Source organism: Rhincodon typus, chromosome 13 (assembly GCF_021869965.1).
Source record: "Rhincodon typus isolate 14 chromosome 13, sRhiTyp1.1, whole genome shotgun sequence".
NCBI lineage: Eukaryota > Metazoa > Chordata > Chondrichthyes > Orectolobiformes > Rhincodontidae > Rhincodon > Rhincodon typus.
The window spans coordinates 26,628,348-26,754,163 of record NC_063344.1 but is presented as its reverse complement, the minus strand read 5'-3'; the positions used below and the strand labels follow the sequence as shown (position 1 = coordinate 26,754,163).

Here is a 125,816-nt window from a genome sequence, read left to right as displayed (position 1 = left end):
GTCAGCTTTCCTGCTCCTCTGATGCTGCTTGGCCTGCTGTGTTCATCCAGCTCTACACCTTGTTATCTCAGATTCTCCAGCATCGGCAGTTCCCACTATCTCTGAACACATTATATCATACCTGGTTTTCGCCTAAAGATATGATACCCTGTGCCAATACCTAAGTCCTCAGTAATCCTGGAGTAGCTTCAGCTTTCCTCATAGACATTACCAGTTTCAACTCCTCCACCATCCACTCCACCTTGGCTGGCCAGCCTTTAAACTTCATCCACCATGATCTGATGCTGGTGCTGTGGAGTTCTGCTGACTACGACAAAAGTTTCACATGAGGTTAGAACAGAGTGATGACCCAAAGACCGTGAATCAGGGATTCTTTGTTTGACTGGCATCAGTCATTACAAACATGAAGGGAGAGTAGGGTTAATGAAGTAAGTATTTGCAGTATTTAGATGGCATGAAACCTGAGGTTTACTTTTGATAAAGAAACCTTTTGTCTGTCTGCTCCTCCTTCCCATGAGACCTCTTTTCCAGAACACACCTTTGATTTCCCCAAAAAGGGACTGTTGAATTCCTCCAGCTGTCTTGCTTCACTGTTGCTACCTACTGCTGGAGGTCCTGGCATAACTCCTTGAGCTCCCCCTCTCAGCACTTTCTCTTATTGTCACCACCTGCTATTGCAGGTTTGCATGCAAAAAAAGTTGTATAGTTGTTGAATTTGTTCAAAGAATTTGGACATCGCTGGCTGGACCATCATTTAATGGCCATCCATACTTGACCTGGAAAATGTGGTGGTGAGCTATCTTCTTGAACCTGTTTAGCCCTTGGGTGTAGGGACACCCACAGTGAGGGTAAGAAGGATCTTCCAGGATTTTGACTTGTCAACAATGAAGCATGAGCAAGCAATGAAAGATGCTTGCTTAAAATACAGGTTTAACTACATTTAAGATGTTCTGGATAGTTGTTAACTTATGATTCACATAACTTTACTTAGAAAAGCTGGTAATATATCACCATCTGCATCAAACCAAAACTAGGATAACTGTAGTCACTATTTTAAAATCCAAACTCCAAAACTTGTTTACAATCAGATACTTTACATCATAATACAAAACATAAGTTATAGAGGACACCTGGAAAATGTGTTCAATTCTCAGCACCAATTTTTAGGAAGAACAGATTAGCTTTGAATGAATTAAATTTACCACATACTGCACTGCATTAGTTCAATTACGAGGAGAAATTGCACAAACTAGGGTTGTACTCCCTGTAGTTTAGAAGGCTATGGGGTGATTTCACCAAAACTTTTGATATATTCAGGGGAATTTGTGGGTAAATATATAAATTAATGTTGCTAGTTGGGGAGTTTAGGACAAGGAAACAGAGTCTAAAAATTGAAGCCACACTGAATCATAGAATCCCTACATTGTGGAAACAGCCATTTGGCCCATCACGTCTGCACTGAACCTCCGAAGAGCATCACATCCAGATCCACCCCCACCCCTACTCTATCCCTGTAACCTTGCATTTCCCATGGCTAATCCACTAGCCTGCACAGCCTTAGACACTTTGGGCAATTTAGCATGGCCAATCCACCTAACGCGCATGTCTTTTGGCTGTGGGAGGAAACTGGAGCACCCAGAGAAAACCAACACAGTCACAAGGAGAATGTTCAAACTCCACACAGACAGTCACCTGAGGCTGGAATTGAACGCGTATCCTTAGCGCTGTGAGGCAGCAGTGCTAACCAATGAGCCACTGATGTTTCAAGATTGAAGTTAGGAAAACTTCTTGAAGAAACTTGGAATTTTCTTTTGCAAACACTTATTACAGAAATAACATTTTTATAGCATTCCTTCAGTAATATAACACCTCAAGTCCCTTCTCAGGGTCATTATAAAACAAAATATGACACTTAGCCAAATAATAAGATATTAGGTCAAATCACTAGAAATCTGGTCAAAAAAGTCAGCTTGTTTTTAAAGATTGAAAGTGAGGGAACTAGAAGGAAAGGTATGAAAAGGAAATTCCAAAGCTTAGAATCTAGGCAGCTGATGATACAGTCACAAATAGGGTATGATTAAACTTTGGGATGCTCAAGACTTCAGAATTGAATGAGGGCAGATATCTCAGGTCTGTGGGCTGCATGAGATTACAGCGATAAGGAAAATTGAGTGCTTGGAGCACGGCCCAGGACAAAGGAGGGGGCTACGTCAAGGGCCAATAATCTGGACTCAAGGAGGTCTGTTGTGCTGAGGTTTGGAGTGTGGCCACTGTGCTCAGCTAAGTGGCTGGGACTTGGAGGACCTCCAGGGACAAAGATTTCCGTCCCTGCACCTGCCTTGAAGGGATTTAAAAATAAAAATGAGAATTTTAAAATCAAAATATTTAATTGGAAGCTGATATAAATCAGAGTAGAGGAGTCAGAGATAAACAAGGCTTGATGTCACTCAGTTACGAGGAGAGCATTAAGTTGATCTTAGGTCTACAGAGGGTAATAAATTGGACAGTTGTCAGGAGTGAACTGACATTGTCAAATCAAGAGATAACAAATGGCAGTAGGACGGATTCGGTACAGCAGATGAGATGAGAGGGGGAAATCAGTTGACATTACAATATGGAAATATGACATATTAATGATAATTAATTGTTAATTTTACATCTTGTAATGAAGCCACTTCATATTTCATTGAAGATTGGAGTTTGAAAGGATTGTGGAAAAAATGCATTTACTTCATTATCTGTGAATATCTCGAGTCGGTTTGCCAAAATATCTAGAAAGCCTTTGAGACATTGAAACTTCTTTTTTAAATTCATATTCTTGGAAATCATGTTTCTTCAGATAATCGCATGAATTCACTTCAGGGAAATATCTGACTTTCACAATTGGATTCTGTGGTTGTTCTGTTTGAAGTGTTTAGGGTTTTGAGTTTGTTTTGGGACTTTTCCGTTGAAGAAAGCCTACTCCAGAAAATGCTACCTTTTGTCTCCTGTTTCTGAACAGTGCTGAATTTAATGTGCAGCCTGATAGTTCTTCTGGAAGAGACTAAAACTTCTCAATATTTTATTTCCTGAGCAAGCTGTGCCTGCCAAGACCCAAGAGCCAACTATGCATGAATAGTGATTTAATCACAGACGTTGGAACATCCATGCCTTATCCATTTGGCTTCAAGAATAACCACCATTGTCCAGAAAGTTTTTTTTAATGTGGAGCACTGGAGAAAGAAACATATTTCCCCCATTATCTGAAGTGTAGGTGTGTGTGTGTGTGATTTGGGTGATTTGGAGGGGTAACATTTGTATTTTCATGTTACGAATTGTAAGTGTTAACCAATTCTGTATCATCACTGAATTTGTTTTTAAGATAATTAACAAACAGAAACAAGGAAACTCACCAGACCTGGCAGCATCTGTGAAGAGAAAACAGAGCTAACATTTAGAGTCCAGTGACCCTCCTTCAGAAATAGAAGCAGCTAGGAAAAGGTGTTATTTATGATGATTACAGGGCTGGGGGAAGGAATGACCAAATGAGTAGAGATAGAGCCCAGTGAGAGAGAGAATAAAGGGTGGGCAGAGAAAGGGATTGTTGATAGTAAGCCAGGGAAGATGAGAAGGTAGGTAAGTGATAATGTGGACTATGAGTAGATGAAAATGAGTTAGCTGTGCTGGAAATAAATCTGCGGTTGCATGGGTAGGTAATAAAGAAGGAAGGAAGTGTTCATAGTCTGAAATTGTTAAATTTGATGTTGAATCCTGAAGGCTAAGGTACCGAACAGAAGATGGTGTTGTTCTTTCAGTTTGTGCTGAACTTTGCCAGAGCACTGCATAGGCATGAAACATAAAAGTTGGCATAGGATTGCATGGGAAGGTGTGGGGAGATGCTGAGGAGTGGACCGACGTGTCCCAGAGCGGGTGGTCCCTGCAGGATGTTGACCAACGAGGGGAGGGGAATATGTGTCTGGTGGTGGCATCCTTCCAGAATAGGCAAAAGTGGCAGCTCTTGATCCTTTAGATGTGGAGTCTGATGGTAGTATCCCACTGAGTGAGGCATAAATGCCACCTTTTACCAGCTGCTTCTTGTTCTGAAGAAGGATCACTGGACTCCAAATGTTTACTCTGTTTCTCTCCACAGATGTTGCCAGAGTTTCTCCAGCAACTTCTGTTTACACTTGCTTTAGATCTCCAGCATCTGCAACTGTTTTAGTCTATTCGATGGGTCTTATTGTTCAAAGTCCAAAATAGAGAAAGGATAACATTAGCCATTTTGGGAATTTGGTTAAGTATTTTTATTTTATGTTGTGACTGGTGGAGTAGTGAAACAAGAATGACAGTGCACTCCTCCCCTCTCTGTCATAACATAAAAGTAGGAGTTTGTCTGTGATATCCAGTGCAGATAATGTTCAACTGGAAGTGGGTAGCAATACAAAGGATGAAAGGAAATACCAGTTTCTTGTGCACTATGTCAAAATAACATAGGCATTTGGTTAGACTTGTCTGAAGATGGTTACTTTTTCTAATCTCCCAGGAATAAATCTTCCAAGTCAAGGTTATTAGAATGGGTGGACAATTTGAACTTAAAATTAAAAGCAAGGGCTGGAAAAGCACAAGTATTTGAGACAGTAGCACGACATTTGAAACTGGAAGAAGGGCAAAGGAAAACATCTAGCAGTTCTGTAGAGTTAATGAGAACTGGTTTGCCGGTGAAAAAAAATTGAATAGTAAGTAGAATTAGAAATGAAGGATATTTTGAATTTTTAAGGAAAGGAAAGTACATTTCAGAGAAGTTAAAAAGTTAGTCATGGAATTTAACATGAGGAAAAAAGATATTGTTTGAAACTCAAGAATATAGACCCAGTTTCCACAATCTCTCATAAGGCAATCCACTATTCCAAAGATTAATCTGGCAAACCTTCGTTGCACTCCATTTATGGTAAGTATATATTTCCTTGGTTAAATTGACCAAAATGGTATATCATAGTCCAAGTGAGGTCTCACAAAGGTTCTGTACAGCAAGATATCTTTTCTTCTATACATAAATTTGCTTGAAATAAAGACTGCCCTACAATTTGCCTCCATAATTATGTGCGCACCTGCATGCTAGATTTTAGTGACTCAAGGAAAAGGACACCCAGATCCTTTTGCACAGCACTTTCCAACCTCTCACCATTTAAAAACAATTCTGCCTTCTTTTTCTGCCAACGTTAATAAGTTACATTCCACCTGTTCTGCAGTCGGCCTAAGACAGACATGTTACCCACTGTACAAGTAAGCCCTCTGCTTCGGCAGTGTTACAGACCTCAGAGCTCAACTTCAACAATTTCACTTATTCCATTTTGATTACACCCTTACACAGGGGACAGCTGAACTGGATAGTATTTTATGTTCTATAAATTCATAGAATCCCTACAGTGTAGAAACAGGCCCTATGGCCCAACAAATCCACACCAAACCTCAGACCATCCCACCCAGGCTCATCCCCCATAACCTACCTAATCTACACATCCTCGAACACTACGGGCAATTTAACATGGCCAATCCACTTAAGCCTGCACATCTTTGGACCGTAGGAGGAAACCCACACAGACATGAGAAGAATGTGCAAACTGCACACAATCACCTGAGGGTGAAATCGAACCCAGGTCCCTGGTGCTGTGAGGCAGCAGTGCTACCCACTGAGCCACACCATTCTGGCATTTGATGGCAAAAATATGTAAGAACTACGGTAAGTTTGGATTTGACCTTTAATGACTGGACTATTTCACACAAGGGATAGTTCTAGAATTCTCCCCTACTCAAGGTTGTGCACGGTAGCTAATCGAAAATTTCAAACCTTAGAGCGATAGCCTTGAACTATCAAAAACATCAGTCAAGTACTAAAGGTGGATAAAATCAGTTAAAGATGAGCCATAATTTAATTGCATGATGCAGCACGTTCTTTCGGTTGAATGATTTTGCATTCTTCAGTTTGCCAACCAAGACATCTGGTTCAAGAGTTTTTAGCCCTCGATTTACTAATGGTCTCATGCAGTTAAAATTGAGTGATGCACAGTTTATAGCCTGCGGCTCAATGAATCTTTAAACCTGTCTATTAACGGCGTCCATATTAGCCCCGACAGATACGAATGGCACACTTCATACAGCATGTTGGCCATGTTTGTGTCCGGAAGCCGGTGTCTAAAACACAGCGAAACAGCTTCGCGCCGGTGGAAGGGAGAGGCGGGGCAGTTGCTGAGGCCGGCTGGTTGGTATCCAGAGGAGTTACCATGTGAGAGATTGGGCTTAAAAGCAAGGTACGCGTATCGGGGGACGGTATTGGCTGGTGTCCGGCAGGGGTCGGGGTGAGGTAGTGGCTGGTGTCCGGGATGGGACGAGTTCAGGGTGAGGTAGTGGCTGGTGTCCGGTAGAGGTTCGGAGGTGAGGTACCGGCCACGATAGGGTGGAGGCGGTATTTTGTGTGAGTGCGGGAGGTGGGGCCTGGTACGAACCGCTTTCCGGGTCCGTTACTAGGACGGTTCGGAACGTGATATCACGTGGTGTGAAGGAGGGCGGAGGCGCGAGAGGGAGCGGCCGTGGGGAAGGAGCCTGTGGGTCGGTGGTTGCGACATTGAGAGCTTCGGGATGCGGTTCTGATGAGCTGTGACGGAATTTGAGAAGCCGCGGCGCAGAGAATCGGCATCTCCGAGAATACCCAGAGAGTCGTCGCGGCTGGTGGTGACATGTTGTCGACATGGAGAGAGAATAACTGGCACCAGGACATGGAGAGCGCGGAGGAGGCGGAGTGCAGGTAACAGCCTGACTCTGCTGTGGCGAAGCATCTCAGTGTCCCCGACTTGAGTTTCTTGTTAACCGGCAGCTCCTGACTTGTGTTTGGGGCGGGGCTAACCTCTTCCTCTTTGACGACAACAAATCTTGTACAGGACTCGGTGATACACTGTAGAAGACTGCCCAGTTAATAATTACAATTTATTTAAAAACTTACTAATAATGATGGGGTGGAGGCTGCTGTAACGATAGGTGTTTCTGAAACGCATTGCTAGGCTGTTGAAAGAATATGTCAGTTGTCTTAATGGACAAATCCACAGCACATTAGTGACTGAGCTGCAAAGTGAGACTGAGTTTTTACATGTTGTGAGACTTGTGTGAATGAACGTGAAGATATTTTAATTTTTAAGTGCTAGGTCAGTGAAGAATTTTGCTGTACATGCATAGTAAAAGCTGAAGGCATAAAGGCAGATAGATGTCTGTGATTTGAATCCTTTAAATTAGTTGATCTGTATTAAGGACAGATGAATGTTTTTTCATTTGGTTGATGGCAGGGGTACGCTAATGAGGTTGCTACAGCTCACCATTTTGCAGTCATGTTGCAACTCAAAACATGTATTTTGGATGTGTTTAATTTGCAAAATGAATGGTGACCTCCAAGGAAACTGCATTTTCATTTTCAGCACTGATCCCTTTACCTGTATTCGAGTTGTGTGCTTTTTTTTAATTAACTTGTGAGATGTGGACATCGCTGGCTGGCCGGCCAGCATTTATTATCCACTTCTAGTTGCCCTTGAAGGTGGTGATAAGCTGCCTCTTGAACTGTTGCAGCCCATGTGCTGTTGGATGACCTACAATGCCATTAGGGAGGGAATTCTAGGATTTTTCTCCCAGTGACACTTAAGGAACACTGAAAAATTTCCAAATCAGAAAATTACAGCACAGGAACAGGCCCTTCAGCCCTCCAAGCCTATGCCGATCCAGATCCTCTATCTAAACCTGTCACCTATTTTCCAAGGAGCTGTATCCTTCTGCTCCCTGCTCATTCATGTATCTGTCCAGATACATCTTAAATGACGCTAATGTGCCTGCCTCTACCACCTCTGCTGGCAACGCGTTCCAGTCATCCACCACCCTCTGCGTAAAGAACTTTCCATGCATATCTCCCTTAAACTTTTCCCCTCTCACCTTGAAATTGTGAACCCTAGTAATTGAGTTCCCCACTCTGGGGAAAAAGCTTCTTGCTATCCACCCTGTCTATACCTCATGATTTTGTAGACCTCAATCAGGTCCCCCCTCAACCTCTGTCTTTCTAATGTAAATAACCCTAATCTACTCAACCTCTCTTCATAGCTAGCACCCTCCATACTAGGCAACATCCTGGTGAACCTCCTCCACGCCCTCTCCAAAGCATCCACATCCTTTTGGTAATGTTGCGACCAGAACTGTATGCAGTATTCCAAATGTGGTCGAACCAAAGTCCTATACAACTGTAACATGACCTGCCAACTCTTGTACTCAATAGCCCATCCGATGAATAAAATCACCAATGAACGGTGAGTGGCTTGGCGAGGAACATGCAGGCTCTACTTCTGCCCTGAGAAGGACAATATCTTGCACCATATGTGGCAGTTGTTTTCCTCTTGAACAGGTTTTCTTGCTTTAAGTGTGATTGTTGGTATTAGTATGCTGCTGTAAATGAAATGTTGATTTGGGTTGGAATGGAATAATTCATGAGTATGAATTAAATATTTTCAGTTTTCTGCACCAGTTCTATGGACAGTTTTAATTTAAAATTCTATTTTGAATTGAGCAAATTTGTAGTGCTGAATTAGTCATAGTACAATGCGTAGACTAATGATGATAAAAACTGTAATAAGACTGCCCTTTTTAGTAATAAGATATTTACAGCCAGTGAATTTTGGTCTAGTTTGCACTTCATTTGGATTTACTTTCTAGTGGCGAAAGTGTTTTGCCCACTTTATTTGTTTCCAGTTTCTCTTCTGTTGTTTCTTTAGTTATTTTCAGGTCCAGTTGACAGAAGATACAGAATTTATCCCAGTCTCCTTATTTAGTTTTGCAACTGCATTATCCTGTCTCTGGCAGTATGATTTTTTTCCCTCTTACGTTAGCACCTAAATATTGTTGGAGGATCATGGAGAGGAACCCCACATTTCCAGCACTTTGTGAAGCTAGCGTGTTCTAATTCTTTACTTTGGTGCATGTCACCTTATTTGTCACAACTGATGTTGCTCTGTTCTGGAAATAACAAGTGGTGGAGATCATGGCAGGTCAGGCAGCATGGAGTCATCTAGACTCGCAACGTCCGCTTGTTTTCTCTCCATGGATGCTGCCTGACCTGCGGTGATCTCCACTACGTATTTGTTTTCAGTACAGATTCCAGCATCTGCACTAATGTGTTCTTATGTGCTGTTCTTTTGAGTCCTTTCAAGTCCTACCTTGTCTACCCTGTTCCTGTCAGCTAAGTGCAGTCTATTTTTATTGAATCATTGTAGTTGTCCAGATATCTTCCCTTGATTTTTTTGCCTCTTATTAAGTAGCCTTTTTTTTTTAAAGAAAGGGCAGAACAGCATATTTGGACATCTTTGTATAAAATGTGATCTAGTAACTTTGAGTTTGTGACCAACGTTTTTTTGCAATGCTAATTTCATTCTGATTTACCTTTTATATTTCCTGTGGTTATTTTTTCCAGCTGAAGCATGTGTTAGTCTTAAAATAAAATAATTTGTATAGCTAGCTTAAAGGCATGCACATTATTGTCATGTTCTTAAATGGCTGACTGCTTCCCTGGTACTGTTTTTTTTCAGAGCTTGAACTTATTGAGGCCAGAGTGGCTCAGAACCACTCAGTCCTTGTATAATCAGCAGCTGTTTCTGTTGCTTGTATTGCTGATTTCCCCAGTTGCTTGCATGATTGGTCACACTTCCTTATTATACAGTAAGGTATTAGTAAGAATTCAGTTTTTGCATGCTGTCAAAGCAATCCTCTCCCTTGCGTACATGGTCAGCAGTGTACCCTTGAGTCTAATCTACTTTATTTGCATATTATGTACTGTCACTTAATGATATTGTGCAGAAACAGAAATCAGATTTCCATGTGCGCAGTCAAAGCTGCCTTAACTTTCTACCGTCTCTTAATTTCAAGGTTATCGCTTGATCCTCCATTGTGGGTTGAACATCATTTTGGATGAGCCAAACGACATCTGTTTTGACGAGGGCTTTCACATTTTTTTTCTCTGTAGTATGTTTTCTTTGCATCTACTTTCTTGTCTAATCTTCATCTTTTCAGTTACTGCTGAATCCGTTGATGTAATTGGCTGATGCTGACTTTCTCTTGCACTCTCCTCACAGGTCTCCCTGCTTCCACTCTGAATTGTAATTAATTCAGAGTGTTATAACCTGCATCTATCACTACTGAAATCTTTGTGTTGTGATAATCTCTGTATTTGTGATACTTTCCTGTCTTTCTGTACTCTTTGGATTTTTAATTTAGGAATATTTGCCCTTATTTTTGGAAATCCTTGATAGCCTCATTACCATATGTCAGCATTCAGGCCTATGTTACTGCTTATATACTTCATTCCTCCATCACTTGTGTGCTTTTTCATGCACCAAGGTTATTGTTTTTTGGAATTCTCTTTCAAAATCTTAATGTTCCAGTCTCTATATCTCTGCTTTAAAACTCTTGTTAAAACAAAAGACTGACTGCTGAGAATTATGGACAATACAGTGTGGAGCTGGAGGAACACAGCAGGCCAGGCAGCATCCAGTGTATCATTTTCCACCACGTCAGCTACTTACAACCTGACCCCACGACCAAAGAGAGAGTTCCCTCCCCACCCCTATCTACCCTTCCTAGGGACCGCTCACTCTGCGACTCCCTCGTCAGGCCCACTCTCCCCACTAACCCCACCACACCTGGCACCTTTCCCTGCAACTGCAGGAAGTGCTACACCTCCCTTCCCCCCCCCCCCCCCCCCCCCTCCATTCAAGGCCAAAAGCAAACCTTTCATCTCAGATGGGGGTTAACCTGCACATTCGCCAGCTTGGTCTACTGTATCCGCTGCTCCCGATGTAGCCGCCTCTACATCGTTGAGACCAAGCGTAGACTCTGAGACAGTTTTGTAGAGCATCTGCGCTCTGTTCGCGACAAATGACAATACCTTCCGGTTGCAGACCATTTTAACACCTACTTCCTGGGTGACGTCCATCCTGGGCCACCTCCGGCGCCACAATGACACCCCGTGCAAACTGGAGGAGCAACACCTGATATTCCGCCTCTGGAGCCTACAGCCCGATGGCTTAAACGTGGCATTCACTCGGAACAAAAACAAAGTTACTGGAAAAGCTCAGCAGGTCTGGCAGCATCTGTGAAGAAAAAAAAAAATCAGAGTTTACGTTTTGGGTCTGGTGACCATTCTGAGGAGTGCACACTGGACCCGAAATGTTAACTCTGATTTTTTCCTTCACAAATTATGCCAGACCTGCTGAGCTTTTCCAGCAACTTCTGTTTTTGTTCCTGATTTACAGCATCTGCAGTTCTTTCAGTTTTTATGAAATTCACCAGTTTTAAAATCTCCCCTCTCCCAGCCTCCCTCTCATCCCTGCCACCTTGACCTGACACAATCTGTGCATCTTCTCTCCCACTTATCTGTCCCACTCATCCCACTGACCAATCCCCACCACTCCTGACCTGCACTCAACTATCACCACCCCACCTACCTTACCCAGCCCCCCCTCCTCTCTATTTATTTCCCATCTCCCTATCCCCTCCCCATTTCTGAAGAAGGGCCCTGACCTGAAACATCAACTTTCCTGATTCACTACTGCCTAGCTTTCTGCGTTCCTTCAGTTCCACACTGTGTTGTCTCTGACTCCAGCATCTGCAGTTCTTGCTATCTCATGTTGAGAATTATCTCCTGAATTCATTCCATTCTTTTGATTTCTGTTCAGTTAAGACTTCTGTTGTAATATCTAATTGAGGAATAATAAATCAAATTGTAAGTGTTTTATCATGGTGGAATGCATTTATGTACACAATCTGTCTCCTGGCTTTCATTTGTCGGCTGGCCTGCGACTTGGAACAAATTAGTTGTGCTGGTTCGGCAACTATTCTGGATCAATGAGGTTCATTTTTAGGGACTGATCTTAAGTAAAGGAAAAATGGTCTTCTTGGTTGCCAATTCTCTCAGTCCCGTTTTCAAGATTGGTTTATTTGCCTTTTCTTGATGGTACAAATCCCTGTCCACAGCATACCCATGAGGTTGTTGACTTGCTCACCGAGCTGGCCCACCGTAGACACGCACGGGAATTCCTTGAGGCACGGTTCTCCACCCATACGTCAATCAACAAATATATAGAATTGGACCCCATATATTAACCTATACAGATCAGAACCAGAAATGACATTACTCTCCATAACAGACTGGACAGTATAAATTCCAAGTGGAGTAGAACAACGTCACTTCATCGGAGGCTCCACTGATGTCACCTAGCATGGTGACAACGTCTGAACAAGAACAAGCCAGCTCGGCGAGCAAGTCAACAACCTCACCCACAACCCGAGCTACAGATCTTTGCCAATACTTTAAACAGCATACCTAACTTTTGGTTATTTGTACTGTTAAGATGGTGCACCATTTACACAAAGCATAAAGGAAGTACTGATTAGTGACTATTAATTGTAGAGCTTAAATTACTTGTTATTTTGCATAAGGGATACCATTTTTGGTTATAATTGGGAGTGACATTGGAAATGGGTCAAATAACAGCTGAACTTTAAATCGAGTGTACATGAAACATCTGGCTAAACAACCTCTCTTAGATTTGCAGTTTTCTTTTGTTCATCTGCAGACAAGAACAGTGGAAACTTTTGGGAGGCCTGAAGACCACTGTGGAAGGGCTGCTGTCAACAAATAACCCTAATGTCTGGTCTAAGTATGGAGGATTGGAGCGTCTCTGCAAGGATATGAACAAGATTTTGTGTCATGGACTCCTGGAGGATGAGGTCTCTGTTTTTGTAATTCATTTCATTTGGATGGATGGTGCTCCTATTAGAGGTTAATGATCTTATTTGTTGTAGGAAGCAGAACCTGAGCAATTGAATTATCTAGCCATCGTAAACAGTTACGAGTAATCTACGTTACGATGCTCCTTGGTTCATACTTCATATGCCCCCCTGAAATTATTAGACTTGTGAAGGATTTTTGGTTAAAATAATCTTTATATCTGTATTCAAAATCCCATGGAGGAGAAGGAACTGGCATTTTTTGGTATTTTTTTAAATTGTAGATGGGGGAGAGATTGCAACAGATTTTTTTTGGTAATAAATTATGATTCATGCTCCTTTGATCATTTTCTGAATTATGTTTTCTGCTGTTACCAGCATAACATTGCCTTTAATGACTGAAACTTTGATAATTGGATTGCATCTTGTTGCACCATATACCTTTGTCTTGCTGAATTGAATCAGTTTCTGTATGGTTTTAACATTTGTTGGAGTAGGCTTCTGTTAATCGGAAAATCTCCACAAAATTTTGCCTGGGTGACATAAAAGTCTATTAATGACATACTGTGCTGGCTTAATTGAATCTAGTCTGAAACTAGTTTTCTTTAAACTGGTTTGCTTTGGACTATTGCTTTTTTTGCCTTATCTTTATCTTCCCTGTTAAGTCCCCACTCCCTGCCTCCCAAAACACACACACCAAAGTCACCACCACAGAAACTTGAAGATGTGCTTGATTCTCATCCAGAATATGCATTGTGTAAAAGATCTGCTTGAGAGACCTATCAGCTTTTGCTTCAACTGATGTCATTAGTCTCTTTGTGGAGAGATTTCAAACACTTTTTCCTAAATTAGACATAGCTAAAAGGAGACTAGAAACTTATATTTTTCATCTTGCACCCATCTGAATTGGGATGCAAGAAACGGGCTTGGGGAAAGGAGACACCAGATTAGATACAATTTTCATAAGTATTATACTGCAGCTAAGGAGCAAGTTGTTTTGTGACTTTAAGTGTACTAGGAACATAAGGACAGGACTAGCCCATTCATGCTGTCAAGTCTCCTCTGTCATTCAATATAATCATGGCTGATTGAATATTTTAATGCTTTTTACCAGTGTTATCCATATAATCCTATATGCCATTGACCATCAGAAATCTAACAACCTCTAAGCATGCTCACAGACTAATCTTCCACAGCCCTCTGAATTAGAGAATTCCGAAGATTCACCACCTTCTAAGTTTTTTTTTTTTTTTTTTTTTTTTTTTTTTTTTTTTAAAAAAAACAGTTCTCGTAATCTCACGCCTATCTGATACACACCTGAATTTTAAAATATTTCCCCTGGTACTAGACTCCCCAGCCTAGGTAGATGCAAGTAAGATACCTGCATCTACCCTGTCTACCCTCCTAAGTATTTTGTAGGTTTCAATGAGATCACTTCTCATTGTCTGAAATTTTAGAGAATACAGGCCCAGTTTGCCCAATTTCCCTTGCATAAGAGTCCTGCCACTCCAAAAGTAAGCCTGGCGAACCTTTCTGGCAATAATATCTTTGCTGAAGTAAGGAGACCATAACTACACAACTCCAGGTGCAGTTTAACAAGGCTTCTATGTAATTGAAGTACATTTTGCCAGCAATACTAGTTATTCAGGTTGTTTGATTGCACAAGATACTCTGCAAGGGAATGCACATTAAAATACTAATTTAAAAGCCCGACAATTTTGTGGAAGGCTTAAGTTGCAGCTCATAGATGCTGATGGTAACTAGAGCTTCATTTTAAGTCTGTTTGAGCTAATTTTGTTTATCTGATGGTAACTTTTTGACATCAATTGGAGTAGACTTTAACTGGAATCATAATGGTTTAAACCACTACGTTTTGATGAATTATGCTTGTATAAAGGCAAAAGTTTTTTTTTATTAAGCTTAAAATGTTCTTTGCATGTGTAACACAGTGCTGAACAATTTTGGGTTGTGAGTTTGTTCTTTATTGTCAAATGGATTTTTGAGGATCACTAATAATGCTACAGATTTGTCTATGATCTTCCATATGTAGAATTCATAATGCCAGTGAGAGCAGAAGTTTCTTTCCTAATTTTTATGGTGTCAATTGAAAATAGATAGCTATCTTGCATACACTAGCACAAGACAATGATCTAAGGTTTAGATGATGTCCTGAGCCACTAAATTTTGCATCATTTTATTTGAAATTCAGATAACTAGTTCCCATGACTATATTACATGAGTACTACTGCAATACTAAGTGACTCATACTGTAGATGTGGGGATTTTTGCTCACTGTTGAAAATAATATAGGAATAGCTCCTTACTGCAGTACTCAAGCAAGCTATATTTCCTTTCTCTTAATGGGAAGTTCACAAGTTCAACACATCTGCATTGCTCAATTCAGGAACTTGATGGATGTGTGTCAGTCACTCGTCACACATGTAAGGAATCTTTTTCAAAGGAGTTATGGAATCTTTTGCTTTTGTATTGCAGTTTTTTCCACCTTTCGCTGAACTCTTTGCACTTAGTGTGACTATGGAAAGCCAGATGGATTTTACCAGGAAATCAAATAAATCTGACTGTGATCTCGTATATTACAAGAGCAGACAATAGATATGGTTAAAGAAAGATCTTTTGTGGAATGTAACTGCATTCTGTGTTCTAGGTTTATCTGTATTTTGTGCAAGTTGCAAGGTTGTTATTTTCACTTCACTTGGTGTTATTGTTCTTGATTAAGTTTGTCTTTTAAGCCTGTGTACTGAAATAGGAACGAGTTAGCTGCTTTCTTTTGCACTAACGTTTACTGAGACTGAATCAAAGAAGAATTAAAGGTGTAAATTGTTAATACTAGAGAATTAATTACATAAATATTTAATTGTAGTTTTTGTTCTCATTCAATAGGTATATTCACAGCATAAAGATTATTGGCAATTTATAACTGATTGTCACTGGGTCAGCCCTAGCCTTGTTCATCATACTGTGCAGGTAAGGCACGGCGAGATGTATGCTATCACTGTTACAGTGAAACATTTACTGTTTGGTTAATCCTTTGACACTTTTGTATGTAAATAAGATTTCCTTTACTCACATTTTACTGTTTAATGTCTGTGCTGCTTTTTGCAAAGTCTGTAGAATAAAAATTAAGTTCATAGATTTGCATTTAACTCTATTGCCAGTTTTCTTATGCAGTTCCTATGTAGCGTAGGTGATATGGACTATGTATTACTTACGAATCCAATGTGCAGTCTGTAGGTTTGACCAGGTGGTGCAGAGATGTTTTGATATCCAGGAAGAGTTTCTCCTTTTACTCCTGGGAGTCTCCTGCTGCAACCAAGTTAAGAATAATTTGAGTCTGACAGATATACAAGCTATATTTCCTGCCCAATGATCTAGTTTTGAGTGAATTAGTGCCTTGACACTGGAAAAGATGCCTTGAGAGGATGCTGCTGTTTGTAATTGTAATTTATTATTACATGTATTTATGAAAATACCAAAAAATTTGTATAAGTTGCCATAAGCCAGTGCCATTTTAATTACATAAATTATAAAAATAAATCATACAAAGTTAGGACAAATTTCATTTGTTGTTTCATCGATGGCTTCTTGATTTCTGAAGTGGCTACAGTGCGCTGCCACACGCCACATCTGCCAAAGCTGTCCCTGCCCGCAACACCAAGGAAACATGCTGAAGCTGAGCCCACTGCCTCGTTGCTGCCAATACTGTAGCTGCTACCATAGCCAGGAGACTGTCCCAGCTCTTGAGGACCGGGACCCATTTCAACTTTCAAGAACCGATTGTCCAAATTAACTCCTAAGGATCAATTGTCTTTTTTGCCACCAGATTTGGAGGGTCTTTTAAAGGTACTGTTGGCCGTACTTCTGAAGTGCCTGATCTACATTGCACTTTGGAAACGTAGGCATAAGTCTGCAGGGAACACTGTCCAGTAAACCATGGGTTTGCTTTTGTATTTGGAATCTTGCTTCTTAAATAGTCTGTGTCATTTCTTTTGTCTTGTATTACCTGCTCATGGAGTGAGTGACTCCAAACAACTTTGGTTTTAAGTGGGACAAACAATAAAACAGTAATTGGAAAAGCAGTGATGAAGGGAAAACCTGATAGAAGCCAGTTAAAAATACCCTACTTTTTGAGTTTCAGCAAATAAACTACTACCCAACTGACAAATGCATCTATTAAATAAAGTATCCCTCTCTCATTCTTCTTGTTTCTTAATCTGCATTTTATTGTATTTGCACTTTTTTTTGTTCCAGTAGAGATTCCCTTTGTTGAGATGGTAGGCTCTGGCAGTTCTGTTGCACTATTTGAATGTAGACAATTCAAATTTGTTTACCTGTAAGTGAAGACTAATTCAGATCTTTTTCCAGTATAGGAGAAAGTGAAGACTAAATCTGAAGAATGGAAGAGTATTGAGATGTGGAAATAGTAATATTACAAAATGAACAGGAAATCAGAAGGAGAAAAGAGCCTCCTTTCGCTTAGCAGGAAGAGATGGGTGTATGCTTTATTTTGGGTATAACAAGGGTAGAAAGGAATTAGACAGAGGGCAGTGTAAATCCAGAAGTATGAGCTGGGTGATATTGATGTTGAATTTTTAAAACCACTCAAATTACAGGAGAAAGGCCATATCACTGACTACTTCTGCTTTCCTAAACACAGTCAAGGTGTTTGATTTAAGGGCAAAATAAATAGAAGCACACTATCTTGTAATAGGTGAATACATTTTTCTTATTTTTCCCTTTAGATTATGGAGAATGATGCACATTGTGTCCCAAAAAGTAATCCACAGAAAGCCCAGTACTGGCTCCACCACAGCCTTCAGTTCCATTCTCTCTCATCACAGCTAAGGTCATTGCTCAGCAACTGTGAATACACTAGAAAATTTTACAAAGGTGCAGTATAACTTAATGTACTTTAAACTATAATGTGTTGGATTTGAACTTAACATATCTGCATAAGATCCTCAACATGCATAGTTGAATTTGAGGCTTCAGAGTCTCTACTTCTAACGTATGAATTGGATGCATAGGTATAATTATGTGCAGTTGGGAAACAAATATTAATTGTAAAGACAAAAGGCTAATGGTGCAGTTGGGAGCTATAGTATGAGTAATGATAGCAGGAAGTCTTGGTTGAGAAATTGGAACCTTCGAGGCTGCTTTTCAATTTTGGCCCTCAAGTTTTGTTTTCCATACAAATCAAACTTGCGGGCCAATAACTTCCTGAATAACACGCCGTACAAGTACTAGAAATAGTCATTTGGGATCAACTATAATATAAAAGTCTATGGGCTTGCAGTGACATGCACACTGTTAATCAGGTTGCTGGCTATGTACTGGGAGTTCCAAGTTTTAAGGAGAGAAAAATGACCAAACCGTTTCTTGATGACACAGCATATTTCTGTACTTGAGATGCTGATATAACAGAACAAACTTTAGGAGAGAAAATACTGTGGTGTGCAATGGACGTTTGAGCAATAAAGTGATTTGGGTATAAGAAAGTATAATTACTGCTGTCAAATGGCAGAATACTGACCTTACTTCAAGCCAGCAGGAATTGACTTTGTATCAGTTGTATTTTGAGAATACACTTTGGAGCTGCTTTTAAAAATGACTTTTAAAATTCAAGAAGTCTACAAAAAAATGAACAGAACTGTAGTCATGATTTTTCATTATAGGTTGTGAAATAAATGTTCACCATATTAGTTGATTAATGACAAAGCTTGAAGTTTTTTGAGTGTATTAGGTTATTGAATTTAAAAATATATAAAATTTTGACTGTACTCAATTAAAGATAAAATCGCATGAAACAGGACTTAAAACTAAATGTCATCCAAGAAATGAGTTGTTAAACAGATTCTTGTGTAGTGCATACCTGTTGATGGATGTCTTTTTTGCCCTAACTTTCTGCCTTTTGGGGGAATAAAAGAATCATTATAGGCTGTTTATCTCTTACAGATACTGCTTTTCTGTTGAGCAATCCCCATGTGACTGCTATGTTTCAGTGTTTGGAGGCTGTGGAACAGAATAATCCTAAAATGTTAGCTCAGATTGACACATCCGTGGTAAGGCAGGCTTTTTCCTTGGAAAATAATTAATGCGTGCACAGATTATAATGAACTGTCTTAAATGCTCAAACAATATTTCTAAAACAAACTGACTTTGACCCCAGGCTCATTTATTCAGGCCACGAGTGCTGGTTCCATGCTCTAATACTTCATGCTTTTTTAAAAAAAGTTCTGGATTTATTTGATGATGCACCCTCAACCTGCTCTCTTTCTGAAGACATTGAATCGTGTTGGAATAGGTTTTAGCTCTCTGATATCTTGAACAAGTAGTTACTTACCATTTTTCCTGTGAAGCTATTCTATTAATTTCACAGTTGTTGAGATGTTAATGACATAAGGGAAGGTATGTTATTTGAACATCAGAATGCTGTGTGGGTATATCTGTATTAGGTGGCATGCTGAGGAATTTTTAGCCCCTGTGCAGCATAGTGTGTTGAGGCTTTTCAGAGCCTCTGTGTAGCAAATCGTTTTGGCTTTCCTGCCCTCCCCTTATTAATAGAATAATGCTTGTGCAGTATTCCTTGCTCTGTAAAACTTGACTCACTAGCATGCCCTCAGCAGGAAACTAGTGCAGCCTTTCAGTTTAGTAAATGCAGAGGGATGTTGAGGGAGGGGCTACACATGGTGCATAAAGGCAGGAATAAGGATTGTTATTTTCTATACCTTTTGTGGAAAAAAAAAAATCAAACATCATGGAGTATGGTGTTGCTAGCTAGACCAGAATTTATTGCTCTAGAGGAAATGGTAATAAGCTGCTCTGACTGAACCGCTGCAATCCTTGGGGTGTTGGTGGCGCCCACAATACTATTTGGATGGGAGTTATAAGATTTTCACCAAGCAACAATGCAGAAATTGTGATAGAACTCAGTCAGAATGGGGTGTTGTTTGAAGAGGAACTTCCAAGTGGTGGTTCCCTTGCATCTGCTACACTTGTCCTCTCAGTTGTAGAAACACAGGGTTTGGAAAGTACTGTTGGATGAGCCTTGGCAAGTTACTGTAGTGCATTTTGTAGATGGTACACACTGTTATCACTGTGCATTGTTTGCTGTTAGGCAATGTTATGGAGAGTGAAAATAATGAAGTTGTTATTGTTTCTCGAAGAATTTTGGGCCTTATGCACTCCATCTTGTATAATCAGTAGGCCGTATGTAGTATTGAAGTTGAACATTTGCTGGAAAAATAAAACTTAACTGGTGTTTTTCCAGCAACTATTGGGATCTTAAGTTATTGGTTTTACTTGATAATCACTTTCACCCAATAATGCTTGTTAGACCACTACAGTGTTGATTTAACAACTTGATGGAAATACCCTTCTGGAATCCACCTAGCTGTGGATATACTTGGCTGTGTAGCATATTGCTGTGCCTAATTACAAGAATGAGTAAGTTTTGGTTGGAACCCCAATGTACTGTCAGATTTCATTTTTTTGAAAAAATGTACTTCATGATCATGAATTATGTTGCTGTGAACATCAACACGTACGTGGAACATAGAACAGTACAGCACAGGCCCTTCAGCCCACGATGTTGTGCCGGACTTTTACCCTAAACCTAAGGTCTATCTAACCTCCACCGCTACTTTATACTATCATCCATATGCCTATCTAATAGCCGCTTAAATGCCCCTAATGAGGCCGATTCCACACCCCTACCACTCTAAGTAAGGAACCTACCTCTGACCTCTTGCCTATATCTACCTCCTTTCACTTTAAAACTATGCCCCCTCGTAAAAGCTACCTCCACCCTAGGAAAAAGTCTCTGGCTGTCTACTCTATCTATACCTCTGATCATTTTGTAGACCTCTATCAAGTTACCTCTCATCCTTCGTCGTTCTAAAGATAAAAGCCGTAACTGTCTCAACCTTTCCTCATAAGACCTTCCCTCCGTTCCAGGCAACGTCCTGGTAAATCTCCTCTGCACCTTTTCTAATGCTTCCACATCTTTCCTGTAATGAGGTGACCAGAACTGGACACAATACTCCAGATGTGGCCGAACCAGGCTTTTGTATAGCTGGAGCATAACTTCACGGCTCTTAAACTCAATCCCTCTATTAATGAAAGCTAACACACCATACGCCTTCTTAACTCTATCTACCTGGGTGGCAGCTTTCAGGGAACTGTGAACATGAACCCCAAGATCCCTCTGCTCCTCCACACTGCCAAGAATCTTTCCGTTAACCCTGTATTCTGCTTTCAAGTTTGTCCTTCCAAAATGAATCGCCTCCCACTGTTAGTGTACATATTACTGGCTTCGTTCTGTTGATATTTAATGCACTTCTTGTAGATAAGCTGGCTTGCATAATTAAATACTGTAACCAGATCATGAATAATATGCTGTGAGAATCAGAAAGATAGTTGAGTAAGCTGATCTCATCAGGTGATGTCAGTTATTTTTGTGAAGACCATGAAACTGTGAGATATATGAGCAGAATTAGGCAGTTTGGCCCATCATGTCTCCTGTGCTTTTCAATTATGGTAGATACGTTTCTCAATTCTATTCTCTTGCCTTCTCTCTGTAATCCTTCATCCCCTTTATTAGCAACAACCATCTATCTCTGTCTTAAACGTACTGAAAGATTTGGCCTCCACAGCCTTCTGTGGCAATGAGTTCCACAGATTCACCGCTCTCTGACTGAAGAAATTACTCCTCATCTCAGTTCTAAATGGTCATCCCTTCACTAAAGCTGTGCCCTGGAGTCCTAATCTCATCTGTTAGTGGAAACAATTTCTCCATGTCCGCTCTCTCCAGGCCTCTGTTCTGTAAGTTTCAATGAGCTAAAAATACGTGCCCATAGCACCTGAAGTTGCATTTTGGTCTCATTGTGCTGTGTGCAAGAATATTTGGTTAAATTAAAGCAATTTAAAAATTTAGTTCCCAGGTCTGTCTTTTTGAATGTGTTTTCTAAACCTTCAGACCAAAACTGTTCAAACAATGGCCGATTGGTTTTATCGCTGGAATATTAATTCAGAGACCCGGATAATGTTCTGGGCATCCAGGTTTGAATCTTGCCACAGCAGATGGTGGAATTTGAATTCAATAAAAATCCAAAATTAAAAGTCTAACGATGACCATGAATCCATTGATTGTTGGAAAACCCCATTTGGTTCACTGATGTCCTTTTAGGTAAGAAAACTGCCAGACTTGCCTTGTCTGGTCTACCTGTGACTCCAGACCCATAGCAATGTGTTGACTCTTGTTGCCCATCCCTAATTGCTCTCTGGGCAATTAAATGCCGGCATAGCCAGCAATTCCCTCATCCTGTGATTGAATTAAAAAAAAACTCTGAATTAGACCTTAGCAAGTGTATTGTGGACAATTCTGGGCACTAAAAGCTTTAGAGAGCAGAAAGAGAATGTTTAGCAAGGATGAGGAACTTCACTTACTAGTAGTAGTTGAAAAAGATAGCACTGTACTCTGAACAAGAAAGGTCTGATCTGCCAGATATTTTCTACTTAATGAGTGTCTTTGATAGAGTAGATTGTGAAAAAACATTCTCTCTACAGAGAGGATAGTTTTAAAATAGTTGGCAGAACATCTAGCAGGGAGGAGAGAATCTGTTTGGCAGTATGTTGTCAGGATCAGGAACCCTTAACAAAAAGGGTAGAATCTGATTCCATAAATAATTTCTAAATGAATTTTGAAAAGATAAATGATGAAGATATTAAGGATAAGGACCAAAGAGGTAAGAGTGTAGGAATATAAATGGTTGGTCTTTCCAAGTGTTAACACAGACCACAAGCTTCCTGTGCTGTAAGTTTCTGTGAAAATGGATAGAATACAGAGTTCAATTTCCAAAATGTCGTAAATTGGAAATGAGCTTTGTATTTCTTTTAAACCTTTGGCCATACTTATTTATACAGAAGTGTTTTCTGTGAGGATTTGAGCCTCTGACAAACAGGGCCAACTGCAAGGAAGCATGTGGCTAAAATCTACAGTTGATAATGCAGTATATATAAAATTTATTGGTTCCTTTAGATACTGCTTTTGAAAGACAATCATGAATTAGTTTATTTATAACAAAAAAATGAATTGATTGCATTAAACACTTCTTTTAGTTCTGGAAATGTGAAGATGTGCCATAATCTGCCATATTTCTCATCTTAATGTTTTTATAATGTTTAGTTTGCAAGGAAGTGTAACTCCCCGTTACCAATGATGAAAAGCCAAAGTCTGACTGCTCTTCCTGGAACCAAGTGCATGCCCTCTGGAGGGGAATGCCAGACAAGGCATACGACCTCATATAACAACCTCTTGGCTCGTTGTACTAACTTGAATGTTTCAGGTAAGTGAACAGTAATTTTAAATATCTTTTATTTTTAGACTTTTCCCTTCCCTTCCCAGGCTGTTAGTTCTATGAACTTTTGGGGGGGAAAAAAAGACTTGAGCATAGTCTAGAATGCTTCCAGAAAATCAGGTAAAATATTTTCACTATGTCAACTTTTTGAATGTTGTTGATGAGGTAATTATATTCAACAGTCTGAGTTTTCAACTGGTTATTTTGTGCTTGATTTGTTCATTCCCTTGTATGTGTCAGTCTGTAATTCTTGCCAAAATTGTTTTATCTGTCCAGTTAAACAATGTAATCTAATATAGTAATAGAAGTTGTTTTCCTCTAATGTTCTTGAGTTGAGACTGAAGTCATGTTTTTCCAAAATTCTCTGGCTGTGTGAACAGTTAGGAGCAAAAATCTTTGTACTTTATCACAAGTGTAATGTAGGCAAATAATAAACATCATTCATTCAGGCCCTTGATCTGCTTATTGGCTTAGGTGGTGGGTTTCTCTCAATCCTTTCCAACTCTGTCAGCTGGAAGGAGCAGACAGAAAAATGTCAATAAATATGTTGCTAGTAGAGTAAGGGTTTGTATATTGTAATTTGAAGTGACATATAATAATAATAATGGTGATAATGAGTTAGGAAAATGAATTTGGACAAGTCAAAAATAAGCATTCAAGTAAATTCCCCCATTCGCTCACTTTTTGTATGCTTGTCTTATTGAGAAATATGGTCTGGTTCGTTGCAGAGCTTTGTTTTACTCAACAACCATTAATATATAGATCAGACAAATAATTTATTGTCTTTACAATCATGAACTGAACGTAACATAAGCACATAGGAAATAGAAGTAGGCCACTGGCCCATCTAGCCTGCTCCGCCATTCACTAACATGGCTGATCTTTTTGTGGACTCAGCTCCATTTACCCACCCACTCACTCACCATTACCCTTAACCACTCTTCAAAAATCTTTCTTAGCCTTAAAAACATTCAATAAGGTAGCCTTACCTGCTTTGCTGGGCGGGGAATTCCACAGATGCACAACCTTTTGTGTGAAGAAGTTCCTCAACTCAGTCCTAAATCTGCTTCCCCCTTATTTTGAGGTTATGTCCCTTAGTTCTATTTTCACCCACCAGTGGAAACAGCTTCCCTACTTCTATTTTATCTATTCGCTTCATAATTTTTTTTTTATCTCTTAATAAGATACCCCCTCATTCTTCTAAATTTTAATGAGTCGCAGTCTACTCAATCACTCCTCAGGCCAGCCCTCTCAGTTCTGAAATCAACCTAGTGAACTTTCTCTGCACCCCTTCCAGTGACTGTACATGTTTTCTCAAGTAAGGAAACCAGAAGTCTACACAGTATTCCAGGTGAGGCCTCACCAGCACCCTATACGGCTGCAGCATAACCTCCCTATTTTTAAACTCCATTCCTCTAGCAATCAAGGACAATATTCCATTTGTCGTCTTAATTACCTGCTGTACCTGCAAACCAATTTATTGTGATTCGCGCACAACTGTCTATGGTGTAGCCTGTAGTACAGTGCCATAAAATTTGTGAGAAAATGCAATTGCTAATCCTTTCTTTTTTCTTTCCTCATTTAATAGGTGGTGCACCACAGGATTTCATTACTGTCAATAATACTCAGCAAGCGTTAAAGAAGAGGGCTAATTTGACATTTTTTCCCGATTCAACGGATAAACCGGCATTAGATCAGTACTCTGGCGTCCACCAGTTTCGTGACATCACTTCTATGGAGCCATTTTCTCCAGTCAGTGAGACAACTATTAGTACCCCAGTTAGCCATAGTGAGGATTCTTCAGCTGAAGTACAGGATGAGGGATCAAGTGAAATGGATGATGGACCAGAGTATTTGGCTATTGGAAATCTGGGACGGAGGGATCGCAGTTCAAGCCAGTGCAGTAATAGCTCCTCCTCTTGTTCTGGCGGTTCACAGACACTAGTTCCTTCTGCCTGGCAGGTTCCTAAAATCACCGTTAGCTGTAGTGAATCTCTGCTGAATCTTCCGAGACGTTCCAGCTTCTCAGAAACCCAGAATCTGGAACGACAGGCTAGTTTCAAGAAGAGCCATAGCCGATCCCATTCTGATACTGGTATAGCAACAACCAAGACATCCGGTACGGTGAATTTCAATTCAATAGTTTGCATAGATCAAAATTTGTTTGATGCAAGATATGAGTAAAATTTTACATTTGTGCTCAACAAGGAAGTGCAAAATGTAATAATTAGTAAATCTGTTGATGAATCAGGCTGATATAGATGCCTGTAGACCATTTTGGTCTTTGGCCAGTACTTTATCATTTGTTTGAAAGCGGATCATGTTCTGCCTGACATTAAGCCTTTGTATTTATGGACAGTTGAAGAGCGAAGTCAGAGCTATTACTCCTAATTATCTCGTCAATCCAAGTATGCGAGTAGCAGGTGAAAAGAGGACAAGAAAAAGACTGAAATAGCAAGAACTGCAGATACTGGAGTCAGACAATACTGTGTGGTATTGGAGGAACACAGCAGGCTAGGCAGCATCAGAGGAACAGGAAAGCTGACATTTCTGGTCGGGATTTCTGAAGAAGAGTCCCGACCCAAAACATCAGCTTTCCTGTTCTTCTGATGCTGCCTGGCCTGCTGTGTTCCTCTAGCTCCACACTTTATCGCAGGATAAACACCAATAGTTCTTGTGGTTGGTAAGCCTGTCAGCACTTCCTCTGTAAACTGTTTAAAGGTTGTAACTTGAGAAAAGAACCTGAAGCCTGTGGAACCACACCACTGAGAGTTGCTTTCAGAAAAGGGGAATAGCTTTGAAGATGGAAATTACATAAACTTCCAGAGATAAATGTTCAGAACTGATCATACGCTATCACAGTGATCGAATATAGGCTTGTTCACTATGCCAAAAGATGATCGATTTGGAAGATGGTGACAACGAGAAAGAAACACCTGTCAGTTGAAACTTGGTGTCTGTTTGGTGGAGATGTGAAGATTTCTTGCTTGGTTTCATTTTGTTGGGGAGGTGGTGATGCAGCTATGTTAATTGGACTAGTGTTGCAGAGACTAAGGCTAATCCTTGGGTCAGGGATTTGAATCGCACCATGGCAGATAGCTATTACCATTCTGGATTTAAAAGCTGGTCTAATGGTGACCATTAAACAATTGTTAATGGTTCACTAATGTCCTTTTTCAAGCAAGGAAAATCTGCCATCGTGACTTGATCCGGCGTACATGAGACTCCAGATCCACAGCAATGTTATTGACTCTTAAGTACTCTGTGGAATGGCCTGGAAAATCTCTCAGTTGTATCTAACTTTTGACAGTCTGATGAAAGGAATGAAAGTAGGTTGACCACCCAACATTGACAAAGGATTGGAAACAACAATGCCACAAACGGCCTTTTCTACCTTGCAAAGTTTGCGTAATTAATATTTGGGACTTGTGCCAAAATTAGTTCGAGCTGTTCCATTGACTAGTCAAGCCTGACAGTCAATCTGTCAGAATCATACCTTGCATCCAGACACCACCATCACAGCCTTTGGTTATGTTGTGTCTTACTGAGGTGGCAATGCAGAGTTATGCAGTTAGGTAGGGAGTTGATCTGTGAGATCTTGACACATTGATGTCTAATTTCATGGGCTCTAGAGGTCACATTTGTTATAAAGTCAAGCATGGACATAAAACCAATTGTTGATTACCACCAACAATCCCTGCTCCCACGCCCAAAAAAAGCGCAAAACAAATCCACTTTCTAGGTTGGACACAGAGGGTGGCACAGTGACAGAATGGGCTGATTGAGCTGGTTGTGTCCTAACAGACATAGCTATTGATCTATGCCTGCGGAAGGTGATGAGGAAAGCAAAAAAAGGAAAAATATACTTGACCTCACCTTCACCAATCTGCCTGTAACAGACCCATCTGTCCCATGACAGTATTGTTAAGAGTGATTATCATTAGTGTTTGTGGTGCTGAAGCCCTGTATTCTCATTGAGGACACTCCCCACTATCTTGTATGATGCCATCATTGTGCTGAATGGACAAATGTTTAACTGAGTCAGCAACTTGATGAGAATTCATGAAGCACAGTGGGCTTTCAGCAACATAATTATATTCAACCACAATCTGTAACCTCATGGCCTGGCATATTCCCTCATTCTAGCATCAACACCATTCCAGGGGATTAACATTGGTTCACTTAAGAGTTCAGGACATGATGAGGAGCAGTACTGGATGGACCTAAAAATGATATGTCATCCTGGTGAAGCTACAATACAAGACTATTTGCATTTCAGGCCTCCTAAGCAGCACATGAAGAAGACTAAACGATTCCACAACCATTGAACAATTCCAAGTTCCGCAGTCATTATAGAATCCCTTCAATGTGGAAGCAGGCCATTTGGCCCATTGGGTCCACACATACCCTCTGAAGAACATCCCACTCAGACCCATCCCCTATCCTTGTAACCCTGCGTTTCCCATAGCTAATCCATCTAACCTGCATATCCCTGGAGACTGTGGAGCAATTTAGCATGGCCAATCCACCTAACATGCACATCGAAGGACTGTGGAAGGAAACCAGAGCACCTGGAGGAAACCCAAGCAGACATAGAGAATGTGCAAACTGCACAGTCTCTCAAGGGTGGAATCAAACCCGAGTCGTGAGGCAGCAGTGCTAACCGCAGCCACCTTTCTCCTGCCATATGCGGTCAAAACGTAGTGGTGGGTAATTAAATAACTCATTGGAGGAGGCGGCTCCACAAATATCCCCACCCTGAATGATGGGAGAGCACAGCATAATAGTGCAGAAGTCCAGGCTTACCATTTGCATCTCTCTTCATCTAGAAGTGTTAAATGGACATCCATTTCAGCCTCCATTTGCGGTCAGTCCCAAGCACCACAGATGCCAGTGTTCAGCTCCACGTGATATCAAGAAATGAGTGAAGGCACTGGAGAGTGGAAAAGCTATGGGGTTGGGCAGTATCTTAGTCATAGCATTGAAGACTTTTATTCCAGAACTAGTTATCCACTTTCACATTCTAATTCCAACAAGGCTATCTAACTCGGGTGGTTAGTTGCTCAGGTATGTCTTGTTCACAAATGGCAGGACAAATCCAACCTGACAAGTTACTACTCCTCAGTCTACTGTCAGTAGTCAGCAGAGTAATGTAAGGAGTTGTTGACAGCCTTATCAAGTGGCACTTAGTCGACAATAACGCACACTTGATTTGCATTCTGTTAAGTCAATTCATCTGAATTTCTTGGAGACTTAGTCTGAACATGGATCAAAGGAGTGAATTTCAGTGGAGGGATGAATGTGACTGTCAAATTATGATGTCAGGGGCAAACTGTGGCATGAAGCTGCCCTATCAAAAATGGAATCATCGGGAATTGGGAAGAACACTTCTCTAGAGTCATGCCTAGTGCAATGAAAGATTGTGGTAGTTTTTGGAGTCAATCGTTTCAGTCTCAGTGCATGTCTGCAGGAGTTCCTCAGGGTAGTGACCTAGGTCTGTCCACCTCAACTGCCTCATCAATGATCTTTCCTCTGTCAAAAGGACGGAAGTGGACATGTTTGCTGATTGTGCAAGGTTCAGCACCATTTGCAACTCCTTAGTGTAGCAGTCCATGGTCTAATGCAGCAGGACAACATCTGAGCTTGGGCAGATAGGTGGCAAGTCACATTCATGCCACACAATTGTCAGATAAAAACCATCTCTACCCAGAGGGGTTCAACCATTGCCCACTGATGTTAAATGGAATTACTATTGTTGTATCCTGCACAATCAACATCTGGGGGTTAGCATTGAATAGAAACTGAACCAGACCAGTTATATAAACACTGTGTGGCTCCAAACTATTAGGAATCAGCAACATTTATTGATACCCATGTATAAATGTAGAAGTAGAGTTAATTCATGATTAAGGAGGTTTTAAAATGGATATTTTAAATGCTTAAAAATCTTTTCTTCAGTGAGGAATCTTGCATATGAAGTAACTGAACAAAAGTATTTACTTATTTACCCTTCATTTACTACTTTTACAAAACATTGAACATCTATCATGCAATATATATATGAGCCAGCCAGATTGTAACAGCAATTGTATATTACCACTAATTTTTCAAGTCTTGTATTTTATGTTGATGCCATTTTCTCAGTCTTAGTTTCCTCGTTTAAAGGAGGGAAAGGAAACTTGACAAGGCTGTCTTTGCATATTAGAGGTGACTCTTTACACCTTGTCATCTTAGCTGACTTTGCCAACAGAGTGCATATGTAAGTGTATTTTGCATGATATTATGGCATTGGCTCAGGAAAGGTGGGTTGGAAGCAATGTGCAGAGCAAGAGATCATATTTGGCACTGTTCTGTAGTCCTAATGTTTTGTAACCTTTCATTTTCCCAATTTTTATTCTTCGGCTTTCTCAAGGGGACCTCCGGAAAATCACTATAATAGTAGAGGACCCAGTGGAAGGTTTGAAAACGGCTGTCATAAGTTTCACTTTCATGAAGCAGCAGCATGCAGACTTCACTGTTATTAATGATAATAGCAGTGTCAGCTTTACCATTTGTAAAGTGCAGAAATGGAACTGGTTGATGGTCTACCTTTAAAGTCGCTTCAACCAATAAAATTCACCCATGCACCTTAAGTTCTTTCCGTAATGTTTATCATTCTAGCTCAATCTGTTTCTAATTTTTTAGAAATGAGTATGTAGAAAAGTCAATATAACTTGGCGATCTAAATGAGAACTGGTTTTTCTTCATTCAGATGATTGACCCTTTGGTTTGGAAAAAGGTTCCTTGTAATATAATCTAAATGCATATTTAACTGTATTATTATGTCCATATTCAAGTCTGTACAATCCTCAACGGAAGGATACGTGAGTTAAGTGTTTATTTTAATTGTGCTGACAGCTTAGCAAGTTTTATCTGTGCACATGCTCATACCATAATGGCAAATGCATAAAATAGCATTACTGATTGATTGAAACTGTAATTTGTTCTTTGTGGAGGAGTTCCAACAACAGTATTTGTAAAACAATCATAACTAAAAAGATCTTGCATCATGAAAGATTTTCTACAAAAAGTTTTTCCTTTTCCCCAGTGAAAGTGACATTTTCCAAAGATCTGATAGCATACGTAAAAGATTAAGACAAAAATTCTTGCAGGGTTGGAGATGAATTTCAGCTTTCTGATCAAGTTCCAACTATATCCTTTGCAGTTTCTTGGTTCTTTGAGGAAAGAAATGGCCTGATTTGCTTTTCCTTTTGTGTGACTTTCAAAGTGATAAATGTAGGTGAAGAATCATAAATGCAAACTTGTTCTATCAATATCAGTTTCAATTTGTTGGAATATCAATGATAGCATAATTTGAAGTTTTCCAAGCTTTTTAAAAAAAAAGACTGTGACCCTAATTAAAAGAGAAAAGATAATCATGTGACTCAGACATTATACATTGAAATTAGTGGGGTACTATAAACAACAAAACAGAAGATGGGTGGCCAAAATGCCACAGCATTGCTTAAACAAATTTGTTGAAGTAATGGTTTTGAGGCTGCTCAAAATGGGACTGAAGTGCTTAAAAGTGACCACTAAAACAACCGGAACCACTGATTTTTCTGAATCACAGGTCAGTGTCTGTCTTATGTAGTCTTTTCAGCGCTGGCCTGTTAATGATTGGAAATATGATTTGAGAACGCTACATAGTGCACTTAGTTTCTTGTTTGTGAATGAATTTCAGAATACTAGCAATGTAAACTGCAATCCTAAGCAACATGAAACCTACCACATTGCAGACCTGTTCCTTAAACGGGTTATAATATTTCTTTTGCTGTTATCTTTTAAGGTGTCAATTATCTGTTTGGGTGTGATTGGAACCCAGATATGGCTGTCAAACAGGAATTTCTTGATGCACAACTTTAGTTTATCGGTACCTCCTGAAATTATTTATTTTTTAAAGTGGTAATTGGATGATTTAATCTGGCTGTGTTTTTGTGAAGACCTTCAGAACTAAATAAAAGCATCTGCAGAATAATTGCTAAAGTAAATAATTTAATTAGGCTTTATTGTTTTTGGAATGATAGCCCCAATGATATGGTCTTGAACTGACTCATTTCAAGTTGCTGAAGCTATGTAATCTCACACTCTGATCTAATAGAATCAGCTTGAATCCACTGAAAACAGTGGGAGCCCTCGGGGAAAATATTTAAATGGACCCCCAAAGGCTAATGACACTGGACCCCTAGGCTGAAATAAGCTAACATTAATTGCAGAACCTAATTCTTGATATTGGTTGATGCTTACTTGGTCTGACCAGTGACACCACTTCTCTGCTTAATTTACATTTCATTGTGCATTTTGGTTTTTTTCCTCATTTTAATCTGTATTGCATGTTGCATTTAGTTTCAGTATTTGTTTTTCTAAGTGTTGATATTGTTTCTGTCCTGTCTGGTTTATGAAACCAGTTTCCAATATTAAGCAGATAATTTGAACAAAAAAACACTTAATGTTTTGAAAAGCTCCTTTGTTTTAAAGCATGTTTCTGATAAATTTAATGTTATGTTGTAAGTATTTTCTAATTAACATATTCTTTCCCAGGGTAGCAATACAATATTACAGATTTACTGAAGCTGTGAACGGTAACTCAAGGGAAGTGAAGTGATAAGTCCCTAAAATGAATGAATGACTAATTCTTCTTTGTTAGAGTCACACCTGGGAGTCAGAAACCTGAAGGAAAACAGTCCTTTCTCAGCTCGGAGTTGTCAGATCAGTTCTCCTATCTCTCCCTACCTGGAAGCTGGTAAATGCCATTTCAAATCTATTTACTTTGCTTTTGCTGTTTCAAGTTACATTCCAAATTATTTTGCTTTGGAACTTTGTTTCGACCCTACAATTCAGTAGAGGTTTGAGTCCCAGAATTTTCAAAGGTGGGAATTTTCTTCTCCGTAGAGGTGGTGTGAAAGGCACATCTGATGGGTTGGCACTGTGGCAATGCTTTATCCCTACCTCCCTTCCTTCTCTCTTCACCCCCATCTCCCACTCCACTCTACTCCTCCCCCTGTCCCTCTATTTCCCCACCCCTTCCCTGCTCTGTCTGTTCTGAAGATGCCAGAATTTGGTTAACCGGACTTCCTGATCCGCATTTGTAATAGCAGCAGAGAACCTGCTAGCAGGCAATCAGCTGGTTAATTGACACTTACTGTGGGTCGGCAGTGGGTTTCTTCCACTAACTTTTGCTTTTTGACTTGATTTGATTCACATTGAGTTTTTAGGTAAATCAGTAACAATCTGGTTAATTTCAGAAAAGGAAAGTTTTTTTATAACCTTTCAGTATCTTTGAATAAACTCTTCATAGCTTTAAGGAACTTGAGTAATCAGCCTATTCGTTGCAGATCTTTAAATACCGATATCTAAAATTTCGGTCTGAATAGAATCTTCCATTAATGTAGTTAAATACTGCTGACATTACCTACTCCATATACCGTAGCTTATGCTTCAGTATTAGAGTCTAGTGAGACTTTCATATTGAGTATTAATTGATAATGCAACATTTGATCTAATCATCATTAGTCCTGGTGAACAGTGTCTTCAGGTTTATAACCCCAAATAATTAAACTTGTTCATGCAATGTCGGTTTAATTTGTTCTAGAGGGTACCCATTGCACACACAGTTCTGATGGAATGTTTCGCCGGCCATCACAGGGCCAGTCTCTGATCAGCTATCTATCAGAACAGGACTTTGGAAGTTGTGCAGATTTGGAAAAGGTATATTTATGTTTCCTTCCTAAGCAACAGAGATGTGAAGTTTTGCTTGGCGTCTTGAATTTCTGTTCTTTTTATTTTTCTTACTTTTTTTGTGCATTTCAAATTATTATTAAGGTTAAAGTGAGCTTTCCATTAGCTTCTTTTAAAAATTCAGATTTATGTAAATTCTTGAACCACTGCTTATTCCTGCTCAGTTTTGGTTTGACATATTAAAAGCTCTTGCTTGTTTTATCAACACCACTACAATTCTTTGTTAAACTATATTTCTCTCAAGACGAGCACACTCAGACCACTAATTTCACAGTTTGGACAGTGCATTTTTTTTTCTACGTTGATCTAGTGGGTACACAAGTTTGCAGGTGTTTCCTCTGTGGCAGTAGTGTTATTTTCTTTTATTAAAACATTGCCCATTGCAATAACTGACAGATTGTTCTGTTCTCAGTCAATCTGTCACTTTCTTCTCAATCCGGAGCTATTTTCCTTGATGCTAAACAGACTATTGGAATTTTGTTGTAATTTCTGGAAAAAAAAGATTAGGATCAGTTCACAAAGATCACTTTTTGCTTTTAGACATTTTTTAATTTTCTGTGCTTCCCTTTTTTTTTGGTTGATGGCTAAGTTGATGTGGGTTTAAAAACTGTTTCCACTAGATACCTAAATGTTTACATATCATCCTGTATATTAGAATTCTCTCTGCAGATGCATTAAAGCTTTCTCAGAACTTTTTAACAAGTTTGATCTGGATTTCAATCACGTGATGGTTGGCTAGCATCTCTCTTCTATCTTCACTCCTTAAATTATGCTTGTTGAAACAATCAAATGTGATTTCACAAGTATATTAAAATGCTAAAGCTGGCCTGTTATTCTTTATCCATAATATGGGCATTTTTACTGAGTGAGGAAAAGTAAATAAAGGTGCAAATTGCACTGTACTGTACTGACAGCAAATCAACAAAGAAATTATGTTAAGTGGAAACAGAAATTGCAGCAGAAACTCAGCAGATCTGGCCGCATAAGTGGAGAGAAAACAAAGTTAACGTTTCAAGTCTAATACCCGTCTTCAGAACAGTGTTTTTTGACACCATTTCAATGTTTGTTTACATTGATGGACAGAGACACAGGGTTTATACTAACAAATTTTGAACTTGTATTTTAGAAACTTGTTTAAAATACTATTTGCTCTTGGAGGGCAGGGAGAAAAGATCTTTTTAAAAAAAAAAAAAAAACAAACAAAAATTCATTTGCTAGTTTTGAGCACTTAAAGAACTATTTTCTCTGACAGGGCTAGCCCATTTGACTAAATTTCTTTAGCAACAGAGGTATTCAGTTTTTAAGATGTGAGTAATTTGTGAGAGTTCCTCAGATTGGAGAATTCTTTTATTAACTATCCCCTTTCCCTCCTCGCTATTGTATTTACAAAATATATTGATAATATTCAAACTCATTTTTAGGAGAATGCCCATTTCAGTATCTCTGAATCACTGATTGCTGCCATTGAACTAATGAAGTGCAACCTGATGAAGAAACAGATCATGGATGATGAAGATGAGGATAGTGACAAAGAAATAAGAGAACTAAAACAGAAAATTCGTATTCGACGACAGCAGATCCGTACAAAAAACCTCCTGCCTGGATTGAGGAGCACTGAGTCAGACAGTATGTATGGCTGTGTAAATATGATCTGCTAATGAAAAATAAACCTTTTCAATATAGGCAGTCCTTGGGTTTTGAGCAGATTACGTTCCAGAGTCCATTCACAAGTTGGTTTGTATTTCACTCGGAGCAAATTGCAGGATGATCTTTGTAAATACAGGAACCGTTCAATGCCAGATTTTTTTCACAAGAGCGCCACGGTGGCTAAGTGGTTAACACTGCTGCCTCACAGTGCCAGGGACCTGGGTTCAATTCCAACCTTGGGCAACTGTCAGTGTGGAGTTTGCACTTTCTCCCCATGTCTGCGTGCATTTCCTCTGGGTGCTCTGGTTTATTCCCATAATCCAGAGATGTGTAAATTTAGGTGGATTGTGTTTAGGGATATGCAGGCTATGTGGATTAGCCATGGGAAATACAGGGTAACAGGAATAGGTTGGGGGGGGCTGGTGAGTCTGGGTGGGATACTGTTCGGAGAGTCGGTGTGGACTTGGTGGGCCAAATAGCCTGTTTCCACAGGGATTTTATGATTGATATTTGAAATTACATTCCTGTATGAGATCATGTTTGTAAGTTGCACATTTGTAAATTGGGCGCCCTCTGTATTGACTATTTGTAGATGTATACTGAAGTGGCTGTAGATATGAGTGTGAACCATTGAATGTGTGAAATTAAGTTTCCTACAATGATGGAGAAAATGTCATATCCCTTTATACCAAGTAGGTGGCATGTCAGATGTACCTGGGATATTTTTGGTAAAATATGTTCTCATCAGAGAATATGGAAGGGACAGCTTGTCATGTTTGCCAGCTATAGAAGGATTTCAATCATGTTACTGGAGGATCAACGCGTGAATCAAGATAGAGGTTTTAATCAAGAATAAAAAAAATCATCTATTAGATATGGACAACTGGGTTCAAATGAATCTCTTGAACAGTATATAGCGTGTAGGGGCAGTGTAAAGAGGAAAATCAAGAAGGCAAAGAGGGGCTTTGATGTATCCATGGCTGATAAAGTTAAGGATAATTGAATGTGATTCCACAAGTGTATTAAGAGAGGAGACCAACTAGCGAGAGTGTAGAACCCCTTAAAGATCAAAGAGGTGGTTTTTATAGAGTCATAGAGAGATACAGCATGGAAACACATCTTTTGGTCAACTCGTCCCTGCTGACCAGTTATCCTAAATTAATCTAGTCTCATTTACCAGCATTTGGCCCATATCCCTCTTAAACCCTTCCTATTCATAGCCATCCAGATATCTTTTAAATGTTGTAATTGTACTAGCCTCCTCCACTTTCTCTGGCAGACAGGATTTCGTTTAGATAAATGTGAAGTGCTGCATTTTGGAAAGCAAAATCAGGGTAGGACTTAAACTCTTAATGGGAAGGTCCCTGGGCAGTGTCGTTGAACAGAGACCTTGGAATGCAGGTAGATAAGATAGTGAAGAAGGCAAAGTTGTAGGCTTGCTCACCGAGCTGGTGTGTTTGATTGCAGATGTTTTATCACCCTGCTAGGTAGCATCGTCGGTGTGCCTCACGTTTATTAAATTAAATTCCCACCTGCCACTCCTCAGCCCATTAGCACATCTGTTCAAGGCCCTGTTGTACTCTGAGATAGCCTCCTTCCCTGTCCGGTGCATCTCCAATTTTGGTGTCTTCTACAGATTCACTAACCATGCCTCCTGTGTTCACATTCAAATCATTTATGTAAGTGATGAAAGGCAGTGGATGCAGCACCAATCCCTGTGGCACACCGCTGGTCACAGGCCTCCAGTCTGAAAAGCACCCCTTTGCCACCTCCCTCTGTATTCTACCTCTTTGAGCCAGTTCTGTATCCAAATGGCTAGTTCTCCATATATTTCATGTGATCTAATCTTGCTAACCAGTCTACTGTGAGGAACCTTGTCAAACGCCTTTTTGAAGTCCATGTAGATCACATCCACTGCTGTGTCCTCATCAATTCTCTTTTTTATTTCAAAAAAATTCAATCAGCTTAGTGAGACACAAATTCCCATGCATAAAGCCATGTTGACTATTCCTAATCAGTCCTTGCCTTTTCCAAATCGTGTAAATCAGGATTCCTTCCAACAACTTGCCCACCACTGATGCTGGGCACAACGGTCTGTAATACCCTGGCTTTTCCTTACCACATTTATTAAATAATGGCACCACATTTGCCAACCTCTAGTCTTTTGGCACCTCACCTTTGGCTAATGATGATCCAGATATCTCAGCAAGGGGCCCAGCAATCACCTCCCTATCTTCCCACAGAGCTCTAGAATGCACCTGATCACGTTCTGGGGATTTATTCACCTTTATGCATTTTAAGATGTTCAGCACCACTACCTCTATAATATGGACATTTTACAAGATGTCACTATTTATTTCCCCATGTTCTGTGACTTCCATATTCTTCTCCACAGAAAACACTCTTGAACCTCGGATATTAAATGAATATTTTGAGTTTTTACCATGGAGAAAGAAATGGAGGGTAAGGAACTTTGAAATAAACATTGATGTTTTGAAAACTGTTCATAACAGAAGCAGAAGAGCTGGAGGTCTTAGAAAATATGAAGGTGGATGAATCTCTGGGACCTAATCTAGTGTGTCTTGGGAAGTTAAGGTGGTGTTGCAGGGCCTCTTGCAGAAATATTTGTATCACCTATAACTACAAGTGAGTGTCAGATGACTGGAGAGTGACTAATGTGCTTTTGTTTAAGAAGGGATGTAAGGAGACGTCTAGAAACTATAGTCCTGTGAGTCCTGAAAAATGCATTTGGAGAGGCAAGGAATGATTAGGGATAGTCAGCATTGTTTTGTGTGAGGGAAATTGTCTCTCTGAACCTTGGTTTTTTTTTTTTTTTTTTTTTTTTGAGGAAGTAACCAAGAAGATAGAAGGCAGAGCGGTTGATGTTGCTTACCTGGACTTTAGTAAAGCTTTTGGCAAGGTTCTGCATGAAGGACTGATTAGTAAAGTTAGATCATGTGGAATTCAGGGTTAGCTTGTCAATTGGATACAAAATTAGCTTATTGGCAGGAGACGGAATGGTGGTGGAGGTTGTTTTTCAGACTAGAGGCCCGTTACCAGCGGTGTTCCACAGGGATTGGTGCTGAGTCTGCTTTTTTGTTCATTATATAAATGACTTAGATCAGAACATACAAGGCATGGTTAGTAAATCTGCAGATGACTTCACTATCCACTGTACGACAAATTTTGAAGATTACCAAAGAGATCTTGATCAATTGGGCCAATCGGCTGATGAACAGGTAAATGGATAGATAAATGTAAATTATTGCATTTTGGTAAAACGGACAAGGGCAGGACTTGTACAATTTAAAAGCAGGGCCTTGGGTAGTGTTGTAGAACAGAGACCTAAAGGTTCAGGTACATAATTCTTTGAAGTTTGCGTCACACTAGACGTCGTGGTTAAGGCATTTAGCATTCTTGCCTTAGTTGCTCAGTCCTTTTGAGTATAGGAGTTGGGACATTGTGTTGAGGTTGTAAAGGAAGTTGGTGAGGTCTCTTCTGGAGTGCCAGGGCCGGTTCTGGTTGCCCTGAGAGAGCAAGGATATTAGTAAGCTGGCTATGGTTCAGAAGACATTTACCAAAATGAGTTATAAGGGGAGGCTGGATAGGCTGGGACTTTTTTGGTGTAGGAGGTTGAGGGGTGACCTTGGATTATAAAATCATGAGGTGAATGGCAGATGTCTTTTCCCTAGGGTGGGGAATTTCAAAACTAGGTGTTATAGTTTTAAGGTGAGAGGAAAAAGATTTTAAAAAGACATGAGGGGCAACTTTTTTTTTTACATCGTGGTTCATGTGAGGAATGAACTTCCAAGAGAAGTGGTGAATGTGGGTACCGTTGCAACGTTTAAAGATATTTGGATAAGTATGTGAATAAGAAATGTTTGGAGAGATATGGGCCAAGTGCAGGCAGGTGGAATTAGTTAAGTTTGGGATTAAGGTTGGCATCGACTAGTTGGACAGATTGATCTGTTTCTAAGATTCTGACTGTGACCCCAAAGTGATGCACTGTTTGATCCTAAAAGTGGATACTGTAAGGGAGCAGTCCTGAAGGGGAAGGAAATAATGACAAAAGGAACATATGAAGATTGAGTATTTGCAAATGCATAAAATGATAAAAGGAACCCTTCTATCTACCATTCTTCACTGTGACATAATGCCATAAAAGAAGGACCATAGTAGAAAATTTCTTCATTGGAACAACCATTCAGATGAAACATTGTGGTCAAATAACAATATTGAATCTCATTTTATAACATTGCACCTCGTTTAAATTGTTATGAATAGCCAAATTCCTAGTGGTGTTGCAATTATGAAAGCATAAAACTATTACATTCATGTATGGAATAAATATCTGAAGACAATTCCTAGTCTTCTCAAAATTGTAAATTGTGGTTAAGAGGTCTGAGTCAGTCATTTTAAATATAAAAGTTGGTGAGCTATGTTATAGCTGTCTAAAACTTCAGATAGGTCACATTTGGAATATTACATGCAGTTCTGGTCGCCACACTACCAGAAGGACACGGATACTTTTGAAGAGGTTATTACCTGGTCTGAAGTGTTTTAGTTATAAGGAGAGGTTGCATAATCTAATTGTTTTCACTGGAAAGCTGGAGGCTGAGGACAACCTGTTAGAAAATTGAGGCATAGATAGGGAGGATAGTCAAACTTGTTCCCAGGATGGAAAGGTGAATTAAGAGGGTGCAGGCTCAAGGTGAGAGAGGGGAGAAGTGTGGGGAAAATTGTTCAGTGGTGGGTGCCTGGAACGCACTGCCAGTGGAGGTGGTGGAATCTGGCACGTTAGCCGGATAGACACAAGAACAAGAAATGAATAAAGGGATAGAAACTGCATATGGGCAATAAGTAGAGGCCCTAAATAAGGATTAGGAATTGGTGCAGGCTTGGTGGGCCAAAGGGCCTGTTCCTGTGCGGTATTGTATTATATTAACCTGGAAGACTTCCTAGAAACCAATTGCATGGTTGAACTGAAGCATCATCTAATGCTGAGTGATCTGGAGCTGCATTGTTAGATTTTATTTTCAAGTTTAGCCTGTGGCTGTGACTCTCCCAATGTGAATAGTCAAATTTTGAATTGCTTCAAGAACATTTCACAACTTCAGAATGACTCGGAATGTTTTACTGCTGGTGAAGTGGAATCACTCTTGCTCTGTAGGGAAATATGGCAGTAAATTAGTTCAGTTACTGTCCCAACATATTAATGGCCAGCTATTTGTATTTGTGGGGTTGGCTGAAGGGTAAACTTTGACCAGGATTATGGGGAAGCACTCATGCTATGATATGTTTCATCCACTAGAAAAGCAGGCGCAACTTCATAAGATCAGCGAACAGTATTAGGCCATTCGGCTCACGGTCTGCTCCATAATTCTATCACGGCTGATGTGTTTCTCAACTCCATTCTCTTGCCTCTTCCCCATAACCTTTGATCCCCTTTACTAATCAAGAAATGCCTCTTCATCTCCGTCTTAAAGGGTTGTTCCTTCACTGAAGGAACTGAAGCTGTGCCGTCTGGTTGTAGTCTGTCCTAGCGGAAATGTCGTCCATACTTGTACTCTTTCTAGGCTCCTCCATATTCTGTGAGCTTCAATGAGATCCATCCCCATTCATTGTTCTAAACTTCAAGTACAAACCCAGAGTCGTCAACCACTCCTCATATGACAAGCCCTTCATCCCCAGGATCATTCTTGTAAGCTTCCTCTGGAACAACTCCAACGCTAACATATCCTTTGATATGGGGCCCAAAATTGCTCATAACATTCCAAATGCAGTCTGACCAGAGCTTTGTATAGCCTTGGCAGTGCATCCCAGATCATGTATTCTAGCCCGATCAAAATGAATGCTAACATTGCATTTGCCTTCCTAACTGTCAACTGAACCTGCAACTTAACTTTAAGCGAATCCTGAACTAGGAACTCCTTAGTCACTTTGTGCTTCGGATTTCGGAGCCCATTCCCCCACTTAGTAAATTAACTTGCGCCACTATTCTTCGTACAAGAATATGGGTGGTGTCTCAGACCAGCCTGCTGGCCTTATGGTGGTGGTCCCTCAGAATGGACTGCTAGTCTCCAAATAATTCCAGTCATTTTCTGGTCTCGTGAGCCCTGAAGTGAAGCCCAGCATGGTTTGGAGTTGAGGCTAGGTGCCAGCATTTCTCCATTTTATAATTTATTCCTAAAATCTACAGTGCTGGACGTTTACTCCTCTATTTTTTCGAAGAACTGTAAGTGAAGAAGCTATACCTAAGGACTTTTGTACCTAAGATGGTGTCACAAGCAGTGACTTGTACACTTTTCACTGTACTCATTTGAGTACATGTGGCAAAGCTAATTCTAATTCTACAAAAATGGATAACTTCAACTTTCATTGTCTTTCATTTGCCACTTTTTTGCCCAGTCTCCTAACCTGTCCAAGTCCTTCAGCAGCCTCCTTCCACAACACCACCTGTCCTTCCACCTATCTTTTGTGTCATCTGCAAACTTAGCAACAATGTCCTCAGTTCCTTCATCCAAATCATTAATGTATAACGTGAAAGGTTGTGGTCCCAACACTGACTCCTGCAGAATTCCACTAATCACCTGGCTGCCATCCTGAAAAAGATCCCTTTATCTCTACTCTCTGATTTCTGCCAGTCAGCCAATCTTCTAGTTATGGCAATACCTTGCCCGTAATACCGTGGGCTGTTGTTTTATTTTGCAATTTTAAAGCTTAATCTCTCATCCACAAGAAAACATTTCTTCACTGTTTCACTGAAGTGACAGTCTAGTTTATTTGACCAGGTCTGACTTTGAGCCCATGACATTTTACTCGGGCATGAATATGTGGCTAAAAGACTGAGGGAGAATTGGATTCTGGTTTAGAGTACTGGCTCAGTTTATCCTAGGGCCTTGTGGGAGATGGCTAATGAGGTTGTTGCTACATTGGTGTTAACTTTCTAAAACTCAAGGGAATCTTTCCAGAATCTGGTGAAGTGGAAAGGAGTAAATATAACTCCTTTACCCAAAAGGAAGGGAGGCAGAAAACTGGAAACTGTACTTCAGTTAGCTTGGCATATATCATGGGGAAGGTGTGGAATTGATCATTAGATAGTTCAGACTGGGCACCTTTTTAAAAAAAATGAAGGTAATTGGGAATAGTCAGCATTTATTTACACAAAGGTGAATACTGTTTAACCAAGTTATTAGATTTCCTTGAAGCAGGAACGTGCTGTGGGTAAAGGGCAGCCTGTAGATGTATTGCGCACAAATTTCTCGAAGGCATTTGACAAGGTGCCACATAAGTTATTGTGCAAAATAGAAGCTTATGGAGAGGACACAGCATATTAGAATGGATGGAAGATTGTTTTCTGTCAGTTAGCCAGAATATGCATGAAAATAAAAAGATTTAAAAAGGACATGAGGGGCAACTTTTTTCACAGTGGTTTGTGTGTGATATGAACCTCCAGAGGAAGTGGTGGATGCCAGTACAGTTACAATGTTTAAAAGACATTTAGATAAGTACATGAATAAGAAATGTTTGGAGGGGTATGGACCATGTGTAGGCAGTGGGACTAGTTTAGTTTGGGATTATGGTTGGCATGGACTGGTTGGACCAAAGGGTCTGTTTCTGTTCTGTATGACTCGGACTGTAGAAATGAGTCATCTCTTGGTTGGCGGAATGTGCCAGGTGGAGTCCTGCAGTGGTCTGTACTGAGGCCTTGGCTTTTCGTATTTTGTATCAATGACTTGGATGGGGAGGTTGGGGAAGGGAGGTGGAATAAAGTTATGTCTGAGACAATCCTTTAAGTGAAAGATTATTGGGAGTAGGTGGGCAGGTGGATTTGAGGTTTCAATCTGATAAATCATGAATGTATTGAATGGCAGAGCAGACTCGAGGGCCTGAATAGCCTGTTCCTGTTCCTGATTTACAATTATTTATGTACATGTGTTTGTATGTAGATAGGTAGGAAATTAGTTTGTGGAAGGGACCTATGGAGAATGCAGATTAGTATGAGTGAATGGGCAGAAATCTGACAGATGGAGTATGATGTGGAAAAATGTGAAGTTGTCTGCTTTGGCAGGAAGATTAATGAAGTGTTTGAAGTAAATGGAGAACAAGTGCAGTTTTCCAAACTGCTGAGGGATCAAGTTGCTCTAGTGCATGAGTCACAAAGTTAGCATGCAGATATAACAAATAATTAAGAAGGCTAGTGTAATGCTACACTTTGGTATGAGGGGAATTGAACTTAAAAGTAAGGGTGTAATCCTTCAGTTATGCAGGGCATTGACGAGATCACGTCTTGAATACTACTTGGAGTTTTGGTCTCCTTGTTTGAAGAAGGCTGTATTAACTTTGAAGGCAGTTCAGAGGAGGCTTACCACATTGCTAGCTGGAATTATTCAGTTGTCTTCTGAGGAAAGGTTGGACTGACTGGTTTCCGTTGGAATTCAGAAGAGAGTGGTGTGATTTAATTATAGTATGTAACATTCTGAACGGCCTTGACAAGATGGACATGAAAGGGATGTCCCCATTTGCGGATGATCCCAGAACTGGAGTCGCTGTTTTAAAAATGAGCGATTCCCTTTTAACAGAGGTGAGGAGAAATATCTTTCTTAATTTTTGAATGCATTGCCTCAGAAGGCAGTGTCATTGAATATTGTTAAGGTGGAGATAGGGGAGCCACCCATCAGGGGTGAATGGGAATATGAAATTTGAAATGCAAGTCAATCAACTATGATTTCATTGAATGGCAGCTCAGCCTTGAAAGGCCTAATCTGTCTTCTGCTCCTAATTCCTATGTTTTATGCCAACCAACCAGCCATCTGTACGGTTCAGTTAATTCAGCATGCGTTGATTTAACTTTTCATTCATTTATGTTAAATGAACCCCTAAAATGCAAAGGTTTCACAAACACTTTCACTTTCACAGCCTGCACCACAGAAAGTGGGTCCCCTATCAGCTCCCGTGATTCTGCGCCATTATCAGATTCTGGATCTACTGATGGAGTGGATGAATTCGAATTAAAAGGTATTGTCAACGAGAAAAGTGCAAATTGTGGAACGGGCAAAGTCCATTCTGCTGATGTGGCTGCTTTTCGGCAGACTGACACAGTTACACTACCTTGGACTTTCCACAATTGTTTAGTGATTTGCCAAAAATGAGAAACCTCATAAAACCTGTACCATTATTGTACCATACCATAACTATAGTTAATTATAAGTAAAATGCCAAGTTATCACATTTTCATGACTGATAAGATCAAAATACATGGAATGTTTCATAAACTCTGCCTATCTTCCAATATGTACCTGCAATTATTATTGATGCATTGACTTGTGAAAAATTAATTTCTTGAGACTTAATTTACCATGTATCACTTTGCAAGGGAGAGAAAATGATATTCTTGATATCGTCTTCCTTGTATCATACTCCATCTTTATTGAATTTGTTGAAGTTGGCTACCCATATTTTAGAACCTGCATCGTGTATCACTGCATTTTCTCCAATGGGAATAAGTGCAATTTTGTTACATGTGAATACAGAACATAGCTTTTAGTTCTCTGTTATAGTGTGATTGGACCTTTTTTTTTTTTGGAAGAGCCATCAGAGTTTTTAGGACAAACACATTTGATAAAGGGCATCATCATCACTTAACTGGGGTGAACTATGGATAATTCAGTTGCAAACTGACTAAGGGAGGAACTGTCAATAACATTTTTAGCCAAAGTATCTACAAGACCAGATATAGATCTAATTTTGTAAGGTACTACAAAGTATTAGTTTAATCTCCTTTTTCCTTTTTCCCAACTGATCTACTTGTGCTTGATTAGATGTGCAACTGACATTGGTCGCGTTTTTCCCTCTTGTGTATGTATACTCTTTTTAGTAAGAAAAGCATATACTAAAGATCTTTGTGGTTCATTAGTTTTTATAATCCTATTTGTACCATGTGTTGTGGTGTATCAGAAGTAACACCTCCAACATAGAAATAATGTAATGACTGTAATTGAATGTCACTTAAAGAAAATCTGTCTTAAAATATTAAACGTCTGTTTGTATAATTATTACTGCATTCCAAAAATAATGATTTGAGCATAACATTTTCACAAAGTGATGCAACAGAAGGTTGCCTGTTTATATTTTCCCTTTTCACTTTCCCAGACTATCAAGATCTGTCCTTAGTGATCTGAATAGCAATCATTAGCTGCAACATGTTGAAGTAAAATAATTAATAACTGTCAATTAGTGCATTGTTTTTATTTCAAAAGTGTTGCTAATGAACATTCCCTTAAATTGCAAGTTCATTATTTCCATTATAAAGCCGTTATATCCCTTTCAATTTAGCACAGTAACCATTAAGTGAATAATTATTACAGATTGGTACTTGAGTTTATTTTTTGGCTTTATCAGGCAGAGCTTTACTGCCCAACTGCCTGCACACTACTGGGAAAAGCTGTTGGAATGATGTAAATCTTATTGTCACTGTGTCATACAGATTGTATTGATGAGTCAAACCTCATTCACATGTCAGCGAATGGGCTCTCAGCATCAATGGCATCATTGTTTTCAGGTATTTCATTAGTGATTTAGATGTCGTTTGATTGGTTTCCAATGCTTGAATTCCACAGCACTTAAGGGAGAGCTCAGTCTGCTATTAAGAGGCTTATTATAATTAGTATAATTTTGCTCATTGCAGTTTAGTAAATTTATTTTTTGGTGTTCCAAATCAATTTTTAAGAGTCCTTTAACTGAGTTGGAAACAAAACTATTGTATGTCGTGCAAGCTTTGTCATTCAGATTTCACAGAATTGCGACTTATTGGAAAGTAACGTGACAGGCTAGACCAGTTTTGAGCTAAATGAAGTATTGAATCTGTCTGGACCATTAGACAAGTGAGCAACAACTTTATCAAAAATGAAAAAGTGTTTTAGCACTCTGCTCATTTGAGCCAAAAGAATCTACGTTAGTCTGCCTTTTTAAATTGGAAGGAAAATTTTCTTTTCAAAAGATTTTTTTTTTTTCTAGGTATTATACTAGTTCGTGCCTAGTTTCTGGAATTCCTGCTTGTGGTTCCATGCTGAAACCAAGTGCGTCCCCCATGGGGGCAGAATGGTTGAAAGTTGTCCATGGCCAACTGTTGTATGTTGGCAGCTAAAAGCAGCGTTGGAAGGGCCCCTTAAGCAGGCTGAAGCCATAGAGAAGACACATCTGACACCAGGAAAAAATGAGTATCTACCATAACAGCAAAAAAAGGTCTATGTTGTTGAAACGTTGTGTACTTAAATACAAACTCAAAGGTGCAACTCCAGAAGATCCAGAATAACACTTAGTTCGTGATTTTTTTTTTTATTGATCCACTGATTTTTTTTTTTTTTTTTTTTTTTTTGTCTTGGTAATTTGGCCCGCATCCTCCTTGCAACAGCTTTCATTGGAATTAAGTTCCACAGGTATTGGTAGTCGTTATCCAATTGGCCATTTCTCCAAGTGTTTCCATCATAAGTAACATATGATTAACAGTTAGGTGATTAAATGTTTCTAATTGAATTTCTGGAAATGGTGTTTCATTGCATTTTCACTGGTGGACCCTGGATGGTTGGTTGGTTTTTGTTTTTCTTTTTCTGATCTGGAGAAGTTGAGGCCAGTTGTGCCTTCAATTCCATCTGAGCAAAAATCACTGAACTCATTTTTGTTATTGATGACCTTGAAAATTGTTTATTGATAAATTTGTAATGTAAGTCTGCAGCTCTCCCTAGAGTTCTCTGGCGCTTTGTTTTATGTTGTTTTTTATTGTAGTTAGGCTCCAAAAAGGACCTTTCCTTGGGAAATATAAATGGTCTGTTGATTACTTTGCTAAGTGAAATCCGATCATTATAACATGTAGCTGTGCAGTTAATAATTCAAATAATTCTCCTTAATGTTCCCTTTCATTTTTCATTTAATTATGCTCTCCAATAAGGAAACTTTGACAAAATAAGCTAAATGGCACAATTAGGAAAGGTGTCTCTGAAAATAACTATTCTTGGGTACCAGCACTCAAAACTAATTAATCTTCTCGATCAAGATCGATAAAGTTACCAATATGGTAGACCAGTATCATTTTCAGTTTGTTTGACCAGATGGATTGGGAAAGTATTCCAGTGTTTGGTACATTCATTGCATGCCTGCATACAGTTAAGATCTCTTCCAGGATTTTTTTTAATTTTCCTGAGACTTGGATTGAGATTTGAAAACTTGTGGTCTGCTAAATGACAAATTTCACTTCAGTGAACTGATTCTGGCTTCTGCTCATTCTGTAATCTTCTTATCTTTTTTGTCAGAGCCAAAGGTTTATAAAAGTGGTGGAATTTGCCATGTTTTATTCTAGCCGAAAGCACCTGATTCATATCTGGCATACTGATTTTAATATTTAAATTTTTTTGTCCTGCACAGCTTTCCCTTTATGATATTATCTAAATTGTGATAGATATTGTATTTTTAATAAGTTTTAAAGCTTGATTCCACTACCTGATGTAATTTACATTGCTAATTGTATTCTGAGGAATGGTCCTTTTGCAAGTATTGTGTTGTCTTGGTGTCTTCCCTTTTTAAATAGCTTTAATCTGAATTTATCAACTGTTAAATTTGGTGGTAAGTTAAGTTGCCACTATTAAGCTGCTTTATGAGCATTGTTCAAGGAATTAGTTCAATGTCTAATACATCGTACTGCTCCCTGGGTCTGACTTTGAATAAATCTTGCATTAATGTGAATGAATATGGCATTAATTCATGTGAAATGAATGCCTTAGCACACCAATTAATTTTGCTGTTCACAAAAATTATTTAACACAGCTTTTTCAAATGTATGCCAATGTTTATAGAGATGGAGGTCAACAAAACATAACAAACAAGCTGTCCCACTTTCTTAACAGATAAAGAGGAAAAAAATTAAACAGCATTGAGTCATAATTGTTTATTGTTACCAAAGTCATTTATAAATGTTACCTTGCATGATAACTACAGTTAGGTCTTTAAAATCTTTCAAGATGTGTTGTCTCTATAGTGGAGTACAACTGCTTTGTTCGAAATTTGTTGTAAGGAATCTCGCATTGAATCAAACCTGACAAGTCCCAACTCTCACTGGCTGCTGGAAGTTCTTACAATGATTTCTTTCTTTCCGCCCACCCCACCCTCCCCCATTTCTTCTGATCCTTAAGGAAACTGGAGATGTGGAAAGTAACGGACATAAGCAAATGTCCAATTGTTCTTTGAATATTTTGGACCTTCTCGTTCCTTCTGCTGTTCATGTTGCTGTGTCGTTAATCGTTTAGTTTTATGAGAATTGAGTTAGTTGTAACTTAGATTGTTGGGTTTGCATGCAGTGAAATATGTCTTTATTTCACCCATTAGCACTCTGAAAATAAGTATCTGTATGTGGAGAAGCTTTATTTAATCCATTAAATACGGTGCATTAGTGTTGGAGCCATTCTTCAAACTTTGGAAAAGGTCCCTTGAGTTTGGTCTTTGGTCCTCCAAAAACATGTCTTGAACATTGTGTTGTTTTGTTTTACAGATGCAGATATTAGAAAGAGTTTAGCTTCAAGGAGCAAATCAGCGATCAGCTCAGAGTCCATGTAAGTCTTAACTAAAATCTGTATTAAAGTTTAAACTTAGATTAGGACTTGGAGTATTAGTCTCTGTGGTTGATGTGAAATGCCAAAGCATGGACACATTGCACTTCTAGGTAACAAATGTTGCCTTCACTGTTGATCGAACTTGTCCAATTTCATTTTCCATTGCTTATGATTTTTCAAACCTGCTGACCCATTCCTACCAACACTAGAGTACATTATAAATCAAATTATGAATTGCTGATCTAAGACATGTCCATTATGACATGATTTGGTGCAACCTTCCTGACTTAGTTGCTTTGAGGTTGCACATAACCAAAATAATGCATCATAGAATTGTTACTGTATGGAAGCCCATCATCCCTGCGCCAACTCCAAATGCTTGTTCTGACTTTGTGCCTTTTTCCATAGCCCTACACAATATCTGTTAATTATCTAGTGCCTGCATGAATGTTTTGGATGAACCTGCCTCTAGCGCAATTCTGCTCAATCTCTGACACTATTTTATGCACATTGCATTTGCTAGTCCTAACCTCCTCCCAATCTGTCCTATTAGTTGAAATTCATAAACCCTGAATCTATTCTTGTACACCTTATTTTAACTCTCCAATGTGCTCGCACGTTTCCTAAAGTCTGGCAACCAGAAATGTGCACAGTCCTCCAGTTGAGCTCTAGCAAGCGTTCTGTATAAGTTCAACATACATTCTCTTGCTCTTGTACTTTATCACTATTAATGATCCAGGATATGGTCCACTTTGCACCCTGTTTAAAATTGTGGTCCCAGCACTGATCCCTATGGCACCCTCCCTGTTGCAGGTCTGAAAGTGTTATTAAGTACCCTAACATTTAGTATTTTATTATACCTTATGAAAATCAAGGATCTGACATCCACTGCTTCTCATTTATCTATCCTGCTTGTTACCCCACAAAGAATTCTAGTAAATTTGTCAGACCTGATCTCCAATTTAGGAAGCCATGTTGACTCTGCTTGATCATATTTTTCCAAATCCTCTGAGATTGTATCCTTTGTAATAAATTCTCACTTTCCCAATAACAGACATTAAGCTAACTGGTATAAAGTTACCTTTTTTTTTAATCTCCTCTATTTTAATAGAAGTGTTACCTTGTCAGTTTTCTAATCCTTTGAGACTTTTACAGAATTGAAGGGTCCTTCAAAGATTACTACTAGTGCATCCACTTTCTCTGTAGCTACTTCCTTTAATATCCTAGGATGCATCCCATCAGGTCCAGAGAACTTACAATTATTTTGCCCCATAAGCTTTGTTAGCACTTTTCTCTTGTGATTGTTGTATTTGCTGTTTCACCTCTTTTTGTCCCTTGATTCATGAGTAATTTTGGAATGCTGTTAATGTCTTCCTCTACAAAGACTGATGCAGTGCATTTTTCAGCTCCTCTGCCATTTCCTGGTTCCCCATTCTTATCTACCTAGTCTTGTTCTCTGAGGCTGTGTTAACTTTGGTTTCTGTCTTTTTTTAACATATTTAAAATCTCAAGAATTGCACTGAAAATGAGCAAATCAGTCCCACCTACTACCAACAGAAACTTCAACTTCCAAACTGTTACCTCATACTTATTGTATGAGAACTTCTAGAGGGCCCAGACATACATATTTAAGGGAACATCCGATCTCTGATTATCCAGGGACCATAAGATCTGGATCTTGGTTTCAAGAATCCAGTTATTACAACCAATTACATGTTCAACCTAGATAACGTTTGAAAAATAAACAGAACCATGGTTGAAAAGAAGTTCGCTGGTTTTCATAACTTAGGACTACTTTCTATTGAGGGCAACAATATAAATTTAATAATTCTCTAGTTTGGCATGCCAATCTGCAGGGATGTAATGAGCTCCAAATCATAAACGCACAGGAGATAATGCTATGAAATATTGTAACTGTGAATTAAAACTGAAAAAGTGCTCAGTAATGGAATGATACTGAAGTTAGAAGCACTGAATCGTAACTTTTTTGAGTTTGCTGAATAGAGGAGTAATTGACTTTATACTGAGAAATAAAACGCATGGACAGTTTATTGCTTTGACTTCCTGGCAAAACCTTAAAAACTGAATAAAATGGTCATGTAATTACAACTGATGTCACTTAGAGAAGTACGACACTGAGTAACCGGTACATTGTGGAGGTTAAACGTTTTCTGCATGGTGTATCCTAGGATATAGAATGTTGAATGGCTCAGCATGCGGGGAGCTCCTGGGTACCATTGTGATCTTGGACAAACTTGTCTGCTGTAAGTGTATGAAGCTTTAGCAACTTTAGTTCAGTTTGAGCTGGAGGCTGAACCACAAACTATAAACAAGTCAGGGAGAAGATTATCTGCATTCTTCGGACTCTGAGGTAGTTGCATCACATAGGATAGAGCCTTCTGATTTGGTAAATGGTCAGGAACTGAATGTGACTGAGGCAGGTAAGGGAACCCAGAGAGCAGTTCAGGAAAGTCAGCCTCTGCAATTATCCAGTAGGTTTGTGGTTCTCTCTTCCTGTTTGGATGAGAATGTGGTCTGCAGTGTGGTTGAGTAAATTGACTATGGCATCATGGTACAGGAAGCTGTTGAATGAGGGGGAGCAACACAGAATATAATAACAGTAGATGATATAGGGAGGGGAACTGACATTTTCTTTGCTGCAAAGGGTGGGAATCTAGATGACTAGTGCCAGCCCAATGCCAGGGTTCAGGGTATCTGCTCATGGCTGGAAAGGAATGTACACTGGAAGGGAAATGGATCATGACCACTGGATCATGTAGATGCCAATGACATCAATAGAATTAGGAAAATGTTTCTTAGTGTGTGAGGAACTAGGTACGTAAATAATAACTTTTAAAAAGTGAAACCTCGGAGGTTGTAATCTCTGAATTATTAACTGAGCCAAATGCAAATTGGCATAAGATGCAGATAATTAAAGATGAATATGTGGCTGAAAGGTAGAGAATTGGGTTCCAGTTGATGGACTAGCTGTTGGTGGTTTTGGGTTTGGAAGGTGCTTTCTAAGGAGCCTTGCTAAATATCTGGGTTGCACTTCTAGCTGGTATACACACTGCTGCTACTGTGTGGCGGTGGAGGAAGTGCACGTTGCACATCCACAGTCAATAAAGTAGTATGCTTTATCTTGATGGTAAGAAGAATTTTCAGAGCTTCTGGAGATGCTGTCATCAAGGCAAGTTGGGAGTATTCCATCATATTGCTGACTTGTGCAGTGCTGATGCTGTTTAGGGATTTGGGAGACAGGAATTGAGTTACTTACTGCAGGATTCATAGACTCTGAGCTGCTCTTGTTGCCACAGTATTTATATGGCTGGTCCAGTTCTGTTTCTGGCAACCCCCAGGATATTGATAGTTGAGGATTCATTGAGGGTAATGCCATTGAATGTCAAGGAATGATGGTTAGACTTTCTCTTCTTGGAGTTGGACTTTGTCTGGCATTTTTGTCATGTCTGAGTTACTTGCCACTTACCTGCCCAAGCCTTTTGGAGATGGACTGCTTCAGTACCTGGGGAGTTGCAAATGGTGCTGAGCGTTGTGTGATCATTGGCAAAACGCCCCACTTCTGATCATGTGATGGAGGAAAATCATTGAGGAAGCAGCTGAAGATGTTTGGGCCTAGGGCACTACGCTGTAGAACTCATGCAGAGCTGTCCATGAACTGAAATGACTGACCTTCAATGGCCATTTTCCTTTGTGCTAGGTGTGACTCCAAACAGAAGGATTTTTGTAATTCCAGTTGACTCCAATTTTGCTTGGGCACCTTGATGCAATGCTTGGTCAAATGCAGCCTGTGAAGGACAGTCATTGTTGCCTCACCTTGAGTTTTTTTTTCTGAGAGGTCTAGGCCCGAAACATCAGCCTTCCTGCTCCTCTGATGCTGCTTGGCCTGCTGTGTTCATCCAGCTCTACACCTTGTTATCTCAGATTCTCCAGCATCTGCAGTTCCTACTATCTGAGTTTTACTGTTGTTCATACTTTAATCAAGACAAATGATGAGCCAAGTGGGGAATTAGAGGATTGAAAACTGCCTATGAAATACCTATTTAGAAAGGGAAGGAGACAAATAACAGCTAATTGTAGGCCAGTTAGCTGAATGTCTGTTTGAGATTATAATAGAGTATAACAGCAGAGCATTTAAAAATGAATAAAATGATCAAGCAGAGCCATCATGACTTCACAAGGGGAAATCATGCCTGACTAATTTATTAAATTCTTTGAGGTGACAAGTGGGATAAATAAAGGAGAAGCAGGAGATTTAATACATTTGGATTTCCAGAAGATATTGATAAGGTACCGTGTTAGGCTGCTTGATAAGACAAAAATCCATGCTCTTAGGGTGATGCATTAACATCGATATAATGGTGGTGTTGGTGAATTCATAATGATGTTTGGAAGGAAGTTCCAGGATTTTGACCCAGCAACAGCAAAAGAATGTCTATTTAGTTTCAAGTCCAGATTGTTTATGGCTCAGAGGGGACCTTGCAAGTAATGGTGTATGCATGCTGACCTTGTTCTTTGAGATGGTAGTGGTTACGGATTTGGTAGGTGCTGTCGAACAAACTTGGTGAGTTCCTGGAGTGCAGCTCATGTATAGAGCACAGTGCTGTTACTGTGGTTGGTGATGGAGGGAGTGAGTATTTAAGGTAGTGAAAGGAGTGTCCGTGAAGTGGGCTGCTTTACTCTGGATGGTTGTCAAGTGTCTCAAGTATTGAGGGAGCTGCACTTGCCATCCAGGCAAATGGAGAATATTCCTTCACACTCCTGACACGGGCTTTATAGATGACGGCAGGCTGTTCTCATGAGTTAATGCTTCAAAGGACAGGGTTAGTGGGGTTTGGGGGGCTGGGGGCACAACAGGGGATGCCTGGAAGAACTGTTTTGTTATAAGTAGTAATTCTCGTGAGGGTGGTGGAAGCAATGAGTCATTTTAAAACGAAATTAGATGGAAATTGAAGGAATTAAATATTAGGGTATAGGAATGAAACAGGGGAAATGGGACTGGCAGGCTTGCACTATGGAGAACTGGAATATTTTTAATGAACCAAATGGTTCCTTTCATGTTGAAATGACAACTCGTACATGATATAGCTTACTGAAAGAGGACACTAGTGCATCTCCAGTTTTAATCCTGTCTTTGCGATAGTTCAAGGTTCTTGCCTTGGCTTTGTCTGTATTGTGACTGTGTAATAAGTTATTTGATCTCACGTTGGATGGTTTATATTTACTTACAGAGTAAAAGGAAGACGTTCAGAAGTAAAATGTACTTTCAGGTTTTTAAAAAAAAATCCATAATTGCATTTTTATTTATGTTGCAGTACATTCTCAGTCCTTCATTCCAACTCAGCTGAGGCAGTTGCCATGGGCCTGCTAAAACAGTTTGAGGGGATGCAGCTTCCTGCTGCCTCTGAGCTAGACTGGTTGGTTCCAGAGCACGATGCTCCTCAGAAGGTAGGAAGCAATTACATTTTTCATTTTGCAACTATAAAGAAACTTGATGTGATGACTAGTAGTTTGATAATCGAAACTAAGTAAAGCAATCCTGAAAATTTCATCGTCATATAACATGCCTGGCTTTTTATATTTAAATTACTATTAAAAGCAGTAGCAGCTTGATTATTCACTTTTTGTGGCAGGGATTTCTGGTGCTTAATGGAAATTAGTAGATCTCTTAAGTTATCCAAGTACATTTACTAATTATTTTAAAATTTGTAATGTTGCCTTCCTGACCTGATGTGCACTAACTTGTCTTTGTCAGTAACATTTGTTCATTCTGTAACTTTGGCAAATTTAGCTGCTGCTGGACTAATTTCTGTAGTTCCACATAAATAACTTCTTTATAGCTTTTGCCAATTCCAGACTCTCTTCCGGTATCTCCCGATGATGGTGAGCATGCTGATATTTACAAACTGCGAATTAGAGTGCGAGGAAATTTAGAATGGGCTCCACCTCGGCCTCAAATCATCTTCAACATTCACCCACCGCCCAAGTAAGCTTTTGTGCATTTCATTTTCTTGGCTAAAGATTTATTTTTGTTTTGTGCTTTTCTTTTCACATTGACATGAATTCACTACATATGATCAAATTATGTTTTTGTCATTAAAGGAGAAAGGTGGTTGTTGTCAAACAAAATTACCGCTGTGCAGGATGTGGTATCAAAGTGGAGCCAGGTAAATGACATTCAGGAATTTAGCAATCTGATAATAAAGTTCTACTTGCACTTGTGTAATCAATATCTTTTTTTCTGTCTCACAGGGGTTGTGCTGTATTTAGAAATTCTGTTAATTGTTATGATCCCAGTTGATGTTAATACTGGACAAATCTGATCCCAAAGTGAGACTTGGCTTAATAGACTATAAGTTTTACTTTTTCTTTTTGTTAACTGTGGAGGTCAGTTACAGAACCAATTTATAAGCGGTCACCAATTTCTTTTTAATAAAACAACATCTTGTGCAGAAGTGGGGGGGTGAAAATTCAAAAACTATATTGTACTATATAAGAACTAATAGAGCAAACTTGTTACAAATATCAGAATTGTTTTAATGAAAATCTGTGGCTTGGGTTGCGGATGGAATTGTTAGTTGGTTTGCCGAGCTGACTGGTTTTCATGCAAATATTTTGCCTCCCTTCTAGGTGACGTTGTCAGTACTGTGTAGCCTCTGTTGAAGTGCTGCTGTTCTGACCCGCTCTGAATTTATGTGGTCCGGTCTGTAATGGTGGGCAGTCTTGTTTCCAGTTTTGTACCGTAGTGGTACGTAGATGGGGTCTATTTCAACATGTTGGTTAATTGCATTGGTGGTTGAAAACCAGGCCTCCAGAAATTCTCGTGCTTGTCTTTGTCTCGCTTGTCTTAGTACTGTAACTTTGTCCCAGTCAAATAGAAGGACATCAGTGTTGGCGTGTATTGAAATGCGGGAGAATTGCTCGTGCCGTTTTGCTGCGAGTTGGTGTTCGTGTTTCCTGGTTCGAGGTTCCTGCCCATCTATCCTATGTAGCGTTGCTGCATGGTATTCTATGTATCACATGCAGCAACTGCGAGAAACGCTACATAGGACAGACTGGCAGGAAACTCACCACCAGGATACATTAACACCAACTCGCAGCAAAACGGCTCGAGCAATTCTCCCTCATTTCAATACACGCCAACACTGATGTCCTTCTATTTGACTGGGACAAAGTTACAGTACTAAGACAAGCGAGACAAAGACAAGCACGAGAATTTCTGGAGGCCTGGTTTTCAACCACCAATGCAATTAACCAACATGTTGAAATAGACCCCATCTACATACCACTATATGGTATAAAACCGGAAACAAAACTGCCCACCATGACAGAATGGGACAGAATAACAGCGCTTCAATGGAGACTACACAGCACTGACGATGTCACCTGGAAGGAAGACAAAACATTTGCATGAAAACCAGTCAACTCGGTGAACCAACGAACAACCCAAAATATCAGAAAACTTCAACTTTTCTCCAACAATATCCTTACAAACACTCAAGCCTAAGTGAAGAATCATCCCTATTTCCATGCTGAAGTTTCTAATTTAACTGGCATCACTATAATCTGTTTCCCTTTTGACAAAGTTCTATGCTTTCAGTCTGTGTCTCCCCAAGACCTTTAAGCAAACTCACTAAAACTACCAGACATGGGCTTATTAAACTCATGTCTTCAGCAACCTTGTAAAATGTCTTAAACAAAAAATGCTGGAAATTACAACAGATCAGGCAGCATCTGTTGAGAGAGACCAAGCTAACATTTCAAGTCTAGATGACTGTTCATCAGACTCTTCATATCCTTCTCTCCATCTTGTCTAGAGTCTTCTTCTGGAATTCTCTTCTATCTTGGAGGGATGAAGGGAGGGGCTTTCAAGTTATTTAGCTAAAATTGTATAATTTTGTAGAAATCCCATCTTTAGCTCACTGTTCAAAATTACTTTCACAGACATTCTTAAAATTGAAAACTAAAATCCATCTTTCCTCGAGCTTAGAATTTAAATTTCCAAATGTTATGAGCCTTCACCATATAATGTAAATAATGTATAGTATAAATTTGTCTGTTCATGTTCTCTCTCCCCACGCCCCGTATTCTCCCACTGAAAATCAAGGTTGCAATATTGTATTAATTAATAGAAAATAAAAATTCAGCAAAATGCTGATGTACTTGTGTGGCAGTTGCTATATGTACAGAGAATGGACAGCGGATTTACATTAAAAATGACCTGCAGGCTTCATGCAAATTGTTTGTTTGACCAATTATTTTCGACAATGAGTCACTCACTATTTGAGAGGAGATGACGTGAGCTGTATCATTTTTTTTAAAAAAAATTAGCTGAGTATAAATTCTCATTTCTTTGAAAGGTCTTTTGGACCATGGATTTCTGATGCTGTTGTATTGTTAAACTATTCTTTCTCCAGTAGCCCCTGAAGTTTCAGACCTCCTCTCCTTTTCTTTCCAGACTACATAAAGAGACTACGGTATTGTGAATATCTGGGGAAGTATTTCTGTCAGTGCTGTCATGAGAATGTCCAGTCGGTGGTTCCAAGCCGCATATTGCGGAAATGGGATTTCAGCAAGTATTATGTCAGTAACTTTTCCAAGGATTTGCTGAATAAAATATGGAATGATCCACTCTTCAATGTTCAGGACATTAACAATGCTTTATATCGAAAAGTGAAGTCTCTGGATCAAATCCATGTAAGCAATCCTAAAGCATTTTTTAATACAGTCTGTAAAATGGATTATTCCAATGATTAGAGTATGCAGCTTTCCTGATGTATGATAAATTGGCACAATTGCGGTATTTTGAGTCTCTTATTATCATTGTCGTGCCATAACTGTTGTGTTATAGTTACTATCCTAATTAGCTTTTTCAAAAGAAAATCCAAACAGAAGGCCTGTACACAGTCCTGGATGCAGACTTAACACAATTGGTAAAAGGATCAGAAACAAAATTAAGAATTTGGTTTCATGCAGCGAGTTGTGATCTGGAATGCATTGCCTCGATAGTAAGGAAGTTGGACACATAAGGAAAAAAGTTGCAGGGGAGTGGAGCTGATTAGATTGCTTCTTCAGATTCTGCACAATATGCTGAATGACTTCCTTCTGTGTGGTAGGGCTCCATGATGCTGTAATACCATTTTCCCAGATTATTGATCAATTCATTTGATATTCATATTCAGGCAAAAGTAATCATCTGTCTTGGCCTGTTCCTGAAATCCCTGGAATCACTTGATGCCTGTCTTCAACCAATTTTGATTCATTCTACGTGATGTCAAGAAATGGCTGAAAACACTGGGTACCGCAAAGGCTTTAAGCCCTGACAACATTGCTACACTAGCATTGAAGACCTGTGCTCCAGGATAATCAGCTCCCCAGCCAATCTGTTTAAGTACAGTTATAACACTGGCATCTACCTGACAATGCGAAAAATTGCCTAGATATATCCAGTACACACAGAGCAGGACAAATCCATCCCAACCAATTACTGTCGATCAGTTTCCTCTCTATCATAATCCGAGTGATGCAAGGTATTATTTGCGGTGGTATCAAGTGGTATTTGCAAAGCAATGACTTGCTGAATGACACACTTCTGTTTCCGCAAGTGTCACTTGATACCTGACCTCATTACTGCCTTGATCCAAATGTGGACAGGAACTGAACTTCAGAAGTGAGGTGAGGCTGACAGTCCTTGATTTCAAGGCATTATTTGTTTGAATTCGCCATCCAGGAATTCCAGTTAAACTGAAGTTGATGGGAATTGGGGAATTGATTGCAGTCATACCCACCACAAAGGAAGATGAATCTGCTAATTTGAGGTCAATCATCTCAGCCCTAAGCTTCAGGAATGATGCTCATCAGGATAGTATCCTAGGACCACTCATCTTCAGCCTCCTTATCGGTGATCTTCCCTCCATCGTAAGTTTAGAAGTGGGAATGTTTGCTGCTGATGTTTGCAATAAACTTCTAGACAATCTTCTTAACAGCATTGTGTGGGTGTTTCCACGCACATGGATTGAAGTGGTTAAAGAAAGTGTTCATCGCTACATTCTCCAGGGAGAGTAGAGATGGGCACTAAATACTGGCCTAGCATAATGCTCAAATTCCCTTGAATGAGTTTTATAAAAATTCAAATCTTTTGAGTCCAAGTAGTGTATATAGGGATGTAACTGTTTTTACTTATCATGTCTGATAAAGTATCGAGCAATAATCTTGATCTGTAACTGAATCAATCCAATAAGCTTTCAATTGATTTCAGTATTATCTGTAGATATAAGAATTGTTTTGAGCAACTGGCAGCAAATCTAATGTGTAGTTTTCTATGAGGAACAGAAAAATGAAGCTTTTCCCTCTAAACTGCATTTTGTTTATAAAGTAAGATGAAAATGTAATGTGCATTAAGTCATCTTTTTACCATTTTTGGAAACCTTTTTCAGATGTTGAGAATCCAGCTTGTTCACATGAAGAATTTATTCAAAACATGCCGGTTGGCAAAACAGTAAGTTAGATTTTTATTATTTCAAAAAAGTAAACATTCAGTTGTGCTTCTATTAGCTTGATAGTAATAGATTCTGTATTTAAGTATCCCAAATTGGACAGTCAAACTTAACTAAATGTGATTTATTGCTGTTGTTAACAAGACTACCAGGTCTCTCATTTGTGGTGTTTCTTCTTACCATCAAAATATTACTTCATGAAATATGTAGCATACATTCTGTTTACTAAGAGTAGATGTTACACATAACCAAGAAGCTATTTGAGGTTGTGGTTGGAGACTTTTTTTGTACAATTTTAAATAAACTGTTGTCAACTTCCAATTGCTTTTACTTAATTCTAACTCCATGTTTCTTCCAAGTAAAACTTGTTTGCTAGTCTTTGTATGCCTCAATTATAATGACTTCCTTAAATTTTCTAATTTTAATGGTGTAATTACAGTATCAACATAATCATTCGCAATGTACTTGTCTATGCCCAACCTATTTCAGATGGGTTGAAACTGTCAAAGCCAATGACAGACTATTTCTAGCAAGACGTAGGATTTTAGCAGTCAATACATGAACGTTGTCCTTTACCTTTTGTGTCGTGCAGAATTCCAGCTTGTAATAGCTAATGTGAAAAGAACACCATTTAGTGGATTTTGTGTCTGTGAATAAGGGCCTTGTTCACTGTTGTCATGTAGGTGAAAATCCTAGGCATATTTGTCATAGTCTTCTGTGAATTCATTTAATTTCAATTGACTGAAAACTGTTTTGTGATCATATTTTACTAGCACTTTTGCCCATTATACTCATTACTATATAATCCAATTCCATCCAATGAGGACAGTTGTCATGATAGGATGAGCCATGTAGTCTATCGTTTTGCAGTCTACTTCTGGACAGAATTTTGACCCGAAGGGAAAGAATTCTGTCAGAAGTCTTAATTTTTGCAAACTCGTCTGAATTTTCTATATGCTAATTTTTATTCATTTATTGAGCTGCCCTGTTCCCTAACTGTTCATTTTGTTTTGACACAATCCCAGACTAATTTCACTGACTTGTTTCTTCTCTAACAATCTGAAATGGCATTCTCCACCATTGTTTGTTTTCTAAATATAAAAGTGCAAGTTGGAGAATTTTCAGTTTAAGAAGAGCCACTAGTATGAGATGGTTGAAATTGGTAGTTCATAAACCTGTAATGTGTCAGGTCTGGAGAGCAGAACTGAGCAAGAATCTCAGTGCCGAGCTTGGAGAAACCTGTGTGGAGGAGCTCACTGCAGGGGAGCAGTTAAGTTGCTAACAGTTTTTTGTAAATCTACAATAGTAAGTACTAATAAGTAAGGTTCTTTTTTGATTATGTTTTTATTGAGGTCTGTCTCTTGATTAAGCTTTAAAAATATAAAAACAAAGGTACTAAGCTAGCCTGGAGCATTGTTTTTACAGCAGAAAGACTGGGCTACTTGTGGCTCTGTAGATTAAGGTACAAAGATGGCCTTCAGTAGAGTGATATGCTGTTCTTGGATGTGGGTGATTAGGGAGAGTTTCCACGTTAGTGATGATGTCAGCAGGAGGTGTGATTGCGAATCCTATCGGATCATGTGGATCGGTTCAAGCAGCAGTTAGAGGCAGTGAGGAATTTACAGGAGCTTGGGGGTGTGATGGACGGCAGTTGCAGGGAGGGAGATAAATTGAATATACAGTCAGGTAAATGTGTGACCTCCAGGAAATGTAGGAGAGGGAGGCAGGTAGTGCAGGAGTCTCCTGTGGCTATACCCACCTCAAACAAGTATGCTGTTTTGGAAATTGTAGGGTGTTGGATTCTCAGGGGAATGTAGCACTGACAACCAGGTTTCTGGTACCGAGACTGGCTGAAATGTAATGAGGGGTAATTCAGGTTCTAAGTGATCAATTTTAATAGGGGACTCTCTGGTCAGGGTCAGACAGACATTTCTGTGGCTGACAGCAAGACATCAGAATGGTGTGTTGCCTTCCTGGAGCCAGGATGAAGGATATCTTGGGTTGCAGAATATTCTTAAAGTGGAGAGAGACCTGCAGGAGGTTGTTGTACACATTGGAACTAATGACATAGGAAGAGAAATGGATGAGATTCTGAGGAGAGAATATCGCAAGTTAGGCAGGAATTTAAAAAGGAGGTCCTTAAGGGTAGCAATATCTGGATTACTGCCCCTGTCATGAACAAGTGAGGGTAGGAATAGGAGGAGAGAGCAGATGAATGTGTGGCTGAGGAGATGGTGCAGGAGAGAAGGATTCACATTTTTGGATGATTGGAATCTCTTCTGGAGTTGAAGGGACGTCTATAAGAAGGAAGGACTAATCCTGAATGGGAAGGGGATTAATATACTGGCGGGGAGATTTGCTAGGGAGGATTGAAACTAGTTTGGCGGGGGTGGGGAACGAGGGAGGTAGTGAGAAAAGAAATCAGTTTGAGACTGGTATAGTTGGGAAAAGGAGAAAGTCAAACAGTGCAGGCAGAAATAAAGCAGAGAATGAGATGAATTGATAAATTAAACTGCATTTATTTCAAAGCAAGAGGCTTAACAGATAAGGCAGATGAACCAAGCCATGGTTGGGAACATGGGACTGGGATATCATAGCAATCACAGAGACGTGGCTCAGGGATAGACAGGACTGGCAGCTTAATGTTCCAGGGTATAAATGCTAGAGGAAGGATAGAAAAGTGGGCAGGAGAGGAGGGGAAGTGGCGGTTTTGATTACGGATAACATTACGGCTGTACTTGGAGGATGTTCCTGGGAATACGTCCAGGGAAGTTATTTAGGTAGAACTGAGAAAGGGATGATCACCTTATTCGGATTGTGCTGTAGGCCACCTCCACACCGCCCCCCCCCCCAGCACCCGGCCCCAGTCAACGGGAAATTGAGAAACAAATTTGTAAGGAGACCTTAGTCATCTGTAAGAATAATAGTGGTTATGGTATGGGATTTTAATTTTCCAAACATAGACTGGGACTGCCATAGTGCTAAGGGCTTGGATGGAGATGAATTTGTTACGTGTGTACAAGAAAATTTTCTGATTCAGTATGTGGTTGTACCTACTAGAGAAGGTGCAAAACTTGACCTACTCTTAAGAAATAAGGCAGGGCAGGTGACTGAGGTGTCAGTGGGGGAGCACTTTGGGGGCAGGGACTGTAATTCAAGTAGTTTTAAAATAGTGATGGAGCAGGATAGACCGGATCTAAAAGTTAAAGTTCTAAATTGGAGGAAGGCCAACTTTCAAAATTTAATTGGAGGTGGATGTTCACAGGGAAAGGGACGGATAGAAAATGGGAAGCTTTCAAAAATGAGAATGCGAGTCCAGAGACAGTGCCTTCCTGTTAGGGTGAAGGACAAGGCTGGCAGGTGTAGGTATTGCTGGATGACTAGAGAAATTGAGGTTTTGGTTAAAAATAAGAAAGAAGCATATGTCAGGTATAGACAGCAGAGGTCGAGTGAATCCCTAGAAGAGTATAAAGGCAGTAGGAGTACACTTAAGAGGGAAATCAGGAGGGCAAAATGGGGGCATGAGAACTCTATTTGCCCAAGCTAAGGAGAATCCAAAGGGATTTTATTAATACAATGAGGACAAAAGAATGACTAGGGAGAGAATAGGGCCCCTTAAAGATCAGCAAGGCCACCTATGTCTGGAACTGCAGAAGATGGAGGAGATACTGAATGAGTATTTTGCATCAGTGTTTACTGAGAAGGATGTGGTAGGTAGTGAACATAGGGAAATAAATAACAGCATCTTGTAAAATGCTCATATTATAGGGGAGGTGGTGCTGGTAGTCTTAAAACACGCAAAGCTGGATAAATCCCTGGGACCTGATCAGGTGTACCCTAGAACTCTGTCAGAAACTAGGCAAGTGATTGATGGACTTATTGCTGAGATATTTGTATCATGCATAGCCACATGAGATACCGGAACACTAGATGTTGGCTAATGTGGTGCCACTACTTAAGAAATGTGATAAGGAAAAGCTAAGGAGCTATAGACCTGCGAGCCTGACGTCGATGGTGGGCACGTTGTTGGAGGGAATCCTGAGGGACAGGATTTTATTAATATAAATGATTTGGATGTGAACATAGGAATGTTAGTAAGTTTCTAGATGACCCCAAAATTGGACGTGTAGTGGATAGCAAAGGAGGTTACCTCAGAATACAATGGAACCTTGATTAGATGGGCCAATGGGCTGAGGAGCGGCAGATTGAGTTTAATTTCGATAAATGAAGTGCTGCATTTTGGAAAGGCAAATCAGGGCAGGACTTACCTCTTAATGGGAAGGTCTCTGGGGAGTGTCGCTGAACAAAGAGACCTTGGAGTGCAGGTTTATAGTTCCTCAAAAGTGGAGTCGCAGGTAGATATTCCTATGTCAAGGAGGTGTTTGGTATACTTGTCTTTATTGGTCAGTGCATTGAGTATGGGAGTTGGAGGTCATGTTACAGCTGTACAGCACATTGGTTAGGCTACTATTGGAATACTGCATGCAATTCTGGTCTTTCTGCTATGGGAAGGTATTGTGAAACTTGAAAGGGTTCAGAAAGATTTACAAGGGTATTGCCAGGGTTGGAGGGTTTGAGCTATATGGCGAGGCTGGAAAGATTGGGGCTATTTTCCCTGAAGTGTTGGAGGCTGAGGGGTGACCTTATAGAGTGTTATAAAATTGTGAGGGACATGGATAGGATAGATAGACAGGCCTTTTCCTTGGGGTGGGGGAGTCCAAAATTAGAGGGCATAGGTTTAAAGTGACAGGGGTAAGATTTAAAAGACTTTTAGGGAACTGTGGAGCTACACGCCCAGATCCCTCTATGTTAATGCTCCTAAGGATTCTGCCGTTAACAGTATAATTCACACCTAAAATTGATCCTTCAAAATGCATCGCCTTGCATTTGTCCAGATTAAACTCCATCTACCATTTCTGTGCCCAAGTTGCCAATCTATCTATATCCTGTTGTATCCTCAATTGTCAGCACTATCAGCAATTCCACCAATCTTCGTCATCTGCAAACTTGCTAATCTGACCGCCCACGAGTTACTGGTGTCCATTCTGAAAAACACCCTTCCACTGCTACCCTCCGTCTTCTATGAGCTAGCCAGTTTTGTATCCATCTAGCCAGCCCACCCTGAATCCCATGTGATTTTGGATTTTGTATCAATCTGCCATGTGGGACTTTATCAAATGCCTTCAAGTCCATATAAACTACATCCACAGCCCTTCCCTCATCAATTATCTTTGTGACGACTTCAAAAAATTCGATCAGGTTGGTGAGACATGACCTTCCCCGTGCAAAACCATGCTGCCTGTCGCTAACTAGTCTATTTTCTTCCAAATGTTTTTCTATCCTGTAGCTCAGTATCTTCTCCAAGAGCTTCCCCACCACAGATGTCAGACTTACTGGCCTATAATTTCCTGGATTATCCCTACTTCCTTCCTCAAACAAGGGAACAACATTAGCTAATCTCTAGTCCTCTGGAACCTCACCTGTGGTCAAGGAGGATGTGAAGGTATCTGTTAATGCCCAGCAATTTCTTGCCTTGCCTCTCTCAGTAACTTGGGATAGATCCCATCTGGCCCTGGGGACTTGCCTACCTTAATACAATTTAGGATACCCAAAACCACCACCTTTTAAATATATGGACATTCTCTAGAGTATTCACACATTCATCCCTGACCTCAACATCAGTCATGTCCTTCTCAGTGAATACTGATACAAAGTACTCACTAAGGATCTCTCCCATTTCCTGTGGCTCCATGCGTAACTTCCTTCCTTTGTCCTTGAGGGGGCCTACTGTTTCGCTTGCTACCCTCTTTCTTATATATGCATTTGTCTGGATGTAGGAGGTTATAGTTTTGGTTACTTTGGTCATGTGGAATAGATAGAAAACTATAGGAGAGATTTAAAGAGGAAGCTATAATAAATGGACTTGGGTCTAGGAAATTATAACATTTTGGAATGTTTTAAGTTGGAGCAGAATGCACACTTCTTCACCAGTGAACTAAAACATGCTTCATTTCTCCATTACCCTTCATAGTTAAAGTGCTTTGTTGAGGATTGCATTAAGAATGAAGTATTGGAAATTTTGCCACTTCTTAAAGGGTTTCATATTGAAGTTTTGCTCAAATCACAGTAATCATATATATTTATGCACTTGCTATTTAATTAAAATCTGTTCTTAATGCTATTTTAATAACTAAAAACTGAATCACTGATTATTAAACGGGAGGGAAATCATATCATAACTCACTGAGCAAATAGTAACTCCTGAATTTGCTACTCTTTATTGTTGGGTCATGCCAAATGTTTGACAATCTCAAACATTTTTGTCAGTGCACTTAAGCTTTCTAATGTCAGTTGTGTGGTATTGCCATGTCATGTGCTTCTTTTGTAGACTCTTGGATAACTTTGACACAGAACCAGGTCACCTTACTGAGGATCTTCACTTGTATTCACTAAATGATCTCACTGCTGTGAAGAAAGGGGAATTGGCTGGTAGGTTGAAGGAACTTGTGAAGATAGGAGCAGCACATGTGGAGAGCTGCATGGTATGTACAAAAGAAGCTTACATTCTGATGTTCAATATAAATAAGAAAGGAGTTGCATTAAAATTGTGCAGCATAAGAATACAACAGTAGTGCAAGTAAAGGTGTGATGCTTGTGGAAACATTCAATGTGGTTATCCATATGACAGCTGAGTTCTAATGTGTTCTGGTTTTTTTGATTGTTAAGATTATAATGCTCTCAAATGGGCTACTTTCTGACTGGGTTAATTTCCTATTGTTATTTTCATTTCTCTTTTTTTCCATCCTGCTCTTCATTTTGAGTAATCCTTCAGTTCTGAATAAGTTGAACTGTGACTTTCCAACAAATCCCATGCAGGCGAGAAGGTTTCATTAATGATAAACTAGGAAGGGTATATCAGTAATTCAATTCAAAGCGGGCAAGATGTGCAAGATTCCTTGAGCGTGTGTGATGGTTTGGGAGTAGAAAATGAATTTCTCCCATCACTTTGAAGTCTTGTGTGTTCGCTTTGAAATATGGAGCCTATTTTGATGTAACCCAGGTTTCATGCATGGGTTTATGATTTTTGTGCGGCTTTCGTTATTAATTATGCTAGTAACGTTCCTCTGGCGAAAGCTAGACTGACTGAACTGCTTTTTAGGGTGAATTCTTATTGTACCTAAAGCATTTTTTTAAAACACTAACTTGTTTTCACTCAGCTTTGTCAGGCAAAAGGCTTCATCTGTGAATTCTGTGGTGATGGCACTGATATTATCTTTCCTTTTGAACTGCACAAATGTAAACGATGTGAAGGTGAGTGTTTTTAAGTTGTACGAAGAAATGAGCAAAAAACAGACTGTTGTCATAGTGTCTTCACATGTCACTCCATTTTGGATGGTTTGCCATGTAGACTCCATTTATCTGATGTCCTATTTGTGCTGCAGTTGCTTGCTTTTGTGTAGCCCATGCAAAAATAAAATAAAATTGACTTAATTTTCCTGGGTTTAAATTTTGAGAGAGCATGTTTACTTTGCAGTTACTTTCTGGGTCTGTAAATTACTTTACTTTTATTTAATTTCTTAAACTTCTTGAGAGAACCTTCCCACCTGCCCTTACTATCACCCAGTTATACCACCTTCCATTTTTTTCCCCCTTTTTAGTGCATTGCTCCCAAATTTTTTTCCCCTCTATTCCTATCTCCTTGTCCCCTGCTTGCTTCCCGTTGTCAGAATATGTTGCATATTCCTAATTGCCCTTGAAAAGATAGTGAACACCCGCCTTAAGCTACTGCGTTCAGTGTAGTTAAGGTATGTGCATGGTGCTGTCACAAAAGGGGGGGTCAGGCTTTTGACTGAGCAATAGTGAAGGATCAGAGATATAGTTCCAAGACAGCATGGTGTTTGACTTTGCGGAGATCTTGCAGGTTCCCATAAGCTTTCTTGGCCTTGAAATTGTAGGTTGCAGACATTGACAGTTGGAAGGTCAACATTGACATATTGAAGGAGGCTTGACCAGTTGTTGCTGTGCATCTCATAGTTCCTGCTGCCATTCTGTTGTGGTGAAGGAAGTAAGTGTTTGGTAGCGGTTGGGTGGTTGACCAGGTGGACTGCTTGTGAGAAATGATACTGAGCTTCTTGAGTGTTGTTGGAGCTGCACTAATCCAAGTTAGTAGAGAATGTTCCTTCACGTTCATGAGTTACGCTTGTAGATAATGGACAAGGTCTGGGGAGTCAGAGGATAAGTTACTTGCTGTGGAATTCCCAGCCCTAACATGCTGTTGCAGCCACAGTATGTATGTACCTGGTCAAGATCAGTTTCACATGGAATCCCTAGAATGTTTCATGTGGGGATTCAGTGACTGTAGTGACTGAAGGTCATGCAACAGCAGCTAGACTGTTGTTGGGGGTGAACATTAACCAGTACTTGTGTGGCGTGAATGTTAGTTCTCACTTCTCATTCTAATCCTAAATGTTAAGTAGATCTTATTCGAAATGGACACTGACGCTTTGATATGTGAGAATTTGGGAATGATGCCGAACACACTCCAATCATCAGTGAACCTCCCAGTTTCTACTTTGATCAGTCATAAAACAGCTGGATCCAACCTTATTCATGGTTACTGGGGCCAAACTCTGCCCTGGCCACTTTCTCTATTTCAAAATGTTTGTTTCGATCTTGTCCTAAATTGATTCAATGATGAGCTTTCAAATCCACATTCCTTAAAATACTGCCTATTTTGACCAGGAGCATAGTCTCCCTTTGCCTCTGGTGTGCTGAAATGCTAATGTGTGTTTTTATAACGCTGGAACTCCTTGACGTGCTCACCGTCTTAAAGAAGCTTTATAAATTGCCTATTCTATTTTGTAGGCTGGGATACTTTGTCTTGTAGAAATCTACAACTCCAATTCTTTCTCAGACTTTGGGATTTATACTCTGTTGCATCATTGCAGCATTTATAACTTTAAAGTATTGAACTGTTAACAGGTAAGCTCACGTATGAATGTCCTCGTTTTTCCAAGGACTGCAACCACTCCTTGCCACTCTTCCCCCCCCCCCCCCCCCCCCCCCGCCCTCCCCCGCACCCCCCCCCCCCCCCTCCCCCCCCCCCCCCACCCCCCCCCCCCCCCCACCAACAGTGGTCGAAAACGCCCTCGACCGCATCTCCTGCGTTTCCCGCATCTCAGCCCTCACACCACCTCCCTGCAATAACAACAAAGACAGAATTCCCCTTGTCCTCACGTATCGCCCCATCAACCTCTGGATTCAACGCATCATTCTCCGCCACTTCCACCACCTGCAATCTGACCCCTCTACCAAGGATATATTTCCTTCCCACCCTTAACTGCCTTCCGGAGGGACCACGCTCTCCGCGACTCCCTCGTCCACTCCACAATCCCCACTAGTCCCACCACCCCCGGCATCTTTCCCTGCAACCGCAGGAGGCGCTACACCTGCCCCTCCACCTCCACCCTTCCCTCCATCCCAGGCCCCAAGAAAACCTTCCACATTAAACAGATGTTCATCTGCACATCTGCTAATGTGGTATATTGTATCTGCTGTTCCTGATGTGGCCTCCTCTACATCGGGGAAACCAAGCGGAGGCTTGGAGACCGCTTTGTGGAGCGTCTGCGCTCGGTTCATGACAACCGACAACTCCTCCCAGTCGCGAACCACTTCAACTCCCCCTCCCGCTCCTTGGATGTCATGTCCATCCTGGGCCGCCTCCAGTGTCACAACAATGCCACCTGAAAACTAGAGGAACAGCACCTCCTATTCTGCTTGGAAAACCTACAACCCAATGCTCTCAATGTGGACTTTACAAGCTTCAAAATCTCCCCACCCCGACCTCATCCCAAGACCAGCGCCCCCTCTCGTCCCTGCCTCCTTGACCTGTCATCTTCTCTCCACCTATCTGCTCCACTGTCCACCTTCTATCATCGCCTCCCCCTCTCTCCATTTATTTCAGAGCTCCCTTTCCCTCCCCCATTTCTGAAGAAGGGTCCAGACCCGAAACGTCAGCTTTCCTGCTCCTCTGATGCTGCCTGGCCTGTGTTCATCCAGCTCCACACCTTGTTATGTATTCATGTATGAATGAGTGTTGAACTGCTATTGTAAAATATTAAAACACTTTATTTTTTCTCTGCAGAATGTAAAGCGTGTTATCATAAGTCCTGCTTTAAATCAGATCAGTGTCCCCGCTGTGACCGGTTACAGGCACGTAAAGAACTCCTTGCCAAACAGACCATAGAATTGTATTTGGAGTCGGAAGGTGAAGAGGAATCGAGTTCACAGAGTACAAGTTGTGATTGAGCAGGAAGACAGCAAATATTAACAAAACTACTTGAAAATTTGGATTGAAGCAGTGTTGACTTCATGCACTTTTTATTAAAGTTGGCGCCATAGGCTTCACCTATACTAAAGTTATAATGAAAATGCTATTTATTGCCTTCCAGGAATGTAAACTTTAGTGATGGTGTGCTATTGATCTAATTGTTAACAATGTACATTTGTCCCTGATGCTGAACATTTTTTATTTTACATGTTTTTAGGTGTATTAAGTGTTTTTGCATGAATGTTTAAAGACTGTTTTTGGAAGGAGGAGACTATTAAATCCTGAGCAGTTCTGGTATTCTGTGTATCATACTACAAGTTGCATTTCAGGATTAGCCTATATTCTTGCCAGAATGAGGGAGCTTTCAGTCGGCTGAGTAGTTATTCTTGTCATTCATCTGTTTTCATCCACTTTCTTTCCATTTTGGCTAAAGGCACATACATGGAGTTCTTGAAGATGCACTTAATCTATGTAAACAAAAGTTCTCATCCCTGGTATTGTAATAAAATTTCCTATGGCATTGATGCCTGTTTAGTGTTGCAGTGTTCTTATTTAGTATTAATTTAGGAATTGATACGGAAACGTTGGATGATGCCAAAGAGAGTCTTTAGCATTTAATTTATAACCTTTAAATTGAGGTTTGTGGATACTGAAATTCAACTGTACAAAGTTGATTTGTGTTGCTGCCCTCTTTGAGCTGCTGTGAAGTTCTTTGTTTAATAAACAAACCTGCCAAGAATGTATAGGTTTATTTTAAGATCATATTCTGTAGGATGATAAAAGGATTATTCAAGAATAGTGCGTTTGGCTTGAATGTAGAATTTTTTGCTAGCTATCAAACCTAATGTTTGGGCTAGTATACAGCTGGGTTATTCATAGTGTGGGATGATTCAGGAGACTTTTCTCTTTCCAAGCAGACTGTTGCATTGGACTGTCACAAGAGTACTGAATTGTGATGGATTAAATGAGTCCCATATAAAATGGAGTATAACTTCTAACAGGATATATATGTCTACTTGTATAGATTTTTAACATTATAAGGATGGACAGATCATAAAAAATGATATTAAATACCTTCAGACATTTCAGATGTTATCTGGCATTGTCATGTGTGTTAGCGGTTGTATTTCTCTTATTCAATATTTTGTGGTGTTACGAGGCTGTTCATTCTGTTCATCTTTGTTTGCTGTTCTGCAATGTCACCATCCTGTACAGTAAATATCTTGCTGGCTGGATACTTGAAACACAATGGACTTGAGGTTTGACTAGATAAAACTATTCAAATCTCGGTTATGTTGAGGTTTTTGTAAGTAATGTTAATTTAAACCCAATTGCTAATGCAACAAAATCTGCTTACCAGGGCCACAAGGTTTGATGTTTATTGTAATGCAATGTCTTGACTCAAGTGGCATGGAAGTTGGTACAAACCAATAATAAAACAGATTTTCTTGTCCATGACATTCCAGTACAATCGTGAAGATGAATATTGGATATCTGTGTAAGATGAGGTACGTTAGAATTATGAAGTTTTGATATAGACATATCACTTTAGAGGACCTCCAGGCCTAGTTATGAAGCATACGTTGAGACTGTTTGTTTGTTTTAGTTTGAGTGGAGTTTTAATCTCTGACAATCTCCTGACCACCCCCCACCCCCCCCATATGGAAATTTTCCCCCTGTGCACAAGCCCTTTTTTTTTTCCCCTTGAAGACAACCAATGTATCTCGGTAATCTTACAAAACTAGCAACTTGCCTAAATAGGTTGATGTTAAAAATATACTTATGTTCTGGAAAATTGTGGGACAAGTGGGACTTTAGCCTTGACCTTCTGGTCCAGGAGATAGGAGCACTATCTCTGTCACTAGAACCCTCTTAACATATGACTACTTTATTTTTTTTCCCCCCTTGCAACAAAAGAAACAAATCAAAACATATTGAAGTAGTTATCTTTAATCATCCTATTCAGACATGTTATGGCACACATTTGAATCTGGGTCTCTGGGTTTTTGTCAAAGATGGTCCACATACCTAAGTGCTGTCTGCAAAACCAACAATATGTCTGAGCAGGTTGATTTAAAATATGCTTAGATATGTTATGCCACACTACTAGGGAGAGCGGACTTGAACCTGGACCTTCTGGTCCCGAGTTAGAGACACTACCACTACTGCAAAGGTGCTCTGAAACATACCTAAGTAGATATTTCTAAGCAACCCGATCAGACAGGTCATGACACATTCTGGGGTGGGCATGTTTGGGAACATAACTTGAATATGTCTTTTAATTACTCATAACCTTATGTGGATGTTGGCACATCAGGTATGTGATTAGCGTCAAATTTAAAGTAAGTGAAATGGTGTATTTTTCTCAATGTAGATGTTTTTAATCATCCTGTTCAGACAGATTATGATGCATCTTTGCAGCAGTTGGGACTTGAACTTGGGTCATCCAGCCTAAAAGTAGGGACAGTACACTGCCACAAAAATAAAAGTATATTATTTTCTAATCCACCTGTTCAGACATATTGTGAAATGTCTGGGAACATATCGAAGATATTTTCTGATCAATGCCCAACATCATCTACCTTTTTATTACCTTCAACAACTAGGCATTAAACATCCATTAACAGAACCTTTGGATTCCAGCAATCTCCACCTAACACCCCTATTTGGGTTCTGGTGGCGTACTGATGCCTCTGAGCTAGAAGATCTGGGGTCAAGTCCTACCTGCCCCAGAGGTGTGTTGTAATATGTCCAAATGTGATTGAAAATAATGAACATTTCTCACTTCATACGGAGAACTGTATAGGGCAGTTGTGTAGTTCACAGATAAAGGAGCTCGGATGATATGTTAATGTGAAGCCTGAACTTTTTGACTGAATCATTGTTGAATGATCTAGTGCTTTTTAAGTCTTACTTTAATCTTTACAGTTTCTGTCCAGTGCAGGATCTAGGGTGCTGTGGTGTTCTCTTGGTTGGTATATTACAAAATATTTTTAATCCTCCACATAACAATTTGTTTCATTAGCCATTTTATGATGGAAGTGTAATTTCTATGAATTGGAATTTACTTGGAAATAATAGAGAAAGTGTAATCAAAAACAGTTATTTAATGATTAAAATAGTCACAGACAAATCCAACCCTGCATTCAGGCAGCAACAGTTTAGCGCATTCAGTTGGAGTTATAACATTCAAGAGTAAAATCTACAGACAGTTTCCACCTCCCTGGATAACACATTAATTCATCCGTTGGGAGATGAAATGCTATTTGAGTGATCAGTCTTCTCATGTTTGTTTTTAGCCATTGGTGTATTTCAAAATTACACAAGAAATTTTAGTTCAGCACTATGGCCCAAATGTTTGGGTAATGAACATTTGGTTTCTGGCAGCTTTTAACTATATTTTTTGGAAGTTTTTGTTCAGAATTTCAAAATGAAAGAATCAGAATTACAGGAATTTTGTCTTGTTCTGCATGTTTGTCTGTAAGTTAAGTGAATAAAATATGCAGACGTGTAATTTTGTCAATAAGCCAAGAAATATTCTCTCAGCACATCATGAATTTAATGGACAGGAATATCAATTAAGGTGTACATTAGGTGGCAGATACCTTTGCTTATTATGCACACTATTGAATTCCAACCCCAAAACCATCTTTTTAATGTTTTAGTGATACAAAATGAATTGAATTTGGGTTACAGCAATTGATCAGATGCAATAGTAATACTAGTTCTTCCAGAGAATGGACATTTATAGAATTTTGCAGTTTGTAAGAAAATAGCTCAAACAATGTCATTGTATAGTCAACTAAAGAGCCCTGTTAATCACTAATATTGTACTGTATATATGGAAATATTAATACATTTAGTGCATCAATCCTGCTTGAACTTCTTGACTCCTGGAACATAGCTTTTATTTTAAACAATTGCAGGTTTTTAACTGTTTTATCCTTCCTTAATTTTGAATAGCAAAAGTTGAACAACAAAATTTTGTTGAAAGCTGCAAAGCAAAGTACTGACATTTAATATTAAAATTGTAAATATATTTCCTCAAAACTTTATTTCCAAATGTGTTTGTTTTTCTTTCTGTACATCAAGTACAAAGGTACACAAAATAATAATTTTTATTAGCTTTTGAGTTTATTGTACAGATCAAATGCAGCTTTCATTGTTTTTTTTTTTTTTTTTATTTGGTACAAATTCCAATCCTTTCTAATTTTGGTGGTGTGAGGGCTACTTTTATTTAAAGATCAAGCAGTAACCAATTTCCATAAGCAAGATTCTTCTTGGTCTACCTTCAAGGAGTAATTTCTTCTGAGGGTTGTGTCTGTATGGAACTCCATGCCACAGAGAGCTGTGGGGTCATTTTTGTATATCTAAGGTGGAAATATATTTTTGATCAGTTGGAGAAAGGGTAGGAGAGAATGCGAGGAGTGTGGATGAGTTAAACTGAAGGGTCTGTTTCTGTGCTGTATGACTCCATGATCCTACTGAATGTTGGAACAGGCACAAGGGGGTTTGAATGGTCTACTCCTGTTCATATTTCTTATGGCCTTTACCACTAAATTCCCTCTTAATTCCCTCTTAATTCTTCGGTCAAATTCATCTTTTAGCACAAAAAAACTTAAGATCCATTTCTGTTCAGCAAGCAGGATAATTATTTTGGCTTAAGTATCACAGGATTGTCATTCACCCACCTAATTTGTTTATAAAGTCAGAAATCACACAACACCAGGTTATAGTCCAAAAGATTTGTTTGAAATCACAAGCTTTCAGAGTGCTGCTCCTTTTGAAGTTGAAGGGACTTCTCAGAGCAGCACTCCAAAAGCTTGTGATTTCAAATAAACCTGTTGGACCATAACTTGGTGTTGTGAGACTTCTGACTTTGTCCAACACCAGCACCTCCACAAATTTGTTTATGTAATAGCTTTAACATAGCAAAATGTTCCAAGGCACTTCATAGAAATATTAAAATTTGACACCAGGGCACAAAAGGGGCTTTTTCTGTAGATGATCAAAAGCGCGGTATACAGATTTTAAGGGAGAAAGAAGGTTTGGCTGGCATTAAAATTGGGAATGCTAAAGATTACACATTTGAAGGAGTCCAGATTTCTAATTGCATTAAAACTGGAAATAATTACAGTTGTGAAAAGTTGAGGCTACAAGGAATTTGAAAAGAACTTTAAAGCTGAGGTGTTGCTTAATTGGAGGCTAATTTAGGTTAGTAAGCACAGGGTGACAGATGAGCAAGACTCTGGAGCAGCCAAAGACACACTTTTGGCTGACTTCAACAGCACAGACTGTTTCAAGAAGTCAATTTATTGCAGTTATACTGTATTTGCTATACCACAAAAGCTCAGAGCTTTCCATTAATGTAGTAGCACTTCTACTCCCAGCAACTGATACATAAAACTGATGGCATATATCAAATGTTAGATATCCATGGGAACTAGAAATCTCAAAAACAGAAAAATGAAATATGCAGTCGGTTTAATTAATTTGTGGCATGTTGGCATCACTGGTTGGCCAACATTGTCCAATTCTAGTTGTCCTTAAAGACTGTGGAGATCTGTCTTTGTGAACCACTACAGTCCAGCTAAATCTGAGGTTAATGTTTTCAATGTATCACATTCCTTAAACTGTTCAGATGCAGTGTTCCATTTGAATCAGTGTGGTGTGCTCTGGTACTGTAATATCAATAACATGTGGCATAATATGAATTGCTGCAGTTGGTCCTGCTCACAAACCATTCTTACAATGGATCAGAAATTGCTGGCAATGTACAAGATGAGTCACAGTACTGGCAGATACTAAAGTGAAAACAACACAGCAGATGGGCGTGGAGAGATAAGAGTTGTGGAGTAGACCAAGTTGCTGTATAATTTGCACCACTGAACTCTTGGCCTTGGCTAATATGTAAGCTTGCCAGAAATCTCGTGTTCAAAAATAGCTGGATTTACACGAGTTTAAAATTAATCCTGCTGCAGTCATTCAAGACTGAAATTTCATGGTCAATTCCTGATCTAGATGTTCCTTTCTAGACCTCCACATTGAGAACAGAGATCCTAGCTGAGTCAAAAATTGTACCTAGCAGTTTAAGATTTAAATTTTAAATGTGTGTACTTCTCATTTCAATCCATGTCAATGAAATTCCTTTATTTGAAATGGGAAGGAGACAAAATTTATAAGTATAGGCCAGTTAACAATATCCATTATTGGGAAATTGTTAAAAGTCTACCATAAAGGATGTAATAGGAATATTTAGAAATGCATGATCAAACAGTCAACATCACTTCACAAAGTGAACGTCATGCCTGACAAATTTACTAGAATTCTTTGAGGAGGTAACAAGCAAGATTGATTAAAAAGGGAAGCACTGGATGTAATAATGTGGTTGACTCTGAACTGCCCTATGGGCAGTTAGGGATTGGCAATAAATGCTGCCTAGCCAGCGATGCCCTCTATTTATTTATCAATGAATAAAGAAACAAATAAACTTGAATTTTCAGAAGGCATTTGATATCGTACCACACATTAGGCTAACTAACGGAATAAGAACCTGTGGAGTTGGAAGTAGTACATTAGCATGAATACATGATTAGCTAACTAACATAAGAAAGAGAATTGGGTTAAGGGGACATTTTCAGGCTGACAACCTGTAATTAGTAGGCTACCACAGGGATCAGGGCTGTGGCCACAATTATTTACAATATATATTAATGATTTGGATGAGGAAAATGAGTCTATGATAGTAAAGTTTGCAGATGACAAAAATAGGTGCAAAGGCAAGTGGTAAGAATGACTGACTGCAGTGGCAATATGGATATTTTAAATGACAGAAAAAAACCTGGTACATGGAATATAATGTGGGGAAATATGAGGTTATGCATTTTGGCAGGAAGCATAAGAAGAGTTGAATATTATTTAAATGGAGGAAGACTGCAGAAAACTACAGAACAAAGCGATTTTGGGAGTCCCAGTGCATAAATCAGAAAAAGCTAACACCCAAGTTCAGTAGGTAATAGGTAAGGCAAATGAAATGTTGGCCTTTCTTTCCAAGGGAAGTGAATATAAAAGGGACATTTTGCTAAAACTGTACAAGGCACTAGACAGACCACAGCTGGAACACTATGAACAATTTGGTTTTCTCAACCAAAGGAAGTTTTATATCAGCATTGGTTGCAGTCTCCAGAAGGTTCACGAGGCTGATGCAAATATGGAGGAACTGTCTTATAAGGGCAGGTTGAGTATTTTGGGTCTGTGCTCATTGGAACATTAAAAAATGAGATGTGACCTTATTGAAACATACAAGATTCTTAGAAGACTTGACAAGGTCGATGTAGAAAAGTCATTTCCCTTTGTAGGACAGTCTAGGATCAGAGGGCTGCACATTTACGCCAGAGATGAGGAGGAATGTCTTCTCTGAGGAATTCTTAATGACCCAACTAAGTATATTCAAGGCTGAGACAGAGATTTTTCATCAGTAAAGGAATCCAGGGTTATTGGAATAAAATCGGGAGGGTGGAGCTGAGTAATATCAGATCAGCTATGATCTCATTAAACAGCAGAGCAGACTTATCATCTACCTATGTCTAGTCATTATCAGACTACTATATGTGGGAGTTGGTTTCCAATAATATACTAATGATTGTACTTGTGTTTAAAATTCAGCAGCCAGTATGTACACAGCAAACTGTCACAAACTTAAAAACTTAATTGGCTGTAGAGTCTTTTGTGACTTCCAAAGATCGTGAAGTGCTGTACAAGTGAGAGGTTTTGTTTTGTAACCTCGCTGTCTGCTCAAACTAGTCATTAGAGATGTACAGCATGGAAACAGGCCCTTTCAGTTCAACTTGTCCATACTGACCAGATATCCTAGATAAATCTAGTCCCATTAGCATTTGGGGTAAGGTTTTTCCTAGAATTGGCCAATGAGTGGCTACAATGCAAGTTCACCATCCGGTTGGGATTACGGGGTGGGGTGAGCTACTGAAGTTGAGACTAAACCATTCAGCGTGCTGCAAAGGTAGGGCAGTCTTGTCACTCTATTGAAGTATTCCAGCTAACAGCTTCTGCTGTCCATTGCTGGTTGACAAGGTCAGCATTCACACGACAGCAAAGGGTCACAATGAATCTTTGATCTTATAAATTCTGTGTCTGGTAATACCTCTGTCACTAACACCTGAAGAAGGACCGAGGATCTGAAAGCTTGTGTTTTCAAATAAAACTTTTGGACAATAACCTGCTGTCGTGTGAATTCTGACCTTGTCAACCAGCAACGGACAGTAGAAGCCCTTAGCTGGAATACTTCAATAGTTACAGCGGAAGATGTTCTAAATAGATTGCTTCTATGTATTGTAATGCAGTGTCATAATTTAGGAGAAATTAAATTTGAAGAAAGCACCAAGAAAGTCAAAAATTGGCAATGGTTAGTAGTAAAAAGAAATTCTGGAATATTGCTCTGTTGCCTGTGTAGATCCATGAGTTTCATTCAAACATTGAACAAGTCAGAATAAGAGGAGTCTAATGTATGACAGGGTACATGATACAATGCTTGTGATAAGAGTGTGTCTGAGCACTCGAATGGCCTTTTCTTGTTTTGCATTTTAAGGCTATCTTTCAAAATCTATCTCCCACGCCCCACACTTGCCCTGCATTTCAGATTTAAGGAACAAATGCTTCGTAAATTCAATTTTATGAAAGGATGTACACTGATCTACAATGGATTTGTAAACTTCTTGTAGTTATACTTCTTTTCAAACTGGCCAACGTCAAATTTCCTCTTACAGCCATTATAATTCATGTAGCGAATCTTGCCAAAGATTGGTCGCTCTTTCCAGCCTTGGTCGTGGATTCCACAGATTGACCACATGCAACCTACAAGAGAAGATGCTGATCAGAAATGAACAGTAACTAAGTGCCAGACTGCAAAATGTTGGTTCATCAGGAAATTGCATTTTTTGGTATTATTTGTACTTGTTGGCAATTGTCCAAAATTTCAATGCTGAAATTGTGTAATATTTCACAGATGCTGTCAAACTGAAACAGGATGACTATATTTCAGGTCAGAAATTAAAGAGGATGAGTTAACAATGTAATATAGATGCAGCATTACTAGCAGAATCAGATTTTACACCAGAACCTGTTCCTGCTGTACTTGTACCTTATTTTCATGCCATTGAAACTTCTAGATCAGACGGGAAAGCAGCATTTCCTTGGTAACACTTTGTCATATTCACAAAAATGAAACGTACGGCTTCAGATATTAGAAATTTGATTATTTCTTCCTACATCTGGCATAAATGCTGGTGTAGCTTGGACTGGATAAACGTAGTCAGGAGCAGATTTTAAATGTGTCGCATGACTTTGCCACTTTTAGGTTATGCTCTATGTATCAAAATGAATTTGTTTACTTTTGTTTTTATTTCACAATGCTACTAAGCAGCACTGGAAAATACCAGGTGATTTTCCAATCCATTAAAAGATTCCACAAATCAACAGAGATTCCCTTTTTGTAATCTTAATGTGAGGGATAGGAATTGAAGAACAGATGGTATTGGAATAACGCAGCATTAAAAGGGGTTAAAGGAACTGCAAATGGTCTATTCATTTATTTTTAAGATTTATGCACTAATATTTTATGTGGAGGCATAAGGTATGTATGCACCACCAACTTTAGATAAATATAAAAGCAAATTTGTGCTTACCTACATATCCATTTGGATCTCTGCCATCCAGTTCATAGCGATCATTCAGGTAGATGGAGAACTGTAAGGCTTCCTCAGGTGAAGCAGTCCACTCTAAAATCTTTTTAGCCCAGTACATTCGAAGAAAACCATGCATCTTCCCCTCATGGATCATCTGAAGCTACAGTAAATAACAACAAAAATGTTGCAGCTGAAGGTGCTGCACTTTACAAGAAAGGCAGCTAGGGGTGGGTAGGCAGAATAGGATTGCATGCTAATTCTGCACAAAAGAGTCAAAGTGGATTGAATGGTTTTCCTCATTTATAAATATCCTGTAACATTGCAATCTCTCATTTCTAGAACTAGTGAATATTAAAGTCTCGTGTTCAATGAGATTCACAAGCATCAGTATCTCAACATTAAACTTTCATTTGTGTCTTTCTTACTTATTCATAGGAAGTGGACATTACTGGTCAGGTCAGCATTCATTGCCTGAGGCTAATTGCCCTTGGTAAGGTTGTCGTGATCTGTCTCCTTGAACTTCTGCAGTCCACCTGGAATTTGACCCCATGACAGTGAAATAAAGGCAATATAGGACAGCATGTGGCTTGAAGGAGATTTCCAGTAATGGTGTTCCCAAACATCTGCTGACCTAGATCCTTCTAAATAGTAGATATTGCAGATTTGGAAGGTGTTGTTGAAGGAGCCTTAGTGAGTTGCTGCAGTGCATCTTGTAGATGGGACACCATGCTGTTACTGAGCATCTGTGTTGAAGGTAGTTAGTGAATGTGGTGCCAGTCAAGCAGGCTGCTTCGTCCTGGATGGCATCAAGCTTCTTGAGTGTTGTTGGAGCTGCACTTATTCAGGCAAGTGGATTGTATTTCATCACCCTCCAATTTGTGCCTTGTAGCTAATTGACAGGCTTTGGGAAGTTGAGAGGTGATGAATTACTCGCTGCAGAAACCCCAGCTTCTAACCTGTTCTTGTATCGACAGTATTTAGTTCTAGACAGTTCAGTTTCTACTCAGTGATAACTCCCCAATTGAATAGTGGGGGATTTAGTTGATGTTGATGCCAGTAGAACATCAAGCTCAAATGGTTACATTCTCTTAACAAAAAGCAAAGAAATGTGGATGCTGGAAATCTGAAATAAAAACAGAAGTAGCTAGAGAAACTCAGCAGGTCTGGCAGCATTTGTGGAGAGATAACAGTCGACGTTTTGGGTCCAGTGACTTTTCTTCACAGCTGAATTCTCCAGCTATTTCTATTTTGGTTAGATTCCCTTGTTGGAAATGGTCAGTATCTGGCATTTATGTGGCATGAGTTTTACTTGCTGTCTGTCAGCCATTGTTGGCCATATACAACAAGACCTGCACAGAGGTTGCTTCAATACCTGAGAAGTTGCAATTAAACAAAGAAAATTACAGCACAGGAACAGGCCCTTCAGCCCTCCAAGCCTGCACCGACATGCTGCCCATCACAACTGAAACCCACTACCCTTCCGGGGCCTGTATCCCTCTATTCCCATCATATTTGTCAAGACATCCTTTAAACGTCACTATAGTATCTGCTTCCACTACCTCCCCTGGCAGTGACTTCCAGGTACCCACCACCCTCTGTTTAAAAAAAAAAACTTGCCTTATACATCACCCTTAAACCTTGCCCCCTCGCACCTTAAACCCATGGCCCCTCGTAACTGACTCTTCCACCCTGGGAAAAAGCTTCTGACTGTCCACTCTGTCCATGCCCTTCATAATCTTGTAGACCTCTATCAGGTCACCCCTCAACCTCTGTCATTCCAGTGAGAACAACCCAAGTTTCTCCAACCTCTCCTCATTGCTAATGCCCTCCATCCCAGGCAACATTCTGGTAAATCTTTTCTGTACCCTCTCCAAAGCCACCACATCCTTCTGGCAGTGTGGTAACCAGAATTGGACACAATATTCCAAATGCGGACTAACTAAGGTTCTATAAAGCTGCAACGTTACCTGCCAATTTTTAAACTCAGTGCCCTGGCCCATGAAGGCAAGCATGCTGTATGCCTTGTTGACTACCTTGTCCACCTGCGTTGCCACTTTCAGTGACCTGTGTACCTGTACACCCAGATCCCTCTGCCTATCAGTACTTTTAAGGGTTCTGCCATTTATTGTATATTTTCCATCTGGATTAGACCTTCCGAAGTGCATTACCTCACATTTTTCCAGATTAAACTCCATCTGCCATCTCTCTGCCCAAGTCACCAACTGATCTATATCCAGCTGTATCGTCTGACGTTCCTCATCACTATCCACAATTCCACCAACCTTTGTATCATTGGCGAACTTGCTAATCAGATCAGTTACATTTTCCTTCAGATCATTTATATATATTACAAAACAAAGGTCCCAACACTGATCCCGGAGGAACGCCACTAGTAACAGCCCTCCATTCAGAAACACACCCTTCCACTGCTACCCTTGGTCTTCTATGACCAAGCCAGTTTTTTATGCATCTTGCAAGCTCACCTCTGACCCACTGCGACTTTACCTTCTGTATCAGCCTGCCATGAGGGACCTTGTCAAAGGCCTTAGTGAAGTCCATGTAGATAACATCCATTGCCCTACCCTCATCGATCATCTTTGTCACTTGCTCAGATTTTGCACATTCTCCCCGTGTCTGTGTGGGTTTCCTCTGGGTGCTCCGGTTTCCTCCCACAGTCCAAAGATATGCAGGCCAGGTGTATTGGCCACGCTAAATTGCCCGTAGTGTTCAGGAATGTGTAGATTATGTGGGTTTGGGGAATGTGTCTGGGTGGGATTCTCTGAGGGTCGGTGTGGACTTGTTGGGCCAAAAGGGCCTGTTTCCACACTGCAGGGATTCTATTAAAAAATATAAATACTTTGCTGGAATGTTATTGGGGTTTACAACCTTTCTAGTATCCAATGTCTTCAATTGTTTCTTGATGTCATGTGGAGTGGATCAAATTGATTGAAGACTAGTATCTGTGATGCTGCAGCCCTCAGGAAGAAACCTGAAGATGGATCATCCACTTGGCAGTTCTGTCTGAAGATGGATGCAAATGCTTCAGTATTGTCCTTTGCATTGATATTCTAAGCTCCCCCATCACTAAAGATGGACTTTCTTTTGGTTGTTTAATTGTTCACCATCATTCACAACAGGATACAGAAAGACTGCAGTGTTTAGATCTGATTGTTGGTAGTGGGATTGCTTTGACCTGTCTATTGCATATTGTTTCAGCTGTAGGCAAGTATTCGGTGCTGTAGGTTTACCTGGGTCGACACCTCATTTTTAGACATATGTGGTCCTGTTTCTGGCGTGCCGTCCTGTTCGCAATCAATCAGGGTTGACCCTCAGCTTGATTGTAATGGTAGAGTGGGGGATATGCTAGGATACCATTCCAGCTTGTGACGGAGTCCAATTCTGTTGCTATCGATGGCCCACAGCACCTCACAGGTGCCCAGTTTTGAGATGCTAGATCTGTTCAAAATTTATCCCATTTAATAGTCATGTCACATAACACAATGGAGAGTATCCTCTTGAGCAAATAGGACTTTGAATCTATTGAGAGTATGTGGTTGTCACTATAACTAAGAACTAGCATGGATAGATGCATCTGTAATATGCAGATGGATGAGGATGACATCAGTCAAGTTTCTCTTTCTTATTGGTTCTCTCACCACCTGCTGCTGACGCACTCTAGCAGCTGCATCCTTTAGTACTAAGCTGGTTTGAGTAGAGCTCCTGAGCCATTTTTGATGGGGGACATAAAAGTCCCCAACCTGGAGTACATTTTCTATCCCTTCGTGTTTCTTTCAATTGGAGTTCAGCATGGAGGTGTACTGAGTCACAGGTTAAGAGACAGGGAGACATGGTAGATAATAATTAGCAGGAAATTTGCCCAAATTTAGCCCGAGGCCATGAGATGTCAACTTTGAGAACTCTTGAGGCACCTCCTTTCCAAGTGCATACGAGTGTGTGGCACTTCTGCACGGCCTTTCCTAATGGTAGGACAGGACAATTGTGATGGTGACAGTGATCTTTTGGCCTAGATCTTCTGAGAAGCAATGATAATCATCTGCTACTTCAATTAATCACTCCCCTGAATAGACACTGCTCTTGTTTTCTCCAGGGGCATTGGGAACAACTTTAAAAGAAATTTCCAGGTAACTCCTATGTAGGTCAGCATCTAGGGACTTCTGCAAGATTACCGATGTGTATCTCACTTGTATATCCAGTTTCTAGTGATCTGGCCATTTACAACTTCTATTTTTGGAAGAAATTTGCCTCATAATGCAAGTCATGAATGTTAAAATGTAAACTGCCCATAGATAAAAATGTAGTGCTTGGAAGAATTTGTAACCCAACTAAAGAAAAATTTACAGGAACCATTGCTAGTGTTTGTATGTACCTGTGCTGCATTCCACAAAGAATCATGTGTTCGCCCATCTTCCAGTTCTTTCAGCGTATAAACATATGGCCGTTTGTCTTTGCTGTGCATTTGCAAAGTTTTCTGTGCCCAATCAGAAGCACCTGAAAGAAACAGATTCCTCTAGGGTAACCAAAGATCAGCTGTAACTATCTGCAATGTTGTTTTTCTAAAAATCGTTCTCATATTTCCTCTTTCCTTTGCCAATCATCTTCATTCCTAAGAATTAGTATATAATCAATTTCTTAAAAAATAACACAATGCATTTTAAATGTAAAATGATGGCTTCGCATTTAATTTTTTTCTAGTGCTGACTTTGAAGGGTATGTAAATTTTTTTCTAACTTTTAAAAAGAAGGCATATTGGATCTTTTTCCTTTTAACAAAGCATCTCTTAGAAATGACATAGTTCCAGGTAGTTGCTGCTCTTGTTTGTCTGAACTTACTTCAGTGAAAACACTAGACTTTTTTTAAAATGACTCAGGTTTAAGGTTGTTCTGTTTGAAGGCTTGGAGACTGCATTTGGATTTTCAATTGGTCGGGCAGGGTAATGTTTGAAAAAGACCAAGCTGTTCAGCTTGTATACAGTGTGGAGCTGAAGGAACACAATAGGCCAGGCAGCAGAGGAGCAGGAAAGCTGAAGAAGGGTCCCAACCCAAAACGTCAGCTTTCCTGTTCCTCTGATGCTGCCTGGCCTGCTGTGTTATCTCTGACTCCAGCATCAGCAGTTCTTACTATCTCTGTTCAGCTTGTATCTCCTGTTTCTGAAGCACCTTCGTTGCGAATCCAGTGTGAAACCTGATTGCCCTTTTGAAGAGTGACTGCAAGACTTCCGCTACTGTGTTTCCTGAGCAACGGTTGCCATGATCCCAGAGACTAATGTTTACTGACACTCATGTACACATGACAGAATATTTGACTGACCACCATCTGAACATTCCATACCTGGTTCCATTTGCCTGCAAGATCTAAGCCTTATTAGCCAAAGTGTGTTTTCCCAAAGTGAATCTCTGCAAAGAATAATCCATTTTATCTCTCTACTTGGTGTGTGTGTCACTGGAGTTATTTAGAGAGGAATGAACATTTATATTTTCATATTAAAAACTGTGTTAACTAGTTTGGCAGTTTTAGATATGTTTTGTCTTATAATAAAATGTTTTTGTATTTAGTAATGAAATTTGGTTAATGGATCTTTCAAGTCTAATAGAGAGAGAGAGAGAGAGCATACGATTTGCTATGTCTGGAACTTGGTAACACCATTAAATTTATGCTGTGACCCTGGAGTTGTGGAGCTAGAGAAAGCCAGTGCAATCCTCCCATCTTGGTCACAACAAATGGAAATTAATTTACAGTTTAAAAAAAAGTGTCAATTTTAACCAGGACATAATTATGATGCAGCTGATTTATTCACTATCTGCAAGTGAACAGGAGGAGACTATTGTTCTCTAGGATAAAAAAAGAATCAGAGGACTAAGTGTCACTTTCTGGCAAGAGGTGAAAAAACTGCAGATGCCAGAATCCAAGGTAGACAAACAGGAGGCTGGAAGAACACAGCAAGCCAGGCAGCATCTGGAGGAAAGGAGCAGCCAACGTTTCGGGTATTACCCTTCTTCAGGGCTGAAGCCTAATTAACAGGACTGAAGAAGGGTAATACCCGAAACGTTGACTGTTCCTTTCCTCCAGATGCTGCCTGGCCTGCTGTGTTCTTTCAGCCTCCTGTTTGTCACTATCTGGCACTTGGACAAGTGTGGAGGAAAACGATCCCATGCGGTCTCAGTATAGGAGAGACACCGGTGGAGACTGGGTCAGGAGGAGGCTGCAAATACCTTTTGGGAGCCTGGAGGAGCATTCTCCTGTTCCTACAAAAAGAAAGTGTTTAAAATCCATCTCTTGTGGTCTTTTCTTACGATCATATCCTGAGATGGTTTATGTGGCAGGGAAGCTGTCTGGTTGCCTAGTGAAAATGTTACATTACATCAATTAGACCCTAATTAACATTTCTAAAAGTTGAACCTTGTTAAAATTTAGTCTATTATGCTCACCCATCCATACTGAAACTTAAGTAAAAATTATACAGCAAGATTTCGTCCATGCAAAGCTGTTTAAGTAATCTGAATAATTATAACTGCACATCGGGACAATTGCTGCTGGGAAGATGGGGTTTAAAGGTTACACAAGTCAGCATCCTTTATTACTGGTAGTGCACTGTAGCAAATCAAAAAAGGGAGAGGATACATTATGTTCAATTCCAAAGGCTGCTAGATTAAGATTTTTAATTTCTTATTTAGCCAAATTGAATATGATAATTATAAATGTCTTGTAAAATTTAAACAACAAAAAAGCTAGCATACAGCGAGAACCCATTATTCATACTTAAGTTAAAACAGAACAATGCTACTCCTCACCTGCAATCTTGTCATATTGTTTATTGTAAAAACAAAAGTTGTCTGCCAGCTCCCGTCGTACTACAGCTTCTTCAATATAGCTGTCCACACTGTCCTTAAACTTGTTGCGGTATTTCCTTATTTCCAGAACTGCTCGCTGAACTGAAATCTGACCTGCAAAAAGAGTATGAGATACCCTCAGAATCACCAAAGCTATTACTTCAGAACTGGCATTCAGTTCGATAAACCAACATTAGTTGCCAATTCAAAATTTGAAGTTTCTAACAATCTTATTTCTTTGCATTTTCCCTGCATACCATCTCTATCTTATTGATATCATTCTAATTCAAACACATACAAATTTGGTCCTTACTCATTGTTCTATCTATATAGCTATATTCTGTTTAATTCCAACTATTATGTTTCACAATTTATGATTATTTTCCCTAAGATAAAAGATAATATGACTAACATTAAAAAATGCTAAATTAATTTGCCATGGGTCTAATTTAATTGGCAGATGAGAAATATGCATTAAAGCTACATGGATTCCTGAATAAGGTTTACACGTTATCCCTTAGATTCGTTGTCAAGCAAGGGAGAACAAAAACCAACATTTTCAGATTGGTTTACTGCAACATATGATAATAAAGAAAAAGAGTAGCAAGATTGCGGGATTTAAGAGAGTTGACTTAGCCTGGAGACAGCAGATCAGCGTCAGTAATGAAGCTAACAAGGATAAGTGAGGCAAATATCAGGGATAGTATGGTGCTTAATGTTATGCTTCTAATTCATAAAGGAGGAACAGATATCAGAAAGATTATGTTCAGATTTAATTAGTGTTGTTATTCTGCATCTAAAACAAAGCAGTTTTATAATTTGTATATGCTGTCTTCTCACTGAGGTGATACCAGTCCATCGATTTAAACAAAATAGAGTGCAGCAAGGCCAACTGCAAAAGAAACCAAAACAGAAATTACTGGAAAAATTCAGCAGGTCTGGCAGCATCTGTGGAGAGAAATCATAGTTAATGTTTCGGGTCCAGAACTGATGGTAGCTAGGAAATTGTCAGTTTATATGCAGAAGATAGAGTAGTAGTGGTGGTGGTGGTGGTTGGCGGGGTGGGGAGCGGGGCGGGGGGGTTGTGGAGGAGTGGGTAAGGAGTAAACAGTAGGTGGGGATAAAGCCCAAACAGAGCGAAGAACAGTTGGACAGACAAAGCAGTTGATAACAATCTGGCCAGGAGGGTGAATAGCTGTTAATGGCTACCAATAGATAGTGTGTAATTGCAGACTATGAGATAACAAGGCTTGGTGTGTGGGGTAAGGGGCTGAGACATGGGAGAGTTAAGGCCCTAAAATCATTGAACTCGATATTGAGTCTGGAGGGCTAAAGGGTCCCCAAGCGGAAAATGAGGCGTTGTTCTTCCAGCTTGTGCTGAGCTTCGCTGGAGCACTGCAGCAAGCAAGAGACAGAGATGTTGGCCAGGGAACAGGGTGATGTGTTAAAGTGGCAGGTAACTGGAAGCTCAGGGTCTTTTCTGCAGAACATGTATGTTCCACCCACAAAGTGGTCATCCAGTCTACGCTTCATTTGCCCAGTATAGAGGAGACCACATTGTGAGCAGCGAATGCAGTTGACTAGATTCTGGGAAGTGCAGGTAAAGTATTGTTTCACCTGGAAGGTATGTTTGGGCCCGTGCATACTGAGGAGAGAGGAGGTAAATGGGCAGGTGTTACATCTTCAGTGGTTGCAGGGGAAGGTGCTGTGGAGCTCTGGGTGGGTGTTTGGGAGTGAAGGAAGTATGGACTAGGGTGTCTCGGAGGGAATGGTTCCTGCGGAAGGTGGACAAGGGAGGGGACAGGAATGTGTGTCTGGTGGTGGCATCTCACTGGAGGTGGCAGAAATGGCTGGAGTCGGAGGATTTATAGTGGATATTAGTGGCCAGTCTATCCCCAGAAATGGAAACAAAGATGTCTAGGAAGGGAAGGGAGGAGTCAGAGATAGACCAGGTGAAAGTGAGGGCAGGAAATTGGAAACAAAATCGATAAACATATTTGCATTCTTCCTTAAATGAGGTAACTAATAATGTGTACTGTATTCCAGACGCAGTTTCACCAGTATCCTGTATAAAATGAAGCATTACCTCCTTACTTTCACATTCAATTCTCCTTGTGATAACTGGTAACATTCTCCTTGCTTTCCTACTTAGTTGCAGTCCCTGCATATTAACCTTGTTGTGATTTCTGTGCAAGGACACCCTAAAACTGTCTGTATCCCAGAGCTCTGTAATCTCTCACCATTTGTATTATATGCTGCTCTTTTATTCTTCTGCCAAAATGGATGATTTCACATTTTCTGACATGATACTCCATTTTCCACATCTTTTCCCACTCCTCTAATCTGTATCTCTTCTCAATTTATTTTCCTACTTCTCTTTGTGTCATCAGCAAATCTGACAATCAGATCTTCTGACCCTTCGTCTAATCATTTATGGAAATTGCAAGCAGTTCAGGATCTAGCAATGATCCCTGTGACATGCCACAAGTTACATCTTGCCAAACTGAAAAAGACTCGTTTATGCCTAATCTCTAGTTCCTGAAAGCTGTCCAATCTTCTACCAATACCAATATGGTACGCTGCACAATATGGACTTTTATCTCCCACAATAATCTTAGATGTGGTACCCTATCAAATGTCTATAGGAAATCTAAGTACACTACATCCACTTCCACTTTATCCACAGAATATGTGGATAATAGATGGCAATAGGCTGGTCAAATTTGATTTCCCTTTTATGAATGCATGTTGATTCTGTCTGCTTACCTTGAAGATTTATAGCTAGATAAAAATATAAGTTATGAGGATAGTGCAAGGCTGCAAAGAGATAAAAAGTCATTGAGATCTACAGTACAGAAAAAAAGCTCTTTTGCCCATTGTGTCCATACCAGTCAAAAACAGCCACTTACTATTGTAATCCCATTTTCCAGCACTTGGCCATCGCTTTGTATGCCTTGCAATCACGTGCACATCTAAATACTTTTTCAACGTTAAGAAGATTTCTGTCTCTGCCACCCTTACAGGCAGTGAGTTCCAGATTCTCTCCACCCTCTGGGTAAAAAAGCTATTCCTCACACCTCCTCTAAACTTCCTGTCCCTTACCTTATATCTATGTCCCCAATCACTGACCCTTCCATCAAGGGGAAACGTTTCTTCTGAGACCAGTATGATAGTGAAGATGAAATACTTCTTTTGAGATGAGAAAGAAGAAAATCTAAAGTTAAACACTTCCTGAACACTCACCAAAGTGAAACCATGGTGACATATTACTCAAGGCAGTTTTACTTGGGTTGTTTCTGTCAGTGTTGAAATGCTTAAGCTGCTCGTTAATGAATGACTCCATCCTAGTTAGACCTGCTGCAGTCCCGGGTTTAGCCCAGTCAACTTCCTTAACTGTACGATCCACTTGAAGGCTTGCTGCGGCTGCATCCCAATCAATCAGCTGGAAAGATAAATCCCAAACAAGGAAAGCTACAATTGACAGATTCTCGTTTAAGAATAAAATATTTAGTAAACAGGGAGAACAAGTAATCCTAGTATGCATCTATCAGATACTGTAATCACAAGGTGGTGGAGTACTGCAGTTCACTCAGGGAGTCCAAGATCCTGTGGCAATATGCACTACTACATGCATGTTGTTTTCTGGAGCTATGGTTAGTGATGGCTGAAGAGTCAAATTTCTTTCTTTCAGCTGGCTGACTAGGACTCTGTCCCACTCCTACCACCTGTTATTGTTGCATAACGGAGTGATGTACAGTTTGGTACTCCTTCTGGTTGGTCACATTATGAATAAACCTTCCTTCCATCATCATGTCCTGGGATAGGTCTCGAACCCAGAGCTCTATCTATTGCACCACAAGACCTCAGTATATAATCATATAACCCTTGATAAAGTAACAAAACCAAATTGACAGTTAATAAGATGACCATATCATTCTTACTTACCCGAATAATGAGTCATAGAGTCATACAGCACAGAAACAGACCATTTGATCCAACTCGTCCATGCTGAAGTTTCCCAAACTAAACTGGTCTGTATTTGGCCTATATCCCTCTAAACCTTTTCTACTCATGTACTTGTCCAAATGTCTTTCAAATGCTATAACTGTATGTGCATCTACCACTTCCTCTGGCAGTTCATTCCACATACGAATCACCCTGTGTGAAAAAGTTGTTCCTCAGGTCCCTTTTAAATCTTTCTCCTCTCGCCTTAAAAATACGCCCTCTAGTTTTGAACTCCCTACCCTAGGGAAAAGGCCTTTGCTATTCACCTTATCTACGCCCCTCATGATTTTATAAATCTCTCTAAGTCCACTCAACCTCCTATGCACCAGTGAAAAGTCCCAGCCAATCCAGCCTCTTCCTAAAACTCAAATCCTGCAGTCCCAGCAACATACTTGTAAATCTTCTCTGCACCCTCTCCAATTTAATAATATCCTTCCTGTAGCAGGGTAACCGGTATTGTACACAGTACTCCAAAAGTGGCTTCACCAACGTCCTGTACAATAAATCAACTAACACAACATTACACTTGTTTCAGGGGTCAAAATACATATGACAATTAATTTTAACATTGTTGCAATACCCAGCATTGTAAAAACCAATTTGTAATAGCCAGTAGAAATTCATACTGTAGATAGGTTCCTCTAAATGAGCCATACTTTGTTTCCTCTATTGATGTGGCAGAGCAAAGAGGATGACACTGAATTTGAGGGTCAGGGATTCAGTAACTAACTCTACAGCACTAGCAAGAAATTGTGCACTGAAGATAAAATTACCTGACATACCTAACGCAAACATCAAAAGAAAATTGTATGTTTATTGGAAACAGACCCTTCGCTCCAAATAGTCCATGCCAAGTATAATCCCAAACTAAACTAGTCCCACCTGCCTGCTCCTGGCCCATATCCTACCAAACTTTTCCTATTCATGTATCTATCCAAATGTCTTTTAAACATTGTAATTGTACCCGCATCCACCACTTCGTCCGGAAGTTCATTCCACAGGCGAACACGTAAAAAATTTGCCTCTGATGTCTGTTTTTTTTTAAATCTCTCTCCTCTCACCTTAAAAATGTGCCTGATAGTCTTGAAATTCCCCATCCTAAGGAAAAGACAACTACCATTAACTCTATCGATACCTCTCATTATTTTATAAACTTCTTTCAAGTCGCTTCTCAACCTTCTACACTCCATCCTGTCCAGCCTTTCCTTATGACTCAAACTTTCCATAACCGGCAACATCCTGGTAAATTTCTTCTGAACCTTCTCCAGCTCAATAATATCCTTCCAAAATTGGGCGACCAGAACTGGACACTATTCCAGAGGAGGCCTCACCAATGTCCTATACAACCTCAGCATGACTTCCCAATTCTTATCCTCAAAGGACTGAGCAATGAAGGCAAGCATGCCAAATGCCTTTTTAACCACCCTCTCTATATGTGATATAAACTTTAAAGAATTATGTACCCCTAGGTCCTTCTGTGTTCTACAAAACTACCCAAGGCTCTACCATTAATTATATAAGCCCTACTCTTGTCTGTTGTACCAAAATGCAATACCTCACATTCATCCAGATTGAACTCCATCTGCAATTTTTCAGCCCATTGACCCATTTTAATGAGCTTCCTGTGTAATCTTAGTAAACCTTCTTCACTGTCTACTCTGCCACCAATTTTGGTGTTGTCTGCAAACTTACTAACCATACCTTCTAATATTCTCATCCAAATCATTTATATAAATGACAAACAAAAGAGGACCCACAGGGATCGGTTCTGGAACAGTGCTGGTCGTGGGCCTCCAGTCAAAAAAACACCCCTCCACTATTACTCTCCGTCTCTTGCCATTAAGCTAATTATGTATCCAATTGGCAAACTCATCCTGAATCCCATGTGACCCAACTTTACTAATTAGTCTACCATGCAGAATCTTATAAAAGGCTTTACCAAAATCCAAATAAACAATGCCTATTCCCCTTCCATCAACAATCTTTTTGGTAACTTCCTGAAAAAACTCAATCAAGTTTGAGAGACACGATTTTCCTCACACAAAACCATGCTGACTATCCCTGATCAATTTTTGCCTCTCTAAATGTCCATAAAGTCTATCTTTTATAATCATCTCCAACAATTTACCCACAACCAAAGTCAGACTCACCAGTCTATAGTTGATAATCACGAAGGTGTCAATCAATTGAACCAAAGTTGTCTACATCTAAAATAAAATTCTCTTCTTTTTTTGACTAGAACCTCAATATCTTGATTCATCCATCGTTCCCTAATCCTGCCAGCCTTACCATTCACTCTAACAGGAGCAAAATGCCTCCAAACTCTCGTCATCACACTCTTGAAAGCCTCGCACTTGTCAGACATCCCTTTACCTGCGAACAGTCTACCCCAATCAACTTTTGAAAGTTTTTGTCTCCTACCATTGAGATTTGCCTTACTCCAATTAAAAACGTTTAACTTTTATGGAAGGCTTATCCTTTTCCATAACCATTTTGAAACCATCCCAAAGTGTTCCCCCTCTTTTACTTCAGTCACCTGCCCTGCCTAATTGCCCAAACGAAGGTCTAGTTTTGCTCTTTCTCTAGTAGGAGCATCCACATATTGATAAAGAAAATTTTCTTGAACACATTGTACTTCACCATCCAAACCTTTAACACTATGGTAGCCCTGTCTTTTGAATATTTTCCATACAAAGGTTTTGAAGGTAGCCAGCCTGTTTCTGAACTAAAGTATGCTAAATATCTGCCGACACAAAAATAATTTTTCATCAGACTGGCTATTAGAATGAGAAAACTGGCTTCTGGTCAAACGGTCATTTTGTTTGATCCAAATAGACTTCCAGCAAAACCCAAATGGAAATTTTGAAATACTTGTCATAATCAAAGGCACAAAATAAATTTTCACATAGAAATCTATAACATTCTAACAGGATCAGAGAGGGTAGATGCAGGAAGTACGTTGCCAATGTACAGGGGAGTCTAAAACCATGGGTTACACAGTCTAAGGATATGGGACTGAGATGAAGAGAAATTTCTTCACCCAGAGAGTGGTGAGCAATTTGCTACCATAGAAAGCAGTGGAGACCAAAACATTATCTGATTTCAAGAAGTTGGATACAGTACTTGGCGCTAAAAGGATCGAAAGGATATACAGGAAAGGCAGGAAAAGGCTATGGAGTTGAATGACCAGACATGATCATAATGAAGGATGGAGTAGGTTCAAAGGGCTTCGATTTTCTATATATGTATATTTTTAAATCTCTAAACTAGTATAAGATTGGATTTCTTTAATTAAGGCACCTCAAACAAATGTGTTCTCAGTACAATAAGAATCCATTACAGTCCAACTGTCGGCAGAAAGGATTCTTGACTAATGTAAGGGAGTTAAAGACCTTTGGGGGTCAACAGAAATGTGGAATTGAGGCCACAACCAGATCAGCCATGACCTTAGGCAATGGCAGGGAGGGCTCGAGGGGCCAAATGACCTACTCCTGTTCCTAATTCATACATTTATATGTTCATGTGTCACATATTCATCCCAATGAATGAATTTCTAATTTCTGGTAAAATCTGGGGGCTAATATTGATAAATAAAATAACATTTTTAAAATCACTATTCAAAATATAAAAGCAGCTTGCTTGTGTTGAAAATAAGTTAATGCTTTTAATAATTATACAGATTCCTTGTGTTACATTGCTGGCCTCTCAGACAGCAACAATTTTGAACCAGCACAAGCTCAAAACTACTTTGTTTCTTTTTACCACCCTTACATTCTTAATAGTGGAGTTAAGAAATAACTTGTTTCAGTATTTTTCAACATTCAACCAAGTTAATGAGCTTCGAGATAAAATATTTTATGATACCAACCTCTGCCTTCAGGGATGAGCTAAAAGGATGCTGGATAACTGGAGGAAAATCTGTCAGGAACTGAGGGAGTTTATCATGAATTTTCTTCCTGATTGTTCTGGCACTGTATTCTTGTTTGTCTGAAGCTACCCAGCAGGGTACAACATTGTGAGCATCGACCTGCATAACCGTAAAACACATCATAAAAAGAATAATGGAAGCAGTTTACAGCAGAGTTGTGAAACCTTCTGATATAGTGTTCAAGTTCCCGTTCCTCTACAAAATAAAGTGAGATTGCATCTCCAAATCAGAGGAGTATAGACTAATTAGTTGAATATTCTTTGCATAATACAGTTTTTATATATATAAAAAGTTACATCTAATTTAGTCTAGAACTTAAACTATAGAAAAATTGACTATAACACTAAGTAATGTTCACTAGATCTTGGGCTGTTCCACAGTACACAATGTATTCTGGTCACCCTGCTACAGCAATGATTTCCAGATACGAGACATGATGCAGCAAGGAGCCTGATGACATCTGAGCAATACACAAGGAAAGGTAATCGTATCTGTTTGCTTCCCCCTTTTTGTTTTGCTGAATGGACTCGGGGATGAGCTACCACATCAAGGTATTTCGGTTTAAAAGAAAAGTACATGCTTCAAAAATGGAACGAAGCTGGAGGTGTTGATGAAGCCGGAATTGGCCATGGATATTATGCTTATCTTAGATGACCGACAAATGTTCACATCCATTGTCCTGAGAACTTTATTAATTACAGCAAAGCATAAGGTTTCTGTTGTTTCTACGCTTTAGTATAACATAGTCAATTTGTCTGACTTCAGAAGTGCTGGATGAATTACTGGACTAAGAAACATCAGAAATATTGTCTTCAGCTTTTTGGAGTCAGGAATTACCGAAAATGAATATAAAAACCAAGCAGTTGCATAGCCAGATTTTAATTCAGGGCTAAAGGGACAGAGCAGCTCACAGAGCAGGAGGAAATCAGTTTGTGCAGTTGGACATAGTTGAAAGAAAGGTTTTGCCTTTAACAAGTCTGCTCACAAAAAGGCATAGATTTTGTCTTTTATTAATTTTGTCCACTTTCGAGGAAAATGAGTGAAGTAAATTAAATTTGTTGTGATTATTAATAAGCATGCTCAGTTGGTTCCTGAAAATATAGTTCCTTGTCTTGATATTTTTCCGTCTGCTATAAATGCATTTCAGAAACACATGATAGTAGTATGAGAAATATGCTATCTAGTGGAAATCCTAAAGTGGTCCTTTTGTTACATTGCTGAATTAGATAATAGGATATTACTGAATGAGCCATATGAGCACTGCTCTGAAAGTAATGTATTCAGGTCAATTATTGGAGTGACCAACACCAAAGTATCTAAGGCCTTAGAACAACTCATTGAGCCAACCAGTCAGGCACTGCCCACTCCAAATGTGACAGGGTCTGCACATCATACTTTACATTAGCCATCTCAGAACTCAAACTCAGTCAGCCGAGATCCTGAGGGACTGCCTTAGAAGCAGAAATATATCCAAAGGGAATACTCTAGAAAAAGGGCACCAACCTGCTTAATAGTTCATTTAGGTCACTTAAAATGATACAAGATCTTTAAGCAAGTGGATAAATGTACTGCAATATGGATAAATGTACTGCAATATGTTCAAGCTTTCCACATTTTCTAGAACCAGCCAGCCAGAGGGAAGATACACTGACAGTTCGAGTTCAATTACTATATATATTAGCAGGATGAGAAATGTTTCGAACAAGCACACCAGTGTCATGATATTAAAATATTAAATTATTAATCTCTAAAATCTCAATAACTAACTTCAACGCCTTGAATTGTGGGATCGAGAGAAAAACATTTTATTCTTTAATTTAACCTATTTTTCTAACCTACCTGTTCAGAGATGTTGTCACACAGCTCTGGAGAAGGTAGGACTTGAACCCAGGCCTCCCAGCCCATGTGTAGGAACGCTAGTTTTTTTTAAATTTCAAAAATATACTTTGTATATATGCATAGTCACAAACGCAGTTCAGTTCTGTACAACAGCATATCAAGGAAACAAACAAACTTTGCAGTTTAACTCTACTAGTTTTAAATTAGCTGTGACACTTTAAAATGGCTGCAAATGACACCTGATCTGAAAGCAACCAAACTAAGAGGAATATACAAAGGAACATCTAAATGCTGGGACTGACGAACACACCTGGTAAAGGCTATCCAAGAGGTAACTACCTGCCATTAAAATTCATTACCTGGAATTTATAACTCACTGTGAGCCTTCAAAAGTCTCTGCATAGGGACGGAACTTCTTAACTATAAGTACCACTGGAAGAAAGACTCAAATCTGAAATACATTATGCAAAAGAGGAGGACTGACACTCCAATCAAAGGATAACAATGGATCACAAAAACCTATCACAGTTTCAAGAAGACTTAACAAATGCAAAGTATTGACAGATTGACTGTCACAGGCGGGTTCACCCAAAAATCCTCTTGCGAATAAATACTGGAACCAGTATGTCAAGGAAGGAGACCATTTTGGCAAATAACTGAATAGAAGCTGCTGTCACAGTTTTCTCTTTAAAAGAATAAGGCATCAAGTTCCAACAGAGAAAAGCCACAAAGAACTATCATCAAGGCACTGAAAATTTTTAATAACTGCAATATACAATACAGCTGACTGCATTCAAGAAAATAGTTCACCAGCATCGGTCTCAGGACAAAAGATTCTACTTTAAAGACTACCAAAGGACCCTAAACCATATATTTTTTGATATCTTTCCTTGTACTGAACAAAAGTCTCCTTTAAACATGTTCATGTGTGTTTATATAAAGAGATTGTCAAGTGATTACACGAAAACCAAATAATTGATGTTGAGGTTTTTAAAGATATTTTCTTGGATTAACTGTTAATAAGAGTCGAAATGGATGTTCTAAATCTGAAATCAAAATAGAAATTCCTGGAAAAGCTCAGCAGGTCTGGCAGCATCAGAACTAATGAAGGGTCATTCGACCCAAAATGTTAACTCGGATTTCCCTCCACAGACACTGCCAGACCTGCTGAGCTTTTCCACCGATTTCTGTTTTTGTAGCCATTAGTAAGTATGGTTTTTATGCCACACAAGAAAACCTTGTTGATCAACTCTTCATTGCTCACAGCAAAAATAGTTAACCATGTTATTAATTACAGTGTGCACACATGAGAAGAGAGACAACGCCTTGTTCAAAACAAAAATAAGCTTTTGTTATGACCAAATAATTAGGCTGAACAGAAGGGAGCCAGTTCACCCCTTCCCACCTGATTGTAACAGCAGCAAGGCTGTGGAATCGCGAACTGTGGAAAAAAAAGAACAGGAGAATTAGATTGTTATGTCTGGTGGTTGAGAAATTTTAAGTTGTGAGACTGGGAAGAAGGACTACAAGTTATTTTCCAGCCTTTGCTTTACAGTTAAATTTTAACTATCAGTGCACCGTCCCTCTTTTGATTTGGCTCCAGAAAGTGTGGCAAACTTTTCTTTTATTCAGTCACGGGATGAGGGCATCGATGGCCAGGCAGAATTTATTGCCCATCCCTAACTGCCCAGTTTAGAGTCAACCACGTTGCTATGGGTCTAGAATCACATGTAGGCCAGACCAGGTAAGGATGGCAGTTTACTTCCCTAAAAGGACATTAATGAACCAGATGGGTTTTTACAACAATTGACCAATGGGTTCATGGTCATCATTGGATTCTTACTTCCAGATATTTATTGAATTCAAATTCCACCATTTGCCCTACCGGGATTTGAACCTGGGTCCCCAGAATGTTGTCTGAGTGTCTGGAGTATCAGTCCAGTGATAATACCATTAGGCCATTGCCTCCCCTTGAACTCATTATAGCTAAATTTAGCCTGTCACTTGGAGAGGGGAAAGCCCTGTATTACAGTACAATAGAATAAAAGGGAAGAAAACGTGCATTTACAAAAGAACATTCCTGGATCTCAGAAAACATGACAACCAGTTTGTGCACCACAATCAACCATGAGCAATGAGATACTGATCCAATCATTTTATTTTTTATGTGATGTAATTGGAGGGATAAAGCTTATACTGAAATGGCATTCTTCTGATTTTATACTCCTGCAGTGAAAGATGAAAATATTTTATGCTGTCCAATAATTAGCTCCATCTTTTCCAGAAGACAAATGTTCCTTTAAGAAATTCTGAATGAAAGATAGCAAACTGCAATGCTCCCATATGTTACATATGAACCTTGTTTTCAATGCAACATGTTTGTACTATGCAAGTTTCAATCATTTAAAATATCTCTTTTATTGAAGGAAAAGATATATATACAAACCTGAATAAATGGTATATCTTCTGGTAGGTTGTATCTCACATTCTCAATCCACTCCAGTGGGAGACGCAATGGAGAGAAATCTGTAACCATCCCTCCAATGTTGTGCTCTTTAACAAAGTCTGGCAATACATCTTTGGCGAATCCAATAAGTAAATGGAAAGAAATATTCAGCTGCTTGCATTCCTGCAAGATAACATTGGCAATACTGTCAGTGAGGGCATGATTTGATAACAGGACTCATCAAATTTACGACTACAACTTATTTTTCCCCCTCTGTTGTGCAAATTCTTTTTTCCAGTTTTCTTTTCTTGAAATTGCTAAATATAAGGAAAAAATAATTTATTTTAATCGTTTAAGTCTTATGTTAAATTTCTGGCAAAACTCCATTTAGAGGAAAAGGCCATGAAACCTGGCAGGTTACATCAAAATCTGACAGGACAGGTTGCTTACAATGAAGAATATCTATGTACCTGTGGAAGTACTACGAAAAGCAGACATATATGATAATTACGTCATAAGGATAATGGATAATTCAGATAAGAAACAATATTATAAAATATTTTAATAGCTGACTGGAAAATAATGAATATAACTTTTGTTTCTAATCACAGCACACAGTTCCAAGGAGCGGATGCAAAATATTTCTTCAATTTTGCCAACATTTGTTGTTATCTACACTTGACTGGAGGGAAAAATAATAAGAAACCTGGACTTATATAATGCCTTTCATGGTCTCGACATCCAATTGCAATTTACAATCAATGAGTTAGTGTTGAAGTGTAGTCAATTTTTGTTATGTAGGGAAAATGTGCCAATTTGCTAACAGCAATGTGCTTAGAGGCCAATTAAACTAATTGGTGATGTTAGCGGAGAGATAAATGTTGGCCAGGGCACACGGAGAAGACCAGTCCTTTTCTTTATATAGTGCCATGAATCTACAGTCAAGGGTAGATTGAACCTTGATAGAACATCTTCAGCAGTAAAGTAGTCCTTTTGTAATGGATTGAAATGTCAGCTTTCTCAAGATTTGAAAATATTGGTGCAAGACATCAATCAAATATATGACTGCATTTACCTCAGCAACCTCGTGGAGTCCCTTCAGCATGAAACCAAAATGGCGGATGGTGGCATCTAGGAATTTGGGCACCAGACAGAAGCAGACATGGAGTGGGAGTTTATGCTTAAGAGCTAGCCATTGTGCATATAAGAAAGCCCAGTTATCTGTGGAAACAAAATCACTCACAAGATGACATATGTATTGACAATAACATTGATTGGATACCACTGTAATGCTAAAAGATAGGTCAGATGTTACATTTTTGTGTAACTTATCAAAGCAGAACTGGACAATCACACCAAACCCCTTCTGATACTTTCTCTACAAGATTAACCATCCATATCACTATATAATATAGAGCTAGTCCTTGCACAGACTTTATGCATCCAATCAGAATACAAGGTAAATTTAAATTAAAAGAAAACAAAGAACTTTGGATGCTGGAATTCAGAAATAAAAACAGAAATTCCCAGGAAAACTCAGCAGGTCTGGCAGCATCTGTGGAGAGAAAGTAGAGTTAACGTTTCAGGTCCAGTGACCTTTCTTCAGACATGACTGTAGCTAACAACAGTTGGACAGACAGAAGAATGGGTAAAGGTTGGCCTCAAGGAATGCTAATAAAACCTGGGGGAATAGCTGCTAATCTGGACCATTAGTAGCTGACAATAGGATAGTTCAGGTAGCAGTTCATGATGACAAGGCCTGGTGTGTGAGGGTTGGGAGTAAGGACATGGGAGAATGCCCAAGTGTTACAGGTATTACACCTTTAGCGATTGCATTGGAAGGTGCCAGTGGGGATGTGAGGAGGTGGTGGAAGTGGAGGAGGACCAGATCAGGGTGTCCTGGAGGGAAGAAATTCAAATTTCATTGTTACAGATGAACATTCAAGTTTTTAACAAATATAAAAATCTATAGGGATCTTACAACAGAGATACTGAACACGAATTGTTTGAAATTGAAGTGTCATTCATAATAAATAAAAATTAACACCTAACCAGCAGAGAACATTGCTCAAATGAAAGAATGGGAAGAGCCTCACTAACTTTGAAGAGAATTCTCTCTGATCACCACTTTGATTCAAGGACAAGAAACAGAACATATCAGTATCAGGAGTAAGTCACATACATGTGAATAATTAGTGACAACTAATACATTCAACATACATTCTATGATAGTATGTAATAGAAAATTATAAAATCAATTGAAGAATAAAAGATTAATGATTAAACCATGTTTGGTCATGCAATTCATTTTAAGTTAATTGTTAGTCCAGGTTGTGATATTTTGTTAAAAACACTCTTCAGATGGTAAAACTGCAATGAGTGCCATATAAAATGAAAGCCGATAACTGCATGAAGATAACAACCCAAACATGCAATGTGACCTACCCTGTACTCTCTGGTCGCGGGACATCCAGTAAATAATTCCCTGAGAGTTTTCCCTGATGCTCTCTGTTTTAGAAAGGAGACGGATGCGTTTTTTGTTAAAATTAAATTCTTCCACCGATTTTGCTGTGGACAAACGTGACTTATTGATACTTTCCAACAGATTCCTTTCTCTAGAGGGAGACGCCTCAGCCTGGTCTTCAATTTTCCTCTTTTTATTCATCCTAGGATTGGACATTTCTCCCTCAATTAATCTTGGAGCTCTGTCTTCCACTTTTCTTTTTCCCTTAGATTGAAGCTTTGGGGAATCTTCCCGACAGGAGCCATTATGATTAGGTTTCTTCATTGATACTTTTGTGGATGTTTTCAGACTGTTGGACAAGCTGGAAAATGCAGTTTTCTTTTTATCTGATTTCTTTTCAATATTTTTCTTGTACTCAGAATCGTTAGCATTGCAACGAGTCGTCTCGTGGGCTTGTTTATCATTCTTAGACATGTTGCTTCTTTGTTTAGCACACTGCAGCCCCACACAAACCAAACGCCGGGGACAGTAAATTACTGACAGTCTGTGGCAAAATGATCGGCAAGCAATGCTTAATAACCTGGAAACAGTAAAAAGGAAATAGGTCTCCAAGGTATCCATCATTTTATTTAATAACACCACAGGGCTCCTGCATCTGATGTAACACTCTTCAAACTGGTCCCGTATAGCTTTGTATGTTTGGAAGGAGTAACAGGAATACAGAGTACTGGGCTAATGGTAAGATTCTTGGTAGTGTGGATGAGCAGAAAGATCTCGGTGTCCATAGATCACTGAAAGTTGCCACCCAGGTTGATAGCGTTGTTAAGAAGGCGTACAGTATGTTAGGTTTTATTGGTAGAGGGATTGAGTTTTGGAGCCATGAGGTCATGTTGCAGCTGTACAAAACTCTGGTGCGGCCGCACTTGGAGTATTGCGTACAGTTCTGGTCACCACATTATAGGAAGGATGTGGAAGCATTGGAAAGGGTGCAGAGGAGATTTACCAGGATGTTGCCTGGTATGGAGGGAAGGTCTTATGAGGAAAGGCTGAGGGTCTTGAGGCTGTTTTCGTTAGAGAGAAGAAGGTTAAGAGGTGACTTGATAGAGACATACAAGATGATCAGAGGATTAGATAGGGTGGACAGTGGGAGCCTTTTTCCTCGGATGGTGATGGCTAGCACGAGGGGACATAGCTTTAAATTGAGGGGTGATAGATATAGGACAGATGTCAGAGGTAGGTTCTTTACTCAGAGAGTAGTAAGGGCGTGGAATGCCCTGCCTGCAAAAAACAGTAGACTCACCAAGTTTAAGGGCATTTAAATGGTCATTGGATAAACATATGGATGATAATGGAATAGTTTAGGTTAGATGGGCTTCAGATTGGTTTCACAGGTCGGCGCAACATCGAGGGCCGAAGGGCCTGTACTGCGCTGTAATGTTCTATGTTCTATGTTATGCATTTTCTTACATGACTAAATAAATAAAATTGAAAATAGCATATCAACTATATTAAATACTAAAAATGTTGCAGAAGTGATTATTATTTATTATTTGCAGTTAAATTACTTTAAAATAATCAAATGCAAACAACCTAAAATGAGGTAAAAATAAAATTTTAAACTGGCAGCTTGCCTGCTATTAGGACAGTTGCAAGATTTCCAGCAGCTTGGTTGCTTCCTTTACCCTAGCTGAAGGACTGCTGGTAGGATCATGTACAAGCTTAGATAGTTTGCCTGAATCCAGTACTTTAAAATCTGACAACAGTTTCCCTGTACTTAACTTACAGATTTAAACCAAACATTAGCAATGCTGTACAATAGATTCAATTTGCAAGCTATTTGCAAAATTCAGTTTGCAAAAAGGTTTTTGTCAGGGAGGTATTTAAAACCATGGAAGTCCTAGAGATACTTCCCCGTGATATACAAAAAATGATTTGGACCGAATAGGAGGAAGGGGTCAGTTTGAAAACCACAGACAGAAAAAGAATTTTCAATGTAAAAGTATGCAGCCACCGCCAGTAAAGCAGAGCCTCGAAAATGCAGAGTTTACAGGTTCTCCCTCCAAAAAAAGTGACTTTCTAACTTTTCCTTTGTGTCCAAAAAGATGTGTAAGTCTATAGGGTTAATTTTGCAGTAATTTGCAAAGCTCCTCTATGTGAGATTTCCACTACCCTTTAAAAATGAAGTAGTTTGTGCTGTCACGCCCAAACAGCCTAGAAGGACTAGTTTTAACGTACACATTGAGCTCCTCTAATCCTTTTTTAAATCACTAATTCTATACTATGCAAGCGAATACATGCCTATATGAAACTTGACCAAATCTTTCTTTTTATGCATTTTGATCTCTATCCTGGTGAACTTAAAACAAAACACAATCTGCTGCTCTATTGCTAGTCATTGTGCAACTTCTAAGATCTGCCCTTTTGATTGTTTTCTGAAACACATTTCTCAAGCTGCTGCACATTGTTGCTCCATGAACTAGATTTCTTTATTCATTGATGGCATGAACTAGATTTCTTTATTCATTGACGGGATGAGGACGTCGCTGGCTAGGCAGCATTTATTGTCCATCTGTAAATGCCCAGAGGGCAGTTGAGAGTCAATCACATTGCTGTGGGTCTGGAGTCACATGTAGGCTAGACCAGGTAAGGACGGAAGTTTCAGAGATAAGTAGGAACTGCAGATGCTGGAGAATCTGAGATAACAAGGTGTAGAGCTGGATGAACACAGCAGGCCAAGCAGCATCAGAGGAGCAGGAAGGCTGACGTTTCGGGCCTAGACCCTTCTTCACCCTTCCCTAAAAGACATTAATGAACCAGATGGGTTTTTTCCTGACAATCGACATTGGATTCACGGTTATCATTAGATTCTTAATTCTAGAACGTTATCTGAGTCTCTGGATTAACAGTCTAGTGATGATACCTCTAGGCCATTGCCTCCCCATGCTGTATCAGCACTCTCTTATCTCGGGTTAGGAGGTTCGATCAATAAAATCAATACAGTAACAGATAAACACAGCTACCAGCTGCATCTGCCTTATCTGTAGTTAGCCTCCCAGTTTTACTTACCGGCTTTGAGCTGCCAGCTACAGGCGCTGTTGACCTGCTATAGCTGTCAATTTGCACTCTCTCTTCAATGCTGACCTTCCACAAAATTGGAATGTTGTATAACTTTTTCGGTTATGCAACTCCACTGGGCATGCGCATCAGCCCGGACACCAGCTTCCGCATGAGATCGCTGAGAGGGAGGAGATTATTGTGGTTGTTGTATGAATTTTAAACTGAGCTGCACATTTTCTTCTTAGAGAACATACGCAGCATATTCTAATTCATGTTAAATAAACCCTGTAAATGCTAATAAATACCATAAACTATAAAGCTAATAAGGAGCCAAAATAATAATGACTGAAAAATGGACAATTCAGTCACAACACCAAAACTTTTCCTCTACTGCCCCCTTTAATTACTGGCGATTGCCAACCAGAAACTCCTGCTATTCGCTGATTCTTTGTTGCAGAATAATTCAGTGCATGGGTGGACGAAATGATCGTAAATGTGGATTTTGGAGTCGCAGGAGAAACAACTGCGCTTAGTGCACGCAGCAGCCCGCGGTATCATAGCAGACACTTGTTAACCAATGCAAAATCAACTTTATTATTGTGTCGTGGCACTTGTGAGACTTCCGTCTCCAGACAGCTTTATGTCTCCGAAAAAAAATAAAGAGCGGCGGATGCTAGAAATCCGAAACAAAAATAAACAGAAACTCAGCAGGTCTGGCAACATCTATGGCGAGAAAGCAGAGTTCCGGCTCCGGTGGCCCTTCAAATGTTAACTCTGCTTTCTCTTCACAGATGCTGCCAGACCTGCTGAGTTTCTCCAGCAATCTCCGTTTTTGTTTATGTATAGGAAGCCTCAACGAATCAAGGTTCAGATAACCTACTCTAAACAAGAGAAAGAACTGCTTGCATTTATATAGCACCTTCATGGTCGAAATTGCTGGTCGTGAGTCACGTGGTCTTAAAGAAAGGCCAGGTTGCAGCCAGTTGAGTAGTTCGGAAGTGTAGTCACTGCTGGAATGTACAGAATATGTAGTCACAGAATTCAGGTCAGTTTTAGACTGAGAAGCATGAAATAAGTACTTCTTTTGAAGTATTTTGCTCATTCCTGATTGAATCACCAGCAAAAATTAAGTGCAATAATGGAAGTCTGAAATATTCGTTGAGTTCAGAAATGAGGGGGGTTCTCGTAGGTACCTATAAAATTCTAACAGGAGTAAAAAGGTTAAATGCAGGAAGGGTGATTCCAGAACCAAAGGTGTGAGGTAAGACATTCAAGACTGAGGTGAGGAAAATTTTTTTCTACCCAGAGAGTGGTGATGAAATAGCTCCACGGAGGCCAGTATCCTGTCACCAAGTCACCCTTTATTTACACGTGCACAGTACATGACACTGACCAGCTAGTTCAGAACAGGCTCCAAGAGAACAGAACCCCATACTCCTGTTTATATCTGTCAGCCAAGACCCCCTGATTGGACCAGGTTAACAGCCCCAGTCAGGGAACTCTTTATATGAGATCCACCTGACTGACCTCGTTCCAATCCCTACATCCCTCCTCTTCTACGTCCTGGAATGTTGGCCCATTCTTTTTCCTGTAGCTTCTCCTGGGGCGTTTTCACACTAAGTCCAGTTCCTCTGACTCTGCTTCAGATATTGGTGGTCTGTACTGGACCATAGCCTGCCAGTTGTGCTCGGAGCATCTTGGCTGAAATTCATCTTCTTCTACAGGTGGTAACAGCATTGAAGCTTTGACATCTGCCGTGTCCATCTTGTCCTTAGAGGTTTCCTCGACGCTAGGGTGATGGGGAGGACCCGCAGATTCTGACAGCTTGGTGGATGTTCTGAGGGCCTGGTATAAGGGGGCATGAGAAAACCTTGGCAGATAGGATCAAGGAAAACTCCAAGGCTTTTTACACGTACGTGAGGAATAAGAGAATGACCAGAGAAAGGGTAGGGCCAATCAAGGATTGTAAAGGGAATTTGTGCACAGAGCCTAAAGAGGTAGGAAGTCCTTAATGAATGCTTTTCTTTGGTATTCACAACTGAGAGGGACCCAGGCCTGATGGGATTTATCCAAGGATTCTATGGAAAGCGAGGGAAGAGATCGCAGGACCTTTGGCGATGATCTTTTCGTCCTCACTATCCACGGATATAGTTCTGGAAGATTGGAGAGAGGCAAACGTCATTGCCTTGTTCAAAAAAGGGAATTGAGATAACCCCGGAAATTACAGGCCAGTTAGTCTTACGTTAGTGGTAGGCAAATTATTGGAAAGGGCTCTGAGAGATAGGATTTATGAGCACTTGGAAAGGCACAGTTTGATTCGTGATAGTCAGCATGGATTTGTGAGAGGTAGTTCATGCCTCACAAACCTTATTGAATTCTTTGAAGAGATGACCAAACATGTGGATGAAGGTAGAGCAGTGGATGTGGTATATATGGATTTAAGTAAGGCGTTTGATTAGGTTCCCCATAGTAGGCTCATGCAGAAAGTAAGGAGGCATGGGATAGAGGGAAATGTGGCAGATTGGATTCAGAATTGGCTGACCCTTAGAAGACAAAGGATGGTAGTGGATGGAAAATATTCAACGTGGTGCTCAGTTACGAGTGGTGTACCACAAGGATCAGTTCTGGGTCCTCTTCTGTTTGTGATTTTTGTAAATGATTTGGATGAAGGAGTGGAAGGGTGGATTAGTAAGTTCGCAGATGATACAAAGGTGGGTCGAGTTGTGGATAGTGCGGAGGGCTGTTCTAGGTTACAAAGGGACATTGATAGGATGCAGAGCTGGGCTGAGAAGTGGCAGATGGAGTTTAACTCTGAAAAGTGTGAGGTGATTCATTTTGGAAGGACAAACTTGAAAGCAGAATGCAGGGTTAACGGAAAGATTCTTGACAGTGTGGAGAAGCAGAGGGATCTTGGGGTTCATGTCCACAGTTCCCTGAAAGCTGCCACACAGGTGGATAAAGTTGTAAAGAAGGCGTATGGTGTGTTAGCTTTCATTAATAGAGGGATTGAGTTCAAGAGCCGTGAAGTTTTGCTGCAGCTATACAAAAGCCTGGTTCGGCCACATCTGGAGTATTGTGTCCAGTTCTGGTCACCTCATTACAGGAAAGATGTGGAAGCGTTGGAAAAGGTGCAGAGGAGATTTACCAGGACGTTGCCTGGAATGGAGGGAAGGTCTTACGAGGAAAGGTTGAGAGAGCTAGGGCTTTTCTCTTTAGAACGACGAAGGATGAGAGGTGACTTGATAGAGGTGTACAAAATGGTCAGAGGTATAGATAGAGTGGACCGTCAGAGACTTTTTCCTTGGGTGGAGGTAGCTATTATGAGGGGGCATAGTTTTAAAGTGAGTGAAGGTAGATATTGGGGAGACGTCTTTACTCAGAGTTCTTTACTCAGAGAGTGGTCAGGACGTGGATTGCATTGCCGGAGAGGGTAGTGGAGTCGGCCTCATTAGGGGCATTTAAGCGGCTATTAGATAGGCATATGGATGATAGTATAAGGTAGGGGTGGAGGTTAGATAGACTTTAGGATTAGGGTAAAAGTTCAGCACAGCATCGTGGGCTGAAGGACCTGTACTGTGCTGTACTGTTCTATATTCTATGTTTTGTTCCTGCCACATTTGTGAGTTTGCACCTTTCATGTGGTCCATGTGCTTGTTCAGGACCGATTCCCCTACCCAAACTTTGCACGTTGAGAGACCTGACCACATGTCAACCATGCCTCCTTGCCCATGCAGGCTGTTCCCATGGTTTTGACACCAAACTTCATCCCCTGAAGTAAACTGCCTCTCTCACTTAGAGGAGTCTTGTGTCTGGTATTGACACTCCTGGTGCCATTTCACCCTTCTACCCAGGTGCAGGAAGATCCAGTTTAACCTGGTGCAGAGTGTTCTTCCCATTAGCAACTGTGCTGGAGCTGTTCCTGTTGTTGCCTGAGAGTGGGTCCGATAATCAAATAGGTTTTGTATCGAGTGAAGCTGTAGCCTGTTTCTTTAAGCCTGTCTTCAAAGTTTGGACCGTTCTTTCTGCCAGAACATTGGACAATGGATGGTATGGAGCTATCCTTACCTGCTGAATGCCATTCAATTTTAGGAAACACTCAAATTCCCTGCTGGTAAATGAAGGCCCGTTGTCTGTGATAAACACTCCGGGAATCCGTGTATTGCAAAAGATGCTCGCAATTTTCAATCATCATCCCCATGTTTGATGAATGAACTTTATGTCTGTCTAACCACTTTGAATGGGCATCCATTAGTGTACCTAAGTCAGGGTTTACTTGGCTGTTCCCACAAATATGGGGGAGCTGCTGGGGGTAATGTTTGTCCTTGTTGGCACTCTGGGCACTGCCCCACCGATGGCTATGTCAACATCCAATCCAGGACACCAGACATAACTTCTTGCCAACATTATCATTTTGGAAACCCCTGGATGACCCCGGTGGAGTTCACCAGTATCAGGCAGCGACCTTTGCTCAGGACAATCACTCTTGTTCCCCATAGTGAAATGCCTTCCTCTATGGTGATTCTGGTTGTGATGACCTTTTTGCTTTCTTCTTCACCACCAACTGTTTCATTTTGCCAGGACGGGGGATCGTTTTGTGTCCACAGTCTGATATTGCCAGCGGTGACCGGAAGGGTATCCAGAAAGTTTAAAACCAGAACGGACTCTTCTAGTAGCAGCACCACCGGTAGTGTATCTGCCAATGGGAGGCAGCTCAAGGCATTTACATTTGCATTTGGCCTCCCGGACGGTGATCCAGCTTGTAATTGTATGTACTGAGAATAAAAGCCCATCGTTGAATTCAACCTGAAGCTATGGGTGGCAGAGCTCTGTCCTCTTTTATTAGCCCTAGCAGGCATTCATGGTCCATTACTATGCCTAATTTATGTCCGTAAAGGTATTGGTGGAACTTTCTCACACTAAAGATGACCGCCAAACCTTCCTTCTCTACCTGGGCGTATCTTTGTTCAGCATCATCCGGAAGCATACGCTATTGGGTGTTTCTCTCCATTGGGCCATCTGTGAACCGTACGGGGAGACATCACGTGGCAGCAGCAGATGCTGCTTGTAGTGTGCCAACACCCTTGACAACGGTAGCTGCTTGTTCACTCCCTAAAGGCTACATCTTGGCTACAAAACCATTTCTAAGGCTGACCCTTTTTCAGTAGCAGATGTAAGGGTGCCATGTTGGAGGCCAGGTTATGCATGAATTTTCTGTAATAATTCACCAACCCAAAATAAATACCTAAGCTCCAGTACAGATATGGGAACCAGGGCACCTTTCATCACCCCTCACTTCATCTTCCAATGGGTAAAACCCAGCCTTATTGAGTCTGTAGCCCAAATAGGTCACTTGGTGTGCTTGGAACACCCATTCTTCCCTCCTAAGGCATACACCTGCCTTTGACGGATGTTTAAGCAGTACGTCCAAGTTCTCCAAGTGCTCTGTATTGGTCTTCCCTGTTATTAGCACGTCATCCAGACAAATGGCAACTGGGGTAGTCCTTTTAAAATGTTCTCCATGGTCCACTGGAAAAGAGCGCAGGCTGATGATACCCCAAAAGGCAGTCTCGTATATTGGTGCAAACACTTATGGGTATTAATTGTAGCTTCTGGGAATCCTCATCTAATCGCAATTGCAATTACACATGGCTCATATCCAGCTTTGTGAAGGACAGCCCCTACCCCTGCTAGTTTTGTGGATATGTGCTCTATGTGAGGGTTTGGGTATTTATCTAGCTGCGAAAAGTGGGTTACTGTTTATTTGAAATACTCACAAAAGCGAACCAATCTGTTGGGCTTCACAATCAGTATAACAGGTACTGCCCATTCCGCAAACTGGACTGGTTTGATCACTCCTTCGCTCTCCAACTTCCTGATTTTTGCCTCTAATTTTGCACATAAGGGAAATGGCACTGGCAGGCCTAGTGTAATTGTGGAATTGCTTCCTGGTGAACGTGTAAGGTGACCTTGGGTCGTTTGATATTCCTTAGATCCTTCTGAAAAAATTCCATGTATTTGATTAAGACTTCACTCAGGCAGCCAGTTTCTAATCGAAAAATGTTGAGTAAATCAAGTTGAATCTTTCTTAACCAATTTTGCCCCATTAAGCTTGGGCCGGAGCCTTTTAATACAATCAGTGGTAACTGAACCAGCTGCTTCTCATAAAAGACTGGAACTGAAGTTGTAGCCTTAATCTGCAGAGGTTCCCTGGTATATGTTCTCAGCCTGGCCGAGGCCTTACACAAAGTTGAGGGTTGGAGTCCAGGTGAATTTTAATAAAGACTGGTTCTGCAATCACTGATAAGACCACACTGGTATTGACCTCCGTTAGAACTGGGTGACCATTTAACCACATGTTTATTTTGATTGGTTCTGATTTGAATATTGCTAAGCAATTTAACTGTTCCAAACCAGCTGTAGGGGAACTTTCCAGGGTGTGCAGTTTCCTGGATACTGGCCTATGAGTTCCCTTACTCAATTCATGCCTAATGGGACTGTTTTGCTGTCTCGAGTCCGCATACCTGCAGCAACTACAATGGCCTGCTGGCCCAGATCTTCAAGAAAATTTTAACCATTTGGCTGAAATTTGATTTTGTTTTGGGGCTTTCTTGTGGGCTGATGCAGAGTCCCTCTTTTCAGGATATGTCCTGAGTGAAGCTATGCAATTGCCTCACTCAAGTGGTGTCCCCCAAGCTCAGTCAGCCTGGCGAGGGTGTCCCCTTCCTTCGGAATATCCTGTAGCTCCCATCCTCCACTTGGCCGCATTTTTGAATGACAAAACCAGTTTGAAATCTAATTGGGCTTCAGCCAGTAGGCACTTTTGCATGTTAACATCATTAATCCCACATACCACCGGTCTCTCAGCAGTTCACTTAGGGTTAAACAAAAATCACATGCCACTGCCAGTTGCCTTAAACTCGTCAAAAATCCTGATATGGATTCCCCTGGTTCCTGAACTGCCAAGTAAAACTGATAGCATCTCAGAATTAGAGGAAGCGTGGGGTTGTAATACTCCTTAGCTAAATCCATCTACTGTTGCAAAGTTTTAGTATCTGGTGCCTCAAGGAAAGTTAGACTTCTAATAACCAAAGAAACTGCAGATGACAAGCTGTCAGGAGAGTTACTTATTGCTTTTCATCTGCCTCAATGTCATTTGCCTGGAAAAATTAATGCATTCTTTCCACATATTGGGCCCAGTCTTCGATGGCTGGATCAAATGAGTTAAACTTCCCAAATAACAGCATGGCACCAGACATGCTTACCCCAATTTAAAGATGACTGTTGTGAGAAAATCTCTTCAGGGGCATGTTTTTCTCTCGTCGCCACTGAAATAATTCCACGAAGGCCGGTATCACGTCACCAAATGACCTTTTATTTAGATGTGCATTGTACATGACATTGGCCCAGCTAACTCAGAGCCAGCTCCTGGAGTGAGCAGAACCCCTGACACTCCTGTTTATATGTCATCCAGGACCTACTGGTTGAGCCAGGTTAACAGCCCCACTCAGGGAACTCATTTTCTATGTGCTCCTCCTGGTTGGCCTTGTTCCAATCACTGCAGCTACCATTGAAAGTGGTCGAGGCCGAAACATTGTATGAGTTCAAGAAGGAGTTGGTAATAGTATTTGGGGTGATTGAGGTCAAAGGATATGGGGGATGAACAGTAACAGCCTATTGAGTTGGATAATCAGCATGGTCACAATGAATGGCCTACTCATCCTAATTTTGAGCTTTCTTTTAAGAGAGAGTGCTTGATTCAGTCAGCAAGTGAGGCAGCATTGATACAGAGATAATATTTCAAGCCCATGACCTTTTGCCAAACAAGTCTTGTTCATTGGCTTGAAATTGATAAAGTGATATTAATATTGCAAAAAAACATTCAAATAAAATGTGTTTGTCATGAAAAGACAGGTCTTTGCACAGGGCAAATGTAACCTGACAAACCTCTTCAATGGTTTGCAAATTAGTTTTAAAAAAGGAGAATTTGAAAGGAAATTTAATCTGCAAGTGGATTCACAGCAGTAAAAATGTTTAGATAAACACTTACATCAGTCTGGTCAAAGTCCCTAGAATCTTGAGCAAATTATTACAGAATTCTTGGAACTTCATGTGAAAGTTGATTACACTAACAATAAATTTAAAAAATATATAAGTTCTTAGCAGAGTAATTAAGATAGTATGAGTCCAAATACAGATAATTTATGGAGTAATATGGGCAACTGCATTTATGACTAAAACATTATTCATTATACATGCTCAAAGTACAATTTATTCCAATATGGAGAGGCAGGTAGTCAAGGGACGAAAGGCAATGAGACCATACGATCACAAGATGAAGGAGCAGAAGTAGGCCATTCAGCTAATCATGTCTGCTCCGCCATTCAGGGAAATCGTGGCTGATCTATCATCTCAAACTCAACCTTCCGGCCTTTTCCTTATAAGCCTTGAATCTCTCACTGATTAAAAATCAGTCACTCTCAGCCTCCTCAATAGCCCTCTGTGGTAAAGAATTCCACAGATTCACAACTCTCTGAGAGAAGAATTCTGCCTCATCTCCATCTTAAATGTATGACCCCGGTGGGCTGAATGGCCTTCTTCCACACTGTAGGGATTCTATGAAATATGTCATAGGAACATGGCCTTTCTTGGTTAGCAATTCCTTAAGGACCATTTTAATTAACCTTCTTTCTCTGATAGATACTTAAATAGGAAGGGTTTAGAGAAGTATGGGTCAAATGCTGGCAAATTGGACTAGATCAGTTTACAGTATCTAGTTGGCATGGACTAGTTGGACCGAAGGGTCTGTTTCCGTGCTGAATGACTCTGACTCCATCCCTTATTCTGAGATTATGCCCTCTGGTGCTAGACTCTCCCACAAGGAGAAGCATCCTTTCTGCATCAACCCTGTCAAATCCCTTAAGAACCTTACACATTCAATGAGATCACCTCTCATTCTTCTATTTCCAATGAGCATAGGTCCAATCTACCCACTATCTCCTCATAGACTGTCCCTCCATACCAGGCATCAGCCTAGTGAAACTTATCTGGACTGCCTCTAATGCCAGTATATCTTTCTTATGTTCAGGGGCTCAAAACTGTTCCAGATGTGGTCTGATGTGTGTCTTGTACAGTTTTAGCAAAACCTCCATACTGTCATGATAATACAAAGAACTGTGGATGCTGAAGATCTGAAACAAAAACAGAAATTGCTGGAGAAACTCAACAGGTCTGGCAGCATTTGTGGAGACTAAGCAGAGTTAACATTTCGAGTCCAATGACACTTTTTCAGAACTGAAATTAGGTTGGAAAAGGTGGTAGTTTGCTGATGACAGGGGATGGAGGTAAAGGGAATGAGTGGATAACTGGAGATGGAGCCCAGAGAGAGACAAAGTAAGTTAGGCAGTCAAGGGGATGATAATAGAAAGCCAGGCAAGGGGAAAAGCTGATAATAGGGACAATGAGTTGTTCAAAGGGGTTTGACTGTACTGAAAGCAGCTCATATTATGACGGGGTTGGAGTGCAGGTTATAAAAGGACTGGGAAGAAGGTGTTCAGGCTCTAAAATTATTGAACTCAATATTGAGTCCTGAAGGCTTCAGGGTTCCCAAGCACCAGATGAGATGCTGTTCTTCCAGCTTGCACTGAGCTTTGCTGGAGCACTGCTTCCCACCATCCCCCTCCCCTGTCATCAACGTGAATACCACCTGGCCTCTATAAGACCATAAGAAATAGGAACGGGAGTAGTCCATTTGGCTCCTTAAGCCTCCTCTTCCATTCCATTGGATCATGGTTGCTCTGGCACTCCTCACGTCCACTTTCCTGCCCTTTCCCTGTAACCCTTGATTTCCCTACTGATCAAGAAGCTATTTATCTCAGCCTTAAATATACACGAGGGCTCTGTCTCCACAGCTCTCTGTAGCAAGGAGTTCCAAAGACTCACCATCTTCTGAGAGAAGAAATTCTCCCTCATCTAAGTCTCAAATTGGCACTGCTTTATTCTGAGACTACACTCTCTGGTCCTAGATTCTTCCAAGAGGGAAAGCATCCTTTCAGCATTTACCCTTTCAAGTATCTTAAGAATCCCTTAATATACTTCAATGAGATTACCTTTCATTCTTCTAAACTCCAGTGATTACAGTTCCTAACTTGTTTAGCCTTTACTCATAATACAATCTTTTCTTATCAGGTGTCATTTAATGAACATTCTCTGAATTGCCTCAAATGAAATAATATCTTTCTTCTTAATGAGGGTGCCAAACTTGCTGACAGTACTCCAGATGTGGTCTCACCAGCACCTTGTATAGTTGCAGTAAGATTTTCCTACTCTTAAACTCAAATTCCTTTAAAATAAGGATCAATATTACATTAGCCTTCCTGCTTACATACTGCACCTGTGTGCTAGCTTTCTATGTTTCGTGTACAAATGTACACAAGTTCCTTTCATTTTAGCCTACTGCAGTTTTTCTACATTTAAATCACATTCTGTTCTTTTGTTCTCCCTTTCAAAATGAACAACTTCACATTTTCTTACATAATATTCCATTTGCCAACATTTTGCCCACTTACTTAAACCATGAATGTCTCTCTATAAACTGTTTGTATCCTTCTCACAGCCTGCCTCTCCACCTACTGTTATGTTGTCTGTAAATTTGGTTACAGTACATTTGTGTCCTTCAACCAAGTCATTAATATATATCGTAAACAGTTGTGGTCCCAACACCAATTCCTGTGGAATCCCACTGGTCATGGGTCGCCAAACTGAAAAAGAACCCCTTATCTCCACTTGCTGTTTCCTGCCCTTGAGCCAATTCTCTTCTATGCAAATATGTTACCTCCAACATAATGGGATCTTGTCTTATCACTTAACCTTTTGTGAGGTACTTTATTGAATGCCTTCTGGAAGTCCAAATACAACACATACACTGGTCCCCCTCTATCCATTCTGGTTGAGACTTCCTTGAAAAATTCTAAATAATTAGTAAGACAAGATTTCCCTTTCATGAAGCCATGCTGTCTCTGCTTGTTGAGATTATTATCTTCCAAATGTTCTGCTATTACTTCCTTAATAATTGATTCCAGTACTTTTCCAACAATAGTGTTAAGCTAGTGTTAACCTATAGTTAGCCACCTTTTGCCTCCCTCCCTTTTTGAATCAGGGTGACACATTAGCAGTTTTCCAATCCTCTGGTGCTTCTCCAGAATCCAACAATTTTTAGAAAATTACAATCAATGCATTTGCTGTCTCAGTCGCTACCTCTTTTAGGATCCTAGGATGTAAGCCATTGGGCCAAGGGACCTATTTGCCTTTAGCCCCATTAGTTTCTCAACTATTGTATCTCTAATGATGGTGGTGATACTTAATTACTCCCCCGTATTCTTTAGCATTGATGGAATGTTCAAAGTATCTTCCACCATAAAGACTGATCCAAAATATCTGTTTAACTTCACTGCCATTTCCTTGTTCCACAAAAGCATCTCCCCAGATTCATTTTCTAAAGGGCCTACGTTAACTTTGACCTCTATCTTCATATATTCAAAGAAACTTTTATTGTCCTTCCTTCCCCAATACTGGTGCCATGAATTCGAATCCATTTCTCCCACACCACTCTTTGAGCCATGAAATTTTGTTGACCCTCTGCCAATTTGCTCATGACTCAGATAGTCACCCTGAAATTATTACATTTTGGGTTCTGCTTTGTAATTTAACCCCTAGCTGCTTGTATTGCCTCAGCAGAACCTCTTTCCTCTTTCTACCTATATCATTGGTTCCTACATGGACCACAATAACTGGATCCTTCTCTTCCCACTCCAAGTTCCTCTGCAGCCAAGAAGAGATATCCTGAACCCAGGCGCCAGCCAAGCAAGACAGCCTTTGGGAATCTAGATTCTGGCCACAGAGAACAGTGTCAATTCCTCTGGCTATACTATCCCTATTACAACTACATTTTTCTTTTCTCTCTCCTCTTGAATGGCTCCCTGTACCACGGAGCTGTGGTCAGTTTACTCGTTCTTCCTACAGCCCTTGCTCTCATCCACACCAGGAGCAAAAATCTCAAACCTGTTAGACAAGCTCAAGGGCTGAGGATCCTTCAGCATTCACCTCCTGGATCCCTTTACTGCCTCGCTTGTAGTCACATCCTTCTGCCCCGACCACTGACCAGATTCAAGATAGTTAATCTAAGGGGTGTGACTGTCAAACAGTGTCCGGGTAACTCTCCCTATCCCTTATGTGTTGCAGTGTTTGAAGCTCATCAACTCTGAACCAGAGTTCCTCAAGCACCCAATACTTGCTCAAAATGTGGTCACTATGAACCACAGTGGGGTCCATTAGCTCCCACATCATGTAGTTACAACACATCGCCTGTCCCTGCATTTCTCTTTACTTATTTCTTGATTTTTTTTGAGGAATCCTACTGCTTGTTGTTTGTAACCTGTAAATATTTTTCCTTTACCTTCAATCTGAAAGTAATCTATAATGAACTTACAATTTTCCTGTGATATCACTTTTTACGCTGGAACCCCTTGGGCTTCAATTTATCGTGTTAAAAGCACCTCATAAATTATGACCTAAGAAAAGATCTCTTCCCCTCTGCACTGAATTCCCATGCTGCCTCCAAATCCCTCAACCATACACTCATTTGGGCTATGTCTCACTCTGGATATGATCCCTCATTCCTGACCATGCAGAGCTTATTACAAATGTTCATTCTGCTTTCTTTGCACAGATGCTCCCAGACTTGCTGTATCTATCCTTACCTTTATACTCCATTTACTTTGAAATAAAGGCCAACATTCCATTTGCCTTCCCTATTACCCACTGAACTTGGTGCTGGCTTTTTCTGATTCATGGACAAGAACATCCACTGCCCTACCCTCATCCATCCTCTTGGTTACCTCTTCAAAAAACTCTATAAGATTTATTAGACATGACTTCCTGCGCACAAATCCATGTTGACTATCCTTAATTAGACCTTGATTATCCAAATGTTTGTTGATCCTGTCCCTCAGTACCCTCTCCAACAACTTGCCTACCACTGATGTCAGGTTCACTGATCTGTAGTTTCCTGGCTTGACTTTGCTACCTTTCTTAAACAATGGAACAACATTAGCCACCCTCCAGTCTTCTGGAACTTCAGCAGTTGCTAAAAATGAAGCAAAAATCTTTGCAAGGGCCTCTGCAATTTCTTCCCTAGCCTCCCACAACATCCAAGGATGGACTTGATCAGGCCCAGGGGATTTATCCACCTTAATGTGGTCTAAGGCTGAAAACACCTCCTCTCTGGTAATACGTGCACGGTCCAAAACATCCCCACTTGTTTCCCTTATTTCCTTAGCATCCATAATTTTCTCCACAGTAAACACTGAGAAGAAATGCTCATTTAAAATCTCCCCTATCTCCTGTGGCTCCACATATAGATGGCTATTCTGATCTTTAAGGGGTCCTATTCTCTCCCTAGCCACCCTTTTACTCTTAATATAGCTATAGAACCTCTTAGGATTATCTTTAACCTTATCTGTCAGATCGATCTCAAATCCTCTTTTTGCTCTTCTGATTTGCCTCTTAAGTGTGCTCCTATACTTTTTATAGTCATCTAGGGATTCATTTGAGCCCCATTGCTTAAACCTAAGTGGAGGTCCAGTGTTGCACCCTCCTAAGTAGGGCCCTCTACATATTGATTTAGGAAACTTTCTTGGACACATTTGACAAATTCCACCCCCCCCGGGCCTTTTACACTCAGAGTGGCCCAGTCAATACACGGGAGATTAAAATCTCCAACCAATGCTAATCTGCAATCTCTCTACACATCTGCTCCGCTAGTACTGGCTGGCTATTTGGAGTTCTATAATACAGTCCCAACAGAGTGACCATCCCCTTGTTTCTAAGTTCTAACTGTATGGCCTCATTTGATGACTCCTTAAGAATATCTCTCTAAGTACTGTTGTTATGCCCTCCCTTATCAAAAGGGCAACTCTCATGAAGATTAGGTTGTATGGGATCCAGGGAGAACTAGCTAAATGGATTCAAAATTGCCTCGATGGTAGGAAGCAGAGGGTGATGGTTGAAGGTTGTTTCTCAGACTGGAGGCCTATGACTAGTGGTGTGCCAAAAGGGTCGGTGCTGGGACCTTTGTTATTTGTTATTTACATGAATTATCTGGATGTGAATGTACAAGGCATGATTAGTATGTTTGTGGATAATACAAAATTAGGAGGTATCGTTGTTAGCGAAGAAAGTTATCAGAAATTACAGAGGGATCTTGATCAGATGGGGATGTGGGCTGAGGATTAGCAAATGCAGTTCAATACAGATAGGTGTGAGGTGTTGCACTTTGGAAAGACAAACCAAGGTAAGACTTTTACAGTAAATGATAAAGTCCTGAGGAGTGTTGTGGAACAGAGGGACCGAGGAGTACAAGTACATAGTTCATTGAAAGCGGTGTCACAGGTGGACAGAGTAGGAAGAAGGCATTTAGCATGCTGGCCTTCATTGGTCAAGGCATTGAGTATAGTAGTTGGGACATTATATTACAGTTGTATAAGTCTTTGGTGTATTGTGTACAGTTTTGGTCGTCTTGTTATAGGAAAGACATAGTTAAACTGGAAAGTGTGCAAAGAAGACTTACGAGGATGTTACTAGGACTAGTAGGCCTGAGTTATAGGGAGAGGTTGGCCAGGATGGGACTTTAATCCTTGGAACGTAGGAGAATAAGGGGTGACTTTATTGAGGTGTATAAAACCATGAGGGGCATAGATTGGATGAATGTATATAGTCTTTTTCCCAGGGATGGGGAATTGAAAACTAGAGGGCATAAGTTTAAGGTGAAAGGGGAAAGATTTAAGAAGGACCTGTGAGGCAACTTCTTCATGCAGAGAGTGGTGCATATATGGAATGGTCTGCCAGAGAAAGTGGTTGAGGCAGGCACAATAGCAACATTTAAAAAAAACATTTGAATAGGTACATGGATGAGAAGGGTTTAGAGGGATATGGACCAAATGCAGGCAATTGGAACTAGCTGAGTGGGTACCATGGTCAGCATGGACCAGTTTGAGCCAAAGGGCCTATTTCCATACTGTATTACTCTATGAATCTATGACTCCCAAATCCCTCTGTTCCAAGATTTTCTGCAGACTTTCTCCATTTAAATAATATTCACTGCTCTGTTCTTCCTGCCAAAGTGCGTAACCTCACATTTCCCCACATTGTATTCCATCTGCCAATTTTTGCCCACTCCCTTAAACTGTCAATGCCCCTTACTGGACTCTTTATGTCATCCTCAACACTTGCCTTCCCACTTATTTCTGTATCATCCTCAAACCTTGCTACAGTACATTGTGCTTTGACAGACTAGATCAATATATTACGCCTTTTTAATAGCACACTTATTCACAATGAAATTTGTGTGCAGCAAAAATGTAATCCTTCATGTTGGAGCCTTGAAAAAAGACCTATTGTAGATTTCACCATATGTCTGCACATGGAGGTTAAAATTATTTGTGATGAGTTTTAAAAATCTGGTAAATAGATAAGACTTAACAGTTCATTGATTACATTTCCCTCAAGCAGACACACTAAGTGTACAGTAAATTAAAATATCTATCAGTTAATACATGATTAGGTAAAATTTTCAAAAATGAACTTTTATGAACATTTTATTTTGTACAGTTAGGTATAAACTTGTTAAAGATATCTTTGTGAGAGATTATTTAAAGCACATGATAGAAGGAACAAAATGCAACTATCTTCAGTGAATTTATTATTACTGACGCAGTTAACAATGATTACTATTCTTTATCTTGCTAGCGTGCTGAGATGAATTTAGAGACGTCTTATTACTGTACTGAAAAACTGAACAACTGAACAAAGAATGTATGTTACTTATGTACCTTGTTTCTGCTTGGTGTTGGGCCTTGATGAATTTTTAGGCCTTCAATTAACATGTTCAACGCATTAATATCTCTTTATCACTAGTTCCCTGACTACCTGGACATCAGCAAATGTCAACATCAAGACCTATTTTTAACGGGAGTAGGTGCAATAAATGACATCCAGAAATTAGCCTCTCCCAGGTGTATTCACACTGAAATATCCCAGCAGGGATAATTCCCCTCCCCTACACCCAAAAATAGCATTGTAAAATGCTCTACTGTTACAACGCTTGTGGCACAATGATAGTGTCTCTATGTTTGAGCTAAAAGGCCTGGGTTCAAATCCCATCAGCTCCAGAAGTGTGTAATAACAACTCTGAACAAAAGGTTGATTAGAAGATATCTAAAATGTTCTCGTTTGGTCTCAGGAAAACTGGTGTCTGCTTCCAGTGAAGGTGTGTCTGGCTGGCAAATTCTGGATGCCCAGGTAATTAAAACAACTGACAAAGAGAATCTTCAAAGAAGGTCAATGGGCCACAGACAAGATAATGAGGAAGTGGTCTTGACAAATGTGAAAAATGGGAAGAACATTTAGCAAACTTTCAAGATCCGCTCAAGCGGACAGATTAGTTGGAAGGGGAGGTAGCAGCAGAACTTGGAGGAGACTGTCAGGTGGTTAAGGGGAACATGACAAAGAAGACACACCTAATAAAAAGCCCTTATTCAATCTAGTGGGAAGAAACCATTGATGTCTCAAATATATACCAGCAGATGCTCTTCATTGGATAAGGAAAGCTACCAGCAGGAGGAAAAGTAGCAAAGCATGAGTACTGACAGTGAACTGGGTACTAGACTTCAACTAGAAATGTTAATTGAACTCAAGCTACATGGCTGTGTAGATGCACCTGGTCAAGGCAAGGTAGTTCCGTCCATTTGGGGAAAGACATCCTGCTTCTTAGATGTTCTAAGCACTCGCGGGCAGATTAACTGACATTAAAATTGTATTCTTCTCTGAATATTGTCCCTTACTGGCTGACTGCCACCTAAAAGAATACGGGGGTGGGGGGCTGGGGGTGTGTGGAGAGCAGTTGGCAGGGAGTAACAGAAGTTGAATGTATAACTGTTGGCCCCAGAAAGACTGAAGAACAGAAAAAAAGATAGTATTTGGATTGGAGAAATCTGAGTCACCAAAGCACTTCTAAGAAACAATCACAATCAATGTTGAGGTTCTTCAGCCTCAAAGATGTTCAGAAGCTAAGAGAGAGAATGAGGAAGAGAGAGAGAGAGACAGAGGGACATGTCCCAACTCCAGAAAAGCATTTAGAATCTGCTTCTTCTGCAATGGAGTCAATGTCAAGGAGAATCTTGAAGATGTGATGAGTGAGCAGGCCTCATTTCTTTTCCTCAGAGACCTCTAAGATAATCTATCAGTCAGGTACCACTCCGTGGAGCCAAACACAACCTGTTTATACCTTGGCAATCATACCATATGAATATCAATTTACCCATTTCACTACTGCTGTTAATAGAAGAGTTAATCCATTTTACTTATGCCAAACGTACACAAGAAATGAGAACATTAAAAAAAGGTATAAGCTATTCAACCCCTCAATCCTGCTTCACCATTCCATATGCTTATAGCTAATCTTTAGCTTCAAATTCATTTTCCCACCCTTTCTACCTATCTCACGATTCCCTGAGAGACCAAAGGTCTGTGTACTTCAATCTTAAACGTACTCAGTTGTGTAGCATCTTCAACCTCTGGGGTACGCAGTTCCACAGATTCACAACACTTTGAGGGAAGATATGTATCTTCGTGTCAGTCCTAAATGATCAACTGTCCTGAAAGTCTAATGAAATTTCCTGTGTCACTGAAAATTTTTGACCCCTTAAAATTAATATCCATGAATCAAAAAGTGAAACTGAGAAAAACATTTTTGTGTGAACACTTATCAGCAGCAAACAAAAATGAAAATGTCATAAACACCTTGTATAAGCTGTTCTTTCATGAGGTTAAATGAATATATTACAGGCAAAAGTCCAGATGGAAACATGATTAAGTAAACACAATTGTGGAGCATTGCTCAGTGTCCCAGGGTATAATAAAAGGAAGTTAATTTAGCATTTAAAACACAACATTCATTGTTGGACATGCTCAAAACATTGCTTGACTCTTCTCCCAGTAACAGTAATAGTTTTGGAACTATTTCTTCAGAAAGATCATGCACTGTGCCTCTGCAATGGCAAGAAATCCAACACATTTTTGTGTCCTTTTCCTGTTATTTCTGGTAAGATTATTCTTTTGTTGTTCAGATCAAATTCTTAACTATTTGACAATGTTTGTTTTTATGAAATGCTAAACTTTAAGCATTGTTCAAATATATCTTTACTTCCATACTCTTTGCAACGGGGTTTTAAAATTAAGAATAATTTGTTTGTGGCAAGGCCTGTATTTGTGTCCATCCCTAATTACCCTTGAAAAGGTGATGGCCGGTCACCTCCTTGAACCACAACAGTCCACCTACTGTATGTATACCCAGAATGCTATTAGCAGGCAACACTGAAGGAATGGTGAGAGAGATAGTAGGAACTACAGTTGCTGGAGAATCCGAGACAATGAGGTGCAGAGCTGGATGAACACAGCAGGCCAAGCAGCATCATAGGAGCAGAAAGGCGATTTAATTAGAAATCAAGTTGTGGGAACTTTCAAGTGGTGCCATTTATCTACTGCTTTTGTCTGAGGTTATGGAGGTCATGATTTTGAAGGTGCTGGCAACAGAGCACTGGAGTGTTGCTGAAGTATTAAGCTGTTAAATGGGTTACTAATCACTGGGATGTTTAGTCTTGGATGGTGTGAGCTTTTTGAGTGCTGTTGGAATTACAATCTTCCAGGCAAGTGAAGAGTATTCCATCACACTCCTGACTTGTGCCTTATAGGTAATGGTCAGGCATTAGGGAGACAGTAGATGAGTTATCTGCTGTAGAATTCTCACCCTCTGATCTGCCATATTATTGGTCAAGTTAAGATTCATGCCAGTGGTAGCTCCCGGGATGTTTATGGTGGCAGATAAGCAAGGTAATGCCATTGAATGTCAAGCAAAGGTGGTTAGTTTCACTCATTGCATCATTGCCTAGCATGTATGTGTGGCTTAAATGTTACTTGCCAGTGTAAGTCCAAGCCTGGATATTGTCCAGGTCTTGCTGCACTGGTCTACATGCTGCTTCAGTATCTGAGGAATTGTGCATGGTGCTGAACATTGTGAAACTACCAGCGAGCATCCCCACTTCTGACCTTATAATGGAGGGAAGTTCATTAATGAAGCAGCTGGAGAGGATTGATTCTAGGATGCTATCTGAGGAACTCCTGCAGTGATATCCTGTGGCTGAGATGACTAACCTCCAACAACTATATGATCATCTTCCTTTGTGCCGGGAGGGAATTTCATTGATGGAGCAGCTGAAAACAATTGGATATAGGACATGAGTCTTTAGAATCAAAGCTTTATTAATGCTTCAAACATTTAAATTCATTTTCAGTCTTTGTAAAACCTGGTGAAGAAATCTAACCCGGTGCAGGAATTTTTACTAAAGCACTGCTGACCCCAGCAAGCCTTCCAGAGTCAACTTAATTCAAATGCATTTCCTGTTATTGAACTGGGGTCAAACATCTACTATGTTCTTCAGCATTAGGCTAGTGTTGGCTGGGTTAGGGGAAGGCACTACAATACTATGAAGGAGGCAGACACAAGTACTATTTGAGCATCTTCCCAGGATCCATTTGCCTGAAAAGCCAGAAATTCTGGTGCCTCTCCATTCATGGAAGGACAGGGCTGCACTCTCCATCCTAGCCATGACCACTCATGGTGCTTGTCTTGCCACTCTGTTATTAGTGACCCTGCTTCTGAAATTAAGGCTGCAAGTTCTTAGTGTTCCTCCAGGAATTTGAGATGGCTAAGGAAAGGAGTACTTGTGAGCATTCATCAATTTGTTATCAGCATGTGAATCCTTCCAATTTTTCACACTGTTCAGCAAAAGAAAGATTGTGAGGATATGAAAACAAGCAAAGAAGCCCCCTTGGTATCGGGGCCAAATTGTGAACAAATTTTAAAAACATTTTCAGAGACCCAGTCTGGTTTGAGACTTATGATAGATTCTTAGACCTTCATTTGGAGGCTTGTATACTTAGTCTCATTGTCATTTTCAGACGCATTAGATTTCTGACTGGTCCTGTGGAAATTCTTTTAGTAGGGAACCCATTGCCTTGTCTCCTTTGTCATTTGCTTTGTAAAACTTTGGTGATGGCTCCACACTGATATTGGAAACAGGAAACTAGTAGAACTGACTGAGATACAGTACAGCTGCCTTTAAATCATTTTTGTGGCATGGAGGGTGATAGGGTGACTGTGAGGAGAAATTGTTCCCATTACTTTCCCATTGCCTAAAGAAAGTCATTGCAGCGGAGCTCACCCCTGTGAAATGCTCCTTTCATGTAATTTCGCAAATCATACAAGCTTCAGTTCTCTGTGGTGACTACGTGTGCTGGTGAGGCCAGATGCAGCTCCTGGCTAACTGCATTTCAGAGCTGGAGCTGCGGGTGGACTCATCCATGATGCTGAGCATCTTATGAATAGGACATTCTGTGTGGTCATCACAATGTATACAAAGACTGAAAAGGCAGAAAATGACCATCAGGCAGTGTAGAGAATGGCAGGTAGTACTAGAGTCCCCTATGGCCACCCACCTTTCTAACATATATACTGTTGGGGGAGATGACTGTGTGGGGGAATGCAGTGGTAGCCAACCTCATGACACCATGGGTGGGTTTGCTGCAAAAGAGGGTGGAAAAGGAACAACAGGGCTGTAGTGGAAGGGAAGTTAACTGTAAAGGAAACAGGCAGGTGGTCTGTTTCTGCAGCTGCCAAAGAGAATCTGGGATGGTATGTTGCCTCACTGATATCAGGGTCAGGGATGTTATTGCATGGTTGCAGGGCATTTCGAAGGGGATGGGCAAACAGACAGATATCATGGTCAATATTGGTAACAATGACATAGGTGGAAAAAGGCAGGGAGCTAGGCAGTTGATTAAAAACCAGGCCCCAAAAGGTAGTAATCTCTGGATTACTTTCAGGGCCATGTGCTAGTGAGTATAGGTGTAGCAGGTTGGTCCAGATGAATGTGTAGCTGGAGAGATAGTACAGGAGAGAGAGCTTTAGATTTCTGGCATTTGTGGATCATTTTTGGGGCAGGAGGGGGCGTTAGAACCAGTTCAAGAGTTGCACCTGAGCTGGAATGAGGCTAGCTTCCTCCAGAGACCTTTGTCAGAATAGTTGGGGAGGGTTTAAACCTATTCATTGGGGTTCGGTGGGGTGGGTGGAGTGGGCAGGACTGCAGAGCTTAGATCTGATCCAAAGTAAAACAAAGCAGTGTGGATACTGGAGATCTGAGACAAAAGCAGAAAGTCCTGGAGAAATTCAAATGCCGGCATTTGTGGAGAGAAAGACAGTTTAGATTTCGAGTCTAGTGACCCTTTTTCACAACAGGACTGGACTCGAAATGTTAACTCTGTTTTTCTTTCCACAGACACTGCCAGACCTGCTGAGTTTCTCCAGCTTTTTTTTTTCCTTTTTGTCTTAGATCTGATGAATTTGTCATGGAAATGATTTACTCCTGGCAATCATTTGCCCTCTTATGCTATTTGAACATTAGGAATCCTATGTTGTGTTTTCATTTGGTTGACATTTTTATGTATGCCTGGTATTCTCTGATAGACTTCATCGAACCAAGGCTGATCCCCTGTATTGGTGGTAATGATTGAGTGGGTTTGTGCTGTGCCATGAGGTAGCAGTATGTGGTGGAGTATGATTCTGCTGCAGCTGATGGCCCACATCACCCCATAGATGTCCAGAAAATTTTCTTTCCTAAAGGACATTAGTGAACCAGATGGGTATTTATGCCAATGGCTACATTAAAAAATTTAATTCATCATTAGACTTTTAAGTCCAGATATTTTAAAATTCAAATTCCATCATCTGCCATGGTGGGATTCGAACCGGGGGTCTCCAGAGGATTAGGTGGTCACCCCTACGGGTGGGTATCTAGATTACTAATCAAGCAACAACACCACCACACCATTGCCTTCTGTTCACCATGCATTTCTATGTGGCCCACACTTACTTGCAAAATACAGGGCATAGGGGTTTAGAAGAGATTTATGGTAAATGTTTTCACCCAGAGGATGTGGGTATCAGGAACTCACTGCCTAAAAGGGTGGTAGAGATGAGAATGTTCACAACATTTAAGAAGTGTTCAGATGAATATTTGAAACACAACAATATACAAGACTTTGGGCCATGTGCTGATTAGAATAGATAGGTTCTTGATAACCAGCTTAAAACTAAGTGGTGTAATGCTGTAAAACTCTATTGGTGATGTCACTGGATTAGTAATCCAGAGATGTAGGGACTCATGCTTATAGGTTCAAATCCCATTGTGGCACTGATGAAATTTAAAATCAAGGAATCAAAATCTGGGATTGAAAGTTAGTCTCAGTGATGATGACCATGGGACCATCATTGATTGCTATAAAAGTCATCTCATTCACTAGTGTCCTTTAGGGAAGGAGATGGCTGCT

General features: G+C 40.0%; 2 protein-coding genes across 6 annotated transcripts; one reads left to right on the top strand and one right to left on the bottom strand.

Annotated features, from left to right (window-relative positions):
• Nucleotides 1–6,123: 6,123 nt before the first annotated feature.
• On the top strand, nucleotides 6,124–69,555 carry rubcn (rubicon autophagy regulator). Of its 4 annotated transcripts, none has more exons than XM_048604791.1 (21): nucleotides 6,124–6,287; nucleotides 12,633–12,786; nucleotides 15,688–15,771; nucleotides 17,547–17,694; nucleotides 18,760–18,866; nucleotides 22,991–23,150; nucleotides 24,751–25,281; nucleotides 31,849–31,944; nucleotides 32,794–32,909; nucleotides 34,361–34,565; nucleotides 43,506–43,604; nucleotides 45,073–45,147; nucleotides 48,127–48,187; nucleotides 53,521–53,653; nucleotides 54,046–54,191; nucleotides 54,308–54,372; nucleotides 56,664–56,902; nucleotides 58,642–58,703; nucleotides 65,090–65,243; nucleotides 65,919–66,012; nucleotides 68,846–69,555. In XM_048604791.1, exons 1-21 carry the CDS (start codon nucleotides 6,139–6,141, stop codon nucleotides 69,007–69,009), a joined length of 3,042 nt encoding a protein of 1,013 aa, XP_048460748.1. In that variant the 5' UTR covers nucleotides 6,124–6,138; the 3' UTR covers nucleotides 69,010–69,555. The 4 variants fall into 4 exon arrangements, with proteins under 4 accessions (XP_048460748.1, XP_048460749.1, XP_048460751.1 ...); XM_048604793.1 differs by lacking the exon at nucleotides 6,124–6,287 and adding an exon at nucleotides 6,320–6,781; XM_048604792.1 differs by lacking the exon at nucleotides 45,073–45,147.
• Nucleotides 69,556–69,655: 100 nt separating this feature from the next.
• On the bottom strand, nucleotides 69,656–103,617 carry LOC109938449 (CPD photolyase). 2 transcript variants are annotated; one of them, XM_048604795.1, is made up of 12 exons: nucleotides 103,329–103,617; nucleotides 100,244–100,842; nucleotides 98,874–99,019; nucleotides 97,799–97,981; nucleotides 93,454–93,612; nucleotides 88,824–89,022; nucleotides 85,542–85,694; nucleotides 83,120–83,241; nucleotides 78,733–78,892; nucleotides 77,813–77,902; nucleotides 70,389–70,525; nucleotides 69,656–70,268 (listed from the first exon to the last, which is right to left on the bottom strand). In XM_048604795.1, the coding sequence occupies exons 2-11, from the start codon at nucleotides 100,734–100,736 to the stop codon at nucleotides 70,410–70,412; spliced, it is 1,821 nt and encodes a 606-aa protein (XP_048460752.1). In that variant the 5' UTR covers nucleotides 100,737–100,842; nucleotides 103,329–103,617; the 3' UTR covers nucleotides 69,656–70,268; nucleotides 70,389–70,409. The 2 variants fall into 2 exon arrangements, with proteins under 2 accessions (XP_048460752.1, XP_048460753.1); XM_048604796.1 differs by lacking the exons at nucleotides 69,656–70,268; nucleotides 70,389–70,525 and having other exon boundaries at nucleotides 72,119–77,902; nucleotides 103,329–103,614.
• Nucleotides 103,618–125,816: the final 22,199 nt, after the last annotated feature.

What these genes read in the sequence shown, in the direction of transcription:
- rubcn (XM_048604791.1), top strand. Translation starts at nt 6,139, where the DNA reads ATGTTGGCCATGTTTGTGTCCGGAAGCCGGTGTCTAAAACACAGCGAA. An exon ending in AGATTGGGCTTAAAAGCAAG is followed by an intron (nt 6,288 to 12,632) that starts GTACGCGTATCG and finishes GTTCATCTGCAG; the next exon opens with ACAAGAACAGTGGAAACTTT. An exon ending in TACTAACTTGAATGTTTCAG is followed by an intron (nt 23,151 to 24,750) that starts GTAAGTGAACAG and finishes CTCATTTAATAG; the next exon opens with GTGGTGCACCACAGGATTTC.
- LOC109938449 (XM_048604795.1), bottom strand. Translation starts at nt 100,736, where the DNA reads ATGTCTAAGAATGATAAACAAGCCCACGAGACGACTCGTTGCAATGCT. An exon ending in ACAATATGACAAGATTGCAG is followed by an intron (nt 83,242 to 85,541) that starts GTGAGGAGTAGC and finishes TGTTTCTTTCAG; the next exon opens with GTGCTTCTGATTGGGCACAG. An exon ending in CTTTGTGGAATGCAGCACAG is followed by an intron (nt 78,893 to 83,119) that starts GTACATACAAAC and finishes TATTTACTGTAG; the next exon opens with CTTCAGATGATCCATGAGGG.